This window comes from Oryctolagus cuniculus, chromosome 19, assembly GCF_051225735.1.
Source record: "Oryctolagus cuniculus isolate XC-2025 breed Fujian yellow rabbit chromosome 19, ASM5122573v1, whole genome shotgun sequence".
Classification (NCBI taxonomy): Eukaryota; Metazoa; Chordata; class Mammalia; order Lagomorpha; family Leporidae; genus Oryctolagus; species Oryctolagus cuniculus.
The window spans coordinates 39,880,568-40,024,746 of NC_142885.1; the positions used below are offsets into that span (position 1 = coordinate 39,880,568).

At 44.8% G+C, this 144,179-nt stretch overlaps 1 long non-coding RNA gene across 3 annotated transcripts; it reads right to left on the reverse strand.

The window, feature by feature from the left end:
- Window positions 1-34,942: 34,942 nt before the first annotated feature.
- Window positions 34,943-101,086, reverse strand: LOC149120491 (uncharacterized). Of its 3 annotated transcripts, none has more exons than XR_016226037.1 (3): window positions 100,588-101,086; window positions 72,643-72,798; window positions 34,943-36,142 (listed from the first exon to the last, which is right to left on the reverse strand). It is a non-coding gene; the product is annotated as an uncharacterized LOC149120491 (long non-coding RNA). The 3 variants fall into 3 exon arrangements; XR_016226036.1 differs by lacking the exon at window positions 34,943-36,142 and adding an exon at window positions 48,637-55,611 and having other exon boundaries at window positions 100,588-101,085; XR_016226035.1 differs by lacking the exon at window positions 34,943-36,142 and adding an exon at window positions 68,328-69,871 and having other exon boundaries at window positions 100,588-101,079.
- Window positions 101,087-144,179: the final 43,093 nt, after the last annotated feature.

A 144,179-nucleotide genomic window follows, 5' to 3' on the forward strand; every position in this document is an offset into this window, starting at 1 on the left:
AGCTCCTGGCTCCTGGTTTCGGATCAACTTAGCTCTGGCCATTGCAGCCATTTCCGGAGTGAACCAGTGGATTCACTGTCTCTCCCCTTCTCTGTCTGTAACTCTACCTCTCAAATAAATAAATACAACCTAACACATTTTTAATGAGGAAAAAGGTGACCCCTCCACCCCACAACTGGCACGGTATATAAAAGGACACTACCTCCAAAAAGCACACAAAAATACTATACTGAGTGTTAACAGTATGAAGAAATACCACTGCAAGTCTATTTGAGTAAAATCAACAGAACTGCTAGTAGGAAATGTTGACAGAAATGTGGAGTAAGAGAACATGCATTTACTGAAGAAAGGAATTCAAAACAGAACAGGAACCTGTAAGATAATTTGAGTTTCTTACAAAAGTACACATACAGCATCAGACTCCAAAAGTGTATCTCTATGTACTCAATTGACTTGGAAAACAAGCACACATAGAAACCCCTTGCATGTTCACTGTGTTATTCACAATCACTAAAAACTGTCAACTGGATGATCTTCATGAGGGATGGATACGCAAGCAGTACCAGATCCATACTGAGGACAGGATTCAGTGAGAAAGAGGAACAAGCTGTGGAGTCATGTGATGACCAGGTGAATGTCAGGTGCATTTTTCTAAGAGAAAGAAGCCATACCCTAAAGGCTACATGGTATGATTCAACTCATAGGACATTCTGGGGAAAGGCCAAACAGAGATGGAGAACACACGAATGAATGGTTGTTCAAGGCCAGTGGAGTTCAAAGAGTTTGACTGCAAAGGGCCACACAGAGATCTTACAGGCAAAGGAGCTGCTACTTCAGCTGTTGGACTGGTGGTTAGCAGACACTCCCAGGAGGGTTCAAACCATTGGTGGTAAGCAGACACTCCCATGTGGGTTCAATCCACTGGTGTTTAGGAGACACTCTCACATGGCTTCAAACCATTGCTGGTTAGGAGACACCTATGTGGGTTTTAACCCTTGCATCTGTACTTCCCACACACTGCTCATGTAGACAAAAAAATATGCACCCAACTGTACATCTGAGTTTCACTGCATTATATGTAGATTTTGCCCCAAAACTCAACAAACGTCTATGTTCCCCAAAGGCCTCACTGGTTATTGGCAGATGGTCACATTAGGACTTCAGTGTTGCTCTCAGAGCTTGTTAGACCTCAGCAGCAAACCGGGCAAACCCTCTTTTCTCTTTCCCAGGAGGCAAATCCCATTTCCTGTGATTTTGGTGTATTCTGCCTATGGCACTCTAAGGGTTCCAAATGAGATTCCCAGGCTATACTCCAGTCAGGAGGTCTTATGTCATAGAGATTCAATCAAAGCATGGGGGGCAGGGAACTCTCTAATGCAACACTGAGACAAAAGGAATGGATATCCAAGCGAGGGGCCTCCCTGGACCTGGCCACAAGCTGTAAGAAGTGGTGCTTTCCTCCTGGGCCTGCATCAACCCCATAGGCTTCGCAGTGTTGGAGGATGTTCCTCTAGCTAGGGACATGTCTTTTGGCACCTGTTCCAGTTCCAGTGGCTCCACTAGCTCCCTGCTCATGCACCTGTTAAAGCAGTGGAAGATGGCCCAAGTGGTTGGGCCATGCACTCATATGAGAGACCCAGAAGAAACTCCTGGCTCCTGGTTTCATCCTGGCGCAGTGCTAGCCATTGCAGTCATTTGGGGAGTAAACCAGCAAATAGAAGACACACTCTCTCTCTGTCTCTCCCTCTATAACTCTGCTGTTCAAATAAATAGACCTTTTTTTAAAAAAATTATGGACAAATAGAAATGTCTGTGTAATGATTCTCAACACCAGTAAAATCTAAATTTTAAACAAAAAATAAGACTTTTTTTCATTCCATATTTCATTTTTATATTGCTTTAAAGCAATTCAGTTCCAAATATATGTGAAAACACTCTACCATTTTTCTTATGTTAATGAAACAATCAAAAATAAATATTCACTTCCAGTCTTTCCACTCAGCATGACAATAAAAATCAATTCACTTATTTCTTTATTATCACTGTCAATATTAATTAAAATATTTCCAAATACTTTAATATTAGCATGACATTAAACATTTTATAACCCCTTAACCCTTTGCACCAAATAAGATGTTGGTATTTTTAGCTTAATTTTTATTAACAACAGTTGTACACATTTACGGGCTATAGTATAACATTTCAGTATCCTTATATAATGTATGGTGATCAAATCAGCATTTATTCTTCTTTGACATTATTCTATGGTTGAAGCCCTTGAGCTTCTTTCTCCTATTTTCTCATAAAACATGTAACAGATTACTGTGAACTAGTCACCCAATTATACCATATGACACTAGGAACTTACTCCTTTGATGTAGCTCTGACTGGCACCAAATATCCAAAATGTTTTCCCATATAGTTTTAAAAATTGAATTTGTTTGAAAGGCAAAGAGACAGAGAACAGAGAGAGAATATGTGTGCATGTGTGTAAGAAAGAAGGAGAGAGGGGGAAAGAGGGAGACACCCCTCCCACTGGCTCATTCCCCATATGCCCACAATAAGCAGAGCTGATCGGGGCCAGACTGAAACTGGGAGCAGGGATTCAATATTGGTCTCCAATCTGGTAGTGTGAATGAAACTACTTTAGCCATTACCTACTGCCTCTGGTATCCCAAGCAGTCTTCCTCACTATGCCAAATGCCTTTCTCACTATGCCAAATGTCATTCCACAAACTTTTGGAAATATTCTGAAATATCTCCAGCTTCCAGGGAATGAGGCCATAGTCCTCTGGGTCCACTCCATCACTTTGTAGTCTCTTGCTCCACCTTAATTCCACACTCCTCACACAGACTGTGATATGATCTCTTATCCCCCATCAGCCTATCACCTCCACTTTTGTATATGGGATAACATAACAATACAACATCAACTTTTGGTATGTGGATACCAAGTCTGTCTCAGCTGAGATGTGGGTTCTGATAACCCCAGCGTGCCATGCTGCTCAGTGTCATCTGCTGGACCCTGTAACCCAGACAGAACAGGTCAGCAAAGCACAAAAGGACAGGCTTGAGGCAACAAACACAGACCATGAGCAGGCAGGTAAAGGCCAAACTGGCACCTGCCAGTTTCTACCAGATTCCTACTCAGCTCCAGCCACAGCATCTGTGGTAATGGAACCAGTACATGGTACGAGGGAGACCAGCCCACTAAGGTTGCCCTCCTTTTCTCTCAGGTCTAAAAATACCATAATTGATACTATTTCAATATTCCAAAATCTAGCTTACAAGAAAAAAATAATCTATTTTGAGTTATTCAGAGTCTACAATTTTACAACTTTCTGCAACAAACATACCCAGTGCTTGTTCATACATTATGTGGATGATATCTTACTTGCTCACAAGAATGCAGCAATTCTGAATGCCTGTCTAAGTGAGATAGTAAGAAATTTACAATTCTTGGGTTTATCTATTGCCACAGAAAAGGTACAACATTTTCCTCCCTTTCAATTCTTGGGTTATCAAATCTCCTCCCATATATCTCCAATGGGCCCAAACCTAAAAGTCAAGCATAAATACTCACTTAATGAACTTCAGCAACTATGTGGCCAAATCATTTGGCTGAAGCCCTTCCTTCCCCTAACACCTGCAGAACTTAAACCGCTATACGATTTACTGACTAAGGGAAACAGCCCTTCTTCAAAAATCACATTGACACCTGCAGCCAAATCCACTATAGAAAAGATTAACACCCAGTTATCAAATTTAAAAACCTTTAGATATGATCCTCAGGTGCCTCTATTTGCCATAACTATAGCTATCCTCAAGGCCCCCTTAGGAGTTATTTGGCAACAACACAGACCACTTTTTTGGGTGCACATAGCCTGGAGCAATTGTCGTAAAACAGTAAACAAAGTAGATGCCATCCTTATGATGGGACTTAAATTAAGATATTATACCAATAAGATATTTAACACAGAGCCAGACATAGTGGTCCTACCACTATCACAATTAGAACTGTCGACATTGATGCAGAATAGCACGCTCTTTCAAACTTTAATGATAAATTTTCCAGGACAGATTGACAATCACCTGCCAGCAGACAGGCTACTCCAGACAATACAAACCTTAGAAATGGACTATCCAAAACATGCTTTCCCTGCTAATCAACCTATACCCATGGCACCATGTGCATTTACGGATGCCATCCAGTCACTCTTTGGAATAGTAATCAAATCTTTAACGGAAAAAGATAAAATCCATGTAGAACCCCATGGGGGATCAGTACAGTTAGGAGAAATAAGAGCAATAGTCAAGGTTCTACTCCTTAGCCAAGATGGACTGGTAAATATATTTTCGGACAGCAAATACTCAGTACAGGTAGCAAAGACGATCCCTTTTGCAGTCTTTAACCCGACCAATAAGCCAATTGACCAGATGTTCACAACACTTAAATAGCTAAATGAAAACAGAAAATACCCATGGTATATATCACACGTAAGATCACATACTGGGTTACCTGGCTTTATTTTCCAAGGCAACAGAAAAGTTGATCGTCTTATCTCCTGCAACACACTTCCATTGGACACTTAGAACAAGCCCGTATTTTGCATCAAAAATTTCATGTCAGCAAGCAGCATAAAATTGCTTTTCCCAGAGCTAACAATGAGCCAATGCAAACACCTAGTGCTCTCTTGCAAGAATTGTGCACCCCTTTAGGTTAGGCCCACTGCAACAAGCAGGAGTGAACCCGCGAGGCCTTGCTCCTAATAAGCTATGGCAAGTGGACGTCACCCACATTAACTCCTTTGGTAAACTTAAGTTTGTCCATGTGGTGGTAGATACTTACTCAAAGACTGTATTTGCAACAGCCCAATCCAGAGAAAAGGCTAGTAATGTGATAAAGGCGGTTAAATCAGCCATGCTGGTCCTTGGTGTCCCCCGGACCATAAAGACTGATAACGGGCCAGCATATACATCACAGGAATTTAATTCTTTCCTGAAATCTTGGAACATAGTCTGTCACAGGTATCTCATACAACCCACAGGGAAAGGCAATCATTGAAAGAACTCATAGGATGATTAAAGATCTCTTACAAAGAAAAAAACAATCATATGCCCTCAGACCACAGCTTGCTTTGACTGAGATCCTTTTCACTATCAATTTTCTTACTTTTGATTCCCAAGGGATAAGCCCAGCTTATAAACACTGGGGATCCTTTCCATCTCAGACCCCAGCCCCTATGGTTAGGTGGAAAGACCCCCTGACAGGAGAATGGAAAGGACCACACCCTCTGCTAACCAAAGGTCGAGGATATGCTTGTGTCTTTCCAGCGAATGCGGAACAGTCCATTTGGGTACCAGACAGAAACATCAAGCCTGTAACTAACAGCCAACCAGAACCAGCTGAACAAGACCGAGACTCTGCCTTGCTAGCAGATGCACCTGCCCTGTCATCCTGAGAAACTGCCCATAGCCATGCCTGTTACTGTTTTGTACCCCACTAGCTCTGGTCAGCCACTCAAACGGCCCACAGCCTGTGTGTGGTCATGCCATTCCTGATAACCATTATTCCTTATTCCTACCCCTATCTGAGCAAGCAATCCTGTGGTCTCTCGATTTGAGCACTGGTTAGTCAATGACAGGTAAGATCCCCTGGGGGACAACCTAAGACAGGCACAGCTGCGTATGGAGACCACATGGAAACAGGGTCAACAATGGTATGGCCAAGAATCATGCCTCCCATTGCTCAAAAATAAACAAAAAGGGGGAAATGTGGTGGAATGAGAAGGCCATGCCAAGGTGGCCACTGGCAAGGGAGTGTCAATTACTCAGGAAAGGCTTTGAAACCCAACTGGCAACGGAGCCTGCCTGGCAACAGGCTGTGATTGCTTGGGGCATAGACCGCCCCTTGACCAGATTGGCTGGTCTTGGCTATATAAGATCTGGTTCCAACTGTAATAAATGAGTCTGTGGGCGGCTCACCTCAAGCCTGCTTTCACCCGACTCCCGGGGTCTGTGTGGTGACTCCACAAATCTTGCCCCCACCACGCTGCTCCTCTCAGAAATGAATCCACTGCAACATTGTTGAGAAATCAACTGCAACAAGCAAGTAACCATTACCTCCTAAAGTTTCCTAAACTGAGTACTCAGCCAGCAGCCATTATTTCCTAAAATTATGGAGGAGTTCTCTAATAGAATTGCCTCTGATGATAAACAGAGTTCCCATATTCTCTGTAAATGTAAAAATATGCAAGGAAGATAGAGACTTTTAGATGATGTTTCTCTTCATATTACCACGTTCGTAAAGTGAATAGAAAACAGGCAATTATAGCAGGATATGTTCCTCAGGAATTTTTCACATAATTAGGGAAACACTGCACATCACAGCAGCAGAATCAGAGTTCAGTTGGAGGGATGGCATCAATAACTCAAAAAACTATGAAAAGTGGTAGAAATTAACACAGTGTCAGGGCATCTTAATACCCCCACTCAACAGAAGACTACCCACCTGGCAGTTCCCCAACCTGGCTAAATCCCTCCTGCAACTGTACATGATCCCACCAACATAATTTATATGTTATCATATACAATAGAATATACAATTGCTAATATACACTAAAACCTACCATTTATAGCATACAATCTAATACCAAATTTATTCTCCCTGCCTCCCGCTCCTGAAGGCACAAGTTCTCAGGCCTGTGGCCAGGACCCACACAGGGAACATGCACAGATTTCCACAGGACTTACCTGGGCAGGACGGATAACCCTGTGGACTCTGGTGAACCTACTGCCACGCCTCCTCCACCAGCAAGACCGCTCTTACTGCAGTTGTGGTTCTTCGCCGTTCACCTCCTTGTTCCGAGGATCCACAGCAGCACTCAGCACCCACCTGAAGAAAGTAACCCTCGGCATGGGATTCCAAGCAGGCAAAAGGGCAACAGAGCCCCTGAGCAGCCTTTATATAAACTCGGTAGCCAACAGAGTACATCAACTCTGACTGGATAACCGCCCACAGGTGCCAACCAATCAGAAAGCAAAGAGCAAGCCTGTGCAGCCTTGCACAGGGGTCGTGGCTACAGGTTGCCATGCAGGGCTTGGTTTGTGGTTCAGGAGGCAGTAGCCGAGTCTCCAGAGTGGTAGGGCAGCAGCACATTTTTCTAATGGTGTCAACTCTATACTTTTCCCATGCAAAGTATCCAAATGTCCTTAAGCCAGTACTCAGACAAGTACAGTGATGTGGGGAACTCAGCTTACACTTAGAACACTAGGTCAGAGGAGTTACCGACTTTATTCTGGAGTTTAGGGACTCACTGACAAAACTTATGAGAGTAAAAGTACTTCTACATGCAAATACTCCTCAGACAGCGCCCAACACATCCTGAACTCTGTATTAACCTCAACTGTTGGGATTTGTAGTGCCATGCTTTCTAATTATGTCATTTCTGCTCACATCTTCTTCATCCATAATCTCCATGAAGAAAGGCAAGAAAGGGATCTTCTCAGCTTACTCAATTCCTAAGCCCATGAGTGAGAATTTAGAAATGAGTCCTTCAGCCAAGAACTCACTTACCTATGTCAATTTTGGCATCTTGGTTGTGTGGACGTTAGACTGGAGGTCAGGAGGTCTGGGTTCCTCTGATCCATGCCTGCCACTAATGGACACCCAAGGTCCCCAAGCCAAGGCTATTGCTGCCAAAACAGACTGTGCTGTTAAATAATCCAGTGCACATTGTGAGCAAAAGGCATGGGGATATGTCCTCAAGGATACAGGTCAATCAACATGGCAAGGTCCTACAGGATTCTCCTCTTGATCTCACAGTAATCACCTCCCAGTCTCTCTACAGAGAGTCTCCAAGATTAGTCAGTAGCTCAAAGGGATGGATCAGGCCTCTCTTCCCCCTAAATACAACACTGAGCTGAGCCTTAGCACACAGCACACACCAGAATTCCTGGAACTAGTAGTGCATGAACACCCTTGGGAAGCCCATGGAGGTGTGGGGAAGACTGCTAAGGAAACATCTCTGTATGAATCAATCAATATTATGAGTGCAGCGACAAAGACATGTATTGTGGTCTACAGGGGACTTAGAGAAGGACACGTTAACACTGATTGGGCAAAAATCAGGGAAGACTTACCCTCAGGAGTGACACGTGCGCTGGAAGCTGTAAGAAGTAACTGATTTTTGTGTCTTGGATCTGTTGCAGGAAAGGGCAAGACAAGCCTCCTCGATCAACACTTGCATCCTGGGGGATATCCCTCAGTCTCCTAACTTTAGAGACCATTAGGAGGCTGATAAAATCTATCTTTCCCTGAGCTGAAATGACTTATATTCAGTTTGTCTTCTAAATTCACTCCCCTACATGACATGCTCAAGTATGTCTAATAGGAAGCACCAAACTTACCTGTTTCAGCTCTTGGTGCCTGTGTCTAACTCTCTCTATACCTCTTCCTCTCCCTCTCAGCGCTCGCTCTCTCTCTCTCTCTCTCCACACACACACACACACACACACACACTCACACTTATCCATCATATTTGAATAAACCTAGGTGCTCAGTTAGTTAATAGTTTTATTGAGTTTACATCCAAATCTGATTTCAATTCCATCCACTTCTCCATATCAGTTGATACACAACAATCTCTCTTCTGGAACACAGGAAAATAATCATTTCAATGCTCTTGATTCATTTAATAGTCTTATATTAATGTATCTCTTATTAGAATCTGACATACTATACTCTTAACTGTCTGTATTCCATTTTCTATATTGCAGATTTAATGTGCTTAAAATTCATAAGTTCTATCAACTTACATACTCCTGGTTAAAATTTCCTGTTGGTTTTCTATTACGCATTGTTTTTAATGACAAAATCGTATGTAATCTGTAACAAACTTCCTATACTTTCCTGAGAAAAACTTTTCTATTTCACAGACCACCAGTAAAGAATTATCTTCCCTTAAGTTCATAAAATGAACTGAAGATCCCACATAGAATGTTGATCTAGGAAGACTCATGGACATGTCATTTCATTGGAGCAACCAGTAAGTAAGAAACTGTGATCAGAATCAACTCTGGGAAAACTCTTTATCATAATGTGACCATCATATCCACCAGAAATGTCCGTGTTTAAAGGAGTTTTTATAACAGTTTGCTGTTTAAGAAAATATCAGTAACACTATGACCATAGATAACGCTACAAAAAGTTCAGCAACCACACGTCACAGGAATTAAAGACTTTAAAAATTATATTGATAAGCTCACTATAGAAATGAACTACTACCTAAAATAATTTTGAGATGCCAAGGACTCTAATTTCCATGGTTACCACATTTTAATTCCCAAACTGTCTAGTTCTAAGAAAAAAAAATTTTCAAAGAAATGAAGAAATACTGTGGCTCAGTCTGGTAAACAAATAAATAACAGAATGCATTTTCGTCTCCTCACAGCTAAGAATTTCCCAGAAGGTTCTTCCAGCTGGTCTAAGGTTGACACAAAGCACTGCTCTCAGAGACTCTGGGCCTGTGGACATGGAAACCCATTAAAACTTGGGCTCAGTAGGTACCCAGGCACCAGGCCTAGGTTCCCCTAAGCATATAACCAGAAATCTCATGCCCTGCATGCTTGTGTCTCTTTCTTGACTCCTTCACCTCTTCTTTTGATCATAGATTTGTACTAGTGCAGCTCTATTGTAAGTTTTGATACCGGCAGTTTAATATCACAATATTTGTTCTTTTTCAAAATCTGCTTGATTATTTCATGCATTCTGCATTTTCAAATACATTTTCAAGTAGCAGATGGATTTTCACATGAATTTACACAAATAGTTGTAAGGATGTGATGGCATTTCTATGTATTTTAAAATCAATTTTGGAGAATGTATATCACAAAAAGTTTTTTTAAAATCATAAAAATATGTCTCTCCAACTCAACTGGATCTTCTTTAAATTCTCATGGTACTATTTTGTTCTTAGCACAGGGGTATTATATGGCTTTTATTTTTTCCCAGGGCCGACACTGTGACATAGCAGGTAAAGCATCCCATTTGCGTGCTGTTTAGAGTCCCAACTGCTCCACTTCCCATCCAGTTCTCTGCTATGGCTGGAAAAGCAGTAGAAGATGGCCCAAGTCCTTGGGCCCTAGCACCTGCACCGGAGACCTGGAAGAAGTTCTTGGCTCCTGGCTTCAGATCAGTGGAGCTTCTTCCTCTGCCTCTCTGTAACTCTGCCTTTCAGATAAATAAATAAATCTTTTTAAAAAATTCCCAAGTATTTTATTATTTTTAATTCTTTTGTAAATTATTTTATTTCATTTTCATTTCTTTCTTTCTAATAGAAATACCACTGAATTTTGTATGCTCACTTCATATCCTGAGGCCTACCTTTATACACTGAATTTTTCTTAATTTCTTTTATATAATTCTAATATATGATGAATAAATAAAATAGTAGCTTTTCCACTGCTAGTGTTAATATTTTGTTGATTTATCTCAAGTAACTTTGCAAATTGTTAACTCTTCTATTGTATGGTGTCTGCTATGATCATTGTTATTTGAACTTACTTCCTTTGGGATAATTTTTCTCTTTTTCTTTGGCTTTTTATTATTTGTATACTTTTAAAATTTTAACCAACAGACAAAAATTATACATATTTATAGAGTACTATGTTATATTTTGAGATATGCAGATAGTGTTTTTACACAGGTTCAAATCAGGTTAAACAAATCTGTCTCCTCAAACAGGTATCATTTTGCATGCTGAAAATATTCACAATCCTATCTTCTAATATTTTTAATGCACAGTACATTATCATTATCTGTAGTCACCCTCCTGTGAAACACAACACCACTTCTATCTCCTGTGTAGAGCTATACCATGGAACCCTTATCTTTTGTCTTTTTGATGACAGCCGAGATAACTGGAGTGTCGTGATTGATATCTTACTGTGGATTTGATCTCCATCACCCTGATGATGTGATGTTGAACACTTTTTCATATCCCTGATGGTCACTTCTGTCTTCCTTGAAATAACTTCTGCTTAATCTGTGCATTCTATTATAATAGAATCATGTTATTTTTGCTATTGATTTCTTTCTTACATAGCATTACCAATCCGTTCTCAAAGTATACCCTGCAAATATTTCCTCTACTCTGTAGGTTGTCTCTTTACCCTAGTCTTTGCTTCCTTTGGAATACAGAAGTTTTTTAATTTGATAAAATCCCATTCGACTATGTTTGCTTACTTTCCTATGCTTTTGGGGTCTGACGAAAATAATGGGTGCCCATTCCAATGTAGTGAAGAATTTCCTCTGTGTTTGTTTTTACTGGTTCATTAGCTTCAGGTTTTTTATTTAGATCTTTGATCCATGTTAGTTTATTTATGTACATGTTGAGAGATAGCATCTAGTTTCTTCTGCATGTGATACCCAGTTTTCCCAAATGATTTTCACTGAAGAGACGATTGATTTGCCAAAGTACATTCTAAGCGCCCTGGCAAAGGTCACATGGCTATAAATATGTGGGTTTATTTCTAGGCTCTCTATTCCTTTAGATTTTTTTAAGATTTACTTAAAAGGATGGAGAAGGGGAGAGGGAGGAAAAGGGAGGAGGGATCTTTAATCCACAGGTTCACTCCCCAAATGGCCACAACATCCAGGGCTGAGCCAGGCCAAAGCCACGAGACTCCATCTGGGTCTCCTAGGTGGGTGCAGAAGCCCAAGGATTAGGCACATTAGCAGGGACCTGAAACAGAAGTGGAGCATCTGGGATTTGAACTGGCACCCATACGGGATGCTGGCTTTACAGGCAGCAGCTTAACCCACTGCAACACAATGTTGACCCCTGTTCTTTGTTGTATGTGTTTTTATGACAATACCATGCTGTTTTTATAACCAGAGCTTTGTAGAATATTTTAAAGTCAGAGAGTTCCTACCACTTTTCACTCAAGATTACTTCAGCTCTGCATACTCAAGTAGGGTGTTTTTCTACCTTTTGGAAAATGCTCTTGATATACTAACAGGGATGATACTGAATCTGTAAATCACTTTGGGTAGCATGAACATTTAACAGTAAACACAATGACAGTGAGCAATGGTCTGGGTGTGGAAGGCACAGTTCAGCAACTCTTCTCACACTTGGACCCAACTGCTGACAGCTTTGGAGCAAGAGCTGTGAGAAATGCTTGCACTTAAACCTAGGAATCTTTATTGCCTACAATGCCACTCGACACCAGTGTGTTTGTGAATCGTACATGTTTCAATCTGTTTTACTTATTAGGCTTCAGCCATGCATCAGGCACTAAGATGCAAACCAGAAAGACATCACCCTTGCCTGTGACTTTAGAGAAGTACGGAGATAAACACAATGAGTGGTAGCTGCAGGTGGATATGATGGCTCTGTAATATCCCTGGGTTCCCAGGATGCTTCACCACACACTCTCTTGAAGAGAACTTTCTAGAAGGGGCAGCAAGTGCTGCTTGGGAACTCAAGATGGGCCAGAGAAGGGAGTGAATGGGGCATATGGGTAGGCTCATGGACACAGGTGGGTGTCTGTGGAATGAGGAAGCTGATGGTGCATCCTAAACAGAATGTGGCACGGACAACATTCATTCCATAGGGTGTCTGGACACTGTGGTCCCTGTGTCAGGGAAAGGTTAATGGTTACAGCAGGTGAGCAAAAAGAGGCTGTGCCAAGAGGAGGTGACATGCAGGAGGGTGTGGAATGGAGACCTGAGAGATCCAGATCTAACTGCATCCTTGGTGATGCCTGAACAACTGTCAGTCAAAGGAGCAGGCCTTCTAGTGAGAATCAGGTGCTACCTCACATCCCTGAGGGGCCCTGTGCCTGATCCCAGGACACAAATGGGTCTGGGGTTATCAATGACAGGGCCAGGTTTGAAGAGCAGTTAAGGGTGGCCTGGGGTTATGGTGCCAAAGGCTGGAGTGAAACATTACCCTGACTCACTTCTATTTCTTCTGCAGGGCAGATGGCAGCAGTGGAGAAAGACAGATTGGACCCCCCACAAGTATAAGCTGACGTCCCACAGAACAGAAGTGACCTTCCTCAGGTGAGTCCGACCAACTTCCTCCTAAACAGCCTTAACCCTAGGTTACATCAGCAGGACGACGTCAGGCAGCTGCCCCGTGACCTTGGGTGAGAACAGAGCTTTCATTCCCTGGTCCCCCACCAGCTTGGGGCATCTCATTTCAGCATTGTCTGTAAGGGCTGTTCTGAGGAGGACTTGAATTCTTGAATGTGTGTGGCTTCCTGCCGTGCTGGGTAGACCTAACACCTGACACACTACCTGCACCCCCCCACCACCCGTCTGAGGCTGAGCTTCATCATGGGGCTGAGAACTCTGCCAACCTTCATCTGTACACCTAGAATGTCCCAGGGAAGTGTGGTGGGGAAACTGGGGAGCATCCAAAGCAACTCTGATGCCAGACTCATGCCACTGGTGAGACTGACAAGGATTTGCATGCTCATGTGTGGAGCAGCCAGGCCCAGTTGGAGCAGAAACCACAGAGCTAGGACATACACACTTACACACAAACGCACACACAGATTCACACATGCTCACTCCACAAAGAGTGCAGTTCAGGCCCCGCTGCATTGGGAAGAGCAGAAGCCGCTGGAATGCAGCAGGAGCAAGCCACAAAGCTGGACCAAACCCACCAGGTTCTCCACACTGCTGCAGGGGCCAGAGGAGATCTGGAGGAACACGGCATTAGGGGAGGCTAAGCTGCTCCTGGGGACAGGGATCCCTAGCATTCCCTGGTGGTCTCCCCAGCACCCAGCTCTCCCAGGTGCTCCTGACCTCCCCCACGCTTGCCAGGCCATTAATTGTCAGTATCAGCTTCAGTGTTACCTACATGTGTATCAAGTACCTGTGCTGAAATCACAGTGTTTCGTCTCTTAACCCCTCATCTGCACCCAGGGTAGAGGCCCAGTTCCTCCCAGACAGACTAGGTGGAGCCGACACAGGACACAAAGAAGGCCATGCTCAGCCATCTGCTCCCTTCTCTGTCATCCTGGGAAAACTCTCTGGTGACCAATGCTGACAGCACTACAGAGAACAGGACAGAAGCAGAGTGGGAGGACACAGAATGGATCAGCAGGGCTGAGACTTGTCCTCTGTCAGAAGTTTGTTGCCATGGGAATCCTGCTTACTACAGGGGTGGGCACAGACTGAACTCAGGGAGCTGAGTGAGGTGTATGGGGGGAACTCTTTGCATTAACTGAAATTCAAAATGCTAAGGCTTTGAAAGTTGTTACAAGGGGTAGCAATGGCATAGCAGATTAAGCTACTGCTTGGGAAACAGGCATCCCATACTGGAGGGCTGGTTTGAATCCTGGCTGCTCCACTTCCAATTCAGCTCCCAGCTAATGTGACTGGGAAGGTAGCAGAGGATGACCCAGGTTCTCGAGTCCCTGACACCCATGGAAGAATACAGAATGCCTGGCTGTCGCAGCCCTTTGAGGAGTAAACCAGAGGTTAGAAAAACCTCTCTCCCTCTTTTTCTCTGTTGCTCTGATTTACAAATAAAACAAATAATAATAATAACAACAACAACACCACATTGTTACAAAATAGAGGTGTATTGGAGGAAGAGGACAGGTTACAGGTAGAGCCCTGAAGAAGGTTGGGATTTATCAAGCAGGTGACAGAGGGTGGTGGCAGAGCTAGGTCGTGGCACATTTGCCACAGTTCTTCCCTCTTTCTGAGCCTTGGAAAGACCACAGCAGCCCCCTGTAGGGGATTTTGTTTATTCTGAGGTTGAGGAGGCTGACACTCGGCCCTCCTGACCTGGGAGGGCACCACTGGGACAGGGCTGCTAGAACTCCACAATGCTTCCATTACCCAGAACCCCCTCTTTCTGTGTTCTGTGGCAGTTAGAGGACCACTGTGTCCAGTAACTGCCTGACCTGGGGATCATTTTCTAGACAGGAGGCATGTTTGGCAGAGCTGGGTGGATCCAGCTCTGCGCGTCCTGCTGACTTGGGGACATTTGCTTCCAGGTGGGTGGCCCTGGCCTCTCTGGGCTGCTGCTGAGGGTGATGCTGGCTGAGTCTTCAGTGGTGACCACTGAGTGATGACCATGGATATAGTCATGTCGTTGCTTCCTCAGAGTGAACCTGGAGCGTGGGTGCCTGTGTGCCCTGAGTGTGAACCTGTGTCAGGACATGGATGTCTGGGCAGGCAATATGGTGAGCACTGAATTCAGGTGTGGGGTGAGCCCATCTGTGAACCCACCAGGCATGTGGTTCCCAGGGAGCCTTCTGCACAGGTGCAGTGATGGTCATGGGAGGACAGGTGGATGGCCAAGGAGGATGAAGAGTGACCTTCCTAGGGAAGTGGGGTGGGGCTATTCATTGTCCCTACCCTCTGCACAGTTCACCATTCAGGGACCTGGGCATCAGGCACTGCCTGTGGGGCTGATCCCTCTGATCTGATGGAGAGGGGCTGTGGGGATCAGTTCCCTGTGGTTCTTTGGGGTTGTGTCATGATGGGATTTTTGCCTTTCAGCTTCAAGGAGCTGTGAGCCCTGGAGGTCTTGCTGGCCCAGCAGGCAGCACACGTCAATGCTGAGTGTGAGCAGTTACAGAACTGGAGGCTGCAGATCTACGAGTTGGGATTCTGCTTCATGTGCTGCCCCCATAGCTGCAGGGTCATGGGCTTCCTCAGCACACAGAACACCAAAGGGCTGCCCTGGTTCCACCAGTCCCTGAGTGTCCATGGCCTCTCACCAGCACCCCCCTCCTTGGTTGCAGAGTCACCATGGAGGGGCCTGGGGAACAGAAGGAGTGAGCTGCTTGCTGGCCCCAGGGAGGCTGTGGATCCTGCAACGAATCTTCTGTCCTCATTTTGTCCCAGGAATGGGGTCATTTTCAGATTCTCACAGGTGTTTACCTGTTTGAGAACTTGTCCCCAGCTGCTATCACAGTGCTCACCCTGGTCAGCATTAGGCCAGAACTGAGTCCTTTTTTTTTTTTTTTGAGGGCCATCGTCCACTGTCTTTATTCACAAGGCCAGTTCTGAATATGAACAAGCAGAAAACTCATTACATAAGCATCTTAGTTATACCTTTCTGAAGTCTCTTGAAAATGATATTCACAATTCTGATGAGAGGCTTTTAATTGTTCTGAGGAAATTTTATTTTCTAAAACCTTTGATTCAGGAGTCATTTTCTGACTTGTAGTAGGCAAATTCAGGTCCTCTGCATCCACGTGTCCTTCGTCAGCTTTTCAAGGTTCTCTTCTGACATCCTCAGATGAAGACGTGCTGTCCCCACAGCCCCAGTAAGAGATAGGGACACTGCTTCTGCAGACACTGAGCCTTCGTGTCCTGCTGTCGACAAGCAGAAGGTTCAATCAGTATCCTGGGTGCCAGCGCACAATTGTTGTTCACCAACAGTCCTCAGTTTCAAATCTGCCTTTTAAGTCGCAATATTTCCAACTTTGAGGACACAGGGCTGTTGTACCTGAGAACTGGCCAGGGAATGTAGGTCTTCTTCCTCACAGCAGGTTTTGGACCATCTGTCCTGTCAGCCTCACTGCTGCTGGTGCTGAGAGTGGATATGGAGGACACAGGGCTGTTGTGCCTGAGGCCTGGGAGTGTAGGTCCTCCTCCTTATGCCAGGTTGAGGACTATCTGAACTGCAGGCCTCACTGCTGCTGGTGTTGAGACTGGACACAGAGGTCACGGGGCTCTTGTACCTCAGGACTGGCCAGGAAGTGTGGATCCTCATCAGACCAGGTGGGGAACTGTCCATCCTGTGGGCTCCAGGGCAGGCATTCAGGCCTTATGACCTTCAGGCAGCACTGGGGACACAGCACTGGCCTGAAGACTGGGCGTTAGGGACACTGCTTTATGGATCAGCTGGAAGCCCAGCTCCACAGGTAGTTTTGAGCCTCAGCGTACTGAGCAGATCCTAGAAGCTCCACTTGAGTGAGCTCAGTTCTTGCTGCTCCACTGAAGCCCTCCTGGGATTTCCCACAGCCCAGCACAAGGGACAAGCAGCCATCCTCCTCCTCAGGGCCCAGCTGGAAGACAAGGACAGGTATTGCTGACCTTCAGCAATTTTGGAAGGACCTAGGAACCCCATGTCAATTTCGTGTTCTCCTTGTGTGCTGTAAGTCTTCGGCTGGGATTTCCCACAGCTCAGAGCAGGGGACAAGCAGCCATCCTCCTCCTCACAGCCCAGCTGGAAGACAAGGCCTGGCAGGTATTTCTCACTTTCAGGATCCCCATGTCAGTTTGATTTTCTACGTCTCTGCTGTAAGCCTTTGGCTGGTATTTTCCCCAGCATTGCATGGTGGGGGGGGGAATGGGGCAGTCCAGTTCTTTAAGGCCCTCCAGAGACACCAGGTTCTCCACAGCTTCATCAATTTCCTGGTTCTTGGGAGAACTCAGAGACTGAAAAGTGTGATGTCACTTGCTTTGGGCCCTTTTTCTGCTCTATGCTGAGCCACTTGTGGCCCATAGCATCTGCCACTGTGGGCCTCTCAGCAGGGTCAAAAGTCATTAACCAATCCAGCATCTCTCCAGTTCCTCACTTATATAGGAGGGGATTAGGTTACGAGCCAGCCAGGATCGCTTCCTTCAGGTGCCCAAAGCTCTCCCCTTCAAAGGGCAGCCACCTGTTGCTATGGTGAACAGGACCAGGCCCAGGCTCCACATGTCGGCTTTATACCCATCAAACTCCTTATCTAGGAATTCTTCTGGGGTGTAATATTCAAGTGTCCCCCACAACGACTTTAGTTGTTGGCCTTCAGTTAGTTTTTGGCTAAAGCCAAAGTCAATTAGCTTAACAGATCAGTCCAGAAGATTTTCCAATTTTAAGTCTCTGTGAACAATGTGTTGCGTGTGGTAGTACTTCACTGCTGCTAATGTCTGAATGAAGTACCAACATGCTTCTTCATGAAGGTGGCTGCACACCTCGACATACTTTTCAAGGTCCACCCCCACCCCGCTAAAATACCCAATGAAAAGACAGGCTCTATCTGCTGTGTAGTCTACCTGTAACAGCTTTATAATGTTAGGGTGATGCAGAGAATGCATAATTTCTGCTTCTACCCATGCTTGCGGGAACTTGGAAGAATCCCTGTCACCTCTGGCAGTGATCTCCACAGCCCCCTTGGTTCTGCTCTCCAGATGGAGGGCCAGCTTCATCTGGCCAAAGCTGCCCTTGCCAATGATCCCGAGGACCTCATATCCACGGAACACCTCCTTCTCAGTGTGGGAGGATCTGACGCCTTTCGTCGTCAGGATATCTCTTGTACCTAGTGTACTGGGACACTGGGAACACTAGCTAGTCACCTACAGTAGCTACAGTAACATGATAATCCAATGAGAAAGCAACAGATAAAGCCAATGGAGAGCAACAGATAAATGGTGCTGGGACAGTGGGAATCAGCAATTTTGCACAGGAAGCTTTGGGAGATGTTGTTTACTGCAGTCTATCTGTAGATGGGACAAAACAGAAACAAGATGAGTTTGGTGCTTTGCAAAGTGTGAAACTTGATTGTGTACAATATCTATTCTCCTACATCAGAACTAACAGAAATGAAACAAGCCCTTGCAGAAAAGCAAGGATTTGTCAACATATCTTGTTATGCACATGGTTGCTGAGCAAGAAGAAACTGAATAACCCTTCAGAGCTAGATGAATGAATGAGGAGAGAAGCCTGAGAAATGTAGAAAATAAAAAATACTGAAGAATAAAGCACAACCCCTCAATGAGATAGCATGGAATAATTTAATCCACTGCAGTTCTCTTAAATTAGAGGTTGATAAACTTAAAATAGCACTTCTCAGGAGTTTGTATGGGAAGAGATACTACTTGCAAATCTGTGACTGCGTGAAATTATACCTAACTCTGTCATGATTGCAAATACATACAGTATGCATACTAAACAATAAATGGATCTTTTTCACAATGCTCTGTGATTTTTTACACTAGGCTCTAGTATTGAGAATTTATGGAATTATGTGTGGTAAAAATACTTATACATATCACATGACTCAAGGATAACATTGCTATCTTAAGCCTTACATAAAACTGTAGCTTGCTGACATCCATCTCTGGATTGAAGTAAAAATATGTAATAATTTTTGCATTGGAAATAACTGGAGCTCTGTTTCTGTCTCTCTCTTCCGCTCTCCTTTTGACTTTTTTCCTTCTTCGCCCCTTCCCTCCAGTCTGCTGGGTTCCCCCCATAAACTCTTTCACTTACTCTGGAGTTTGCTGTGTTTTGTGGTGGCCTTACACTGGTGCCATGACTCGGATCCAGGCTCCCCCAGTGACTTTGCTCTCCCTTTGGGAATCTCTGAGCTGCTCTGGGGTCCTGGATTTCTTCCAGTGACAAGACACACCCCCAGAACTCCTTCCAAAACACCAAAACCTCCATGATCTCCATCCAAACACCAGCCTTCCAAATTCCGAGCTAAGGTGAAGAACCATAAATTCTCACCATCACTTTTACTTCAAGTTGTGGTTCTACTCTTCTCTACGTTCATCTGGAAGTCCTAGTACTGGGCACCAGCCACAACTCCCAAAGGCTTTTAGTCTCTACAGACACCGTGTCCGGGCAACAGTGGATGGGGTTGACGACTCAACTTCCTGTTTCCCTTCTACAGCATAAGCCCTGGGCTCCAGTGTGTGCTTGGGTGACGACCCCAATGTATTTTAACAGGTTTCCAGATAACCAATTCTCAATGAAACAGCACTGGGTAATTAGTACTTGTTTTAGATAAATGGAATTTTAATTTTAATTGAATTCAGAGATTTAATAGCATCTTAAGTCATTTAGGTGTAACTGCTAATTTAAACTGGGTAAAGTCAAATGAGATAAAAGCCATCTAAATGTAAACTTTGGTACTCAGCATGTAATATCTAAAGAAAAAATATTTGGTTTAACAAATGTGTTTTCATAAACTGTCCAGAAAAATAGTTCAACACTACTTAACGTAATTCAGGCTGAAATTTGATGTGTTACCTTATTTAATAATGTTGTCTTAATCTGGAGATTTTTAACAGGTGATTTCAAAATGTAAATCAAGGACATTGGCAGACAGAACACATCACAAGTATGGAAATGTGCACTTGGTAAGGAAGGTTAAGAAGGAAAGAGTGTTATTGGTAAGGAAGATTAAGAAGGAAAGAGTTCTTTTGAATAAAGGAAGGACATGGTTTGTAAGAATTACTTCATCCTGATGCCTTGTTTACTCTAGACTGGAATGGAAATGATGTAACATTTCCAGTAAGTTGAAGAGCGTATGTGGAAGTCACAGAATGTTATGAAAGAAAGAAATTTTGGACACAAAAGCTATTAATTATTTTCCTATGACATAGAATCTGATCCTCTGATAAAACAGTTAAGCTAGTCTATTATGTTCTCTTAATGTCTCTGTTAAATTCTAATCGTTTCAAATCAGATGAGTTTTTTATTAAGAGCTATGGGTTATTTAAATATATGCTTATTCTAAAACATTTGAATAATAACCTTGTAACTCATCAAATTTGGTCTATATTATGTCACGATGTTAAGGCATCCTATTTAAATGAGATATTTTGGATTTTCGAGCCTTCTTGGCATCCTTGACAGGCATTCAAAAAATCAAAATTTCAAAAATCTAGACTTTGACAATTTCCAGATGGGTCCCTGGAAACTGTCAAAGACACAGAGACACCAACTAATCAGGCTATTTGGATTATTAACGTTAGAAGTACTGTTAAGATGTGAAGTGGTGTTACATTTTAAGTTTTTATAATATAAAATGCTACTGATACAAATGTCTGAAAGCTAAAAAGTCTAATGATCTCGTGTTACTAGATGTGATGGTTATCTTAATGAGAAAGGCCCAGAGGCCTTAAGGGTTAAGTGTTTTGTAAAATCCTTCAGCTGCTTTTGAAACTGTGTGAAGTAATTGTCTCCTGTTGGTTAATGAGCTTATAATTTTAAACACGCCTATTCAAAGTCTTATCATCAGTTTTATATATCCGATTTTCTGATCATGAAACTAAAACATTTCCTCTCCTCTATGAAATCCTCTCATTACCGGGTTAAAGCCACTCTTAGGATCATTGGTTGCTAGTCTCACCCTGTCTTTTATACTACTATATTTACTTACTGATTATGGAACGAACCAAGGCCTTCAGCAACCAGCTGGTCAACCAAATGCTGTTACAGGGATATACTTGCCTCCCCATCTGGGAGACAGTGGCTTGAGACATTGCCCCATGCCAGCGAAAAGTACCTCATCGCCCCATGTCAGCAGGAAGTAGCTTAAGACAGATCATCATCCCTCTACCCCTCCTGGACTTTTGGGGCTAATGTAATCCCATAAAACTGCTTCATAAAAAACAAATGGGGGAGGCCGGCGCCGTGGCTCACTAGGCTAATCCTCCACCTTGTGGCGCTGGCACACCGGGTTCTAGTCCCTGTCGGGGCACCAGATTCTGTCCCGGTTGCCCCTCTTCCAGGCCAGCTCTCTGCTGTGGCCAGGGAGTGCAGTGGAGGATGGCCCAAGTGCTTGGGCCCTGCACCCACATGGGAGACCAGGATAAGTACCTGGCTCCTGGCTTCAGATCAGCGTGGTGTGCCGGCTGCAGCGTGCCGGCCGCGGCAGCCATTGGAGGGTGAACCAACGGCAAAGGAAGACCTTTCTCTCTGTCTCTCACTGTCCACTCTGCCTGTCAAAAAATAAATAAAAAAAAAAACAAATGGGGGGAATGTTAGTAAAATGATGCAGTCTTATCTACTGCGTGATCTACACCCTGACACCATCCTATGCCCCAGCCCCCACCGCCATGACAGGAAGCCAGGTGGCCACATGGTCCAAACATCAACGTCAGCCCCATCCACATCCTAATGGATTCGCAGCTTCTACTTCCCTGCCCACCCCCTGGCAATGTTTTAAAGGGAGCTCATCCTGAGCGCACAGCTCTCTCTTCCTCTCCATCTCCTGATCTCTGTCTCTCTCTTGCGTTCACTTTCTGCCTTTTTCCTTCTTCGTCCCTTCTCTCCAGTCTGTTGGGTTTCCCCCAATAAACTCTTTCCCTTAAAAGAAAATAGCTGGAAGCAGAGAAAGGATTTTGCTAGTTTTACAATATAAGAGAACAATACCATATTAACTTTTCAATGTGCTGTCTTTGCTAATGGTATTTCATACAGTGAAGCAACAAATCTGCAGCAAAATAAAATTTTCAATTTCTGAAAAAATAAATAAATGGGGGCCGGAATTGTGGCATAACAAGTTGAGCTGCTGCCTAGAATGATGACATCCCATATGGTCACTGGTTAGAGTCCAAGCTGCTCCATTTCCAGAAATCAGTTGAAGATGGAACAAGTACTTGTGCCCCAGCACTCGCGTGGGAGACCTGGCAGTAGCTCCTGGCTCCTGGCTTTGGTCTGGCCCAGCCCTGGCCATTGCATCCATTTGGGGAGTGAACCAGCAGATGGAAGGTCTCTGGATCTTCCTCTCTCTAACTCTGCCTTTCAAAAGGATAAAATAAATCTTTTAAAATGATAGTTATGGATAAACTGGATTTCTATAGGCAAAAGAATGGAACTGGATCATTCTACCATATGAAACAACTCAAAATGAGTAACTGTAAGAACAGAAATGGTAAAACTCCTAGGTGACAATGTAGGAGGAAAGCTCCAAAATCTCAGGCCACAAAAGCAAAACTTTTTAAATGGGACTAACTAGAACTACAAATCTTAATGCTGTAGTTTTTATAAAGCGTCACAACTTCTGAGAAATAATCTGTGTAACTAGATCATCACTGGTGCTTATCTACTCCTTCTAAAATTCTCTTCCAAAATCATCAGTACCTTTTAAGTTTCAACAATTATCATAATTTGTTTGGAAGTCGCAACCTTGTTTCTCCTACAAATATCACTTTCAACACATATGGTGTTAGTAAAATGTATGTAATACTATGAAACAGATCATCTATTTGTTATCAATTTCATTCCTTATTAGACTAAGCAAGAAAAGAATAAGAAAGCTTTGATCAAAATTACAGAAGATGGTTTTATTCTGATGGCTCTCATTCATATAGATCACCTTCTCCATAAAGTCATCCTAATAAATGTCTCATTATTGTGTACCCTTGACCTGCGTAAGTGTCTTTGCAGATAGACTTGCTGTATTTTCCAAACATCAAATACAAACATGACTTTTTGGTTACAAACTTTTGAGTGTGAGTGAGTGTGTGTAAAGAGCATCTCTCTAACAAATATGATACATTTAACTTACAAAAGGAATTACTGGGGCCAGTGCAGTAGTGTAATGAGCTAAGTCACCACCTGCAGCACCCATGTCCCATATGGGCAGCAGTTCGACCTGGCTGCATCTCTTCCAATCCAGCTCTCTGCTATGCCCAGGAAAACCAAAGAAAGTTGGCACAAGTGCTTAGGCCCCTGCACCCATGTGGGAGACCCCAAGGAAGCTCTTGGCTCCTGGTTTCCAATCAGCTCAGCTCTGACTGTAGCAGCCATTTGGGGAGCGACCCAGAAGATGGAAGACTTTTTTCTCTGTCTTTTCTTCTCTCTGTCTCTTCCTCTACCTCTCAAATAAACACCAATCCTGAAAAAGAAATTATTTACATATTTGAAGTTGAAAATTTGCACGTTTGCATTTTTATCTATATACTTTTTCTCCATTCTACTATAGGATAAATACCATCTGCGTGAATTAGATTGAAGTAACTAACCTTGTAGGAAAGAAAACTATGCAAAATTCTAATGCATGTTTTACTATTAAAATATTAAAATCTAGCTGCAAAATACAGTAAAAATAGCTGTAATATAGTAAGAATAAGTAAGTTTTTCATGGATAGTTTTATTTTTGATTTCTCAAAACACTTTTTTTTTCAAAGCACTTTTCAATAAAATTATTGGGCAAAAGTAAAACATAGCTCAAAATGTTAATTTTTTAATCTTTATTAATTTATTTAAAGTCGGAGTTACACAGAGAGAGAAGCAGAGGCAGAGAGAGAGGGTATTCCGTCTGCTGGACCACTACCCAGTTGGCCACAACAGCTGATGCTGCACCGATTCAAAGCTTTGAACAGCTCTGAAAAGCTCCAGCTGTTGTGCCAGGAGCCAGGAGACTGCTCCAGGTCTTCCACGTGGGTACAGGAGCCCAAGGACTTGGGCCATCTTCTACTGCTTTCCCAGGCCATAGCAGGGAGCTGGATCGAAGTGGAGCAGCCAGGACTTGAACCAGCACTCACATGAGATGCTAGCACTACAGGCAGCAGCTTTACCCATTACACCACAGCTTGGAACCCCTCAAATTTTAGTTATCTAAACACAAAAGCTCTCACCATAAAGAACAAAGAACGGCTGGGGTGGATTTTCAGGTGAATGTCTGGGATTGTACTGATGAGAAAAATCAATGAAGACTTTCTCCAATGACAATAAACCATTAACATATAAAGAAATGGAATGTTCATCTCAGTAACACCTCAGATGTTTGTTTCTGAGAAGGAAAAGGAGTTCTTGCAAAGATAACCAAACACTCAGGAAAAGAAGACAACAGATACACCTGCCAACTTCTTTATGTAATCGTCCTTGTGAAAAGAGGGATTTCCCTTATCTGAAGAAAGACATGATGTCAGCAGGTACGCATAACATTAAAAATTCAACTGTGCGGCACTGGTGCTGTGATGTAGTGAGTTAAGCCACCATCTGGAGTGCCGGCATCCCAGCTGGGTGACGGTTAGAGTCCCGGCTGCTCCACTTCTGATCTGGCTCACTGCTAATGCATCTAGGAGGGCGATGGAAAATGACCACAAGTTCTTGGGCCCCTGCACCCATGTGGGACACCCACATGAAGCTCCTGGCTTCTGGCTTCAGCCTGGCCCATACCTGGCCATTGCAGCCATTTGGGGAGTGAACCAGCTGATAGAAAGCTTCTCTTTCTGCTTCTCCCTCTCTAACTCCACCTTTCAGATAAGTAGATAAATCTTCTGAAGCATTCAACTGTGTGCCGTTCACTATAAATACACTACTAATCAGGAAATTGAAGGAGCTCTGAATTTATCAAGTAATATACTGCCAACTTGGTATCACCTGAGATTAGCTACAAAGATGATTTCCCTCATTTGAAAGAACAAAAGTCATGACTTTTTTTTTTTTGGACAGTGAGAGAGACAGAGAGAAAGGTCTTCCTTTTGCCGTTGGTTCACCCTCCAATGGCTGCCGTGGCCGGTGCACTGCGGCTGGTGCACCGCGCTGATCCAATGGCAGGAGCCAGGTATTTATCCTGGTCTCCCATGTGGGTGCAGGGCCCAAGTACTTGGGCCATCCTCCATTGCACTCCCTGGCCACAGCAGAGAGCTGGCCTGGAAGAGGGGCAACTGGGACAGAATCCAGTGTCCCAACCAGGACTAGAACCTGGTGTGCCGGCGCCGCAAGGCAGAGGATTAGCCTAGTGAGCCGCGGTGCCGGCCAAACGTCATGACTTTTATGATAAACAGACTCTAAACTTAGAACACTCCACCCCTTAAATTGTATAAAGTTGAAAATAGGTATTTTATTAAAAATGAGCACACAAAACAATCTGATGACGTGAGGGTTCTTCATGTGTATGTTGACTCATAAAAAAAAATCTCTGCATCTAAACTTTTTAGAAGAAATCATTTTAGATCTGAGTTGCACAAACAGTACAACCAAACTAAGACTTCGTAACATTTCCAGAGCCTCACAGCCTAGACAGTGGTTGAAATAGGAATGCTTGAACTCACTACCTATGCTTTTTCAATCCCAGAAAGTTGAAGACATTTCCCAAGGTCACAGAAAGACAGCATGTAATAAATCAAATATGCAAACCTAATGACACTTTACTGATTCTGGCCAGCAGTCCTATCAGAGAGGATTCGAATATATAAGAACATGCAGAAAGCTACTGCTTATTGTGTAGAAACAACCAAGGAAAGCATGATTCCTTTCCAGCAAAATTTTGGAATATATTTTTAGTTCCTTTTGTCAGGATGCTTGTTCTCATGGCTTTAGAAAAATCTTCATATATATATATATATATATATATATATATACACACACACACACACACACATCATGTAATATGATGAAGTGGGTTTTATCACATGCATGCACGTGTGGTTCAACATCTATAAAAATCAATGAAATCACATCAGCAGAATGAACAACATAAAACAAATGCACATCTTAATAGATGCAGTGGGTGCTTCCGTCACAAGATTCAACATCCCTTCATGATAAAGAAAAAAATGGAACTAACAAGGTACAGAGGAAACATAGCTTAAAATTATCAAAGCTATATGATAAAACAATAGCCAATACCATACTGAATGGGAAAAACCTGAAAACATTTCTCCTGAGTGTTGAACAAGAAAAGAACTCCACATAAACCATTCTTAGTCAATACAGTATCTCAAGTACTCACAAGAGTACTCAGGCAAACTAAAGAAATAAAGGATGAAAATTGGGAAGGAGGAAGTCAAAATATCTGTTTTTTCAGAAGACATGATTTTAGACAGGAAAACTTAAAACACTGCAGTAAAAATATGTTGGGAATGATAAACCAATAAGTTGCAGGATACAAAATCAATGTACAATTACACACTAATAATGATCCTCTGTAAAGTTACGTTTAAGATCTTTATAAAAAGTAAGAATGGGAATAGTAGAGAGAAAAGGAAGAAGGGTGGGAATATGAGCGGGATGGAGAGTAGAGTGGAAAGTATCATCACCTTCCTGAATCTGTACATATGAAATATATGAAGTTTGTATATCTTAAATAAAATCAAAAGTGGCCGGCGCCGTGGCTCAACAGGCTAATCCTCTGCCTGCGGCGCTGACACACCAGATTCTAGTCCTGGTCGGGGAGCCAAATTCTGTCCCGGTTGCTCCTCTTCCTGTTCAGCTCTCTGCTATGGCCTGGGAATGCTGTGGAGGATGGCCCAAGTCCTTGGGCCCTGCACCCGCATGGGAGAGCAGGAGAAGCACCTGGCTCCTGGCTTCATATCAGCACGGAGCACCAGTCACAGTGCACCAGCCACAGCGGCCATTGGGGGGTGAACCAACGGAAAAAAGAAGACCTTTCTCTTTGTCTCTCTCACTGCCCACTCTGCCTGTCAAATAAATAAATAAAATAAAACAGTATGAAACAGGCAAAAAGAAGCCTAATTTTACAATAGCTACAAAAATTACATATTTAGTAATAAAGTTAACCAAATAAGTGAAAGATCACAATAAAGGTATAAAGCACTGATGAAATAAATCATCAAAGACAAATGGAAATGGAAAGACATCCTCTTTTCATGAATTAGAAGAAGGCTGTTTCTTTCATACTTACTCTAGTAACAAACCCTCTCATAAGTCAAGATCATGTACTATTAGGATTCTCAGACATTTACTTCCCTGTGGTCCTCTCTGTGTCAAAGTTTTTGGTCCTCATTTTCCTTATTTATTAGATGTCATGCTAAATTTAGCCCCTTAACAATGAAGAGTTTTTGAAACATTACAGGAAGGGGAAATTGGATGGTTACATGGAGCTTTCAAATTTGGGGAAAATAAAAAACCTTAGATGGTTTAAGTAGAACCATCCTGATGGAGAAGAGTGTGTCAAATGAGTTAATTAAAAAATAGGGTTACAACTATTTGTTGCCTACAAGAAACACATCTCTCTAACAAAGAGGCATGCAGACTGAAAGTGAAAGGTTGGAAAAAGATATTCCATGCCAACAGAAACCAAAAAAAAGCAGGTGTAGCCATATTAATATCAGACAAAATAAACTTTAATACAAAAACTGTTAAGAGAGACAAAGAGGGACACTACATAATGATTAAGGGTTCAATTCAACAGGAAGATGTAACTATTATAAATGTATATGCACCTAATTACAGGGCACCGGTCTATTTAAAAGAGATGTTAAGGGACTTAAAGGGAGATTTAGATCCCAATACAATAGTACTGGGGGACTTCAATACTCCACTCTCAGAAATAGACAGATCATCCGGACAGAAGATCAACAAGGAAACAGCAGATTTAATTGACACTATTGCCCAAATGGATCTAACAGATATCTACAGAACTTTCAACCCTACATCTACAGACTTCACATTCTTCTCAGCAGCGCATGGAACCTTCTCTAGGATTGATCACATACTAGGCCATAAAGCAAGTCTCAGCAAATTTAAAAGAATTAGAATCATACCATGCAGCTTCTCAGACCACAGCGGGATGAAGCTGGAAATTAGCAACTCAGGAAACCCCAGAAAGTATGCAAACACATGGAGACTGAACAACATGCTCCTGAATGAACACTGGGTCATTCAAGAAATCAAAAGAGAAATCAAAAACTTTCTGGAAGTAAATGAAGACAACAACACAACATATCAAAACTTATGGGATACAGCAAAAGCAGTATTGAGAGGCAAATTTATAGCAATAGGGGCCTATACCAAGAAATTGGAAAGGTATCAAATAAATGAGCTTTCAGCGCACCTCAAGGACCTAGAAAAACTGCAGCAAACCAAACCCAAATCTAGTAGAAGAAGAGAAATAATTAAAACCAGAGAAGAAATTAACAGGATTGAATCCAAAAAAACATTACAAAAAATCAGCCAAGCGAGAAGCTGGTTTTTTGAAAAAATTAACAAAATTGACACCCCATTGGCCCAACTAACTAAAAAAAGAAGAGAAAAGACCCAAATCAATAAAATCAGAGATGAAAAAGGAAATGTAACAACAGACACCACAGAAATAAAAAGAATCATCAGAAATTACTACAAGGACCTGTATGCCAGCAAACAGGAAAACCTATCAGAAATGGATAGATTCCTGGACACATGCAATATACCAAAATTGAACCATGAAGACATCGAAAACCTAAATAGACCCATAACTGAAACAGAAATTGAAACAGTAATAAAGGCCCTCCCAACAAAGAAAAGCCCAGGACCAGATGGATTCACTGCTGAATTCTACCAGACATTTAAAGAAGAACTAATCCCATTTCTTCTCAAACTATTCAGAACAATCGAAAAAGAGGGAATCCTCCCAAATTCTTTCTATGAAGCCAGCATCACCTTAATCCCTAAGCCAGAGAAAGATGCAGCACTGAAAGAAAATTACACACCAATATCCCTGATGAACATAGATGCAAAAATCCTCAATAAAATTCTGGCCAACAGAATACAACAACACATCAGGAAAATCATCCACCCAGACCAAGTGGGATTCATCCCTGGTATGCAGGGATGGTTCAACATTCGCAAATCAATCAATGTGATTCACCACATTAACAGACTGCAGAAGAAAAACCATATGGTTATCTCAATTGATGCAGAGAAAGCATTTGATAAAATTCAACACCCTTTCATGATGAAAACTCTAAGCAAATTGGGTATAGAAGGAACATTCCTCAATATAATCAAAGCAATTTATAAAAAACCCACAGCCAGCATCCTATTGAATGGGGAAAAGTTGGAAGCATTTCCACTGAAATCTGGCACCAGGCAGGGATGCCCACTCTCACCACTGCTATTTAACATAGTTCTGGAAGTTTTAGCCAGAGCCATCAGACAAGAAAAAGAAATCAAAGGAATACAAATCAAGAAGGAATAAGTCAAACTATCCCTCTTTGCAGACGATATGATTCTGTACTTAGAGGATCCAAAGAACTCTACTAAGAGACTATTGGAACTCATAGAGGAGTTTGGCATAGTGGCAGGATATAAAATCAATGCACAAAAATCAACAGCCTTTGTATACACAAGCAATGCCATGACTGAGAAAGAACTGCTAAGATCAATCCCATTCACAATAGCTACAAAAACAATCAAATACCTTGGAATAAACTTAACCAAGGACGTTAAAGATCTCTACGATGAAAATTACAAAACCTTAAAGAAAGAAATAGAAGAGGATACCAAGAAATGGAAAAATCTTCCATGCTCATGGATTGGAAGAATCAACATCATCAAAATGTCCATTCTCCCAAAAGCAATTTATAGATTCAATGCAATCCCAATCAAGATACCAAAGACATTCTTCGCAGATCTAGAAAAAATGATGCTGAAATTCATATGGAGGCACAAGAGACCTCGAATAGCTAAAGCAATCTTGTACAACAAAAACAAAGCCGGAGGCATCACAATACCAGACTTCAGGACATACTACAGGGCAGTTGTCATCAAAACAGCATGGTACTGGTACAGAAACAGATGGATAGACCAATGGAACAGAATTGAAACACCAGAAATCAATCCAAACATCTACAGCCAACTTATATTTGATCAAGGATCTAAAACTAATTCCTGGAGCAAGGACAGTCTATTCAATAAATGGTGCTGGGAAAACTGGATTTCCACGTGCAGAAGCATGAAGCAAGACCCCTACCTTACACCTTACACAAAAATCCACTCAACGTGGATTAAAGACCTAAATCTACGTCCTGACACCATCAAGTTACTAGAGAACATTGGAGAAACCCTTCAAGATATTGGCACAGGCAAAGAATTTCTGGAAAAGACCCGGGAGGCACAGGCAGTCAAAGCCAAAATCAACTATTGGGATTGCATCAAATTGAGAAGTTTCTGTACTGCAAAAGAAACAGTCAGGAGAGTGAAGAGACAACCGACAGAATGGGAAAACATATTTGCAAACTATGCAACAGATAAAGGGTTAATAACCAGAATCTACAAAGAGATCAAGAAACTCCACAAAAACAAAACCAACAACCCACTTAAGTGATGGGCCAAGGACTTCAATAGACATTTTTCAAAAGAGGAAATCCAAATGGCCAACAGGCACATGAAAAAATGTTCAAGGTCACTAGCAATCAGGGAAATGCAAATCAAAAGCACAATGAGGTTTCACCTCACCCCAGTTAGAATGGCTCACATACACAAATCTACCAACAACAGATGCTGGCGAGGATGTGGGGAAAAAGGGACACTAACCCACTGTTGGTGGGAATGCAAACTGGTCAAGCCACTATGGAAATCAGTCTGGAGATTCCTCAGAAACCTGAATATAACCCTACCGTTTGACCCAGCCATCCCACTCCTTGGAATTTACCCAAAGGAGTTTAAATTGATAAAGAAAAAAGCGGTCTGCACCCTAATGTTTATTGCAGCACAATTCACAATAGCCAAGACCTGGAACCAACCTAAATGCCCATCAACGGTAGACTGGATAAAGAAATTATGGGATATGTACTCTTTAGAGTACTATACCGCAGTAAGAAACAACGAAATCCAGTCATTTGCAACAAAATGGAGGAATCTGGAACACATCATGCTGAGTGAAGTAAGCCAGTCCCAAAGGGACAAGTACCATACGTTCTCCCTGATCGGTGACAACTGACTGAACACCAAAAAGGAAACCACCTGAAGTGAAACGGACACTATGAGAAATGGTGACTTGATCAGCATAGCCCTGACTGCTAATGGACAACTTAATACATTATCCCTCATAGTAGTTTTTTTGTCTGTTCTACTTAATATGACTGGTTTAATTCTGTAATTATCACACAGTTATTCTTAAGTGTTGAAAATTAACTGAAATGTGATCCCTGTTAAACATAAGAGTGGGAATAAGAGAGGGAAGAGATGTATAATTTGGGACATGCTCAGGCTGACTTGCCCCAATTGGTAGAGTTGGAAACATACCAGGGGATTCCAATTCAATCCCATCAAGGTGGCATGTGCCAATGCCATCTCACTATTCCAAGTGATCAATTTCAGTTCACAATTGATCATAATGAAAGGACTAAGAGTCAAAGGGAGCACATAAACAAGTCTAGTATCTGCTAACACCAACCGATAGAATAAATAAAGGGGAGAGTGATCCAACATGGGAAGTGAGACACTCAGCAGACTCATAGAATGGCGGATGTCCTAAATAGCACTCTGGCCTCAGAATCAGCCCTAAAGGCACTCGGATCTGGCTGAAAAGCCCATGAGAGTATTTCAGGCATGGAAAGCCAAGACACTCTGGCAAAAAGATCTCTGTGAGTGAGATCCCAGTGGAAAGAACAGGTCTTCAAAGAGGGAGGTGCCTTTCTCTGAAGGGCGGAGAGAACCTCCACTTTGACTATGACCTTGTCTAAACAAGATAAGAGTCGGAGAACTCAAGGGGCTTCCATAGCCTTGGAAACTCATAACTGGTGCATGGGGAGATTACTGATGCCATAAACAGGAGTGTCAATTTGTAAAGTCAACAACAGGAGTCACTGTGCACTTACTCCTCATGTAGGATCTCTGTCCTTAACGTGCTGTACACTGAGGCTTAATGCTATAACGAGTACCCAAACAGTATATTTCACTTTGTGTTTCTATGGGGGTGCAAACGATTGAAATCTTTACTTAATGTACACTAAACTGATCTTCTGTAAAAAAAAAAAAAAAAAAGAAATTATCAATTCCCAACTTGACTCTCACTGGGATTAAACATGACAATAGGTCTGATCTGATTTCATCATCATTTAAAAAAAATCATCTATTATTTTTCACTTTATGTTTCTGTGTGGGAGCAAACTGTTGAAATACTTAAGGTATACTAAGCTGATCTTCTGTATATTAAGATAATCGAAAATGAATCTTGATGTGAATGAAAGGGGAGAGGGAGTGGGAAAGGGGAGGGTTGTGGGTGGGAGGGACGGTATGGGGGGGGAAGCCATTGTAACACATGAGTCGTACTTTGGAAATTTATATTCATTAAATAAAAGATTAAAAAAAATAGGGTTAGAACACTGTACTTGTTAGGTGTATAATACATCTGAGTTGTTTAATGGACATGAACCAAGAGGAAATGAAAAAGGGGAGTGGAAATAAGGGTGAAAATAGAAAATGAAAGGATCAGTACTTATATATGTATATTGAAACAATAAAAAAAGCCTGAAGATGACTCGAACAGTATAATATGGGGGAAAGTGTGAAGAAAAATAGGTTGTTAAATGACTTAAAATATAAAACTTAAATAAGCTAAATTTATATTTTTAGAGTTTTTTTTGACTACAGAATTGAGGATTCAGATACATTTTTCTGAATAATGGTCCCCATAGCTAAATTTTTTTGAGTGCCACATTTGCCATTGTGCGATTTAGATTATTTAATCCCATACAAGGTGGGTGCTGTTGTCTCTATTTTATAGAAGAATGGCTCAGAGAAATTCAGAAACTTGCCTAGTTTAAAGCAGCTATGACAGAGCTGGGTGTGACCAGATCTGATGCTGAAGCCCATGCTCTTTCTAGGCGGCTGTAGCCTCATTGAACAATTGTTCATAGAATTTCAGCTCTTTAAAGGAGCCTCTCTATGGAGATTTGTATTTCCCCTATGGAACAGCTATGTAAGTAATTCTGTGTCGTCTTCCCCCTACCACCAACACCCTTACAACTAGGACTGGCACCCATATGGGATGCTGGCATCACATGTGGTGGCTTACCCCACCCATGACAGCAGCCCCAGGATGGGGGACTTTCTATAAGGTGAAGACAGCTTTAGAAGGCCATTCCTCATGAGGAAACTTAAGAAGGCACCGTATTTTTCTGGAAGTAGTATCTGGGTATTGGGCAAAATTGTGCAACATTTCAACGCCTACACATGGGCTGAATTGCCCACACTAAGCCACCAGCCTTTGATTTCCTTATCATTGTTTTTTTCTTTAAGAAGGTACCATCTTAGAAGCAGAGAGTGAACCCTTGCCAGATCGTAAATCTGTTGGGCCTTGATCCAGACTTCCCGACTTCCAAAACAGTGAAAAATGAATTCCTGTTCTTTTTTGGTCACCCAGGTCAGGGTCTTTTTACGGTAACCCAAAGGACTGGAATATCCTGGAATGTCTTCTCTTCCTCCTTATGATTTGAACAGTTTTGGAAGGCTATAGATTTCACAGTTTGCTCTTACTTTGACGTCTGCACTGGACTATATCAGCCCACTACTGTGCAGCTTTCCAGTGTTACTGAGGAGCAATCTGATGATGAACTTCAGGGTAAATGATGAAAGAAACCTCCCTCTCAGCTCTATGGATATGAACCATGCACCTGATGGTGACTTGGCAAGCATAAATTTTGTTGTCATTATGCCAGTGAAGTGGTACCAACGTGTTGAGACCTAGCATGTTAGATATTCTGAGTGTAGGCTTGAGGAGTCCTACCAAAGCCAAGAGTTATTTACAAATTTTATACTAGAAATGAAAAGCCCATTGAAACAGCCTTCAGGTGTCAATTTATCAAAACCTAAATATCAATTACTATCACCAACTTAAGCAAAAAATTTTGGGGGTCCTTTCACTTTAACCAAGTAAAAGTTTCTTCAGAAAACCACCATGGTGTATCCCCAGCTGTGATTGTTCTGTATCTTGCTCTGACATCAGGGGAGCCATTGTTATGTCATTCCAACTGTCTTAACAGTTCCCTGGCTTGGCCTCAGTTCTTGTTCAGTTGGCCCAGGAAGTTCTGTGGAGGCAGCCTGAAGAACTTGGTTGACATTACTGGTTTTCCCTTGTCTTGTCGTTTGTATTGTTGTTTTGTCTGTCTGATCTCTTTGTTCTTTTTACTACATTGGTTCTTTTTTTTTTTCTATTTGTTTTATTATTTTTCTATTTTGTCAATTTCTCTCCGCTGCCTATTTCTACTTTGTATTCTTGTGTATTTACTTTTTTTCATTTTTTTTTATTTTCTGTTTTGTTTTTATTGTTTCTGGCTAAATGTATTTTATGCTGTTTTCACTTATTACTCTTGCTGTGTCTCCCCCATGTTTTTGATTTTTTCTCATTTTTGATCCTTTGATTTAGATAAGATCACTGTAAGACTTACTGATTAGAATTGTTGCCATAGTTAAGATAGTTGTTGTTTCACTTTACCATTTTTAACATCCTGTGTGTTTTCTTTTAATTCTTAATTTTGATACAACTGATTTTAGTGATTAGTATACTGTATTAGTATACAGTATTAGTATACTGTAGTTCATATCATTAGCATTATCTGTTAGAAATATTAGCATACTGTGTCTTCTTGATTTTTGTTTCACAGTTTTTGTTGTTAACTCAGGTGACTAGTAAGTGTTCCTAGTGTCAGACTGCAGGGGTGGGAGTGTTGTGCCCAGATCGTTAGATCCCCACAGAGTCCCCCAGAGAGTTGATCACACTGAACTGCAAAAGCAAGGTTTATTCGGGAGTACAAAGCCGCAACAGGGACACCATCCAACCAACCCGCGCAGCGAAGGAAGGAGTGAGGCCCCGGTGTTTGGGAGAGTTTTTAAAGGAAAAAAGGGCTACATCAGCAGGAAAAGAGTTACATATAGCATGGAAGCTATACATTACATATACATTACAGCGGGGACTTACAGCACAGGAGCTTTGGGTACAGGGAGTTACTTTGTTTAGCAATCTTTACTGTGCTGTCCTTGGTCTACCGAGCTAGCTGTCCCTGGTAAGCTTTGATATCTTCGGAATGCCTGAATGCCTGCTTTTACAGACTCTGGTCTGTTATGGGAAACGGAGGCTGCTTTTTTTATTGTTTTAAAATGGAGTCACTTTGGCTCTTCATTCCCCCCCTTGTTTTTGTACATATTAGAAAAAACCAATCATGGGTTTTGGACTGACATTTTATAGGTTTTACAAACATTTAAGGGTTTATATTGGGACTGTTGAACCATTAATTGAATGGTGCCCAATCTTTGTTTCATAAGCTGTACAAGTTTGTTAACAATGCAAGGGCCAAAGGTTAAAATTAAAATCCAGAGAACAAGGGGCCCTATGAGTCCTGATAGACTCAAACCACCCCGAGAGGCCTCTTTTTCATTTTGCCAACCCCTCCCTAACTTTACCCAGCCATGTTATCTGTAATTAGGCCCGAGTAATCAGCGTAAAAGCAGCATTCTTTTCCAGAGTGGCGCACAGCCCACCACATCAGTCCCAGAAGTCCAAGAGGTGCAGAGGGATGACAATCCATCTTCAGAGCCACCCCTGTTGACGTGGAGCAAAGAGGCACTCTTCATTGCCATGGGGTGATGTCTTAAGCCACTGTCTCCTGGGTGGGGAGCCGAGCACATTCCTGTAGTAGTATTTGGTTGACCAACTGGTTACCGAAGGCCTTGGTTCGCTCCATAACCAGCTGTAAACACTTAAACAGACACTGTAGTATAGAGACAGGATGAGAATAAAGCAGATTCCAGCCCAAACCAGGAGAAAAGCCACTCATTAGTGTGGGAGAGGATTATCAGTACACACGTTGGGAGTATAAATACCAATCTACTACATAAAACAAAGAATTCACAGAAATCCTCAGTGTTTAATTTCTGCTCTACTTTTATACACAGAATAATGACCAGTTATTTGCAGCATGTCTTTTAACTTTTTAACTTTGTGCATTTACTTTTCCCGAACGAAGCGGAGCTGCTGTTGCTATGTGTAACTGAGACAGCAGTTAATATTTAATAGGAAACACTGCTCACAGAACTAGCCAAATTTACCTAATAATGAATTATCTTGATAATGGAGAGTAGATACCATATGCACTAATTACACAGATGTTAAAGTCACAGTTTTGAACAAGGTAATTTACATTTTGAAGTACACTACTTACCGTAATACTGTTTAAAAGATACTACTGCTGCCCCCACAGGATACGTACAGAATGTCTGTATACCACTGACTTTAATACGCAACGAAATTACAAAGGAATGAGGCCAAGGAGTGGGCCAGACAGGGTCCAGAACAAAGGACAGAGTTGCTATTAGAGGAGTCAAGAAAGGTGTTGTCCAAGTTATAAATAAGTTTTCCGATTGAGAGGCAAAGAGAACCTGATAAAAGGGGCTTGATAATAACCTGGTGGCTTTAGGCCTTGTAAATTAAGGGACCTAGACCTATCTATCTTTTTACATAGGGTACATTTTAAGGGAGGTGTGAACCTCCTTGGGGAAGGCACTCTGTTAACTTTGATTACTTACCTGGCCTGGGAGGAGAGCTGGCCAGGTAAAGGTAGGTGGCATCTCCAACAGCAAATTTAAAGCTCTGTCTGCAATGTCACTGACCCTACTTGGCCATTCTCTCAACAGTGGCGGTCACTTTGAAGGCTGGGCTAAGAGAAGGGCTTTTCAGCTTAGAGCCAATAAAATCTGTGGCTCTGACCTGAAGTCCTCCAACTCCAGGGCAGGTCCATTTCCAGTGATCCAACTCATGGCTGGCAGAGCTGCCAAGGCTCTTTATAAGCTGACTTCTGCTGAAGCCCAGGCTTACCACATCGAATGCCACTGCAGTGGCCTGGCCTGTTGGGTCTTCCTGAGGGCAGATCACTGTTCAGAGCTGCCTGTAATAGGCCTGCCACCCATCTTTACATTGCTTCTGATGTCCAGTTTTCTTTTCCTCCTGGTTCTTGTTAAAGTAGACCAGAGAATGCAAGTCAAGGGAGTGCTAAGTCCCATCTCTATTTTTTGTTGTCTAGAAGTCCAGAGTTATAGGCATGTTTCTTATGAATATTTAGCTGGGCTGAGTTACTCTGATTTCTGAACATGGTTGACCTTTAACAGAACTGACTTATGTCCTTACCCAAATAGCTATGCAAGGATATTGCCAGATTGTCACTACAAAATCTTACCAGTTACCAGCCATGCTTAAAAAACCTTGCACCACCAGAGGCAAAACAGATATGTTACTCTGTGTGGTGTTGCCTGGCAGTGGCTTTAATTTTCTACGCTAGTCTTTAATCCAAATAATTAAGTAATCTCACAAGGAATAATCATATATGGCAATAGGGTCAAAAAGGCAGGGCAGTTCTTTCACACACAAACATTTTAAGAATAATATCAAATGAAAACTTAGCAAGGAGATTCAATTATTAGACAACAACTTAGGAAATAACCTACCAAAAGGTCCAATGTCCTTCACAAATTTTAAGAATACATGTACTCGGAAACATCTCTTAAATAACCAACATGGTGTAGCTTGTTTAACCAGCAAATTTAAGCACAAGTATATAAAATATTTTCAGGTTTTTTTTTTCTTTTAACAAGTTTACAGAGGTTTAGGTTACACAAATTTTCGATCAACTTTAGCCTTTTAAATTTACGGGAAACATTCTGTTACAGATTACAATATAATCAAGCTCTACAGCAATATGTAACACTTGAAATAACTTTCTTGTATACAGAACATTTAGACCAGCAGAGACATTAGAAAAACACACATAAATGCTACAGAGGAGTTGATTAGATAGATGCATTTAGTTTCACAGCAAACTACAGGGTCACATACATCAGAACAATAAAGCAGTTTCAGTGATAATTGTTAGAATCTTTAACCTTTTTTATAAATCACCAATTGATTTTAATTACTTTCTGATCTTAGTAACCTCAGTTAAATATACTTTTTTCCAGTTGGTACCTGTAATACATTATTGGCTTTATCAGTTTAGAGAGTCATCCCAAAGTACTGAATACAACAGATGTAGCTGGAAAAAGTTCACTGCAACCTATAGGAGGACAGTTAAACACAGAACCAACAATGCTTTAGTTTTATGAGCAGTAAATCTGATATACAAAACTGTGATGACAAAAGACCTTAAGTTGTCATATTTAAAATTACAAACTTGTTAACCAAGAAGAGACACTTGTTTACTTTACATAGCATTTTTGAAAGCACCTGTAGGATTTTACAAGGCACACTTAACTCTTCTAGGCCTCTGGGGCCCCTTCACCAAGATGACCATTATGTTCAGTAACACTAGATTACCAGACTTTATAATTTTCAGACATTTGTATCAATACTATTTTATATCATACATAATACAGGCCAAATTTGATCACTGTTACAAGGTAATTATTTAAAGGTTTGAAAATAAGCACATATTTAAATAACCCATAGCTCTTAATAAAAACTCAGTTGTTTTTAAACAATTAGAATTCAACAGACACATCAAGAGAACATAATAGATTAATTTATTGCTCTAACAGAGAATCAGTAATAGCTTTCATGTCCAAAAATTTTTTTCTTATAACTTTGTGTGACTTTTACACACCCTCTTTAACTTACTTGAAAATTTTATTTTTATACTTGTGATGTTTTTCATCTGTCAATTTTCTTGCTTTACATTTTGAAATAACCTATTAAAATATTTAAATCAAGACAACATTTTTGAACAAGGTAACACATCAAATTTCAGCATTAATTACTTGTAAGTGATGTTGAACTATTTTTATATGGACAATCCATGAAAACATGTTAGCAAATTCAAGTAGTTTTTTTATAGACATAAAATGTTGAAAGTACCAAAGTTTACATTTAGACACTTATGTCATTTTGTCTTCACCCAATTTAAATTAGCAGTTACACCTAAATGACTTAAGATGCTGATATTATATATCTGTATCTGAATTTAATTAAAATTAAAATTGTATTTATCTAAAACAAGTTTTAATTACCTATTACTGTTTCATTGAGTACTGACCACCCAGAAATTTGTTAAAACAAATTGCAAAATAAGTTCAGCAAGTTACAAAGCAATATCTTCTGGCTTGCACGAGATAAAACAGAAGAGCCATCAGAAGGGTGGGATACCCGATTTGTTTCATTGATAAGACAGGGAGAGTAGACTTTGGACCAGACCTGGTTCTAAGGTAAAGTTCAAATTCTGAGATAAGGCAAGGGGGAGGAGAGTTACCCAGTCCATGGGAGTGTAAGTCCAAATTCGAATTTTGCACAATCTTGTGCGCTGCCACTTTGAGACCAGCCAACAGAGCCTGGCAATAGACATGGAGTTTTTCCTTTATAGAAATTAACCCAATTGTAATTGTCCTTTTTAACATTTACACTGTTCCAACATGCCAGAGCCTGTTCACCTTGGAGACCTGCTGAGGATATGGGTATGGCCCGCCGTGAGATTTCCACCCTCTTCCCCAGATTTTTAAGGGCCACCGCCGGCCTCCCAGGGCTCCCGCTGGCTTCTCCACGCTTCATTGAATTTCTTTACTTCGACATTCAGAGCACTGGGCAGAAATCACATCGTGTCAACACCCGCCACCGGGAAGAATGATTGTCGCGTTACTTGTTCAGCAAAGCTGCTGGCTATGCATACCTCACCAAAGGAGACCCCCTATTATGCTTGTTGGCATGGAGTTAAATGCTAGCTCTCTTGTCCCATGCCCCCTGACAAATCCCCTGTCCTTTGAGCAGGGGGTGTGTCAACCAACGTCTCAAAAATAGGTAATACAACTCTACTGCCTAATCGGTCTTACTGCACACCTGGAACTGCTTGTTCCTATGCCAGCATCTATTAACCCGTACCATGAGAAGCGATCAAACCTGCTCCCCTGTTTTGTTGCTTCCACAGATTGAAATTGCCTTGGCTACTAGCCCCTTCCAATTCCCCTCACTGGAAAAGCCCAGATAGCCCAGATGCCAGCCCTTATCCCCTTGCTTGTGGGGTTGGGTGTTTCTGTTGGGGTGGGTACCAGTGTGGCTGGGATCTCCGCCTTTTATCTCAACAACCGATTACATTCTCAGGTTGTTGGGGACCTGCGAGAAATAACCCAATTGCTTAGAGTCTTACAGGAACAGATCTCCTCCCTGGCCTCAGTAGTCCTTCAAAACAGAAGAGGATTGGATTTACTAACGGCAAAGGAGGGAGGCCTTTGTGTCTTCCTCAAGGAGGAGTGCTGCTTTTTTGTTAACCAATCTGGAGTCGTCCAGGATCGAATTAAACAACTTCAAGACAGCCTTGAAAGTCGCCAGCGTCGCCTAATGGACTTTTATAATGGCTGGGGAGGGATGTGGGGAGAGTGGCTGCCCTACTTCCTGCCGTTGTTTGGTCCAATCACTGCCATAATTGCACTTCTGCTCATAGGCCCCTGCGTGGTTAACGCCTTAGGTTCCTTTGTTAGAAAATAGCTTTGTTCAATCCATGTCAACCAGCTGGAATTAAGGTACAAGGCCCTTGTTAGTCAACAGGATACCCCCTGGGTTACTAGCCAAACCTCTCCGCTTACCCTCTCACTTCCTAAATAGGGTGCTGGTAGCCAATGATGGGTAAGATCCCCCAGGAATGGTCAACCTAAGACAGGATGGCCAGGCCCTTGCTCCTGGCTTCTCCAATGATGGGCAACTTCTAGTTACTGGAGGGGGGGACAACCTAAGACAGGCACGGTTACCCTCAAAGTAAAAGAAAAGGGGGAGATGCAGGGGGCTCCAACTGAAAGGAAACAAGGCCGCTAAGCCTTTGCTCGAGTTTGCCGCACTTCCGAATTCCAGTGACAGCATTTCCAACAACCCAAGATGGCCCCCGGGGGAGGTACCTAGCCTGACAGGAGACTTCCGTACTCGTGAACAGTTTATGTCCTCGGCTGTGATAGGCCCTTGAGGGTGTGCCCGGCTCACGTCCTGCCTGACCTTTCAGCTGGTTGGCTCGGTTCCCTTGTGCCTTGGACAGCCCCCTTTTTATGTCTATAAAAGCTTTTCCCCCTCCCAATAAAGTCGAGAACCCAGCTGCGCCCTGGGCATTGACTGATCTCCCGGCTCTGGTGTGGTTCCTTTGCCGCCAACATTCATCATCCCACTTGGCCCCTGAGATCCCCAGGCTGGCCCTGAGGAGCTCCATTGGACCTGCTGCCCCGTAGTGAGCAGCAGGCAGAAGCAGAAATAATGAAGGGGCTGCATCACCCTCACATTATAAAACTGTTGCAGCTAAGGCACACAAAAGAGAGAGACTACATTTTTATGGAGTATGCTATCAGGGGGGGCCTTAGGTGGTACATGATAGAGCAAGGCTGCCTACAGGATGAAGAGATACATCAGCTGTTTAACCAAACTTTATTAGCTGTGCATTACTGCCATGAGCAGTGTATCATGCACAGAGATCTAAAATTAGAAAATCTCCTTCTAGATGCCAATCTAAATATTAAGTTGACCGATTCTGTGCTCACCTGCAAATTGGCTGATGGAGAAAACCTGAAAGATTTGTGTGGGACATTTGAGTATTGTGCCCCTGAGGAATTCTTAGAGGAGGAGTTCAGTGGGTACAAGGCCGATGTCTGGAGTCTGGGTGTGGTCCTGTACACCATGGTGACATGGTCACTACCTTTTGATGGGGAGGATTTTGTGCAGCTGAAGGAAAACATCCTGTCCGGACTCTACCAAATTCCCACCTATGTAAACCTAGAGCTTAGTAACCTGTTGGAAAGGTTACTGACCCATGACCCGGAAGTGAGGCCCACAGTGGCAGACACCATGGGCTACCAGTGGCTCAGTGTAGGACATGAAGTACCTGAAACAAGTGAAGGGTTTCTGTTTTTCCCCCAGGAACAGGAAATACAGGAATTCCCAGGGGGCCTATGCGCTCAACTGTGCCTTAAATGCCTTAAATGGGATGACCCCTTGTCTTCTGTGCCACACTGGGTGAAATCCCAATAGCAGGGCTACAGCATGCAAGAAATACGTGGGCATAGTGAAGTGGAGCCTTTAGTATCTCCTCAGTGTCCTGAAGCTCTAAGGTCTTTTGAGGACCTGGGATTCCAGCTGGACCATAAAGCAGGCTCCCTGCCACCCAGGCTACAAGCCAGTGCCTTGTCCCCAGGACTTCAGAAAGGCCACAACAAAGTGAAGCCCATGCCTCATGCCATCCCTGGTGTTCAAAGCTGTCCCATTCTCCATTGCCTCCAGGGACACTCAACAGCAGAGCCCATGAGTGTGCTGCTTTCAACTCCCAACCACTAATACTTGCAGAAGACCAATCGGGGCAGAATCCTTGCCATGGGACTCCCAGTATGAGTAGCAGTGAGTCCTGCAGGACAGATAGTTCCCAACTGGTCATGTTGACAAGAATCCCCACTGCCTGTGCAGTCCTCAGCCAGGATCCTCTGACCTCCCTCTCCACCACACTAAGCACCAACAGCAGTGAGGATGATTTAGAAGTCAGGAGCTGCTCCCAGGCAGCATCAGAGAAACAGAGCATCCCAGGCAAACAGCAGGAGGAGGAGGAGGTGGAGGGAGGAGGCAGGGACCTCAGACACTCAGGCTAAAAAGAGCAAGGGTCGCCCAGGGATTGGCAGGAGTATTGTCAAATTCTTCACCTGGATGTGTTGTATCTGGCCAGCCCCAGAGGAAAGCCCTTGAGTCCAGAAAGTGGCCTCTCAGTAGCCTCTTGTGAAATGCCCAAGAGAAGGGGCCCTTATATGAGAAGTGAAACAATGAAGGGTTATTCATGGAATCCTGTCTGGGAGGAGGGAAGGTGAGGATGCAGTAAAAGAAATTACAGGCAGAGAGGGAATATACTGTCCCATTTTTCAGATGGTCAATAAGGTAACATTTTTACATGGTTAGGGGTTATGACCATTTCCCAAGAGAGAAGATACAGAAATGTGGTGTTTGATTCTGTTTAGAAAATGAATCCATTAATATAACTCCCTAATTATACTTGTACCCAGGCCTTATTGGACCCCTCCCTTAGTCCCCCTCCTGGCTAGCAGGAGTATCATTTTCTCAAGAAAACCTACTTTTGCTTTTGCTCCCCCACCCTCATCATCCATGTTGGGATTATTTATTGCTGTGAGACAAAGAATAGACTTGAAATTCTTGCAGCATCATTGGTGCCATGACTTGGATGGACTCAGATACATTGGAAAGGTGAGTAAGGCAGACTGTTTCTCTGGTTTTTGTTGAGGGACTATGTAAATATTTAAATATCAACCATACAACTGGTACTCCATATTGCCCACAACCCCAGGGAATGATAGAGCGAGCCAATCAAACATTGAAAAGTATGATGGACAAATTTACGGACGAGGTACAGACTACTGAGGCTCAATTACAATTGGCACTAATAGCTCTTAACAAAAAAAGAAGGGGAGGAATAGGAGGATACACCCCAATGGAGAGATATTATTATCAACAATGGACTGCTTCTAATCAAAAGCTACCAGTACAAAAACTACATGCAGAAAAATATTCTTGCTTTTACAGATTACCAAACAGTAAAGACTGGAAAGGGCCCACTGCCATCCTTTGGAGAGCAGAAGGAGCAGTAGTGATCAACACACCTGAAAAGGGGATTATTAGCTTGCCCCAAAGACATGTTTGGATGGTTCCAGCTCCAGAAGACACAAGTTAGAGATTGGACAAGAATAGACCACAGCCCTGCCGGCGCCACGGCTCACTAGGCTAATCCTCTGCCTTGCGGCGCCAGCACACCGAGTTCTAGTCCCGGTCGGGGCACCGGATTCTGTCCCGGTTGCTCCTCTTCCAGGCCAGATCTCTGCTGTGGCCAGGGAGTGCAGTGGAGGATGGCCCAAGTACTTGGGCCCTGCACCCCATGAGAGACCAGGATAAGTACCTGGCTCCTGCCATCGGATCAGTGCAGTGTGCCGGCCGCAGCACGCCAGCCGCGGTGGCCATTGGAGGGTGAACCAATGGCAAAGGAAGACCTTTCTCTCTGTCTCTCTCTCTCACTGTCCACTCTGCCTGTCAAAAACAACAACAAAAAAAGAATAGATCACAGCCAAATATGTTTAGCTTATAAATTAGAAGATTCATACGAAATCCCCCATGGAAATTTAGTGAAAAATTGTATGATCATTGGCCATGGACTAGTGCTATTCTAACAACCAAAGATCCTAGGACTATAATAACAGAAAATGGAGAATATGGGAAATTTGACAGGGATGTTAGACCATTAGCAGAGCAACGGTGGGTACCTGGAATGTATGGGCTTGCTTCGAGGGCAACTAGTTGCTGGTATTGCAAGAAAAGTAAAAATTGGAAAAAAGTGATTAGAACAGGAAAATTGGAAGAAGGTGTGATATGCAGAACATTTTTGGTGTGCTGCTTAACACCTCAAGGAACACTGAAAAGATTGGCAGCCTCAACATAAACATTGTAACAACCACTAATTTTCCTTCTGAAGCATGCACACATAATGGAACCTTTGGATAGTTCGCCTATAAGGACATATATAAGTGTTGATCTTACCTCAAGACTTGGGAATTTCCAATTAGGCACTAATGGAATATCAATTGCAATTATCCTGTCAAAAGAATTCATGTGTTTGTAAGAAATGTAGATACCACTGTCAGTTGTGCTTTTTACAGAAAGAATTAGGGATTTCATATTCCAGAGCTAGGACTAAAGAACTACAGAGATGGCGACAGCAGCAGCAAATGGAGAAATGTACATTAAAGGAAGAGAAGCAAAAGACCTTTATGAACAGTATATATTTAAACAATTAAGTGAGGAAGAAAATACACCACTTGTAAATCCTTTTGAGGGATTGTCTGAGGACCAACAAGATGAATTAGTAGCCTGACTACAAGAACATCTACAACAGGTAAAAGAAGAATTAAAGAGATGGGACCTAGATAAAGGTAAGTTAATTGAAGGCAAGCAAACACTTAAACAATTTAAAGTATTAGGTAACTTAATGAGATTGTGGGAAAGATTTGAACTACCTATGCTCAGAGCTTACAGATTGATAATGACCATTATCATCTTAATTGTATTGCCCAATGTAAAAACAGAAGAACAAGTGTCAGGCTTAGTCGAAAACCCACCAGCCTATACATACCTTGATAATGTACCCTTTACCTGTGAATCAAACATACCAAGGTCAGGATGTGAGCCCACAGGGACTCTATCTCTCATTAAGACAAAAGTAAAAAATTATACTATTCCTTGGTTAACCCGTGCTAAGGAATTGGTGGATCTTAGAGAAATTTAATAGAGCAATTTTTCTCTAGCAACTGTAAAAGGTCTAAAATAGAATGTGGTAATTATACTTGTCATGCACACAATAATTATACAAATTGGACATGCAGTGGTGTAGTACCAAAACTGACAGGGCCCTTAAATCTAATAACAAAACAAAGTATATCCTTTTGACTGATGCAGGATCCATGGAATGTATAGACATCACAGAGATTAAGAAAAATACTCCCTTAACTTGCACAATGAGAGGATGCCCACTGGAAGGAACTATTTATGAAGTGTGTGATGAGTTAAAACAAACAATGTTTGAAGCAGGATTAAGTAGACTGTGTGTCAGACCCCCATTTGCCTTAATTAAATGCTTAGAATATAAGACATATATAGCCTGAACAGAGATGACAAATTTTACTGGGGAAAGCCTAACTGTACTTCGTGGGTAGCAACAACGTGCACAGAAGAAATACCTTTCTTAGGGCCAGATCTAACCCTATTAGGATTAGAACATTCATATTTAGAACCATATGTTAATAATACTAAGGAGAGGATGGATTACTCAGAATGGGAAACTGCATTTGCCCATGACATAGATCCCAGTCTTACTATAACAAAGATTCAGGGGCATATCAATTGCTCCTGGGCAGCTGTAAAGGACTCTTTAGTGTGGATGACCTTCAAAAAACAGGGGAGTCCAATTAGGGGAGGGACAAGAAAAGGATCTAGAGAGAATTAGTCATGTAGAGTGTTCCTTCTATTATGAAAATGAGAGTTACTACCTTAATGAATCAAACATTCTCTATAAGTTATCAACTCCAGACTTTGGATATACCATGTATATGAACGAGACATATAAAATACAATGGTCAACAATTCGAGATGAGTTTTCTGTGTCTTTTATTTGTAAAAATGGCTCAAAGCATAGATATATTAGATGCAGACCTCCAAGTAATAATCAATCAACACATTGTTTTTGGCAGGCAGGATATGAAATATTCCACAAACATTTTGTAAAAACTCCAGTAAGGGAAGACCCAGGAAATTGGACATGCAGAACCGAAGGGGAGGTATTGTATACTAGATGCACACATCCATTAGATTATAAAAAGGAGATCGGTTGTTATATAAGGGACCTGGAATGGGAAGAGAGAATGATAACATTCTTGGCTCCACATATGGTGGTAAAGGCAACTCCATTCACATATGTACCAGTAAATATGTCTGATTTGACTATAGCAATAAAACCGATGTGCAAAAAAAAAGACTTTGGAGTAACAGCAGCCATTGTCACTACAGCAGTGTCAGCAGCCACGGTAGCTGGCATTGTGACTGGAGTACTGGCTCTAAGCACTACCCAAATACAGGGAGATGCTTTGGAGTCCCTCCTGAAGATAATTCAGGAGCAGTGGGCTCAGCTAGGTGAGCAGTCAGCACTGCTTAAGACACATGCTATGGGGCTCCAAATGCTCGAAGCATGCATGGTACAAATAGAACAAATAATTACCATATTAGCTTTGGAAAGAGAACTCAAGTGTGAAACTACTGGAAGAGTTTGCATTACCACCATTCCGTGGATCAATCTATCCATTCCTAATGCAACACAACTAGCTGATATGTTCAAACACAATCATTCTACCTGCCTAGAGTGGGTAAATGCAACCGCTCATCTGAGGCTAAGAGAGCTCTACATATAATACAGCTTCAAAATATAGCTGCATTTAAGGTAGGTAAGGTAGGTCAAGTCAAAACAGTGGGACAGACAATAAATACTCTGACTGACACAGTTTCCTCTTGGCTCCCATCCTGGAAATGGTTTAAAATAGGAGCAATATTTTGTATAGTCCTTGTATGCTTGCCTATCTTACAGCACCTCTTCCCAATTGGACAAAATTTTGCCAAGGGATATCTGGCCCTCCGAGAGGAACCCAGCCCACCAGAAATAGAAGAAAAAGAAGACCTCGAATCTGGAAATCAATCCGGGATATGCTCAAGAATGCTCATCCCTTTGGCCCAACGGCTCAACGGGCTTTACAGGGCTATGAGAACATTTAAAGAAAAAGAAAAGGGAGGACTTTTAGGGATCCATTTGCGAATAAACGAAACTCATCATTTATCAGGGAAAGAAACTGTGCTGTAGCAAAGCTTGCAAGAGGAAATGGCCTAAGCGCAAATTGTTGTTATAACTACGTAACCATTGCTGCCATGACTATGGGGAACAAAGGGAGGGAACAAAGGCAGGGCTGACCCCAAACAAGTATACATAAGAAGACCCTCAGACGCTTGTAAATAAGAGCCCTACTCAGCCTCCCTCCTCGGTCCATAGAGCCTAGTGCCCCCTGGGAGAAGCTCCTGGTCTGTAGAGCCTAGTGCCTTCAGGAGCCAGCTGAGTGGCCTTCCCTCCTGGTGCTGGTGAAACAATAAAGAGCATTTAACCTGATTCTTCTCAGTCTCCTCTGTGAACCCTTCATCAGCGTCCTGGCCAGTCGTTGGTGGCAAAAAAGCTGACAATCATCAAAGACACATGAAAATGGAAAGACATCCTCTGTTCATGAATTAGAAGGATTAACATTAAAATGTTCATATTCCTTAGGAAATTTACATATTCAATGCAAGTCCTATCAAAATACTAATGACATTTTTATACAGTCAGAAAAAGAAAATTCTAACATTCATATGGAACTACAGAAGACCCAGAGCAGCCAAAGTGATCCTACACAAGAAAAAATATACAAAGCTGGGGGCCTGGAGGCATAACAATACCTGATTTCACAAAGGTCTAGTAAATAAAATAGTATGAAACTGGAATGAGATGAATACAAAGATCAATGAAAACAGAGAAAAAAAATACATAAATACAAACATACATACGTAACAGCTAACTGATTTTTGATGAGAATCCCACAGTCTTTTCAATAAGTGGTGCTGACAATACCGGATATACATATGTAGAAGAATGAAATTAAATGTCTATGTTTCACCACACATAAAAATCAACTCAGATGGATCAAAGACCTAAATCTGAGACCTGAAAATACAAAATTGCTGGAATAAAACATAGGGAGACATCTCTTAAGAGTGGTAGAGGCAATGACTTTTTGGTTAAAACCCCAGAAGTTCAGGCAGCAAGAGTAAAACTAGATGAATGGGACTACAACAAACACTGAAGCTTCTGTACAGCAAAGAAAACAGTAATAGAGCAAATAAACAACCAATGGAAAGGGATAAAATACTTGCAAACTACTTATCCAACAAAGGATTAATATTCAGAATATATCAGGAACTCAACAAACTCAAAATCAAGCATCCAATGCAGTCAAGGAATGGGCACAAGGGACCTAAAAAGACAATCCTCAAAAGAAAAAATACAAATAGCCAACAAATATATGAAAAAAACTATTACTACCCATCAGAGAAATAAAGATAGGGGCTCACATTGTGGCACTGTAGGTGAAGCCTCTACCTGCGGGGCCGGCATCCCATGTGGGCACTGGTTCATGTCCTGGATGCTCTTCTTCTGATCCTGCTCTCTGAATATGGCCTGGAAAGCAGTGGAAGATGGCCGAACTGCTTGTGTCCCTGCAACCACGTGGGAGACCTGAGAAGCTCCTGGCTCCTGGTTTGGTTGGGCTCAGCTCTCGCCATTGAGGCCATCTGGGGAGTGAACCAGTGTATGGAAGACCTTTGTCTGCCTCCCTCTGTGTCTGTTAACTCTGCCTCTCAAATAAATAAAAAAATCTTTAAAAAAAATGCAAATCAAAACCCCAAAGAGATATCACCTCATAATGCTAAAATGCCTATCATAAAGAAAAAGTAAAAAAATTCTCCCAAGTGTCGGGAGCAACTGGGAGCAACTTGGACTAGACTGTTACTGGAATTAAGACTTATTCTATGCATCTGCTCTCCCACAATATGGCGCTGAGAAGGGAGTAACAACTTCTACGCAGCTGCCTCTCGCCAACTTGAGTGATGACCTGCAGGAGCTGATCCTGCTCCTGATTGGAGGAGAGCAGCGTACTCAGCGTGTGGGTAGCAGAGTTGGGATTGGTGGAAGAGGACTATAAAGGAGGAGAGAGACAACATGCACCAGGAACATCTATGAGGAACATCTGAAGGAACACCTGAGCAGCCCCCGAGAGAGCCGGCCGGCGGTGTGCTGCTCCCCCGCAGAAGTGGGGAAAGTGGCAGGGGGAACCGCCCTTCCACGGAGGTGGAAGGGACGGTAGCCAACCCGGGAAGAACCAGCAGCAAACCCGGGGAGGGCCGAGCAGATGAAAGAACAGCGCAGGGTCCTGTGTCGTTCCTCCAGGAAGAGGGGGAGTGACACCCAAGGATATGGAGAAAGGAGAACTCGCATTGGAATCCAAATGAGTACAACAACTGCAGCAAACACCGTGGAGATTTCTAAAAACTAAGAACAGAACTGCCATATGACTCAACAATCTCAATACTCAGTATACGTCCAAAATCATGAAATCATTGTATCTAAGAGATACCTGCTCCACCATGATTACTGCAGCATTGCTAACAACAGCCAAGATATGGAATCAACCAATGTATCCATCAGCAGATGAAGACATCAAGAATTTGTTGTGTATATACTAAATGGAATACTATTCAGCCATTTAAAAATGAAATCCTGTCCTTTGCAGCAAAATGTATGCAACTGGAGGATATCACGTTAAATGAAAAAAGCCAGCTACAGAAAGACAACACATGCAAACCTTCACATAAGCAAGCTAAAACCCTGAATGCATAATGGTTAATAAAGGATGGCAGGCACTATGGGGGATGAAGGGAGTTTTGATGAAGGGCACAAAATCAGTTAGATCAAAGTTCCTATTGTTACACAGCACAGTGAGGAGACTAGCTCACAATATCCTAGGATGTATTATATGAACATACAGAAGAAATTCCAAGTCTTCCATCATAAAATATTGACAAAGGAAGGGAAATGCTGATTATCACATTTTTCATCAGGACACATTGCAGACATGCACCGAGACATAACACTGTAGCCATTAGGTAGGTGACATTATCATTAATGTCAAAATTTTCAGAAAACAGAACCATACCATGAACCAGCAACACCACCACTGGGTACATGTCCCACAGAAAGGAACTAGGTAGTTCATGTATCTATAGTCTCATGTTTGAAGCACATTTTCAGCCATGAAGGAAAAAACAGGGAGCAGCCCGGTGTGGTTATCAAGGATAATAAGCACTTACCTCTTGCAACAGCAGACCAATAAAATCCACCCGCCAGGTGGCATGTGAGAGTAATCACCTCTCCAAATGCCACCACGGGAGAAAAAGGAATGATGGAAGTTTTGTCTGCAAAGCAGGCATTCCTGGGGGACTTTCCAACTGAGTTGGATGGAATAGGAAAACCACAATCAGAAATCCAAAATGACAGCCATAAGATGTCTCCAAATCAGATATGCCTGGGTCAAGAAACTCATTCTGTTACCACAATAGGAAAATGTCCCCAAATCAGATATGCCCAAGAGTTCAAACTCATTTTGGTACCACAGTCTCCACTATGAGGGCAGGGATGCAGAAAAACTAGACTGCATTTTTGTCTCACTAAAAGGGAATAGTATTTTGGCAAACAAAATGAGTTGAGAGTTCATCAGACAAAGGGGTCAAGAGTTTGTTGCATATATATGAAACAGAAGACTATCCAGCCATTTGAAAAGAATGACGCCCTGACACTTGAAGCTATTTGTATGGAACTGGAAGTAAGTGAAAACAATACAGACATAAAAAGACAAATACTGTACCCACTCCCTCACAAACACAAGCTAAAACAATCGAGGGCCAGTGCTGTGGCATGGTAGGTTAAGGCTCTGCCTGTGGTGCCAGAATCCCAAATGGGCACCCACCAGTTCATATCCTTGCTGCTCCTCTTCTGAACCAGCACACTGGTTATGGGTTGAGAAAGCAATGGAAGATGGCCCTAGTGCTTGGGCCCCTACATCCACTTTGGGAGACCCAGAAAAAGCTCCTGGCTCCTGGCTTTGAATTTGCTCTGATGCAATTGTTGCAGCCATTTGGGTAATGAATGAGCAGAAGGAAAACATCTCTCTATCTCTCCCTCTCTCTGTAGCTCAGCTTTTCAAATAAAAGGAAATAGATCTTTAAAATACACCTATCTGAATACATAATAATTAATAAGGGATGTAAGAGATTGGAGGGAAAAATGCAAGGAGTTTGGATGATGGGGACCAAATCAGAGTTAGATCAAGGAGTAACTTTCTAATGTTACACAGAATAATGGAGAAGATAGCTCACAATAACTGAGTATGTGTTGAATGAACATATAGAAGAAATTCCAAGACTTCAATCATAAGTACTGACAAATAAAGGGAAATATTGATCATCCCATTTTTAATCAGGACACACTGCAGACATGTACCAAAATGGCACACAGTAGCCCTTAAGTATGTACAATTATTATTTTCAAAATTTTCAAAAAAATCTTTATATGAACTAGAAACTCCATCACTGTGCATACACCAAATGGACAGGAACTAAGTATTTCAGATACTTTTCGTCCCATGTTTAATGCACCAGGGATGAAGTACTTAGAATCTGATGACAATTTCAGCCATTAACAAAGAAGCAACGAGAAGTCTGGTGTAGGCTTACATAACAGTAAGTACCTGCCATTTGCTACAACAGGTTCAATAAAATCCACTTGCCAGGTAGCATGTGAATAATCACCGCTCTAAATGCAACCATGCGAGAAGGAGGAATGACAGTTTTGTCTGTACTGTGGGCATTCCTGGGAGACTTCCACAACTGATTTGGATACAAAAGATAAGCTACAAGCTCAAATCCAAGTTGATAGGCCTATGATGTCCCAAACCACACAAGCATGGGAGGCTCCACTATGAAAGCAAGGATGCAGATAACATACAGTGCAGTTTTGCTACATTAAAAGGCAGTCGAATTTTGGCAATCAAAATAGCTGAGTTGGTCCGTGAGGATACGCCAGTAGCAAAGATATCAACAGTGATCCACCAAAGGAGGTACTCCAATGTAAGGGTATGCATGGTCCAGTTTCAAGCCACACAAAGGCCATTAGCAATTGGTGATGTCCCTAGAATTGGTGGACATGTGAATTTCAAGATGGCCTTGAGTGAGGGTGGACTGCTCAACAACAAGTAGGATGATCACAAGTTCTGCCCCTTGAGACACATGACACTACCCCTGTATCTGGAAGGAGGTATCTGATGTGAGATGACTGATGGTGGGTCTCCAAAAAGACAGTGTCTGACATCCTCAATAAGGACATAGACTCCTCAGGGTGTGGGTGTGTCTGGTCTCTGAAAATACCACTTCCATTTAACAAGAGATTCTCAGGGGCTGGAGGCCAGGACCCAGCTCATGATGCTGACGGAGGTAGTCCAAACTCTGTGAGTCAAACAGTAGTGTCACTAAAACCTCAGAGTTAATTTGAAATCCTGTACCCACGTGACCCTCAGAACCAAAAACTATCCATAGAGTAGTCCTTAGCTTTTTCTTTGGAAGTATGCCTGACCAAGGTGCATCCTTGTGGGTGACTGGTGAGATAGGTGGGTCTTAGGGTTCACTAGAGGTGAAGAAATTGGTGTTATCAGAAGGTGAAAATGTGCTGGGCTTCCTTGGTTGCAACTGTATCACTGAGGAAAAGGAGATATATGTGGATTTGTTGGGGATTTTTTCTGAATTCGTTTTTCAAAATATAGACCAAAAATTTGAGGTTGCAAGATCTCATCTCGTATGGAACTAAGGTCCATAGCCACTTGGACAAGAAGTCAGCTGCTGATGTTTGAGGTCCATTTTTCCTCCTCCTCTTGATTTTCAGTTGAAACGATGTCCTCAACATAGTGTCACAAGTGGATGCTAGGTGACAACTGAAGGCCAGCCCGATCCTGTTAACCGACCATGAGCCCTGGAGGACCACAGAAGCAGCCCACTGAAAGTCTCATAAAGGTGCACTGTTGGCCTTTAAATTAAAAAGTAAATGGTGGGGCTGGTGCTATCGTGCAGCGGATTAACACCCTGGCCTGAAGTGCCAGCATCCCATATGGGTGCTGGTTCGAGATCCACCTGCTCCACTTCCCATCCAGCTCTCTGCTATGGTACAGCAGGTAAGGCTTCAGATAACAATGCTTCCATTTCATATTGTCATGCCCCAGCTACTATACTTCCAGTCCAGCTTTTTCCTAAGGTGCATGGATAGACAGTGGGTGATGTTGGAAGATCTCAGGACTCTGCAACTCATGTATGAGGAGATGGAGTTCCTGCTCCTGGCTTCACCTTGGCTAATTGTAGCTGTTGCAGCCATTTGGAGAGTGAGGTAGTGGATTGGATGATATCTCTATGTCTCTCCCTCAATATTTTTTCCAAATAAAAATCACTGAAATAAAACAGTGGCCAAGGAACTGTGACAGAGTTGTTAAGATGCCATTTGGTTTACCCACGCCCCATATCAGAGTGCCTGGATTTCAGTATAATCTTCCTGCAGTCAGATTTCCTGCTAATGTACACTCTAATGGAGAGCAGGCATTGGTCACTTACTTAGGTCTCTTCCACTAATGTGACAGAGCTGGATGGAGTTCTTGGCTTCTGACTTTGGCCTAGCCCTTCCATAATGTTTGCAGGCTTTGGTGATGAGGCCAACAGATGGAAATATCTTTCTCTATCTCGCACTACCATTCCAATAATCAAAAATTAAAGGCTTGAATACACTGTATTGGCACGGCAATTAAAGACATCATTTTTGGTGCCAGCATCCCATTACACAGTATCTAGGATCAATACCTGTCGTGCATTCAAATCCAGGTTCCTGCTTATGCATACCCTGGGAAACAACAGAGGATGGCTCAGATACTTGGGCCCCAGCCACTCAAGTGGAGTGATCCAGCCAATGGGAAATCTGTTTTCTTGTCTTTCAATGAAACATAATGAATAATGCTTAAGTAAGCAGATAAATGATTCCACTGGGTCCAAGGTAGCTTGTTGGGGACTGTCCAAGGGGCAGCTTTGCCATTCAGGGGTAGTGGCTGCACATACTCGCTGAAGAATGCCTAACAGCCTCAGTAGCACTCTTTTGTTCTTAATTGTACACCGTCCATTGAAATAAAGATGCTCTTGCTGTAGTGTGGTGTTTCACATGCTCTGGACACCCACTGCAGTAGAAAAAGGGACAGTTTATGTTCACCCTCTGTGCCAACATGACACCATCTGTTTGTGCTTTCCAGACAAGTTGAACAGGATCTTGATGTAGTTCAGAGAGAGCTGCCAGCTGCCAACTCTGTTGCCCAGTGATTTATAGACTACTTCCTGTCAGGAACACAGCAAGGTTGCCCTTTTCTACGTGTCCCTGTCCAGTCTTTGAGCAGGCTTTGTGTCTCCATCCACAGCAAGGGGTGTACATCTGTGTGGACTTTCCTTGGTGTCTGAGATATGGCACTTCACCATCTGAGACAGTTGCAGACAAGGCATCAACTTTTTAACCATTTCCTGGGTGGTACTTAGCAGCATGTGAGGGGCAGCCAGCGGTCATCTGGTGCATCCAGACTCTGCATTACCCAGGTGGAGGTACAAATGTCTGAAATGATCCCATGAGACCATGTTACTTAGATGCTGCTGCCAGCAACACTCTGCACACAACCTTGAGTATAGGCCTTCCCTTAAGAAGCCTCACTGTCTCACTGGGAGTCTCTGGAGGGACATGGAAAGCCGTGATAAACCAAAATATTGAGGTTGCAAGCTCTCATCTCGTATGGAACTAAGGTCCACGCCCACTTGGTCAAGAAGTCAGTTGCTGATGTTAGAGGCCCATTTTTCCTCCTCCTCTTGATTTTCAGTTGAAACGATGTCCTCAACATAGTGTCACAGGTGGATGCTAGGTGACAACTGAAGGCCAGCCAGATCCTGTTAACAGACCATGAGCACTGGAGGACCAAATAGCCCACTGGAAGCTGGGTGGGTGCATGCACCCATTAGCAATGGCAATCCACAGGTCTACCAGGTACTACTCTAATTCCCATATAGCAAACGACAGAGAAATTTTCCAAAGGTAACCTTTTTGACATGCTCTTATATTTATGACATTAAATATTCCTCAACACAACTGTTAACAATAACTGAATTCAACAACACTGTAGAATACACGATGCTGTGCATGGAAAAATCTAAACTCTCCACCAAAAAATGGTTCAGGATGAAAAACCAATTCAGTGAAGTTACAGGTTACAAATGAATATACAAAAACAGTAGCTTTTTATATTCTAATAACCAACTTGGCAAAAATGAAATCTAAAAATTAATCCCATAAATGATAGGGACAAAAATAAAACATTTAGGAATAAATGCAACCAATTAAGTGAAAGATATCTACAATGAAAATTCTTTTTTTTTAACTTTTATTTAGTAAATATAAATTTCCAAAGTACAGATTATGGATTACAATGGCTTCACCCCCTATAAATTCCCTCCCACTCGCACCCCACCCATCTCCTGCTTCCTCTCCCATTCCATTCACATCAAGATTCTTTTTCAATTATCTTTATATACAGAAGATCAATTTAGTATATATTAAGTAAAGATTTCATCAGTTTGCACCCACACAGAAACACAAAGTGTAAAATACTGTTTCAGTACTAGTTATAGCATTTCTTCACATTGGGCAACACATTAAGGACAGTTCCCACATGAGAAGTAGGTACACAGTGACTCCTGTTGTTGACTTAACAATTTGACACTCTTGTTTTTGGCATCAGTAATCTAACTAGGCTCTAGTCATGAGTTGCCAAGGCTATGGAAGCCTTTTGAGTTCTCTGACTTTGATCTTATTCCGACAGGGTCATAGTCAAAGTGGAAGTTCTCTCCTCACTTCAGAGAAAGGTACCTCCTTCTTTGATGGCCCCGTTCTTTCCACTGGGATCTCACTCACAGAGATCTTTCATTTAGGTCTTCTTTTTTTTTTCCAGAGTGTCTTGGCTATCCATGTCTAAAATACTCTCCTGGGCTCTTCAGCCAGATCCGAATGCCTTAAGGGCTGAATCTGAGGCCAGAGTGCTGTTTAGGACATCGGCCATTCTATGAGTCTGCTGTGTATCCCGCTTCCCATGTTGGATTGTTCTCTCCCTTTTTTTATTCTATCAGTTATTATTAGCAGACACTAGTCTTGTTTGTGTGATCCCTTTGACTCTTAGACCTATCAGTGTGATCAGTTGTGAACTGAAATTGATCACTTGGACTAGTGAGTTGGCATTGGTACATGCCAGCTTGATGGGATTGTATTGGAATCCCCTGGCACATTTCTACAATGAAAATTCTAAAACGTTGAAGAAATAAATCATCAAGGACTCTCAAAATGGAAAAATATAACTTGCTCACGGATTGGAAGAATTAGTATAATTAAAATACCTATATTACTTAAAAGAACCTACAAAATAAATGAAATTCCTATCAAACATCAATGACATTTTTTTACAGAATGAGAAAATAATCCTAAATTCCCTAAGAAATCACAAAATATCAATAATTGCCAAAATGATCCTGAGCAAAATAAAAAAAATCAACTTGGAGACGTCAGAGTACCTGACTTCAAAGCTTACTACAAAGCTGTAGCAATCAAAGCAGCATGACAGTGGAAATTAATTAATTAATACAAACAGGCAAAACCAATTGATTTTTCATGAAAGTGCCCAGAATATACACTGGAAAAAAATCATAATCTAGTCAGCAAGTGGTTCTGGCAAAATTGGATGTATATATGTAGAATTGAATATTACAGTACTAAAAAATGAAATCCTGTTATTAGCATCAAAATCACTGCAACTAAAAGACTTCATGGTCAGTGAAATTATCCTGACACAGAAAGACAAATATTAGATGTTCTCCTTTATACATGGGAGCTAAAATTTTCTTTTAAAAAATCAGACGACAACAAAAGAAAATCAGAAAAATAATTAATGCCTGTGTGTATCAGTATTGCTGCAAATATAGTTTTGTGAAACTTTCTTTTATATCTTTTTCAAACAAATTCTTAAGAATGATCATTTTAAAATTTACTGTGTATGGGTATAGTAGACATTTTTATAGAAACCTTTGATTTCATAAACATAGATCTCACAAGTACAACTTTTGGATTATAGCAGTTCTTCTCTTCCCCCCATACCCGCCCTCCCACCCACAAACCATCCCAACTCCTACTCCCTCTTCCTTCCCATTCTTGAGATTCATTTTTAATTATCTTTATATACAGAAGATCAGTTCTATACTAAGTAAAGGTTTCAACAGACTGCACCCACACATTAAACACAAAGTTTAAAGTACTGTTTGAAGACTAGTTTTACCGTTAATTCTCATAGTATAACACATTAAAGACAGAGGTCCTACATGGGAAGCAAGTGCACAGTGACACCTGTTGTTAACAACTGACACTCTTATATTTGACATCAGTGATCACCCTATGCTCTTCGTCTTGAGCTGCCAAGGCTATGGAAGCTCCTTGAGTCCACAAATTCCAATATGATTTAGACAAGGCCATAATCAAAGTGGAAGTTCACTCCTCCCTTCAGAGAAAGGTACCTCCTTCTTTGATAGCCCCGTTCTTTCCACTGGGATCTCACTCACAGAGATCTTTCATTTAGGTCTTCTTTTTTTTTTCCAGAGTGTCTTGGCTATCCATGTCTAAAATACTCTCCTGGGCTCTTCAGCCAGATCCGAATGCCTTAAGGGCTGATTCTGAGGCCAGAGTGCTATTTAGGACATCAGCCATTCTGTGAGTCTGCTGTGTATCCCGCTTCCCATGTTGGATTGTTCTCTCCCTTTTTTTATTCTATCAATTAGTATTAGCAGACACTAGTCTTGTTTGTGTGATCCCTTTGACTCTTAGACCTATCATTATGGCCAATTGTGAACTGAAGCTAGATGGCATTGGTACATGCCACCTTCATGGGATTGAATTAGAATCCCCTGGCACATTTCTAACTCTATCATTTGGAAGCCCTCACTTTTTAAATTTTTGGTTTGTTAAGAACAGTACACAAATTGAAATGTCTCTGTAGTGATTCTCAAAAATCAGTAAAATCCCAAATATGAAAAAAAGCTTATCTTGTATTCATTGTATTGCTCTGATGCTATTCAATTTCACATACACATGAAAATATACTACCATTTTTCTTAATTAAAAGAAACAATCTAAAATAAATATCTGTCACCAACTTAAAACACAGCATAGTAGCCTTTTGACTGAACATGACAAGAAAGAACAGTTCAGTTATTTACAGGTTCTGTTTTTGCTTGTCTTAATTAACCATCTTCAAATACCATAATATTAGTTGTGACATTAATCATTTAAACCCCTTAACTTTATACACCAAGTAACATGTTGGTATTTTTATGTACATTTTATCAACAAGAGTTGTACATATTTATGGGCTGGTGTGACATTTCAATACTCATATAAAATTTGTACTAATCAAGTCTACATTAATCTTTTGACATTATTTTAAGGACAGAGCCTTGAGCTCCTTTATTTCATTTTCTAACAACAGATATAATGGATCACTGTGAGCTACACACATCCACCTGTGTGATTCTAGGAAATTACTCAGTAATCTACTGCTACTGTGATACTCATCTGTATCCATTTTTCCACCTAGTTTTAATATTGCAATTGGTTTCAAAAGCAAAACAGAGAATCAATAAGGGGTAGGGGGGAAGAGAGAGAGAGAAATAGAGAGAGGAAGAGAGGGAGAGAGAGGGAGAGAGGGAGAGAGAGCGATACCACCCATCTAGTAGTTCACTACCCAAATGCCATGAATCCAAAAGAAAATCATCATCTCACAGAACTGTATGCACCCCCACATTCACTTCAGCATCATTCACAATTCTACGATAAGGAAATAACCCAAATGTTTGTTGATGGACCCATAAGGAAAAATGGGATACACACACAATGGAATCCTCGCCAACCTTAAAAAGAAAGGAAATACTACTACTTGTCACAAGATGGATCCAAAAGCATGGAACTATAGGACATTACAGGAATGAAACAAGACACAGAAATAGGAAACACCACATGAGCACACTTACATGTGGAATATACAAAAGTCAAACTAACACAGAGAGCAGGATGGTGTTTTGATGAACTGGGAGCAGGAAAATGAAGAGATGTTAGTCAAAAGATACAAATATATGGTTATGGTGCTGGAGCTGGGGTGTAAAAGCTTGAGCCTCCACCTGGACTGCCACCATCTCCTATGGGCACCAGACCGAGTCCCAGCTGCTCCACTTCCCATTCACCTCCCTGCTAATGTGCCTGGGAAAGCACTAGAAGATGACCCCATGAATTGGGCCCCTGTGCCAAAGTGGGAGACCTGGGGCCCAGCCCTGCCACTGAGGACATTTGAGGAGTGAAATTATGCATGAGATGAGATATCCCTCATCCTCTCACTCACTTTCTCTCTGTCTTACTCTCTTTCTCTGTTTCCTGCATTTCTTTTTGGATTTGACAGGTACAGTTATTGACAGTGAGAGAGAGACAGAGAGAAAGGTCTCCCTTCTGTTGGTTCACTCCCCAAATGGTCCCTACGGCTTGCACTGTGCTGATTCAAAGTCAGGAGCCAGATGCTTCCTCCTGGTCTCCCAAGTGGGTACAGGGGCCCAAGCACTTGGACCAATCTCCACTGCCATCCCAGGTCACAGCAGAGAACTGGACTGGAAGAGGAGGAACTGGAACTAGAACCCGGCGCCCACATGGGATGCCAACACCACAGTGGAGGATTAACCAAGTGAGCCATGGTGCCGGCCCCTGCCTTTCAAATAAATCTTAAAAAAATCAAATTTACAATTATGAGATAAGGTTTTGAAAAATCTAAAACATGCATCGGGTAACCAGTTCCCACTATATTCTGTACTTGTAATTTCCTAGGTCAATATTCTTTTAAAAACACTATAAAAAGTATAGGTGTGTAAATCAGAGGGCAGGTATAGTAGGAAGAATGACTATGCTGCTAAAGCTGTACTGAAGGAATGCATGAAGTATCTAAACCTTAAATAAAGGTTTTGTGGAAAAACACATAAATAAATAAATAAATAAATAAAATAATTTAAAAAACACTGTAAGAGTGATAAATTTGTTAACTAGCTTCATTGTACTAATCCTCTCATGGGGTACTGTAAGTACCAGGAGAGTCAAAAAGTTTGTGTGAAAATGCATTCTAAAGATCAGACTCATATCAAAATACACACTGCGTGCCTTGAATATATACAATTTTTGTTTCTCAGTTATACTGTAATAAGGCTGGAAAAATAAAACATGCAAAGATAGGTTCCTATTCTTAAGATGCAAATAAAACTAAGGAACTTAGGTTAATATTGTGGGGTTTGGGTGGGCTTCATGGGACAGAAATGATTTTAAAACAGTCATGACTGGGGCTGGCACTGTGCCATAGCAGGTGAGCTACCAAATGCAGTGCCAGCATCCCATATGGGAACTGGTTAAAGTTCCGGCTGCTCCACTTCCTATCCAGCTCTCTGCTATGGCCTGGGAAAGCAGTAAAGGATGGCACATGTCCTTGGGCCCTTGCACCCACGTGGGAGACCTGGAAGAAGCTCCTGCCTCCTGGCTCCTGGTTTCACATCAGCACAGTTCTGGCCATTGAGGCCAACTGGGGAATGATCCAGCAGATGAAAGACCTCTCTCTCTGCTTCTCCTTCTCTCTCTGTATAACTCTTTCAAATAAATAAATCTTAAAAAAAATTCATTAACTTGACTAAACTAAATTTCAGGCGGTTTATATCTTGAAAATAAAGATTCAGGAAGTCTATCAAGAGAATATTTAAGACAATATCCAAGTAACATATTACACTGCCATCTCACCTCCCTCAAACTGAAAACTCAGAAATAGAAAAGGAAAGGAAGTGAATCTGAAGGAAACCAGGAAAGTGAAAAGTGAAATGAGAATTATAAATTAATACATGCTATACGCCCACCAAGGTGTGTACATTCCTATGTGCATACAACACAGTTACATATTACAGGCAGGTTGAGAGTTAGCCCAATTACACTATGGAACTGAAAATGCAGGGCCCGCTTCATCAGTATGTGACCAGTGACACTGCAACTGGACCCAACTCTAAAGAGTACACTCCCTGCTGTCCAAATTCCTACTGGATTTAACTTGAATTTGTGCTTTGTAAATGAAGTCTGATAGGAAGATGGGGCAAGTGCACAGTCTGAGCTCTCACTGACTCACTGGGACAGGTCTTGGTCACAGCCCTCAGGTTCACTGCCCTAAAAAGCCTTCCATTTCCCATCACTGGTGACCACAGTGGCCTTTGGTTCAAAGCAATACTTGGTTGTGGGCACATTATGTTTAGAGAACACACGTTTGGGGAGGCACCATGGTAGTTTCTCACCTAAACTCAACCTAAATTCCTAGGGTTTCCATATTTAAATGCATGACAATTTTTAAACAACACAATCTGCATTTTGAGATCATACTGGGGACTACACATTATGGAGTTAGTTCGGTCAAGGTTTAGAATTTACACTTTCCTATAATTTTCACAATGACATTCTTTCAGTTCATTTTATAATCACAAGAAAGGAAGGAGGAAGGAGGGCAGGATGCTGGGGGGGAGGAAGAAAAGGTGGGAAGTATCACTACACTCCTCAATCTCTGTATATGAAATACATGATATCTGTTCACCTTTAAATAAATAAAAATTACTTAAAAAATTTAGCTGTGAAAACTGCAAGATGAAATATACAAACCAAATGGAGATTCCTTGTATTTAAGTTGAAGAACAAACCAAAACATGACAATATCAAAATATTAAACCAGGATGCTCACAGCAGTATGGCAGGGCCTTCCCCGTGGAATGAGTAGCAGCACAGGTCTACAGCATCTTAGTCACCAGGGGTGGAGCCTCTGCCAGGGTTAGAGGTGCTCACTCTGCACTTGCTTCACTGGATCAATAGGTGGCAATGTCTTCACTGATCAGGTTGCTTTACAACCCATTTTCATAAATGGCAGGACCCCAGCAGATATCATGAGGTATTCTGCTGGAAAACTGTGCATCTCATTACATTTATCATGTTATTTCTATGTACCTCAAAATGTAGGGGTCTGCCAAGAATTACTCAAATTCCACCTGCATAGAGCAGAGGGCTATACACCATGAACATTAGTCTATCACAAGAATATTTCTTGGGGAAGGCACTGTGGCAGAGCAGGAAAAGCTTCTGCCTGCAGTGCCAGCGTCTCATAAGAGCGCTTGTTTGAGTCCCCACTGCTCCACTTCCAATCCAGCTCTGTGATATGGCCTAGGAAAGAGGAAGATGGCCCAAGTGCTTGGGCCCCTGCACCCACGTGAGAGACCCAGAAGAAGCTCCGGGCTCCTGGCTACATATCAGTTCAGCTCTGGCCATTGCAGCCCTATGGGGAGTGAACCAGTAAATAGAAGACTTCTCTCTTTCTCTCTCTCTGCCCCAACCTCTGTATAGCTCTGCCTTTCAAATACATAAATTAATCTTCAAACAACCTTTCTTTCCCCATTTGACACTCACATGCCATCTTCTGTGGGGAGCCATTGCACCGCGCCCTAAAGACGGCGCCGGCTCCTTTCTCCCGGAAGGACTGGCGAGAAACAAACAACTCCTAATAAGGAGATGGCTGAGCTCCCTTCTGGCTTCCACATTGCTGTACCTATCAATCCTTCCCACTTGGCTGCTTTTGATTGGTGTGCTGATGGCTATAAGAGGGATGGGAGAGGGAAGGAGGCAGAAGAAGAAGCTTGTTCAAAGTTCCTGAATAAACTGCTTGAAGAAGAGTTCGGGTTGTGTCTTCCTTGCTGGTCGAGGGACGCGACAACTGGTGGCCCGTACGGGGAACCATCTCAAACGCGAACTCAGAACTTCCTGCAGTCAGGGCAGCGCTGGTAAGTCCCCCAGGAAAATAAGGTGGGGATCCGCGATAAGAGCGGGTAGTCCTGCGACAATAGTGGGAGGATAGCTCTGCGATTAAAGCAGAGGAAGTTCTGCGACAAAAGCAGAAGGAGCTCTGACCCGTGGCCAGGGAAAGAGTACAATTTTTGACGATGGGTAATTCACAGTCCCATCAAATTTTTCTGGCACTGAATGCGCTGCTTTGAGAAAACGGTTTGAAACTTAAGCCTAGTACATTGCATAGGTTTTTACGTAACTGCGATACCATTGCACCCTGGTATGGGGTTTCGGGAAGCCTTACTATCCCTTCATGGGACAAACTAGGCAGGGATTTGGATTTTGCATTCGAACAGGGTAATCTCGAAAGGGGAGTGAGACCAATATGGAAGTTAGTGCGAGCATGCCTCGAGGATGAGCGGTATAGTGAAACTATTCTGAGCGGTCAAGCTGCCTTGGAGGAGCTTCAGGAAGAGCACTCCGAGAGAGCTGCCAGTGAAAAAGGGAAAACTTTGAAGGAGAGTCAGAAAACAACTAGGAAAAAACTGTACCCTGATCTTTCCGAGTTGCGCAGCCCCTCCTTAGTAAGTAGTACTAGTGCAGAAAGTAGCTCAGAAAGCAGCAGTGAGTCTGAAGAGTGTGGCGATAACAAAGTGTCTGGTATAAAGCAAGTACGGGAATTCAATCGGCAAATGAGGATTTCCAAAAATTACAGCCGCTGAGCCATTACCAGGTGCTCCAAATATATTTACGGATGGGTCAAAAACAGGCTGTGGGGTTTATATGGTAGAGGGTAATGACCCAGTATTTCATCAGTTTCAGCCAGGCTCACCTCAAGTTGTGGAATTAAAAATAGTTATTAAAGTCCTTAAGCAGTGCTCTTTTGCCTTTAACTTGTTGTCAGATTCCTTATATGTGGTGAACGCATTAAAGATATTGGAAACCGCAGGACCGATTAAACCTTCTAGCCCAATTGCATCCCTAACGTCAGGTGATTGCTCATTGTCTGGATGCATGGGCCGCCTGGGGGAGACCCCAGGTGCTAAAAACTGATAATGGCCCGGCCTATACATCTCAAACCTTTACCACCTTTTGCCAAAAAATGGAGGTTCAACTTGTCCATGGATTGCCGTACAATCCTCAGGGCCAGGGCATAATTGAGCGAGCACACCGCACACTGAAAGAATATCTTTTAAAACAAAAAGGGGGACGTGACAGGCCAGGAGAAAGAGAGAGGAAAAATTCCACAGGTATCTTGACCTAGAGAAAAGTCTTAATTCGATAACCCTTTCCAACTTGATGGGTTTTTCTCTTTACAGTTAATAAAAACTTAAGCAATGGGCTCATACGCTGATAATCAATTCTTTTCTGTGCTGCTGTAGCTAACTTATCTAATGAGAGTTTTCATGTGTCTTGAAGGTTTCGCATTTTTCTATTGCCAGTATGAGTCTTGATTGGAAAAACTGCACCATGAAGCTGTTTACATTATATCTTTAATGTTTGAGTGATTACCTAACTCTGATTAGATCTAGTCCACAGCCTTGGTTAAACGTACTAATTTTTGACTAAAATGGTTTGACTCTCTGATAGTTTAAATTCTAAACCGAGTCTTTCAACTTTGGGGCTTCCAGACGGATCCCTGGAACTCTCAAAGGATGGGACTCTAAATTTGTTAAAGTAACAGCTGTTTGAGTCAATTCAAATTATACAAAGTATATTAAAATGTAGTAAATGATGTCAAATCTATGTTGTCTTCATGTTTTTGCTTTTCAGCTAGAGTAGTCTTATAAAAATGAGAGTAAATTCTGTGTATACAAGCCTTTATGTTGTTAACTCAAGTAAGCCAATACAGATTGGTTCAGAAAATTGGGTTAATGCAAATGCCCTTTGGTTCACGTGCTCAGTTTTACATTTACATGTCTTTGATATGCTTTAAACTTGTTTCTCTTAAGGATGAAGATCTTTTCAAAGTTGTAAATATGCACTAGTGACTGTTGCTGCCCAAGTGGTGTTATCCTTATGTTACTTAAAAGCATGGAAATGTAATTTTGACTTTTAATTCAGATAATGGTGTGGTATTCATTAATAGCTCAGTGTTTTAAGTTATCCAGGCATCGGTGCTAAGTAAAATATGGAAAATGTATTATGTGTACTTTTAACATCTTAAATTTGATAAGAGAGACTTTTAAGTTTGCCAGCATGTATTCTCATAGGTTGTCCATACATGATAATTCAAGACTGTAAAAGTAACTACAGGTATAAAGTTTCAGAAGGTGTGAGCAAGTCATGAAAAGTTGTAAAAAGTTTACGATTTTAAAACATTGTTTACAGAATTTTCTATAAGTTAAATGTTAATGCCAAAATTACACTAACCTAAAGTTGAAGTCTGATCTTCTGTTATAACAATGGGATTTTTTAAAATTTTTTAAAATTTTTTTAACAGCCCTGACTGTTAATGAACAACTTAATACATTATCCCTCTTAGTAGTTTTTTTGTCTGTTCTACTTAATATGACTGATTTAATTCTGTAATTATCACACAGTTATTCTTAAGTGTTGAAATTTAACTGAAATGTGATCCCTGTTAAACATAAGAGTAGGAATAAGAGAGGGAAGAGATATATAATTTGGGACATGCTCAAGCTGACTTGCCCCAAATGGTAGAGTTAGAAACATACCAGGGGACTCCAATTTAATCCCATCAAGGTGGCATGTACCAATGCCATCTCACTAGTCCAAGTGATCAATTTCAGTTCGCAATTGATCATAATGAAAGGACTAAGAGTCAAAGGGAGCACATAAGCAAGTCTAGTACCTGCTAACACTAACCGATAGAATAAATAAAGGGGAGAGTGATCCAACATGGGAAGTGAGATACTCAGCAGACTCATAGAATGGCAGATGCCCTAAATAGCACTCTGGCCTCAGAATCAGCCCTAAAGGCATTCAGATCTGGCTGAAAAGCCCATGAGAGTATTTCAGGCATGGAAAGCCAAGACACTCTGGCAAAAGATCTCTGTGAGTGAGATCCCAGTGGAAAGAACAGGTCTTCAAAGAAGGAGGTACCTTTCTCTGAAGGGAGGAGAGAACCTCCACTTTGACTATGACCTTGTCTAAACAAGATAAGAGTCAGAGAACTCAAGGGGCTTCCATAGCCTTGGAAACTCATGACTGGAGCATAGGGAGATTACTGATGCCATAGACAGGAGTGTCAATTGGTAAAGTCAACAACAGGAGTCACTGTGCACTTACTCCTCATGTAGGATCTCTGTCCTTAATGTGCTGTGCATTGAGATTTAATGCTATAACGAGTACTCAAATAATATATTTCACTTTGTGTTTCTATGGGGGTGCAAACTGTTGAAATCTTTACTTAATGCATACTAAACTGATCCTCTGTAAAAAAAAAAAAAAAAAAAGAAACTATCAACACCCAACTTGACTCTCACTGGGATTAAACATGACAATAGGTCTGATCTGATTTCATCATCATTAAAAAAAATCATCTATTATTTTTCACTTTATGTTTCTGTGTGGGAGCAAACTGTTGAAATCCTTACTTAATGTATACTAAGCTGATCTTCTGTATATTAAGATAATCGAAAATGAATCTTGATGTGAATGGAAGGGGAGAGGGAGTGGGAAAGGGGAGGGTTGTGGGTGGGAGGGACGGTATGGGGGGGAAGCCATAGTAATCCATTATTCGTACTTTGGAAACGTATATTCATTAAATAAAAGTTAAAAAAAAATGTGTACTAATGTTAGTAATTATCTGGAAATGGTCTCAATTGTAAATCTTAAAATCTGTTGTTGCAAAAACTGTAACGTCTCTTTTTAACACTACTGTCTATTAAGTTATGATTGATAAAAAGTATTAAGTCTTAAAAAGTTATGCTGAATATTATTATGATCAGATCTGGTCTAAAAGTGTTAAAATCGCCCTGACTAAATGCTAAGGAATTCTATTTTGACCAGATACTCTAAGTTCTCTTGGCACCTTTAACAGACTTTCTGAAAAGCAAAGTTCTAAATTCTCTGGACTTTTGGTATCTCCAGAGGGCCCCTGGAGATGTCAAAAGATATATCTCTCATCTTGCAGAGATAATAACCAATCGGGCTGTTTAGATTAAAAGTGGTGCCAAGATGTGAAATGATGCTAAACTTCAGTTATAAACGAGTTTCTTTCTAGCTGCTCCAGTCTCTGGCTCAGAAGCCAGATCCTTTAAAGAGGGACTGACAAAGTCTAAGAAGCATCCCATGGTCATGATTTGCATCACCTCAATGTCCAAACCTTACCAGTAAGATACTGAATCACCCGGAACAGGCAAGGCAAATTGTAAAATCCTGCCCTTCCTGTGTCACATTTCTCCCGGTCCCTTATTATGGTGTAAATCCTAGAGGTTTTATGCCTAATCAGCTTTGGCAGATGGATGTTACCCATTTTTCTGAATTTGGTAAACTAAAATACATACATGTTTCTTTAGATACATGTTCAGGTTTTGTTTTTGCCACCCCGCAATGCGGCGAGGCTGCCAAACATCTCTCATTGCCTTCAGGCCTTTGCTGTTCTAGGAACCCCTATACAGATAAAAACTAATAATGGCCCAGCATATACTTCCAACTCTTTTAAGCACTTCTGTACTAACTTCCACATCTCTCATCACCAGGATTCCTTATAATCCCCAGGGACAAGGTATTGTGGAACGAGCACATGCCACATTAAAAAATTATTTACAAAAAATAAAAAAGGGGGAATACGGGACCATGGCATATTCCCCACAAAAATGGCTATCACATGCTCTTTTCATTTTAAATTCTCTAATACTGGATAATCAAGGGAAAACTGCAGCTGATCGTCACTGGCATCCTGAAACCAAAAGACAACAAGTCTATGTGAAGTGGAAAGACCCTCTAACTGCTCAATGGTATGGACCTGACCCTGTTTTAATATGGGGACGTGGACATGTTTCTATATTCTCGATGGTTACCTGAGCGACTGGTGCGGCAAACAGACAATGTCACAAAGCAGCCCCTCAATCTTCATTATGATAACATTGCTGATTGGGATCATTACTGCAGCCATTATAACTGCCATTTCCATTGCAGCTGTGGGCGCTATAACAGCTGCTATAGCGCTCACAGGGACAATTCAAACTGCTAATACCCTGAATAATTTAACGGCCTCTGTGGCTGCTGCTTTGGATACTCAGACATCCTTAAATGCACAAATAAAGGGAGGCTTGATGATTGTTAATCAGCGTGTGGATTTGGTACAGGAGCAGGTGGATACTCTGGCAGCTTGCTCAGCTAGGATGTGAGTGGAAATTTTCAGGGTTGTGTGTGACCTCTGTTCAGTACGATAACATGACTCAGGAAGCAAATTACTCTAAACAGTTGTCTCAGATGCTCTTGCAGAATTGGTCCGCAGAATTTGACTACACCTTGAAGCAACTGCGCCTTGCTGTGGTCACCATCAACTCCACACGTGTGGATGTCTCCTTCCCATCTGGATTGTCATCCTGGATCCGCACAGCCATCTCCAACCTGAAGGAGTGGGCGGGACTTGGAGCTTTGACGGGGTTGCTGTTACTTGTTGTGTTATTTTGCCTGTGGTGTTTGTGCAGGATGAGGACAGCTCATCGGCGGGAATTGGCCATGATAGCTCAAGCCTTTTATGCCCTTGAGGCTGGACAATCGCCTCAAGCATGGCTGGCCTTCCTTGAATGCTAGGCATGGGTGCAGGGTGCGAGGCAAAGCACTGCAGAGAGAACGAGCCATTACGTTCTCTGGAAGGCAAGTCTGTCTGCATGTGGGTTGGCATCCCAGATCCCACCCCCGTGAAAAGGATGCTGTTCCAGGTGGATGCCTGGCAGTGGGGGACAAACCCCTACCTTCTCCTGTAATCCTTAGATGCCTGGTTCTAAAACAAAAAGGGGGAACTGTGGGGAGCCATTGCACTGTGCCCTAAAGATGGCGCCGGCTCCTTTCTCCTGGAAGGACTGGCGAGAAACAAACAACTCCTAATAAGATGGTTGAGCTCCCTTCTGGCTTCCACATTGCTGTACCTATCAATCCTTGCCACTTGGCTGCTTTTGATTGGTGTGCTGATGGCTATAAGAGGGATGGGAGAGGGAAGGAGGCGGAAGAAGAAGCTTGTTCAAGGTTCCTGAATAAACTGCTTGAAGAAGAGTTCGGGTTGTGTCTTCTTTGCTGGTTGAGGGACGCGACAATCTTCCACAGTAATCAGGGAGGAAATCAAGCAAGGAGATTCATTAGTGTAGGAGAGGTTACCAATCACATAAAGCTCAATGTTTGCTGAAGCAGCAATTTGAAATTTAACATCATATGTAAGATAATGCTTACAAAGTTTAAATGTCTTTGAAAGCAGCATTCTGAAAACTACACATATACCAATCCATTGAAGGATCTCCTGGACTCCATGCCTGTTCTCACACTACAGCACTTCAGTAGAAAGCTTCAAAATATTTCCAATGTTGAACTGCAAGTCAGTTTTAGTTTTCCCATTCATAATCACTGAGGCCTACATAACTCACAAACAAAATTGTATAAAGGTGAAACAAAGGCATTGTTTGTAGCAAACTCTCCATCTAGTTTTCCCCCACATATGTGACTTTCGTTAAACAGAGGAAAAGCATCTTAAGATGTTTGGCATAAACCACTCTAATTTTGGAATTTCCCCAGAAAGCTTCTATATTTTAACAACTTCTTAGTAGTACACTAGAAATTGCTAGCCTAGGATTTTTGTGGGAGATGCTAAAGTTTAATGGTGGTCACAGGAGCAGAGGTGTGGAAAAGGTGACGGAATTGAGACATAAAAGCAAAAAGCAAAAGAATCACACATTCCTGTGGCTTTGAGAAGGGTGTAGGGACCAGCCAGCCTTTGAGATGCCTGGTGATTGTTATCAGAGAACATCTGTGGATTGGGAGCATGAGAAAACAAAAGAACAGATTTTTCTTGGTGTGTTGTGTGTGAGGGAAAGGAATTATGGAATCAAGGAATCAAGTTTGAAAATAGCCAAAAGGAGAAAACCATAGGCAATATAAACAGGTCTAGCTAATGATGGGAGAAAAAGCCAAGGCCTTCCTGAAACACGGTATAGAGATAAGGCTATCTAGGATGAGAACAGTGTGAACAACAGTTAGACTTAATATGGAGTCATTTCAACTTCTAGATTTGAACAATCAGGACTAAAAGGAACACCAAGAGTGGATAATGAGGAAACTGGAACATCCATGAGGACTTGCACCAAGGGGTGGTTTCTGAGTAGTCACTGGTCAGCATCTCATAAGATGAGGTTCAAGGAATGACCCTTGGGTGCCAACACTAGTAACTGCTAACCAGAAGGAAGGGAGACATAATTCACCACATACTGTAAGAACCAAACCACAAAACACAATACCTATGGATTTTTAAATTTTGTGTTGTTTAAAACACAGGGACAAATAGGGATTTCATTTCATCAACTGAAATTTTAGAACCAATTACGTGGCAACCATTGTGGATACTGTACTGAAACAATGCCCCTGCCTTCTCAGACCTAAAAATTCTCTAAACATATCATTGTGGGGAGCAACTCAGACTAGACTGTTACTGGAATTAAGACTTATTCTATGCATCTGCTCTCCCACAATATGGCGCTGGGAGAGGAGGAAACAGCTTCTACATAGCTGCCTCCAGTTCAACCAATAAACTGTAGGACCTGCTCCTGATTGGAGGAGAGCAGCGTACTCAGCGTGTGGGTAGCGGAGTTGGGATTGGTGGAAGAGGACTATAAAGGAGGAGAGAGACGGCATGCACCAGGAACATCTAAGAGGAACATCTATCTGAAGGAACACCTGTGCAGCCCCCGAGAGAGCCGGCCGGCGGTGTGCCACTCCCCCGCGGAAGTGGGGAAAGTGGCAGGGGGAACCGCCCTTCCATGGAGGTGGAAGGGACGGTAGCCAACCCGGGAAGAACCAGCAGCAAACCCAGGGAGGGCTGAGCAGACGAAAGAACAACGCAGGGTCCTGTGTCGTTCCTCCACGAAGATGGGGAGCGACATATCATAATCCAAATGATTTCAATACTTCATATTTCAAAATCTAATTTAGAAGTAAAAGAACCTGTACTGAGTTATTCAGAACCTTATAGTTTTATAACTGCAACAAATATACTTAGGAAGTAATGCTGACTTCTAAAAATTTTGGTGCCATCCTCTGATCTAGGTGCTTCTGATGATAAACAGAGTCCCCATACTCCTAGTCAATGCAATAATATGACTGGGACATGTAAATTTTACATGATATGTCTCCCCACATAACCACATTCATTAACACAATATAACAATGTAATCCTCAGGAACTTTTTCAAAAAATTAGGGAAACACTGGATAGCACAGAGGCAGAATCAGATTTCAGTGGGGCAACAATAACAATATACAACCATCTTTTTGGGTTTACCACTCAATGCTATCACTGCTGTGTGGCAGAACCTTCAATGCAAATTGAGATAAATTATCTTAGCAAATTAGGAAAAACAGGAAGCAAATCCTGCGAGCAGGAACTTCCTTTCTGGATGACCAGATCCATTTTCTCAGCTCCTATACACTAAGTAGAACTATAAACCCAGAAAATAAAACAAGAGACCTGGAAATTAACACAGTCACTGGGCATCTTAATTGCCCACCCAAAAGATGACTCACCTGCTGGTTCGCCCATCCTGGCATCAGAATTCAGCCAGGTAGGCTCACACCTCCTGGAACTGTACATGATACCTCCGAGCACATGTACGTTTTACAAAACACAATTTAAAATCTATTTAGAACATATGATATGAAACTTACATAATAAAAATTTATAATATAAAATATAGTATTTAATTTATAACGTACAATATAATACACAATTTTTCTTCCTTCCCCCTGGCTTCTGAAGCCCCATGTGTCCCCTGCCTGTGTCCAGGACCGGCATATGATACGCACAAACATTTCAAGAAGACTCACCAGGTGAGGATGGTCAAACCTGAGGGTCCTGTTGAATCCACTGCCACTCCCCAACACCAGCAGTCCGGCCCTTCCTGCAGTGTTGTTCTTGGCTGCTCACCTCCTTATTCTTAGTGCCACGGCTTAGCACACATTCCAATGAAGAACTCCATAATGCTGGACACCAAGAAAAGCGAAACAGCAGCACTGAGCACCCTTTTCATAAACTCAGAATTCAATGGCATGCATTAGTTCTGATTGTCCAATCAGAAAACAAAGACCAAGCCTGCACGGGCCTGCACAGGGCATATGGCTCCAGGCTTCTCCTGAGCTCTTGCTGTCAGTCCCAAGTAGGAAGCGAGGCCAGGCTCCAGTGCTCCAGTGCAGGGGGACCACAGGTCGATTGTTTGTTTCACTTTTGTCATGGAATTTATTCCACCATTCCATTTAAAATTTGACAGAGTTTTTCTCTTTAGGTACCATATATACTCATCTGCTTTTTCTCCTGAGAGTGTTAAATAAAGTGAAATTGCTTTCACACGACTCATGCATTGGGAGTGGTGGTTGTTTTTAACTACTGCATTACAGAAAGAAAACAAGTATGGGATGCTGGCATTGCAGGTGGTGGCTTAACCCCCTGCACCACTACACTAGCCCCTACCCACAGAATTTTAGAAGCCCAGTGATTCAGAAATAGAATGTCTCATATGTGGAAGGAATGCAAATGTATAGTTTCGGTAAGTCAGAATTATTTTCATTCCAGTAAACAAGAAAACAAAAGCTATTTCAACTAGATGATGAGGTGTCAGATATCACACAAATGATTCATTTAGCATCATCGTTACCACTACTGTATCTTTTCTTCTAACAATTGGTTTAAGTTTGTGGCCAGCCTTGGAAAACTGGAAATCTTGATGCTAAACAGATGTGAGATGAAATTTAAAACAGAGGCATACCAGCCAGATCCACAGCCTAGACCTAATTCTAGTGTTTACTTCTTGGCGATAATTGGAAATCATAAACTATATATAAGTAAGAAAACACCATCTCCACCTCCAGATTCCACATTAAGCACCATGGGCACTGACCAATAATACTTTACTCCCTCCTCTTTAATAAAAATAGAATAATAAAAATAAGTCTATACACACAGCAGACTCACAGAATGGCAAATGCCCAAAATAGCACTCCTGCCTCAGAATCAACCCTTGGGACATTCGGATCTAGCTAAAAGGTCCGTGAGAGTCTCACAGGCATGGGAAGCCATAACACGGTAGCAAAAAACAATCTATATGAAAGATCCTGGTGAACAAGACCCCAGCAGAAGGAACAGGCCATCAATGAGGGAGGTACCTTTCTCTGAAGGGAGGAAGGAACCTCCACTGTGATATGGCCTTGACTAAACAAGTTCAGAGTTGGTGAACTCTAGGGGCTTCCATAGCCTAGACAGCTCATAGCAAGAGTCTCGGGTGATTGCTGATGTCATAAATAAGAATGCCAATTGTTAAATCAACAACCGGAGTCACTGAGTACAGGCTCCCCATGTAGGATCTCTGTCCTTAATGTGTTTTACTATGAAACTTAAAAACAACACTACTAGTCGAACAATGCCCTATACCTTGTGCAGTTGTATGTGTGCAGCCTGTTGAAATCCTTGCTTAGTGCATACTAAGTTGATCTTCTGTATATGAAGGTAATTGAAAATGAAACTTAATGAAGGGCAGGATGGGAGAGGGATTGGAAGAGGGGAGGGCCGTGGGAGGGAGGGAGGTTGGGGGGGCACAACAATACAAAAGTTGCACTTTGTAAATTCACGTTTATTAAATAAAAAAATAAATAAAAATAAAAAAACTATAGTATCTATACACTGTGAAATACTACATAGCAGTAAAAAATGAAATCTTGTCATTTGCAAAAAAAAAAAAAAACGGATGCAGCTGAAAACATTATATTTAGTGAAATAAGCCAGTCACACACACACACACAAAAAAAATACTGTTCTCTCTAATCTGTGGTAACTAAGTGAAACTGACACTTTAAGATGTAATGGTTTTGAATAGCCCTTGTCTTGACTGTTGAAGAACAATGTTTTTCGTTTGTTTGTTTTTCTTTTTTCTTCACAATTTTGGTGAACTCTCTACTTAGTGTACTGTTAATCTTACGTATATAAAATTAACTGATTAATTTGTAAAAAAATAAGAATGGGAATGGTAGAGTGAGGAAGGAGAAAGGTGGAAGTATGAGTGGGATGTAGGGTGGGAAGAATCACCATGTTCCCAAATTTGTATATATGAAATGCATGAAGTCGTATTCCTCAAATAAAATTTAAGAAAAATTCTAACTGAATGGGGACAACCATTAATCATAGAAATTTGCCATACATTTTATATACCAAATTATCACCACTCTTAACTTTCAGATCTTGTCTTTCCAAGAGGAAAGAACAGAGACATCTTTATAAATACTTCTTGAAGTCACTGTTTCTCATAGTGTCCATTTCACTTCAACAAGTTTCCCCTTTGTTGCTCAGTTAGTTGTTGCTGATCAGGGAGAACATATGGTATTTGTCCCTTTGGGACTGCCTTAATTCACTCAGCATGATGTTTTCCAAATTCCTCCATCTTGTTGCAAATGACCGGGTTTCATTGTTTTTGACTGCTGTATAGTATTCGATAGAGTATATGTCCCATAATTTCTTTATCCAGTCTACTGTTGATGGGCATTTGGGTTGGTTCCAGGTCTTAGCTATTGTGAATTGAGCTGCGATAAACATTAATGTGCAGACAGCTTGTTTGTTTGCCAATTTCATTTCCTTTGGGTAAATTCCAAGGAGTGGGATGGCTGGGTTGAATGGTAGGGTTATATTCAGGTTTCTGAGGAATCTCCAGACTGACTTCCATAGTGGCTTAACCAATTTGCATTCCCACCAACAGTGGGTTAGTGTCCCTTTTTCCCCACATCCTCTCCAGCATCTATTGTTGGTAGATTTCTGAATGTGAGCCATTCTAACTGGGGTGAGGTGAAACCTCATTGTGGTTTTGGTTTGCATTTCCATGATTGCTAGTGATCTTGAACATTTTTTCATGTGTCTGTTGGCCATTTGGATTTCCTCTTTTGAAAACTGTCTATTGAGGTCCCTGGCCCATCTCTTAAGTGGGTTGTTTGTTTTGATGTTGTGGAGTTTCTTGATTTCTTTGTAGATTCTGGTTATCAACCCTTTATCAGTTGCATAGTTTGCAAATATATTTTCCCATTCTGTTGGTTGCCTCTTCACTTTCCTGTTTCCTTTGCAGTACAGAAACTTCTCAATTTGATGCAATCCCAATAGTTGATTTTGGTTTTGACTGCCTGTGCTTCTGAGGTGTTTTCCAAGAAGTCATTGCCGGTACCTATATCTTGCAGGGTTTTTCCAATGCTCTCTAATAATTTGATGGTGTCAGGTCATAGATTTAAGTCTTTAATCCATGTTGAGTGAATTTTTGTGTAAGGTGAAAGGACGGTTGATGTAGAGTGTAATACTTTATCAACTATAGTATTTTTTTTTTATTCTAGTACCATTGGTTGTACTCTGTAATTAACACACAATTATTCTTAGGTTTTTAAATTTTAACTGAAAGGTGATCCCTGTTAGGAATTTGGAAAACATTATGCTGAGTGAAATAAGCCAATCCCAAAGGGACAAATACCACTTGTTCTCCCTGATAGGTGACAACTAACTGAGCACCAAAAAGGAAACCTGTTAAAGTGAAATGAACACTAGGAGAAACGGTGACATGATCAGCCCTCACCCTGACTGTTGATGAGCAACTTAATATGTTATCCCTCTTAGTATTTTTTGTTTGTTTGTTCTACTTAATACTTTTGGTTGAATACTATAATCAATACACAATTATACTTAAGTGCTGAAACTTAACTGAAAAGTGATCACTGTTAAATATAAGAGTGGGAATAAGAGAGGGAAGAGATGTGCAATTTGGGACATGCTCAAGCTGACTTACCTCAAACGGTAGAGTTAGAAACATACCAGGGGATTCCAATTCAATCCCATCAAGGTGGCATGTACCAATGCCATCTCACTAGTCCCAGTGATCAATTTCTGTTCACAATTGATCATAATGATAGGACTAAGAACCAAAGGGATCACATAAACAATAGTGTCTGCAAATACTAGCTGATAGAATAAAAATGGGAGAGAATGATCCAACATGGGAAGTGAGATACACAGCAGACCCATAGAATGGCAGATGTCCTAAACAGCACTCTGGCCTCAGAATCAGCCCTTAAGGCATGTGGATCCAGCTGAGAGGCCCATGAGAGTATTTTAAGCATGGAAAGCCAAGACACTCTGGGGGGAAAAAAAAAAAACCTAAATGAAAGATCTCCGCGAGTGAGATCCCAGTGGAAAGAACGGATCATCAAAGAAGGAGGTACCTTTCTCTGAAGGGAGGAGAGAACTTCCACTTTGACCATGGCCTTGTCTAAATATGATCAGAGTCGGTGAACTCAAGGGGCTTTCATAGCCTTGGCATCTCATGACAAGAGCCTAGGGTGATTACTGATGCCATAAAAAAGAGTGTCAATTTGTTAAGTCAACAATAGGAGTCACTGTGCACTTACTCCTCATGTAGGATCTTTGGCCTTAGTGTGCTGTACATTGAGATTTAATGCTATAACTAGTACTCAAACAGTATTTTTCACTTTATGTTTCTCTGTGGGAGCAAACTGTTGAAATCTTTACTTAATATATGCTAAACTGACCTTCTGTATATAAAGAGAATCGAAAATGAATCATGATGTGAATGGAAGGGGAGAGGGAGTGGGAAAGGGGAGGGTTGCGGGTGGGAGGGACATTATGGGGGGGAAGCCATTGTATCCATAAGCTGTACTTTGGAAATTTATATTCATTAAATAAATGTTTAAAAAAAGAAAGAATAAAAAAACACAAATAAATAAATAAATACTTCTTTTACATGAATGTTGATGTGATTGGAAGGGGAGAGGGTGTGGGAGAGGGGAGGGTTGCTGCTGGGAGGGAAGTTACGGAGGGGAAAAAGCGATTATAATCCATAAGCTATACTTTGGAAATTTATATTCATTAAATAAAAGTTAAGCTGGCACCGTGGCTCAATAGGCTAATCCTCCGCTTTGCAGCGCCAGCACACCGGGTTCTAGTCCCGGTCGGGGTGCCGGATTCTATCCTGGTTGCCCCTCTTCCAGGCCAGCTCTCTGCTATGGCCCAGAAGTGCAGTGGAGGATGGCCCAAGTGCTTGGGCCCTGCACCCGCATGGGAGACAAGGAGAAGCACGTGGCTCCTGGCTTCAGATATGCATGGTATGCCGGCCGTAGTGGCCATTTGAGGGTGAACCAACAGCAAAAGGAAGACCTTTCTCTCTGTCTCTCTCACTGTCCACTCTGCCTGTCAAAAATAAAAAAAAATAAAGTTTTAAAAAAAAGTCTATGACTGCTGCACTATCTTTATAAGATTCCTCTGCTTGAAGATACACCATTAAATACAAAATTTCAAGGATGTACAATAACTCTAAGACGTTTCTAACTCAGACAAAGTTCCAGGAGGCAAGGTTCGGCCTATGCTTGTCTCTAGAAAAGTGGGCAACCCCTCAGGGCCATAAATGTACCCAAACCCCCGAGGGGACTCAAAAACATGTGAATGAGCAATATTGAAATGTCACAAGTTGAGAGACTGTGTACCAACAGAACCCCGTCAACCATCTAAATGAAAAGAGAACCATCATGCAGACATTGTGCAGATACCACACCACCTGTGGGTAAGACTTCCCAGGTGTGCACAGCACCAGCCCTGGAAATGCCAGTCACAGAGTGTTACGGTGCCCACGGGAGCTGTGCCGTGTGACCACTTTGCCAGTAATAACATCTCTACACAACAGCTCTCACGTAGCTCAAGAGTATAACAGGTACATCGTGTAAAAACTAGCAGAAGTGATTTTTACAGTTTCAAGAATATCTACCAGCTCACTTCACACAAGTCAGTATGTGTCATTTCTGGTGAACACTTTATCAGCAAACTTCAACAAAAATTTCAGTCAAGGTTTTGGGTCACTGAGTACTGTGGCTCAGCAAGATTCTTTTTCTTTCTACTTGAGGCTTTCTTTGAATGGTTAAAGGTTCTTGTTTTAAAACATTTCATATATTTTAAAGGCAGACTTACAGAAAGAGAGGGAGAGACAGAGAAAGAGAGAGGTCTTCCACACACTAGTTCACTCCCCAAATGGACACGACGGCCAGGGCCGTGCCAGACCGAAGCCAAGAGCCAGGAGCCTCTTCTGGCTTTCCCATGTGGATGCAGCAACCCAAGCACTTGGGCTACCTTGTGCTGCCCTCCCAAGTGCATTAGCAGAGAGCTGGATTGGAAGTTTAGCTGGGACTTTGAATCAGTGTCTATATGGGATGCTGGCATCACGGGCGGCGGCTTTACCACCTAAGCCACAACACCAGCAACCAATGTTCTTAATTTTTACTTTAAGATTTACAAAACCACCCAGAAATCTAGAAATTTTATAACACAGCTAATAACCCTGAAAGGACGAGAGTTAATAATGGGTGGAGAAGAGCATTTGGTATGATGGTTAAGGAGAAACTACCTGACCTGCTGAGTGGACAGTGCTGTCTGTGACTGTCCTCCAACCTACTACTTTATTTTCAGCTGTGAGCACCAGAGCTTTGAAAGCACATTTAATAATGTACAACACAAAGAGGTAGAACGAAGGGAAGTCAGGCACAAGAGTGCACTGCTCTTGTCTTTTCCACACTGAAGGTGCGGAGGTCTGTTCAACACCTGTGTAAATTTCAACAAAGTCCGCCTTGTGGTAGAGAGAGCTGGCATGCAACGCCACTTCATTCTACAGAATGCTGACAGAGACTTCCTGTCTAGTGGTTAAGATGCTGCGTTCTAGTGGTTCAAGTGCTGCTGTACATGAACAGCCTCACTCTTTCAAAGACACACATGCCGTTCACAGTTTCATTCGCCTGAACACGGCATTTGACAAAGAAAGTAAGTAGCTCAATTATCTCCCTCTAGCAAATCAAAAGTCAGTGCAGTTCCTGGGCTTCTTCTGGAACCTGCCTTACTGGCTCTTTTCTCAGGCCTTCTGTACTTGCTATTGCCAGACCCAGCTGGATGGGGCCTTCTACAGGTTATCAGTGGGCTTCTACAGGTTATCAGTGGGGCTCAGGCTTTACTGCATGTGGGTCTGTATTCAAGAGTCCCATCAGCAGAGAACCTTCCAAGACCATCCGAGTGGCATCCTCTCCTGCACCTGGTCTCCCTACACACACCTCCTCCCTTGTCCTTTTCTCTGCTTTATTTTTCATCTGAAGTCTCCACCATATTTGACATTATATCCTACTGGATGTGTTCAAGGCTGACCCACTCTAGAATGCAAGCTTGTGAAGGCAGAGTGTGGTCTTGTTTATCATGCTATTCCCAGGGTCCCTGGCCAGTAACAGCTTTCAATAAACATTATCTGAATTAATAAACAGGAATGGAAGCCAAACACCTCTGTTTCTAGCTTTGCAGATGCTCACCTCCCTGTTAGCTTTAACAGACTCCTCTACACTGCCTGCCCTTGGTGTGCCAACAGGCAGTGATGGAAGGGCAGCTCTCCCCTTCCAGATGTCTTGTGCCAAAGCAGAGATGCATCACTGAAAGGAATGTGAATTACAAAAACCTGGTGTTGATGGAAAGCACAAATTTACCTCACTGTTTGTGGAAGTGTAGATGGATGCAATTATCCCTGGAGGATAATTTAGAAGGACCTAGCAACATGTTAAACAGGACTGTACTTGACCTAGTGATTCTCAAATAACACAGGTCATCAAAACAGCAGTTCCAGGGATGCTCAGGTATGGATATTCCAGGTTTCTCACTGCAGTATTATTTTAATGGTGAAAAATCAGAATTCTCATTAAAATAGCAACCACTTATGTTGGAATACAATGTAATCTTATACAGCCACTGAAGAGAATTAGATCTATATGTTTATAATGATACAAAAATTACTATACTGGCAAGTATAAAAGGGAAGATGGAAAACCATCCTATTAAGAGCACAGTTCTGCACAAAGTCATTTCTATGTGCATGTGAGCACTGTACACATACAAATACCCCTCCACACACAAACACAAACACACACTTTTATTAATGCAGGGAAAGCACCTGTAAAGGGGCACACAAAACTGTCAACAGTGCCTTGGACATCTCCAAATAGAACTGAGGGGTAACTTCCATTTTCTTTTTTTCAACTTCCACTTTCTAAATCATAATTTTGTAATGTGCACACTTTAGGGACAAGTAAAACACATTCAGAATAACAAAAAAAGATCCTAATTTCATTTAAACCCTAGAGCCAAACATTTTCAATATTTATAAAACTAAATTTCTGGGCTCTGGTATCACGTTCCAGATGAACAAATGCAGCCATTATTTCAGACTTTATTTACTTCTGACCCAATGAGGCTGGGAACACTTGCCCTATCCTCTGCTCATGGATAAAGCCATAGGAAGAATTAAAAGCGAAAACAAAACAAACAAAAAACTTAGGAGCGAGCGCTGTGGTGTAGTGGTGACTTCTGTGGTGCCAGAATACCATATGGGCAGCAGTTTGATTCTTGGTACTCCGATTCCAATCCAGCGCCCTGCTCATGTGCCTGGGAGAGCAGCAGAGGATGGCCCAACTCTTGGACTCCAGCAACCCCTAATGGGAAACCTGGCTCCTGGCTCTTGGCTTCAGATGCACCCAGCTCCAGTCACTACAGCCATTTGAGGAGTGAACCAGAGGGTCGAAGATACCCCTTCTCCCTCTCTCCCTCCCTCAATTCCTGTCTGTCTGACTCTCTCTCTCTCCCTCTCTGTAATTATGCCTTTCAAAAATATCTTTTGGGGGCTGGTGCTGTGGTGCAGTGGGTTAACGCCCTGGCCTGAAGTGCTGGCATCCTATATAGGCACCAGATCAAGACCCGGCTGCTCCACTTCTGATCCAGCTCTCTGCTATGGCCTGGGAAAGCAGTAGAAGATGACCCAAGTCCTTGGGCCCCTGCACCCACATGGGAGACCCCAAGGAAGCTCCTGGCTCCTGGCTTCGGATCGGCGCAGCTCCAGCCATTGCAGACAATTAGGGAGTGAACCACCGGAAGGAAGAACTCACTCACTCTCTCTCTCTCTCTCTCTTTCTGCCTCTCATCTCTCTTTGTAACTCTGACTTTCAAATAAATAAATAAATATTTTAAAATATTTTTAAAAACCCTTGAATTTTGACATACTTTATTGTTAATAATAATCATAAATCTTCATGGGCTACGGTGTGACATTTCCAAACGCATATACAATATCTACCGCTAAAATCAGGGTAGCCAACATTCCTTTGCCTGATACCACTTTTTGGATACTGGAGTCCTGAAACAGCCCCATTCTGCTTGTTCATGTAACCCATAATGAGTTACTGTGACATACAGTCAGCCAGCCATGCCTGAACACCAGGGATGGGGTTTTTGATCAAACTCTGATTTGGTGTGTGTTATCCAACTCCCTCTATCCCCACCGCCCATCTTCGAATAAACATCGTTTGTGTTCAAACTGAGGTTTTTAGCTTCCACTTCTGAGGGATAATGGGAAGTATTTATCTGTCTGGCCTGTTCCACTTAACATCATATCCTTTTGAAACATGTTTAAATCGTTATTAAATCTCAAGTGGCTTATTTTCACTTAACATGATGTCCTTTGAGAAACATTTTTAAATCACTGTTAAGTCTAAAGAGGTCATCACGTATATGCTTTAAGCTTCTCAGGAGCATTACATTTAACTTACACCCACGAATACTCTCTAAGAAGTACTTTGGCTTTCACAGAAGACGAAACTAGGGCATGGAGAAATTAAGTTTTGTCCTCAGAATGCAGAATTAGAATCAAATGCTCTGACTTAAAAATTTGCTCTGTGCGCCAACACTGTGGTAAATTAGGTAAAGCTGTCACCTGCAGCACCAGCATCCCTTATGGGTGCAGGTTCGTGTCCCGGATGCTATTCTTCCAATCCAGCTTTCTGCTTATGGCCTGGGAAAGCAGCAGTAGATAGCCTAAGTTCTTGGGCCTCTGAAACCATGTAGGGGACCTCAAAGAAGCTCCTGGCTCCAGCTTTTCAATCGGTTCAGCTCTGGCCACTGTAACCATGTAGGCAGCAAACCAGTGGATGGAAGACCTCTGTCTGTAACTCTACCTCACAAATAAATACATCAATTTTTAAAAATTTGCTCTATCTCCCACTGCTTTTCAGAGAGAAGGTGGATAAAAAGGTGGGCTGGACTTTAACCCGTTTGACAAAAAGGACTAAGATTATGATCAGGAGCAGTAGTAAGCAGGCTTTGAACCACAAGATAGAATAAAAACTATGTTTCTTATCACATCAAGGGTTGGTCCATTACTACTCAAAAGCAAAGCAGTTCATCCTTGTAATTATGCTCACACAACATGCTTGTATATTCCCTAGCACATACTCAAGATTTACTTTTAAAGATGAGAAAATGCCAGCTTTGATAAAATGAACATGCCAGCACTTGAAGGGAAAATGAAACCTTTAGAAAAAAAGCAATGAAACCACCAGATTGTGAAATGGACACTTTATCCGCCAGCAAGTTTCTGAAAGCTGTTTTTCTGTCATATACAAACAAGGTGTCCAAACTCAGGACTGAACAACATGTTCTACCAGTGCCACAAAGCCACAATCCTAAATTATTGTTCTTGCCAAGGCTTCAAATAGAGGCTACATTTCTAATTATGCTGGGTAAGCTCCAACTCCCTCAGGTTCAAGCAAGCAGCAAATTGTATTCTAATACTGCAAAGTTCTATCCAGTTCCTAGTACCACGGGTTCAATAAGTTATAATAAACTTAAGATGGTGAATTTACTGATAACAAAAGATTGCCAAAAGACTTTTTACATACATTTCCTCAGGTTTTTAAATAAAAGGCATTTTAAAGTTGCTATAGCAATATAAACGGAAAGTAAAGAATGACCAATCACATCGCTACTGTTAAGGTCAGAGATGCTCTGTCTCATCTGCATTCCTTGTAGGTTGGGTCCTATTAGTGAGTCTCAAACACAATTCTGCAGAACTTCATAGAGTTTTTAATTTCACAAGTCTGTAGTGATTGTACCTGGTGCCCAATACAGACAACCTAGTGCTGTACTGCTCAAAAAATCCCAGCAAACCTTGTGGTCAGTTCAATTCTAGAAGTCTTTTCTGTATTCTCATTTATTGCTACTTATATTTCTCTATTTCTCTGCTTTTTTATGACTTTTGCACATGGGGCATTCTCTTTAATAACTTCAGGTCAGACTTCAGCCCCTGGATCCTCAAGAGTGCAATAATGTACAGTCTACAGGGCACTGTAAGAGGTCAGCAAGAAGTCCCCTGGTGTTAATAGCTCGAGCAATATTGTTTTCTCCTTTAGATCACACCACTAAAATTGCTTTAATTATCCATAAAGGAATTCTTTATGTCACAGCAAATAAGATCCGTCACTAATTCAAATAAGCTAATTTCAACCTAACAAAATAACTTATTCCTAATAACTAAAGGAACAAGACAATCACAAAGATTTGTAGGCCGGCACCGCGGCTCAATAGGCTAATCCTTCACCTGCAGCACTGGCATACCGGGTTCTAGTTCCAGTTGGGGCACCAGATTCTGTCCCGGTTGCCCCTCTTCCAGTCCAGCTCTCTGCTGTGGCCTAGGGGTACAATGGAGGATGGCCCAAGTCCTTGGGTCCTGTACCCACACAGGAGAACAAGAGAAACATCTGGCTCCTGGCTTCAGATTGGCACAGTGCACTGGCCACAGCACGCCGGCCTCAGCGGCATTGGAGGGTAAACCAACGGTAAAGGAAGACCTTTCTCTCTGTCTCTCTCTCTCACTGTCCACTCTGCCTGTCAAAAAAAAAATAAAGATTTGTAAAGACTTGTTAGGATACACGTGGGATCTTCAAACATTATATGAAAAATATGTATTACAAAAAAATGCATGAGTTTCAAAAAAATTTTATACCAAAACAAAGTTATCTTTTATTCCATTTTCCATAAACTTTCTGAAGTATCCTCATGAAGAAGAGAAAAAACATGGTTTTAAAAATGGATCCTAACAGAGCAAAGGATGATGCTACATGATAATTTCAAGGGAGAAGCCAGTAGAGAAGAAACAAGAAGCCTAGAGATTCTCCAAATGCACAAAAATGCTGCCGTTCCTGAATTGCAAGCTGACTTGAAGCAGAGGAATGAGATTTCCTTTCCAAGTTAAAACAAATGCACAGATTATCATTGACTTCTTTCATTAAAAGCATTTATTTTATTTATTTGAAAGAGTTACATAGAGAGGTAAAGTCAGAGAGAGAGAGAAAGAGGTCTTCCAACAGCTGGTTCACTCCCCAAATGACTGCAATGGCCAGTGCTGAGCTGATCCAAAGCCAGGAGCCAGAATCTTCTTCTGGGTCTCCCATGTGGATGCTGGGGCCCAAGGATTCGCGCCATCTTCTGCTGCTTTCCCAGGACATAGCAGAGAGCTGTATCGGAAGTGGAGCAGCTGGGACACGAACTAGCACCCACATGGGATGCCAGAACTGCAGACCAAATCTTTAATCCATTGTGTCACAGCACCAGCCCTAGCATTAAGTTCTTTTTTTTTTTTTTTTTGACAGGCAGAGTGGACAGTAAGAGTGAGAGTGAGAGAGAGAGGAGAGAGAGAGAGAAAGAAAGGTCTTCCTTTTGCCGTTGGTTCACCCTCCAATGGTTGCCGCGCTGTGGACGGCACATTGCGCTGATCCAAAGCCAGGAGCCAGGTGCTTCTCCTGGTATCCCATGCGGGTGCAGGGCCCAAGGACTTGAGCCATCCTCCACTACACTCCTGGGCCATAGCAGACAGCTGGCCTCGAAGAGGGGCAACCGGGACAGAATCCGGCGCCCTGACTGGGACTAGAACCTGGGGTGCCGGCGCCGCAGGTGGAGGATTAGCCTATTGAGCTGCGGCGCCGGCAGCATTAAGTTCTCATAAGACCATCTCCCCACCCTTCTGAGGGTCTGCTCCATACTAGTGAAAAGACACAGTTTTACCATCTAAGCTACACACAGATTCAGCGAGAGCCACCAGAGCAACATGGGTTGCTGTGCCATCCTGGCATCCCAGCAAGATCCCACATTCCCCACAGGAAGCACTCAGCTCCACCCTGAAGTAGCACTCACAAATCCACCATGTGTGCCTCCCATCACAGTTGGATATCCAAGTGGTCGCACAGATCTGCGGAACTCTGTTACATGTTTTCTGGCATCTGGACACTCAGAAGTCAACTCAGTACAACATTCCCAGCGGCCAGAGCCTCTACACCTAGGACCAAGCAGCTCAGAACATGTCCTGGGGGTGGGGGCAGTGAACTTCCCAAGGCAGGAAATGTTCAAGTTGCACAGAAAGTCTTGACCTCTGATCCAAGATCCATTTATGGGGCCTGGAGGTCATCTTAGTAATAAGGGGGCTGTTCTGGATGCAACATTTCTATCATTGGCCTTGTGTGGACCTTGATTGAAGGCTCAGAGCAGCAACAGAGCAAGAACAGACTGTCCCCAAAGTCATTTGCCAGTACAGTTCTGAAAGTGTAGTACCAAAGAAACATGAAGCAGAGTCATGGGGACTCAGTACAGCTCACAGAAATTGCAGGAGGCCTCTGTCACACAGCAACATTCCAGTTCCTCTCAGTGCTCAAGGTCTGGGAAGAGGAGCCACGGACTTTATCCAGTGCTCAATTCTGGGTTCAGGGGCCTAAGACCTTGGACCATCTCCGTCTGCTTTCTGAGTCATGTTAGCAGCCAGCTGGATCACACGGGGAATGGCTTCTGGGAGGGCCTGGCACGGTGGGGTAGCAGATAAAGCCACTGCCTGCAGTGTTGGCTTCCCATATGGGCGCTGGTTCGAGTCCTGGCTGCTCCACTCTGATGAAGATCTCTGCTGTGGTCTGGGAAAGCAGTACAAGATGGCCCAAGTCCTTGGGCCCCTGCAACCATGCAGGAGATCCCGGGGAGGCTCCTGGATCCCGGCTTTGGATTCGCTCTGCTCTGGCCATTGCAGCCAACTAGGGAGTGGACAAGCAGATGGAAAACCTATCTGTCTCTCTCTCTCTCTCTCTCTCTCTCTCTCTCTCTTTCTCTTTCTCTCTCTGCATCTTATCCTCTCTGTGTATAACTATGAATTTCAAATAACAAGATATTTGAGAAGAAGTAAAAATTTTTAAAAAGGGAGATATAGCTATAAATGAAATACTACATCAAGGCCATCTACTAGAGCTATGTCAAATTTGCAACTGTATGCATTAAATACCCTATTAACACAGAATTTGAAAAAGTATTTAACTCCGTCTTAGAAAACATTCAGGTAACCATTCATTGTCTTCTTCCTTAAAACATTCTGTGTGGTTTACCTCTGACTTACACACCAGGAAATCTTTGTAATTTATTTATTCAACACTTATGTACCCACTCACACAAGGAGTTGAAACACCTGTGATCTACACAGTTCTCCACTGAACAGGTCTACTTCCCAATACCCACCTTCCACAGTCTAGCCCTGCATTTAATGTATGGATCATGTTTGAAACAGGACAAATCATGTCTTCCACAAAGCAAGAGAGAATACAGAAAGATAGCATCTGACTTTTTCCATGAGCATGTTATCATGTTGGTACTTTCCCACTCATTTCTCAGTGTTAGATAAAAATTGGTAGGGAGGAAGTCCAACTATCCCTATTTGCAGATGACATGATTCTATATACATGAGATCCAAAAGATTCCACTATTGAAACAAAGACTAGAGGTTGGTAAAATGGCAGGACAGAAAATCAATAGCCTTTTTATACACAAACAAGGTCATGGCTGAGAAAGAACTTCTGAGACCAATCCTGTCCACATAATTACAGAATAACTAAAATGCTTGGAATAAATTTAACCAAGGATGTTCAATATCTGAGAATCACACATGATTAAAGAAAGGGATAGAAGAGGAAAACAACAACAAACAGAGAAGCTTCTGCACTGCAAAAGAAACACTCAGCAATGTGAAGAGGCAACTAACAGAAAGGGAGAAATTATCTGCAAAGCATGCAACTGATAAAGGATCAACTACCAGAAACTTTCAAGAAACTCAACAACAGCAAAACAAACCACCCACTCAAAAAAAAGGGCAAAGGACTTCAACAGGAATATTTCAGTAAAGGAAATATAAATGGCCAACACACACAGGCAAAACTGATCAGGATCACTAGCCGTCAGGGAAATACAAATCAATACTACAATAGCCTTAGGATGTGGGGGAAAAGGCACCCTCATCCACTGCTGGTGGGAATGTAAAGTGGTATAGACATCCTAAACGAGCCAGCCATGTGCAAAGAGACTGTAGTAGCAGGGAAACCAAATCAAACAAACCAAACAGACATGAAGAAAAGTCCAGGACCAGATGGCTCCACCGGTGAGAACTCCCATGGAAAAGATAATTAAAATCCGTGATTCGCAAACCCTTCCAAAAGGAGATGAAGAGGAAAATCCTTCCATTTCATTCCATCAGGCCAGCCTTATCCCAACATCCAACACAAGCACATCATAAGGAAAATGGCACACACATACCCGTCACGAATGTGTCACATGCCTCAACAAAATATTACCAGACGACATCCAGAAGCACAACCAAAGCTTAGCACACTGTGCGCAGCTGACAGTTACTCCGGAAATGCAAGGGTGGCTACCCTACAAAAGCAATCATTCCCGGAACAGAATACACATGGGGGAAGCCCACAAAGTATCCCGATAGACACAGAAAACCTAGTTCACAAAAACTTCCATGACGTCTGCGATACTAAAACACAAATCATCACATCAGGAACGGAATGTACACCTCAGCCTGACAAGGCTCTTTCATGAAAAACCCACAGACCACTAATATCACAACCAATGCGAGGAACCCGAAACGGGCCTCCTAGACCAGGAAACAGACACGCGCTTTCGCTCTCCTTCCTCCCATCAACAGTCTCTGACGTCTAGAGCAGGGCGGCTGGGCCCTCAAAAAGCAAACAGACGGCAACGCGGGGCCGTTCCGGGAGGAGACCGAGTCACCTCTGCTCTCGCCCAGCTGCTCGCACCCTGGGGACCCTTCCAGACCGTCCGCACAGCACGACCGCGACTCCATCTGCGCCTTCAGGACGCAAGAGCAACAGGCACGCGGACAGCCAAGACGCCCAGCGGGTAACCGCCACAGCCGCGCGTCACTCACCTCCAACGGTGGCCCCGGCTGCTTCCGGGTCAGAGGTCCGCGAAGGCCGTTGCTTCCGGAAGGAGCCAAACAAGAGCAATGCGCCTGGGAAATGGCGTGGCAGCCTAGGACACGCAGCCTCTCCTGATCCCGGCCTGACCCTGGGGCCGCTGGGTCTCCCTCAGGCTCGGCCAGCAGTGTCATGGACGGCTCCTCTCCTCACGGCTTGCGCAGGCTGTCCAGCAGGAGAGGACACGGCGCTGACTCCCAAATGAACACCACGGGGCAGTTGGCGCCAACGTGCAGGTGCACTTCCGGGTCACCGGCGCCAGGCGCAGGCACACTACCCACCGGCCATCACCATGGCACCCCAGGACGCACCTGTACACTGCGGCATCCAGTGTCCGAAGCCCCAAGGCCTCTTCCAGTCCTGCCTCTCCAGGCTGTAACCAGCGACGCAGACGCGGATGACCCAGGTTCTCTGGACCCCACCTCCCTGCCTCATGGGAGACCTAAATGGAGCTCCTGCCTCCTGGCTTCTGCCTGGCCCACAGCTGGCCGTTCGTTGCAGCCACTTGGGGAGAGAAGCAGTGCAGGGGACATCGCCAGCGCTCGCTCGCTCTCTCTCTCTCTCTCTCTCTCTCTCTCTGAGGGATTGTCCATCTGGGGGTTCACCCCCGAGGTGGCTACAAAGGCCGGGATTGGACAGAAGCCAGGGGCTGAAGCAGAAGCCAGGGACTTTAGCCGGCACTCCATTCTGGGTTCAGGGGCCTAAGTCCTTGGGCCGTCTCCCTTTGCATTCCCAAGCAGGTTAGCAGACAGCTGGAGTCCACAGTGAACGGCTTCTGGGAGAGTCGGCACTCTGAGGTAGTGAGTAAAGCCACCGCCCGAAGTGCCGGCTTCCCATATGAGCGCCAGTTCGAGTATGGGTGCTCACTCACTTCAGATGCAGCTCTCTGCTGTGGTCTGCAAAGGCAGCAGAAGACGCCCCAAGTCCTTGTACCTCTGCACCCATGAGGAGATCTCAGCGAGGCTCCTGGCTCCTGGCTTCAAATACTCTCAGCTATGCCCATTGCAGCCAATTGAGTAATGGACCAGCAGATGGAAGACTTCTCTGCTCTCTCTCTCTCCCTCCCTCCCTCCTTCCCTCCCTATCTCTCTTCCTCCCCTGAAATAAAACAAAAAACGTTTTTAAATTACATAGAAAAGAGTACAAATAGCCATCCATCAACTCTTTATCTACAATTACTATTTTGGAACAATTCAACATTCACTTTACTTCACTTTCACAGTCTCTATGTCTCCTGAACTATATCAAACAAATGCAGACATGATGCTCTTTTACCCATAACTAACCTGCATGTTTCCTAAGAACAAAAGCATTCTGATATGATTTCACTTTCATAATCACACTCAGTATAGATGTGATTATACAGCAACATCAGGTCGAGTACAGCATACATTAAATTTCTCCAATCGTTCCTAAAATATCTTTAACCTTTTCTTTTAATTCAGAATACAAAGAGTGTCTTCAGGAAGTTCATGGAAAATGAATTTTATGAAAAACATCTATTCTTGGATTTCCATTTTTTTGCACCAAAATAAGTTTATTTTCATTCTATTTTTCCAAGAACTTATATGATTAAGGACAGCGTGGGACAGCGCTGTGGAAAAGCAGGTTAAAGCCCTGTCCTGAAGTGCCGGCATCCCATATGGGTGCCAGTTGTAGTCCCGGCTGCTCCTCTTCCAATCTAGCTCTCTGCTATGGCCTGGGAAAGCAGTGGAGGATGGCCCAAGTCCTTGGGCCCCTGTACCTACCTGGGAGACCAGGAAGAAGCTCCTGGCTTCGGATCAGCGCATCTCCAGCCACTGCGGCTATCTGGAAAATGAAGCAGTGGATGGACGATCTCTCTCTGTCTCTACCTCTATCTGTAACTCTGGCTTTCAAATAAATAAAATAAATCTTTAAAAAAAAAAGGACAGTGCATAGCACTGGATTCTTCTCTCTCTTCTATCTTTAATCAAGAACAGTCTTTCCAACTCTTTCTACTGAGCGGGGACTGAAATACAAGTATCTACCTTACAGAGTTGATGGGAGAGGGCACCTAATGATGCCTAATACCATGGACTTCCCCCATGCCTCCACGGCATCCAGCAGCCTACTCTCTGCTGTACTTGTTGGTGGGAGAGTGCATAAAACAATGCCCAGTACCATGGACTCCCTCCGGGCCCCCACAGCATCCAGCAGCCTGCTCTCTGCTGCACTTGTTGTTGGGAGAGTGAACAGGAATCACAGGAAGAAAGAGCCCAGCACAGCCTCATGCACCGCACCATGGACTCCCCCATGAGGTATGCAGCAGCCTGTTCTCTGCTGCAAACAGCAACACCTCATTCCAGAAGCCTGTGAGCCATGTGAGTCCTTGCCAGGGAGCAAATGGGGCCCACATGTGCTCCACAGATAAATGCTTCTGAGAGGGGCAGACTGACAGCCATTGCAGGGTCAACTCCTGCTTGCAGGAGGCCACAGATGAGACTCTGCCCCCGAGCCTGAAGCTGTTCCTAGACGAGGGCTTCACGGTGGCCTCCTGACTGCACCGGTGGAACTGCAAGCGATAATTCACAGCCTGGACCAAAATCCCCAAGGGCCTTGGCTGTCCACCTTGCTCTCCCATGACACTGGCCTGTTCTGCCTTTTTCTGTGCAAACAATCAGCATTGCACTTCTGTTAACCATGGTCAGCAAGGAGGGCATCACACACACACATGTCCTGTCCCATGTATGTGTGTGGCTCCCTCATTGCATTCACAAACCACAGGGTATCCAGCATGCTACTTCTGATTTGCTTTCATTTCAAAAGACAGAGGAAGGTGTTCCCATATGTGAGCCACAAACTGCCACTTCGTTCTTCACTTAGGATGGCAGAGGGAATGCCTGAGCCTTTCCCATGACAGACGCCAAGGCAACCACACCACCAAGCAGGTCAGCATCGAGCACTGAAGGTGCCACCAGAACCCACACAGCTCAGATGTCCACTGGAAGCTTCTATGCTGTTCCTAGGGAACGACATTACATGGGTGGTACTGCCCCCTGCTGCTCATAAACAAACTCCACTGGGAGTCTGACTGCCGAGTCTGCCCAGGACCCCGGCCCTGGGCACCACTCATTATGCCCAACTCCCTTATGGGGGAGAAGTCGGGATCTGTTTACCCACTGCCCACTGAGAGGAACACGCAGTGCAGAGGCACAGAACACCCCACAAACCGAGAATATCCACCACATCTGATGCTTGAAGCCTGGTAAGACGTCCCCTTGACTGTCTCCGTTGCTAATGCGCGCAGTGCTAAGCCTGCTTGTGAACAACATAAAGAGAATGTTTTCTTAAGCACCAGCACGAGCCAAAGGAACTTCCCGATGGTTTGTCAAACACTGCAGAGACAGCAAATTCTATGCACGCTGCCATGGACTGAACTGTCTGTCCCTCTAAAACCCATGTCCTGAGGCCCTGGACCCCAAGGCAAGGGCGTGAGGAGGCGAGGCCTTTGGGAGGTGGCCAGGGTGGCTAAGCTCAGGAGGGTGGGGTCTCCCATGATAAGAAGAGATAGAAACACCAGAGTTCCCCTAGGCCTCCTCCAGTGAGGACACAGCGAGCAGGAAACCCACTCTGCCACACCGTGCTCTCGGCCTTCCCAGTCTCCAAACATGGGAAAGCAATTTCTGCTGCCTGAGCCACACGTCCTGTGGTGCTCTGTTCCAGCAGCCCCAGCTGCACAACATGGAGTAGCAAGAGAGACCCCAACAAGCTCCCTGCTACAGGAAAGCAGATGAAACGGCCATGCAGGGAGCTGAGCCACAGAGGCACAATCAGAACTCTGAGAACTTCAACAACTCCCCAGAGAACCTGGGGGGAATTCTGAGGGGGACATGCTCTCAAGAAAGGACATGGGCTGGCGCCATGGCTCGCTAGGCAGATCCTCCACTTGCGGCACTGTTACCCTGGGTTCTGGTCCCGGTTGGGGCGCCGGATTCTGTCCCGGTTGCTCCTCTTCCAGTCCAGCTCTCTACTGTGGCCCGGGAGGGCAGTGGAGGATGGCCCAAGTGCTTGGGCCCTGCACCCACATGGGAGACCGGGGAAGGCGTCTGAGTTCTGGCTTCGGATCGGCGCAGCGTGCCGGCTGTGGCGAACATATGGGGGAGAACCAACAAAGGGCGGACCTTTCTCTCTGTCTCTCTCTCTCACTAACTCTGCTTGTCAAAAAAAAAAAAAAAAAAAAAAACAGGAAAGAACAGGAACACAACTCAGAACCCACACACTCAGGGGAGGAGCAGGAGAAAGAGGCCCCGTTCATGATCCATACCACAAGACACAAAACCCTTTGCCTGTCACAGCCAAAACACTGGGAACACAGGACAGAAGGAGACGGTGTCTTTGTGCCACGCACCTTCTAAACGATGGCATCTGGCCTAGTGCTTCGGACACCCATGTCACACATCAGGGCTCGGGCTCCTGACTCCAGCTTCCTGCCAGGGCAGACCCTTATAAGCAGTGGTGATGGCTCAAATAACTGGGTTCTTGCCACCATTGTCAGAGACCTGGATTGAGTTCCTGATTGCTAGTTTCAGCCCCTGGGCCATTTTGGGCACTGTGGGAGTGAACTAGAAAATGGGAGATCCCTCTCCTCTCTCTCTCTCCCTCTCTCTTTCTCTCTCTCTCAGCCTCCTTTGCCTTTCAAATAAGATGAAAATAAATTAAAATTAAATGCCTGTGATAGTGGTTTGTGCTAGAGACTTGATATCTATATAGGTACACATTCACACATACATACACACATATCCCAGTAAGTATATGAATAAATAAATTCTTAATCATAACACCCAAAACTCTAAAATGACTAGAGAAAAGCAGAGGGGAAGGTCCATGGCATTGGTCTGAGCAGTAATTTCTTGGATGTGACCCCAAATGTGTGGGCAACAAAAACACAAATAAACATATGAGATTGCATACAAGAAAATCCTTCTCCAAGCAAAGGAAACAAGCTACAGTTCTCTCAAACAGAACTGACCCACACACTGAGAGAGAATATTTGAAATCATTTATCAGGTGAGAGGCTACTACCTAAATACAAAGAACTCAAATGAATCAGTAACAAGAGAACAAACAGCCCCTGAATGGACATTTCTCAAAAGAAGACATACAAGTAACCATCACCAATTATCAGAAAAATGCATATTAAAATCACAACAGAGAGGCCAGTGTTGTGACATGGTGGGTAAGCTGCCACCTGAGAGGCTGACATCCCACATGGGCACTGGTTTTTGTCCCACTCGCTTCACTTCCAAAACAGCTCTCTGCTAATGACCTAGGAAAAGCAGTGGAGGACGGCCTATGTGTATGGGCCCCTGCATCCAGGAGCTCCCGGTTCCTAGCTTTGGCCTGGCACAGCTCTAACCATTGCAGCCATCTGGGGAGCAAACCAGCAGACGAAAGAGCATTACATGTGAATGTAATGTGTGTATGTGGTATATACACGAATACATACATGTATATGGCACAGCCATGTCTGCACTCACATGTCCACTACAGAAATGCTCATCACATTCAAGACAATGGAAACGCATGAATGCCCCTTGGCAGGTGAATGGACAAGGAATGGCAGCTGCAGCACACCCAGGAATACCCGGACCCAAAACACCCACAGGAGGGTCTGTCATTTAAAGCATGTTCATGGAGACGAAAGTCACACACTGTATACGAGGACTCCAAAGTCCTTAAAAGACAGGATTGAAATGTTCTTACTAGGGCTGGTGTTACAGCACAGGGGGTTAAGTTACCGCCTGTGTCCCCAGCACCCCATGTGAACACCGGTTCAAGTATTGGCTGCTCCACTTCTGATCCAGTTCTCTACTAACATGCATGGAAAAGGAGCAGGAGATGGCCCATGCTTGGGGCCCTGACACACACACTGGAAACCTAGATGGTGTTTCAGGTTCCTGACTTCTGCCACGCACAGTCCCAGCCCTTGTGGCTATTTGGGGAGTGCACCAGCAGATGGAAGATCTTTCTTCTCTCCCTGTGTGTGTGTGTGTGTGTGCGCGCACACACATCCCTGTGTGTGTCTTCTCACCCCAAACCCATAAATGCCCTTCAAGTAAATAAATAAATAAATCTAAAAAAAAGGGGGCACGGAAGAAATACCAGAGAGCTGATCTGTCTGCACCGCATGAGAACACAGCAAGAAGATGGCCGCCCTCACCAGGAACCCAACCATGCTAGCACCTGGGTCGGACTTGCAATACTGAGAACCGTCAGAGAAGCAGTGCCTGTGGTTGGGCCAGGCCAGGTGTGGGGTTTTTTACAGCAGCCTGAGCTGTATAACGCACTCCCAAGGCTTCCAGAAGAGCATGTGACAACCTGACACAACTAACCCATGAACTCATGTCCCCACACGGCCAGGCCTGGTGCTGCATTGCCCCGGCTCCGTCTCCTTACTGGCATCACCAGATGGGAGAACTCCATCATTGCCACCGTGTGTCCCACCAACACAGCAGGTACACTTCTGGGGAAAAATCACAGCACTCCACTCCCTTAGGACAACCACTTAGCAAATCAGGACAAGACAGTCAAGAGTGGCAATTGAGAAATTGTCTCTATAATGTGCCTGCAGTAAGCCACGCTGCTAACAAAGTGCTGGGAAAAGGTCTCGGATGGGTGAGTAACATGGCTGGTGGCAGGCACATTAGGGTCCCACCTGTCCTCCACAGGCTGCATTCCTGTGGGCCTTGTCCCGCCCCCAACACACATATACACAACCCTTCCACACCCTGACAAGTAGGACACTATATCCAAGGGACTTATTCTCCTACCAATCAATCAATCAATGGAAGGCACCAGCTCCCAGCACTGAGACCCAGCACCTGCCTGGAGAGGCAGGCACCATGAGGGTTAGGAGCAACTGCTTTAGGACAGGGCACCTAGGCTCACCTGCCAGCCCTGCCTGCGTGTCCTAGGTGAGCCACCAAACTCCTGTGACTGTCAGATTATCCATCTGTAAGATGGGCTGTCATGCCAGGTCAATGAGGTAATGGAAGCCAAGTGCTTAGAACACAACGGGAATAGAACAGCACTTGGCCAGTCTTAGTGATTCCTCCCGTGCCTCAAAAACCCCTCTCTCTTTGTCCTAAGTGAGTAGTCCCTCCCCAGGACCACATGAGGATGAGCTAGCCCTGCAGAGTGTGGGACCCCGGCTAAGCAGTCAGCAGACCCACTCTGCCACTAGCTGCCACCAGAGTTTTGCCGCTCCAGCCATGAACAGGGGAAGGCACTTTGGCAGGGCAGGCTAAGACTCCACCAGCAATGTCAGTATCTCACATAGGCTCCCATTTGAGTCCCAGTTGTTCCACTTCTGATTCAGCTCCCTGCTGATTGCATGGCAAAGCAGCAAAGGATGGCGCAAGTGCTTGGGTCCCTGCCACCCATGTGGGAGACCCAGAAGAAGCGGCTGGCTCCTGGCTTCAGTTTGGTTCAGTTCTGGCCGTCGTGACCCTCTGAAGAGTGAACCAGCAGATGAAATATTTCACTCTCACTCTCTTACTCTGCCTTTCCAATAAATAAAACAAAATAAATATTTTTTTTTAAAAAAAGAGTTCAAGGTGCCGGCCCTGTGGCATAGTGGGTAAAGCTGGTGCCTGCAGTGCAGGCATCCCATATGGCTACCAGTTCAAGTCCTGGCTGCTCCTCTGCCAATCCAGCTCCCTGTTAATGCACCTGGGAAGCAGGAGAGTATGGCCTACTTGTTTGGGCCCCTGCACCACATGGGAAAACTGGATGGAGTTCCAGGTTCCTGGTTTCAACCTGGCCACGCCACGGCCATTACAACCATTTGGGGAGTGAACCAGAAGATGGAAGATCTCTTTCTTTGTCTTTCCCCCACTCTTTGTAACTCGGCCTTTAAAGTAAATAAATACAATTTTTGTAAGATAGATAGATGATAGAGATAGATATATAGAGAGATAGATAGATAGACATACAGAAGGCAGGCCAGTGAGCAGTCTCTGTGGCTGCAGTATCACAGAAAGCTACACAGCTCGGGCACCATATTCAAGACCAGGCCCTGCCTCGCAAGAGGCCCTTCCTGTTTGTTTCTGTGCTACCAGACAGAATGAGGAAAGCACCTTCTCAAAATCCCACAGAGGGACGTGCGGCCAGAGGAAAAAGAAGAAACAGAAGTCAACTGTGGGGCACACGTCACTCATTCTCCCCCTGAAAAAAGTGGTGTCAGCATCTTAACACTGAGTAGCACTGGAAGACGATGCAGGGACCGCTCAGCTCTGCCTGTGCTTGCCGGCTTCTCCCTGCACTCGAGCTGAGCTCCAGCATCCGTGGGAAAGATACAGCCCAAGAAGCTCGGCCCAATCAAAACCTGCATGAATCTTCAATTACGCTGGCATGGAGTCAGCAAGCACTCTTGTAGAAGAAAAAAGACATCCAGGAGTGTGTGTAGCTGTGGCTACATATGTGCATGTGTCTGCATGTCTGCATGGGTGCACACCCTCGCACACTTGGATGACAGGACATTTGTTGGAAAGCTTAAACAGTAGACTTTTCTGAATCTGGGACTATTTAAGCAAGAGTGAGAGGTGACATCTTCCCAAGCCTACAAAGGATGACTTGTTGCCGGTGATTTGTAAGTAAAGGGTTAAATCATTAGACAATCCTGGTCCTGAAATGCTGTGGAGTGTAATGGCTCATCTCCCTGGAAGGAATGTGTACATGCGGGGACAAAAGACTCCACTAAGAGACTATCGAAACTCAGAGCAGAGTGTGGTAAAGTGGCAGGAGAGAACATCAGCAGCCTATTTGTATACACAGACAATGTCATGGCTGACAAAGGACTTCAAAGACCAATCCCATTCACATAGCTACAAAGAAAATAAAATAGCTTGGAATAGATTTAAACAAGGATGTTCAATATATGGGAATCACAAAAGATTAAAGAATGAAATAGAAGAGGACACACACACACACACACACACACAAAACACAACAACAACAAATTGAGCAGCTTCTGCACTGCCAAAGAGACACTCAGCAAAGTGAAGAGGCAAACTAACAGTTGCAAAGCATGCAACTGATAAAGAATCAACTGCCAGAAACTTTCAAGAAACTCAACAACAGCAAAACAAACAACCCACACAATAATTGGCCAAGGAACTTAAACATGCCAAATATTTCAAGAAAGGAAATCTCAACGGCCAATAAACACATGCAGAAATGCTCAGGATCACTAGCCATCAGGGAAATGCAAATTGATACTACAACGGCCTTAAGGATTTGGGGGAAGAGGCACCCTCATCCATTGCTGGTCGGAATGTAAACTGGTATCACCACTGTGGAAGACAGTATGGAGATAAGTCAGAAACAGATCATCAAAGAAGGAGGTACCTTTCTCTGAAGGGAGGAGAGAACCTCCACTTTGAACATGACCTTGTCTAAATATGATCAAAGTCGGTGAACTCAAGGGGCTTCCATAGCCTTGGCAGCTCATGACAAGAGCCTAGGGTGATTACTGATGCCATAAAAAAGACTGTCAATTTGTTAAGTCAACAACAGGAGTCACTGTGCACTTACTCTTCATGTAGGATCTTTGGCCTTAGTGTGCTGTACATTGAGATTTAATGCTATAACTAGTACTCAAACAGTATTTTTCACTTTATGTTTCTGTGTGGGACCAAACTGTTGAAATCTTTACTTAATGTATGCTAAACTGACCTACTGTATATAAAGAGAATCGAAAATGAATCATGATGTGAATGGAAGGGGAGAGGGAGTGGGAAAGGGGAGGGTTGCGGGTGGGAGGGACATTATGGGGGGGAAGCCATTGTAATCTATAAGCTGTACTTTGGAAATTTATATTCATTAAATAAAAGTTAAAAAAAAGAAATTTGAATACAGACATACTATATGAGACAGCCATTCCACACAAGGCATATACCCAAGGGAAATGAAATCAGCATACAAAAAAAAGAGTTATCTCTGCCCCCCTATTTACTACAGCTTACTTCACACTAGCAAAGATATGCAATCAGCAACACGCCCATCACCTGAAGACTGAATAAAGACATTATGGGCTATGGACACCATACATGCATATACCGACTGCATAGCCTGCCTACTGTGCATCCACTGCAATAAGCACACGCCTGTGAAAACCTCTCTGTCTACACAATGACTTTGTTTCCTTCAATATGTTCCCAGTAGTGGGCACATCCATACATTTTCCATCTTGACAGGACTAATCTCACGTGAGAAATTCTATTGCTATACAGGTATATATTACAGAATACAGACATCGGATCCATAAACCCAATTTTACCTGAAAACACTCGAACGGCAAAGTACATCTTAAGAAACTGTAAGGATGAAAAAGATTCAAGCGGAAATCCACCCAACGGCATAGAAAATATCACAACAGACATTCAGAGAGACCAAACTACAGTGCTTGAAAACTCAGTCAACCTGACAAAACATTTATCCACAGGAAACAGGGGAAAAAAGGAGAACAGACTCAAGAGACTTGACAACAGAAATGACAGAGAGGACATCGCTACCAACCTTGCCAAAAAAATAATCCAAAAACACTATGGAAAAACCACGGCCCAAGGGGAAAAACCACGGCCCAAGGATTTGGTCAACCCAGATAGAGTGAGTTGATTCTCAGAAAGACAAAAACCACTAAAACTAAATACAGTGAAACAAGAAACTCTGAATACATTTATGATTTGCAAAGAGACTGTAGTAGCAGGGAACCCAAATCAAACAAACCAAACAGACATGAAGAAAAGTCCACCTCCAGAGGGATCCACAGGTGAGAACGCCCATGGAAAAGATAATTAAAATCCGTGATTCGCAAACCCTTCCACCAAGTGATAAAGAGGAAAAGCCTTCCATTTCATTCCATCAGGCCAACCTTATCCCAACATCCAATACAAGCACATCATAAGGAAAATGGCACACACATACCCGTCACGAATGTGTCACATGCCTCAACAAAATATTACCAGACGACATCCAGAAGCACAACCAAAGCTTAGCACACTGTGCGCAACTGACAGTTACTCCGGAAATGCAAAGGTGGCTACCCTACAAAAGCAATGATCCCAGAACAGAATACACATGAGGAAAGCCCACAAAGTATCCTGACATACACAGAAAACCTAGTTAACAAAAACGTCCATGACATCTGCGATACTAAAACACAAATCATCACATCAGGAACGGAACTTACACCTCAGCCTGACAAGGTTCTTTCATGAAAAGCCCACAGAGCGCTAACATCACAAACAACGCGAGAAACCCGAAACCGGCCTCCTAGACCAGGAAACAGACACGCGCTTTCTGTCTCCTTCCTCCCATCAACAGTCTCTGACGTCTAGAGCAGGGCGGCTGGGCCCTCAAAAAGCAAACAGACGGGAACGCGGGGCCGTTCCGGGAGGAGACCGAGCCACCTCTGCTCTCGCACAGCTGCTCGCACCCTGGGGACCCTTCCAGACCGTCCGCACAGCACGACCGCGACTCCATCCGTGCCTTCAGGACGCAAGAGCAACAGGCACGCGGACAGCCAAGACGCCCAGCGGGTAACCGCCACAGCCGCGCGTCACTCACCTCCAACGGCGGCCCGGGCTGCTTCCGGGTCAGAGGTCCGCGAAGGCCGTTGCTTCCGGAAGGGGCCAATGAAGAGCAATGCGCCTGGGAACCAGCGCGGCAGTTTCAGACACGCAGCCTCTGATCCTAGCCTGACCCTGGGGACGCTGGGTCTCCCTCAGGCTCGGCCAGCAGCGTCGAGGACGGCTCCTCCCCTCACGGCTTGCACAGACTCTGGGGCAGGAGAGGACGCGACGCTGACTCCCAGCAGAGCACTGCCTGGCAGTCGCGCCCAGTGTGCGTGCGGATGCACTTCCGGGTCACCGCGCCAAGCGCAGGCGCACTCCCCACCGGCCATCACCATGGCACCCCAGGACGCACCTGCACACTGTGGCATCCAGTGTCCGAAGCCCCAAGGCCGCTTCCAGTCCTGCCTCTCCAGGCTGTAACCAGGGACGCAGATATTGATGGCCCACGTTCTCTGGACCCCACCTCCCTGCCTCGTGGGAGTCCTCAATGGAGCTCCTGCCTCCTGCCTCCTGCCTCCTGCCTCCTGCCTCCTGCCTCCTGCCTCCTGCCTCCTGCCTCCTGGCTTCTGCCTGGCCCAGTGCTGGCCGCTCGTTGCAGCCACTTGGGGAGAGAAGCAGTGCAGGGGACTTCGCCAGCTCTCTCTCTCTCTCTCTCTCTCTCTCTCTCTCTTTGAGTGGTCTTCCATCTGGGGGTTCACCCCCGAGGTGGCTACAAAGGCCGGGACTGGACAGAAGCCAGGGGCTGAAGCAGAAGCCAGGGACTTTAGCCAGCACTCCATTCTGGGTTCAGGGGCCTAAATCTTGGACTGTCTCCCTCTGCTTTCCCAGGCAGGTTAGCAGACAGCTGGAGCCCATGGTGAACGGCTTCCGGGAGGGTCGGCACTCTGAGGTAGCAGGTAAAGCCACCGCCCGAAATGCCGGCTTCCCATATGGGCGCCGGTTCGAGTACGGCTGCTCCACTTCCGACGCAGCTCTCTGCTGTGGTCTGCGAAGGCAGCAGAAGACGCCCCAAGTCCTTGTACCTCTCACCCAGGAGGATATCCCAGCGAGGATCCTGGCTCCTGGCATCAGACACTCTCAGCTCCGCCCATGGCAGCCAATTGGGTAATGGACCAGCAGATGGAAGACTTCTCTCCTCTCTCTCTCTCCCTCCCTCCCTCCTTCCCTCCCTATCTCCCTCCTCCCCTGAAACAAAACGAAAAAAAGTTTCTAAATTGCATAGAAAAGAGTACACATAGCCATCCATCAACTCTTTATCTACAATTACTATTTTGGAATAATTCAACATTCACTTTACTTCATATTCACTGTCTTTTTGTCTCCTGAACTATATCAAACAAATGCAGACATGATGCTCTTTTACCCATAACTAACCTGCATGTGTTTCCTAAGAACAAAACATTCTGATATAATTTCACTTCCATAATCACACTCAGTATAGTTGTGATTATACAGGAACATCAGGTCGAGTACAGCATACATTAAATTTCTCCAATCGTTCCTAAAATATCTTTAACCTTTTCTGTTAATCCAGAGTACAAGGAGTCTTCAGGAAGTTCATGGAAAATGAATTTTATGAAAAACATCTATTCATGAATTTCCATTTTTCTGCACCAAAATAAGTTTGTTTTCATTCTATTTTTCCAAGAACTTATATGATTAAGGACAGCGTGGGACAGCGCTGTGGAAAAGCAGGTTAAAGCCCTGTCCTGAAGTGCCGGCATCCCATATGGGTGCCAGTTGTAGTCCCGGCTGCTCCTCTTCCAATCTAGCTCTCTGCTATGGCCTAGGAAAGCAATGGAGGATGGCCCAAGTCCTTGGGCCCCTGTACCTACCTGGGAGACCAGGAAGAAACTCCTGGCTTCAGATCAACACATCTCCGACCATTGCGGCCATCTATGAGTGAACCAGTGGATGGAAGATCTCTCTCTCTGTCTCTAGCTCTCTCTGTAACTCTGGCTTTCAAATAAATAAAATATATCTTTAAAAAAAGGACAGTGCGTAGCACTGGATTGTTCTTTCTCTTCTATCTTTAAGCAATATAGTCTTTCCAATTCTTTCTACCAAGCAGGGATTGAAATACCAGTATCTACCTTACAGAGTTGATGGGAGAGGGCACCTAACGACGCCCAGCACCATGGACTCCCCCATGCCTCCACAGCATCCAGCAGCCTGCTCTCTGCTGTACTTGTTGGTAGGAGAGGGCACATTACATCGCCCAACACCATGGACTCCCCCCATGCCCCTGCAGCATCCAGCAGCCTGCTCTCTGCTACACTTGTTGCTGGGAGAGTCAACAGGAATCACAGGAAGACAGAGCCCAGCACAGCCTCCTACACGGCACCATGGACTCCCCCGTGCCCCTGAGGCATGCAGCAGCCTGTTCTCTGCTGCAAACTGCAACACCTCATTCCAGAAGCCTGTGAGCCGTATGAGTCCTTGCCAGGGAGCAAATGGGGTCCACATGTGCTCCACAGATAAATGCTTCTGAGAGAGGCAGACTGACAGCCACTGACATCCTACATGGGCACTGGTTTTTGTCCCACTCGCTTCACTTCCAATCCAGCTTATGCTAATGACCTAGGAAAAGCAGTGGAGGAGCAAACCAGCAGATGAAAGAGCCCTATCTCTGTCCCTCCCTCTCTCTTCCAACTTCAACTTTCAAATAAACATTTAAATCTTCAAAATAGATAAACAAGGCCGGCGCCGTGGCTCAATAGGCTAATCCTCCGCCTTGCGGCGCCAGCACACCGGGTTCTAGTCCCAGTAGGGGTGCCAGATTCTGTCCCAGTTGTCCCTCTTCCAGGCCATCTCTCTGCTATGGCCCGGGAGTGCAGTGGAGGATGGCCCAAGTGCTTGGGCCCTGCACCTGCATGGGAGACCAGGAGAAGCACCTGGCTCCTGCCTTTGGATCAGCGTGGTGCGCTGGCCGCAGCGTGCTGGTTGCGGCGACCATTGGAAGGTGAACCAATGGCAAAAGGAAGACCTTTCTCTCTGTCTCTCTCTCTCTCTCTCACTGTCCACTCTGCCTGTCAAAAAAATAGATACACAAAAATAAAACCATATAAGATGGCATGTCACTCCACCAGACTGGCTGTTACCAAAAGACCCAAGCCACAGGTGCAGAAAGAGGGGTCTAGCACACTTCTCAAGGGAACGTAAGTCAGTACAGCATGTTGAAAACAATCATGGAGGGTCCCAAAAAGCTAAAAACAACTCAACCTCTCCCATGACCCCACCAGCTCACGTCCGGATTTCTATACATGTGCATGTAATATGTATATTTACATGCATGTATTGCGTGAAATATGTATGTGACATGTATATGTGTGATGTGTTTGTGTACATGTATGCGATATGTACATGTGAGTGTAATGTGTGTATGTGGTATATACACGAATACATACATGTATATGGCACAGCCATGTCTGCACTCACATGTCCACTACAGAATTGCTCATCACATCCAAGACAATGGAAACGCATGAATGCCCCTTGGCAGGTGAACGGACAAGGAATGGCAGCTGCAGCACACCCAGGAATACCCGGACCCAAAACACCCACAGGAGGGTCTGTCATTTAAAGCATGTTCAAGGAGACGAAAGTCACGTACTGTATATGAGGACTCCAAAGTCCTTAAAAGACAGAATTGAAATGTTCTTACTGGGACTGGTGTTACAGCACAGGGGCTAAGTCACTGCCTGTGTCCCCAGCACCCCATGTGAACACCGGTTCAAGTATTGGCTACTCCAATTCTGATCCAGTTCTCTACTAACATGCATGGAAAAGGAGCAGGAGATGGCCCATGCTTGGGCCCCTGACACACACACTGGAAACCTAGATGGTGTTCCAGGTTCCTGACTTCTGCACACACAGTCCCAGCCCTTGTGGTTATTTGGGGAGTGCACCAGCAGATGGAAGATCTTTCTTCTCTCCTTCTCTGTGTTTTGTGTGTGTGTGCGTGTGCAAGCACGCGTCCCCGTGTGTGTCTCCCTCACCCTACACCCGTAACTGCCCTTCAAGTAAATAAATAAATCTTAAAACACAAAAAAGGGCAGGGAAAGAAATAGCAGAGAGCTGATCTGTATGCACCCCATGAGAACACAGCAAGAAGATGGCCGCCCTCACCAGGAACCCAACCATGCTAGCACCTGGGTCGGAGTTGCAATACTGAGAACCGTCAGAGAATCAGTGCCTGTGGTTGGGCCAGGCCAGTGTAGGGTTTTTTACAGCAGCCTGAGCTGATTAACACACCCCCAAGGCCTCCAGAAGAGCATGTGACAACCTGACACAGCTAACCCGTGAACTCACGTCCCCACGCAGCCTGGCTTGTTGCTGCAGAAGATACAATTCCCATTGCCCCCGGCTCCATCTCCTTACTGGCATCACCAGATAGGAGAACTCCATCATCACCACTGTGTATCCCAACGACACAGCGGGTACACTTGGGGGTAAAAATCACAGCATTCCACTCCCTTAGGACGACCAGACCACCTAGCAAATCAGGACAAGACAGTCAAGAGTGGGAATTGAGAAATTGTCTCTATAATGTGCCTGCAGTAAGCCACACTGCTAACAAAGTGCCGGGGTGAGGTCTCGGATGGGTGAGTCACATGGCCAGTGGCAGGCACCTCAGTGAGCTGACTACAATGCACACCTGGGAGCAGGTGAGCTCTCAGAAACGAGGGAGCTGCTTACCATCACTCATGTCCTGCAGGAGACACTCATGGCAGAAGTCCAGGCTCGCTTTCATGGTGACCTTGAAGGTAACCACCTGCCCAGGCTGCAGGGGAAACTGGGTGAGGGTTTCTTCCAGCTTCCAGCTCAGGAAGTCGCCGTACAGTTTCTCTGCAATGATAACAACAATAGTGATGGTGATGGTGATGGCAGAGCAGAGGCACAATGAGACTGACACAAAACTGGCTGGAAATTCTGGCACACGCTCAAAAACAAAGACGAGAAACATTCAAGATGTCAGAGAGAAAAAGGTCCCAGCAAAAGTCCTGAATCAGAAGAGGCCATGAAGCACAAAGAGGAGGGAGAATGCGTCACGCTCGGCCACAGGCCCCCGCCAGGCCACCATCCCTCCTGGGGAGCCATGGGACCTACGGACGAAATGAAGGCCTGTGGCACTGGCAAGTGAAGCTAAGTTTCCCCACCATGAACATTTTCTGTATTGTACTGCTGTGAGGGAAACAGACCCGCGTTAAGCAGGGACACCACTTCAGAGAAAGGAATCTAGAATCAGAAACACACAGCTAAGAGCTGAGCCTAAGGCAGGGCCGGCAAGGAAGTGGCCTTGGGCCTGGAGCACTATGCAAAATGGTTTCTCCACAGCCCCAATCATGCGTTGCGTTCCTGTGTGCCCTGCCCCCACACACACACATACACAAAACCCTTCCATGCCCTGACAAGTAGGACACTATATCCAAGGGACTCATTCTCTACCAATCAATCAATCAATGGAAGGTAACAGCCCCCAGCACTGAGACCCAGCACCTGCCTGGAGAGGCAGGCACCATGAGGGTTAAGAGCACCTGCTTCAGGACAGGGCACCTGGTCTCACCTACCAGCCCTGGCTGCATGTCCTAAGTGAGCCACCAAACTTCTGTGTCTGTCAGTTTAGCCATCTGTAAGATGGGCTGTCATGCCAGGTCAATGAGGTAATGGAATCCAAGTGCTTAGAACACAACCCGGTCTAGAACAGCACTTGGCCAGTCTTAGTGATTCCTCCTGTGCCTCAAAAACCCCTCCCTCCTTGTCCTAAGTGAGTAGTCACTCCCCAGGGCCACGTGAGCATTTGATAGCCCTGTAAAGTGGGAGCCCCCAGCCCATCAGTCAGCAGGCGTACTCTAGCACTAGCTGCCACCAGAGTTCTGCTCCTCCAGCCATGAACAGGCCCCGGCACGGGGGAGCAGACAATAGTGACAAAAGCGTGGGCCAAGTCCCGGCATTCTGTTTATAATTAGAAGAGATGGAAACAAGCTTCACGGGAAAAAAAAAAAAAAAACAGGATGCCACCCTGAATGTACAATGTAATTTCAAATGCATAATAGTACTCAAGTAGAAACATAAAAGAAAATATATCTGTACACTAATATCAGTTTGCTTTGAGTCATGGGATCATGGGTAATTTCAAATGGTTTTGTATTTTTTGAATTTTCTGCAATGAGTCTTACCATGCTTTTATAAAGAAATACACACAAGGATACAAGTTCACAGAAAATAGAATTAAATGGTAAGTTTATTTTGATGCTAAAAAAATTGAAATTCTTGCATATGAGGAACCTTCAAAGCATTGATGAGAAATGTATATTATGAATAAAGCATGCATGGATTTCAAAAATGTTTGGCACCAAAATAAATTACTTTTAGTTCTGTTCTTCCATGACTTTTGGGAAGTCCCCTTGAACCTGCATACACACACTCATACACACACACACATATTTGTATAAACCTGCACTAACAGCTCTTTAAATCTAGGCCCCTGTCCCCCTAACCTGGTTTCATGCAGGGAGAAGCCTGTGGGTCCAGCCTGCACATCCACTTGCAAGACCAACCACACCAAGGCCTGTGGCCCACCCAACAGTGAGAGGTGGGTGCTGAGCCAATGCCCTCATGGTGCCCCACACTGTGGATGACAGGAGCAGCAAATCACAGGGACTGTGTATCCCCAAGTCCCAGGCTCGTCTAAGCCAGCTGATTAAACATCCCTGGGGCAGCAGATTAACTCTGTGGCAGCCATGCCCATGGGCAGGCGATCAGATGCCTACAAAGAGTTTGAACAGGCTAAGGAAAAACTAGCCCGCCCACACTAATTAGGTGAGCTCTGCCTCTCCACACCACTACGGCACTCACTTGACAAGGCAGGGACCATCCGGAGGGACCATTCAGCAGGAACAGCCCCAGGAAAGCAGGGCAGGAATTGGAGCAACTGTTTAGTGAGCAGCTTCCCAACAGAGATGCTCCATCCCAAGTCATAAAAGAGATGATTAAAGCTTGGCGCCATGCCTGACTAGGCTGTTCCTCCGCCTGCAGCGCCGGCACAGTGGGTTCTAGTCCCGGTTGGGGTGCAGGATGCTGTCCCAGTTGCTCCTCTTCCAGTCCAGCTCTCTGCTGTGACCCGGGACTGCAGTGGAGGATCACCCAGGTCCTTGGGCCCTGCACCCGCATTAGAGATCAGGAGGAAGCACCTGGCTCCTGCTTTCGGTTGGCACAATGAGCCTGCCATAGCGGCCACTTGGGGAGTGAACCAATGGAAAAAGGAAGACATTTCTCTCTGTCTCTCTCTCTCTCTAACTCTGCTTGTAAAAAAAAAAAAAAAAACTGATTCCAGCACAGAGAGTTCCAGCAATTTGCCCAAAGTCAAGCAGCTGGGAAGTCGTGGAACCAGGAATCTGCATGGCAATGGCCTCCTCCTGCCTAGCTGAGGCCCTGAACAGAGCCAGAGTGAACTCCAAATTGGAGGATGTGTACAAGGGAACTTCACAGAGGGAATGCAGAAAACAACACGGAACACTGAAGTATGGCAGCTCTCAAATGCGCCGACCTGAGTGTAATGCCCAGCTTTGCCCTTCAGCAGCTCTCAGGACAGGGAGGGCTGTGAGTCCTCTGTGAGCCAAGATGCCCTGTCCGCAGAGCAGGTGGTAATGGAGTCGGCATGATGCTAACACGAAGTGATGCAAAGTCTTAGCACAGCAACGCGGCACCCATAAACGGATGGGATGATGGATGAGAAAGCCCAGGCCCCAGTGAGGTTTGCTTCTCGCATTCCACACTGCCCATTTCACTCGTGCAAGGAGCATTCATTGCACAGCCACCGAGGAGCCTCATGGCAGGCAGGAGGCAAGGTTCTGAAGACAAGGACACCAGGAAGACGTGACCCCTGCCCTCGAGAGGGTTCAGGGGACAGGTCTGACTGCACAGCGGAAGCCCCCAACATAGACCAGATGGAGATGAGGCTCCTGTTAATCTGAGTAATGTGTAAATATCACCACCACTGCATCATAGAGAATGGGGACAGTAACTGCCTGCTGAATTCACTGCCCACATCTGGGGGCCCAGAACTAAAGAAATACTCATTGCCCAATGGCTTGAACTGCTGGGTCCCAGACTTGGCGGCTGCCCATCTAGCCTATCAGAAATCCATAACTAGTGGGGCAGAGGGCTACATGTTACAACCAGCTACAGCACTCTCCTCGCCTGTCCAGAGGGCTTTTCCTTCCTCAAAAGTGCTTCACTAGAGAGATGAACTCTGGGGCTGAGGCCACTGAGCCCTAGGGGCAGGGGGACCGAGAGGCGGTGTGTGTGACGGAGAAGGGAGGTGTGAGGAACATCAACCCTGACTGTAGCAGACCTGCAGGAGGCATCGGCCAACCACAACCCCAAAGGAAGGGGAGGAACAGGCGGCAAACGTGGGCTCAGTGCTAAGTGCTGTCACCAAAACACCAAGAGCCAGGCAGCTGGTGTCTGTGCGTGCTCCCCTGAGCAGGTACCTACTAAGATCGGTGCATATATTTTCTCCCTGACTTCTGCATGGGCTCTGCTCCCCATCCCATCATCAGGAGGGCACCAAGACCACACAGCATCCAGCACTCTGCGGTCCAACCCTGACTGCAAGCCTGTGAAACGGTGCCATTCTTCCAATTATAATTCTTTTCTTGAGTGTTGTGCACCGAGAACCCGGGATAACCGCCTGGGAATCTGCCATCCAGTGGTCTCCGAGCTGCAGGGCCAGGCATCCTGTGTTCTCCTGCCCTTCTTGCCTGCTCATTTAGGTCCCATCTGTACTCCCAACCAACGGAACTTAGCAAGCCCACAGTGTTGCGCCTAAAGGCCTTCCACTTTCTCTTAAGATCAAACTTCTCCATCATGACCCTGGTATGAAAGCCACTGCCATCTGGCACACAGTAGGCCCACAGGCTGGAAGGCTCTTAGTCACTCAGGAGTTTCCAGGTCCTTCTAGGAGACACACCCAGAAATCCACTCACTGTGGCAAGTGGTGTGGAGCAGGAAAACACAGGATGTATAACAAGAGCTCCATTCCATTAGATGAGCGGGTCTGACTCCTACACCGCACCAGGAGCCCCCCAGCAGTGATTATGTACTAAGCACATGCCTGGTGGGGACTGGCATGTAAACGTGGTGCACATACATTCAACTGTTGCCAAGTGAGGTGAGCATCTCTGCAACAGAGGACAAGCAGACCGTGTGAGGCTGGAGAGGTGGAATTCCGCTGGATGGGGAAGCTAAGCATTCGGGAGGGGACACATGGCCTGGGCTGCGGAGAGGACAGAACTGGACATGCACAGAGGTCAGCCAGGAATGAGTGGAGCCCAGCAAGCAGTGAGTGCAGAGGCCTGGAGCCTAGTGGCACAGAGGTGGGTCCGACTTATCCTGCAGTCTCCAGGGCACAGGCATCACCAGCAGTGGGAGGCACTCACTGTGGGCTCACCCAGCAAAAGATGAACAGCTGATGGCAAAGGACAGACACCTGGACAGGCAGAGATAGTAATGGCGGGGAAGGGGAGTGGAGCACCTAACACCTCCCTGGACAGCCCGCCCTGTCCCTCTGCTTGGACAGGACATGCTGCACCTGCCCCTCTACAGCTTCGGCACCACATCCTCAGCCCCATGAGGACACAGTTCACAGTCCCTGAAGCACAGTGGGCACCAGGGGAGAACAGAGGGAGAAATGTGGGCAGGGAGCCTCTGAGTGTAGGCTAAGAAACTGAGCAGAGGAAAATGATTTTAAAATGTTCAAGAAAGGTGGGGGAGGGCACTTTGGCAGGGCAGGCTAAGCCTCCACCAGCGACGTCAGTATCTCATATAGGCACCCATTCGAGTCCCAGTTGTTCCACTTCTGATTCAGCTCCCTGCTGATTGCATGGCAAAGCAGCAAAGGATGGCGCAAGTGCTTGGGTCCTTGCCACCCATGTGGGTGACCCAGAAGAAGCAGCTGGCTCCTGGCTTCAGTTTGGTTCAGTTCTGGCCGTCGTGACCATCTGGAGAGTGAACCAGCAGATGAAATATTTCGCTCTCTCTCTCAGTCTCTCTCACTCTCTCACTCTGCCTTTCAAATAAATAAAATAAAATAAATATTTAAAAAAAAAAGAGTTCAAGGTGCCGGCCCTGTGGCGTAGTGGGTAAAGCTGGTGCCTGCAGTGCAGGCATCCCATATGGCTACCAGTTCAAGTCCTGGCTGCTCCTCTGCCAATCCAGCTCCCTGCCAAGGCTCCTGGGAAAGCAGGAGAATATGGCCTACTTGCTTGGGACCCTGCACCACGTGCCATTTGGGGAGTGAACCAGAAGATGGAAGATCTCTTTCTTTGTCTTTCCCCCTCTCTTTGTAACTCGGTCTTTAAAGTAAATAAATACAATTCTTTGTCAGATAGATAGATGATAGAGGTAGATAGATACATTTATTGAACGATCGATCGAATGATCCGACCTGAATACCTCTGATGTCTCCCAGGCACCAGCAGACCAGGGCAGCAAACCTCAGCTCTTGCCCCCACTCACAGGGGTGGTGACACAGCAGTCACTCTTCAGACACTCTGGGGAATTACTCATTCTGGAATTACTGCATGAGAGGAAGACTAGATCCTGGTGATTATCCAGGGAGCACATTAAGCCACCAGCAGTCAAATGGCTCAAGCCAAGTCAGGCAGCTGGTCACTAGCAGACAACCCAGCAACAGCAACATCCAGGAGAGGGAAAGCAAACCCTGAGGAATCAGAGGAGTGTAAGGGGCTGGGCCATCCCCCACACAGGTGCAAAAGGAGCAGTGCACGAGAAGAGGTATGGAAACTGCTGCCTGTTTTACGATCCACCCCGGCACAAGGCCAGAATGTCAGTGACACTCCAGGTCTCACACACAGAACCCTGGGAGGCCAGCATGAGGACACTCAGACAGACACCGAACACTCTGCTTCTGTTGTAGGAAACTCTGTGCCTTAAATGATATGTGTAAGTCACAGGCAGCGCACACTCAGGGACCATCTGATGCCAAACAACCAAAGCCTTTATGGCTAAGACACAGCTGTGAGCACCAGATTTAGACCAGGCCCTGCCTTGCAAGAGGCCCTTCCTGTTTGTTTCTGTGCTACCAGACAGAATGAAGAAAGCACCTTCTCAAAATCCCACAGAGGGATGTGCGGCCAGAGGAAAAAGAAGAAACAGAAGTCAACTGTGGGGCACACGTCACTCATTCTCCCCCTGAAAAAAGTGGTGTCAGCATCTTAACACCAAGTAGCACTGGAAGATGATGCAGGGACCGCTCAGCTCTGCCTGTGCTTGCCGGCTTCTCCCTGCACTCGAGCTGAGCTCCAGCACCCGTGGGAAAGACGCAGCCCAAGAAGCTCGGCCCAATCAAAACCTGCATGAATCTTCAATTATGCTGGCATGGAGTCAGCAAGCACTCTTGTAGAAGAAAAAAGACATCCAGGAGTGTGTGTAGCTGTGGCTACATATGTGCATGTGTTTGCATGTCTGCATGGGTGCACACCCTCGCACACTTGGATGACAGGACATTTGTTGGAAAGCTTAATCAGTAGACTTTTCTGAATCTGGGACTATTTAAGCAAGAGTGAGAGGTGACATCTTCCCAAGCCTACAAAGGATGACTTGTTGCCGGTGATTTGTAAGTAAAGGGTTAAATCATTAGACAATCCTGGTCCTGAAATGCTGTGGAGTGTAATGGCTCATCTCCCTGGAAGGAATGTGTACATGTGGGGACAAAAGACTCCACTAAGAGACTATCGAAACTCAGAGCAGAGTGTGGTAAAGTGGCAGGAGAGAACATCAGCAGCCTATTTGTATACACAGACAATGTCATGGCTGACAAAGGACTTCAAAGACCAATCCCATTCACATAGCTACAAAGAAAATAAAATAGCTTGGAATAGATTTAAACAAGGATGTTCAATATATGGGAATCACAAAAGATTAAAGAATGAAATAGAAGAGGACACACACACACAAAACACAACAACAACAAATTGAGCAGCTTCTGCACTGCCAAAGAGACACTCAGCAAAGTGAAGAGGCAAACTAACAGTTGCAAAGCGTGCAACTGATAAAGAATCAACTGCCAGAAACTTTCAAGAAACTCAACAACAGCAAAACAAACAACCCACACAATAATTGGCCAAGGAACTTAAACATGCCAAATATTTCAAGAAAGGAAATCTCAACGGCCAATAAACACATGCAGAAATGCTCAGGATCACTAGCCATCAGGGAAATGCAAATCGATACTACAACGGCCTTGAGGATGTGTGGGAAGAGGCACCCTCATCCACTGCTGGTCGGAATGTAAACTGGTATCACCACTGTGGAAGACAGTATGGAGATAAGTCAGAAATTTGAATACAGACCTACCATATGAGACAGCCATTCCACACAAGGCATATACCCAAGGGAAATGAAATCAGCATATGAAAAAAAAGAGTTATCTCTGCCCCCATATTTACTACAGCTCACTTCACAATAGAAAAGATATGCAATCAGCCAACATGCCCATCACCTGAAGACTGAATAAAGACATTATGGGCTATGGACACCATAACATGCATATACAGACTGCATAGCCTGCCTACTGTGCATCCTACTGCAGTAAGCATAAGCCTGTGAAATCCTCTCTGTTTACACAATGACTTTGTTTCCTTCAATATGTTACCAGTAGTGGGTACATCCATACAGTTTTCCATGTTGGCAGGACTAATTTCACATGGGAAACTGTATTGCTACACAGAAAACAGACATCGGATCCATGACCCCAATTTTACCTGAAAACACTCAAACAGCAATGTACATCTTAAGAAACTGGAAGGAGGAAAAAGATTCAAGTGGAAATCCACCCAACAGCATAGAAAATTCACAACAGATTCAGAGAGACCAAACTGGGACAATGCTTCAGAGAAAGAAATCGGAATCAGAAACACAAAGCTAAGAGCTAAGCCTCAGGCAGGGCCTGAGAGGAAGCGGCCTGGGGCCTGGAGCACACTGCAGAATGGTAAATCCTCGGAGACAACGTTTGTCCACAGACAGCATAGGGGCTATGGCCACTGCATCGGGGGCTGGTGCAGAGGCTGCACACGGTGACCTCTGCAGGGAATGGGGGGTCATCATCACTGACAGCATGGCATCCTCTAGAAGGACAGGAAGAGACACAAGGGACACCCAGTGTGACCTGGGAAGCGGCCATCCCTCCTTCATTAGCAACTGGGAGTGAGGTGTCAGACAGCCAACCAAGGCCCAGTATTCTCTGCAGCCAGCACACCTGGGAAAACTGACAACCTCCAATGGCTGCACCACAAGGTCCCCTTCCAACTCTGCTCCACTGAGAAGCTCCCAGCCCCACTGCCCTCCTGCTCACAGGGGAAAGCACAGATGCTGCACAGCCCTGAGCAGTGAGGTCCAGTGTTTGGCCAGCCAGCAGAATGACACAGACACATCGGTCACATGAAGGGTGGGTCGGTCATGGCTCCTGGGCAGTGCACTGCAGAGCCCAGCATCCAGGTCTGTAGCATGAGGCAACCTTCCCAGAGAGACTTGAGGGGAGGAGGAGAAGCCAGGGATGGTTAGTAGGAGGAAGATTCTGGACTTGTGCTGTGTCCAGCATGATCTTGGTATGTGGCAAAGCTTAACAGATGTCACGCTCAAAACTGCTTTAACAAACTGGCTTTGTGGTCTGCCTCCTGTGTAGCTGCAGCACGTGGGGACTTCAGATGTTCACAGTAGCTATCCTTGGTGGGCACACAAAGATCGCTGAAGCCTTGTGTGTGTTCCTACTCTCCAGTCTGCACCGCAGCCCTGAGTGAGGTCCAAACTACCCTGGGACACCTACTCTGGGTGCTGTACCAGCTCGAGTCAGAAGTTATGCCATTCCTCTCGCACCACGGATGGGACCGAGACCCTCCAGCGACCCAGGAAGTCTACAGACATGTTACGTGGATTTTAATGAACTCCACTTTTTTGTTTTTTAGCTCAGTCAATTCATTCAGGAATGGAACGGGTAAGAGATGCCAGGTGACAGAAAGCCAAGTGGGCCCTGCTTGCTGGGGCCAGTTCCAAGGCCCCAAGAACACAGGAAATGCAAGCTGACTGCCTCCATGGCCTGTGCATGAGCCACACCAGCAGCCACCCCCTTCCTAAGCACAGCCCATGTCAGACAAGTCACCAAGCCTTGCAAAACCGCACCTCCCAACATCCTCTCCAAGCTGTTTCTAAGAGCACAGTCTGTAAACAGCAGCCACTGTGTCAGCTGCCCGGTTCACACAGCCGGGGGTGGGCAGTAAGCACAGGCAGGCCCTAAGCGAGCGCACCTGCAGCAGGAGGAGCACACACACACACACACTGAGGCACCTCAGGAGGGCACTCCAGCCCCACATGCTGCCAGCTCTCCTCCACCAGCACAGCCTGCTGCCTCTGTGGAGAGGGCCAGACCCACTGTCTCCACAGTGGCGTCCCACCTGTCCTTCACAGCCCCACTCACGGTCTGCATTCCTGTGGGCCTTGTCTCCCCCTACACACACACACATACACACAACCCTTCCGCGCCCCGACAAGTAGGACACTATATCCAAGAGACTTCTCCTCCTACCAACTAATCAATCAGTGGAATGCACCCACCCCCAGTACAGAGACCCAGCACCTGCCTGGAGAGGCAGGCACCGTGAGGGTTAGGAGCACCTGCTTCAGGACAGGGCACCTGGTCTCACCTACCAGCCCTGGCTGCATGTCCTAAGTGAGCCACCAAACTTCTGTGTCTGTCAGTTTAGCCATCTGTAAGATGGGCTGTCATGCCAGGTCAACGAGGTGATGCAAGTTACGTGCTGAGAACACAACCCGGTCTAGAACAGCACTTGGCCAGTCTTAGTGATTCCTCCTGTGCCTCAAAAACCCCTCTCTCCTTGTCCTAAGTGAGTAGTCCCTCCCCAGGGCCACGTGAGCATTTGATAGCCCTGCAGAGTGTGGGACCTTGGCCCATCAGTCAGCAGGCGCACTCTAGCACTAGCTGTCACCAGAGTTTGCCCCTCCAGCCACAACAGGACCTGGCATGGGGGAGCAGACAATAGTGACAAAAGCGTGGGCCAAGTCACGGCGTTGGGTTTATAATTCAGTTTATAATTAGAACAGATCAAAACAAGTTCCATGGGAAAAAAAAAACAGGATGCCACACTGAATGTACAATGTGATTTCAAATGCATCAAAGTACTCAAGTAGAAAAATAAAAGAAAATATATCTGTACACTAATATCAGTTTCCTTTGAGTCATGGGATCATGTGTAATTTCAAATGGTTTTGTATTTTTAGAATTTTCTGCTACAGCACTCTCCTCACCTGTCCAGAGGGCTTTTTGCTTTTGCCAGCCCAGAGAAATAGGAGGCCTTTTGAAAAATATGTCTTATACCATTTTTTCAGTAACAGATAAAAGGCAGCCATCCTGGCCTTCGATGCCCCTGCTGGAGCATGTGTCAGGAGCATGTGTCAGTGCATCTCTACTGCTCAGCTGCACCCCAGGTGTAAATGGGCCATATTTGGTTCCTATGTCAGGGCCCTGCTTGCCTGTCTTGCTCAGCGGCAGCCCAGGTACAAATGTGTCACATTTTGTTCAGCCATTTGCCAGGCAATGGGCATCCAAGTTCTGCCTGCTTTCTGGACTATTACAAAAAATGCAGCTGTGAGCATTCATATACAAGTTTCTGAGTCACTGTGTGCTTTCCTCTGTCTTGGGTAGACACCCAATTTCTGAGTCACATGGTCAATTTACGTTCAACATTTGTAGAAAAGGACAGGGTGCCTTGGAGATGGCACCCACATGGCTAGGGCGCAAGCTTTTCCAGCACCAAACATGGCTACCGCCTGTCTTCTGACGACAGCCACCCTGGCAGGTGTGAGCAGGAACCTCACACGGTACCAGCTCCAGAAAGACTGATGATGCCACACACCTTTTCAGATTGCTCGTTAGCTCCTGGGAAGTCTTTCATGGGGAGAGAGCTAGCCCATTCTTCTGTCAACCTTTCTAATTGAGTTGTTTGCTTTCTTAGAACTGAGTTTGGGTGTTAAGTAGCAGCTCCTTACCAGAGACATGATGTGCAAATATTTCCTTCCAGCCTGTGAGTTGTCAGGTTCATTTTCTTAATGGTGTTTCTGGAAGCACAGCCATTTTTAATTTTGATGAAGCCCAATTTATCAGTGTTTTCTTTTGTGGATCTTGCTTTTGGTGACATGTCAAAGAACTCTTTGGCTAATTCCGGGCAAGATGGCGGAATAGGAAGGGCGCACACTGATAGTCCAGGGAGAGACAGTTTAATAAAAGTGGAGATACTGCAGGTTCAAGGAAGAGTAGGGGAGGAAACAGCAGAAGAAACTCTTCCGGAACGCGTGATTCACAGTGGACCTGCGTGGAGAGCGTGGGAGCTCACAGTTCGGGACACCAGCGGCAGACTCAACACACCAGTGCTGGAACGCGAGGTGAGCCGAACCTCAATAGCCCGAGACACCGGCAGGCAAGCGGAGAGAGGAGACTAGAGGGAATGACCCCCGGCGGGGGGGGAAGTTCACCAGGCTAACTGGAAGAGAGAGAGAGAGAGAAAAAAAAAAAGGTGACTGGTATGGACACGGGTTTCTCTCTCTCCGCTCACCTCTCAAGGGCGAGCAAGACAAAGAGCAGGCGCCATCTTGGACATACGTCATAAGCAGAGCGACCTCAGGTCTGCACCGGCCCTGAGCCTAGCAGAAAAACCTGACTCTGGGCGGGGCGAATTAACAGGAGATTAGGACCTAGTAAATTTGTGATGCTACTGAACTGAGACTGTGAAAAAAGAGACAGTGGGGGAGAGAACTCACAGAATTCACGTGAGTACTCTCCAGAGACGCAACAATTCCGTAATTTTGACAACCAGTGGGAGACTGAAGGAGAATTTGAGCCCACTCTGAGGGCAGAACAGATTCCCTGTGTGGTCCTTGGGAAAGAGCTTCTGATCTCTGGCTCCTGTGGGTATATCATTTGCCTGCTAACTACCTCCAACTTCGTTCAGCTGTGCGGAATTACTTCCCTTTTGAATCAAAAAAAGAGAGAGAGAGAGATCTATCACGCCTAACCTGGGAGTGTCACCTTTGGCACACCAAACAGAGCTCTCAGGCCACACCCATCTCAAACCTCTAGGGCTCCATCAAAAACAGATAGTCCACTTAATCTAGAGTCATAGTATAACAAGAAAAAGCACCACAGTGAAGAAACCAAATATCTCCAATATGCCAAATAACAAACGCAAAAACCGAGGCAACAAAAACAAGGAAGTCACCATGAAGCCCCCAAATGAAAAAGACACCCCAATTCAAGATTATGAAGATGATGAGATAGAAGAAATGCAAGAAGCAGATCTCAAAAAATTGATAAGAACATTAAGAAGTTCTCAAAAACAAATTCTTGAACTACAGAAATCCTTAATGGACAAGATAGAAAATCTCTCTCGTGAAAATGAAATATTAAGGAGGAATCAAAATGAAACAAAACAACTAGTACAACAGGAAACTGTGATAGTGACGAGAAATCATAATGAAGTGAAGAATTCAATAGATCAAATGAAAAACACAATAGAGAGCCTTACAAACAGAATGGGTGAAGCAGAAGAGAGAATATCGGACTTAGAAGATAGAGAACAGGAAAGGATACAGTCAGACCAAAGAAAAGAAGAGGAAATTAGAAATCTAAAACATATTGTCAGGAATATTCAGGATACTATTAAAAAACCCAACATTCGAGTTCTAGGAGTACCTGAAGGCATGGAGAGGGAGAAAGGATTAGAAGGCCTTTTTAGTGAGATATTAGCAGAAAATTTCCCAGGTTTGGAGAAGGACAGAGAAATCCTAGTACAGGAAGCTCACAGAACCCCTGATAAACACGACCAAAAGAGATCCTCACCATGACACGTTGTAATTAAACTCTCCACAGTGAAACATAAAGAAAAGATCCTAAAATGTGCAAGAGAGAAACGTCAAATTACTCTCAGAGGATCTCCAATCAGACTCACAGCTGACTTCTCATCAGAAACACTACAGGCTAGGAGGGAATGGCGAGATATAGCCCAGGTACTAAGAGAGAACAACTGCCAGCCCAGAATATTATATCCTGCAAAGCTATCATTTGTGAATGAAGGTGAAATAAAGACTTTTCATAGCAAACAGAAATTGAAAGAATTTGTTGCCACTCGTCCAGCCCTGCAAAAGATGCTTAAAGATGTGTTACACACAGAAACACAGAAACACGGTCATCAATATGAAAGAAGGTAAAGGAAGGAAACCTCACAGCAAAAGATCACAGGGAATTCAAAGCATATATTAGAACTTATCTTTGGCAAATGGCAGGGCAAAGTTACCACTTATCATTAGTCACATTGAACGTTAATGGCCTGAACTGTCCAGTTAAAAGACACCGATTGGCTGACTGGGTTAAGGAACAAAACCCATCTATTTGCTGCTTACAAGAAACGCATCTTTCCAACAAAGATGCATACAGACTGAAAGTGAAAGGCTGGAAAAAGATATTCCATGCCAACAGAAATGGAAAAAAGAGCGGGCGTAGCCATCTTAATATCGGACAACATAAACTTTACCACAAAAACTGTTAAGAGTGACAAAGAGGGTCACTATATAATGATTAAGGGATCGATACAACAAGAAGATATAACAATTATCAATGTATATGCACCTAACTACAGGGCACCAGTTTATCTAAAAGATTTGTTAACGAACTTAAAGGGAGACTTAGACCCCAATACAATAGTACTGGGGGACTTCAATACTCCACTCTCAGAAATAGACAGATCAACAGGACAGAATATCAACAAGGATACAGTAGATTTAAACGACACTATAGCCCAAATGGATCTAACAGATATATACAGAACTTTCAATCCTACAGCTAAAGATTTTACATTCTTCTCAGCAGTACATGGAACCTTCTCTAGGATTGACCACATACTAGGCCATAAAGCAAGTCTCAGCAAATTCAAAAGAATTAGAATCATACCATGCAGCTTCTCAGACCATAAAGGAATGAAGTTGGAAATTAGCAACTCAGGAATCCCTAGAGCATACACAAACACATGGAGATTGAACAACATGCTCCTGAATGAACAATGGGTCATAGAAGAAATCAAAAGAGAAATCAAAAATTTTCTGGAAGTAAATGAGGATAACAGCACAACATACCAAAACTTATGGGACGCAGCAAAAGCAGTGTTAAGAGGAAAGTTTATATCAATAGGTGCCTACATCAAGAAATTGGAAAGGCACCAAAGAGATGAGCTTTCAATTCACCTCAAGGATCTAGAAAACCTACAGCAAACTAGACCCAAATCTAGTAGGAGAAGAGAAATAAGTAAAATCAGAGAAGAAATCAACAGGATTGAATAAAAAAAAAAAAAACATTACAAAAAATCAGCCAAACGAGGAGCTGGTTTTTTGAAAAAATAAACAAAATTGACACCCCATTGGCCCAACTAACTAAAAAAAGAAGAGAAAAGACCCAAATCAATAAAATCAGAGATGACAAAGGAAACGTAACAACAGACACCACAGAAATAAAAAGAATCATCAGAAATTACTACAAGGACTTGTATGCCAGCAAACAGGGAAACCTATCAGAAATGGATAGATTCCTGGACACATGCAACCTACCTAAATTGAACCAGGAAGACATCGAAAACCTAAACAGACCCATAACTGAGACAGAAATTGAAACAATAATAAAGGCCCTCCCAACAAAGAAAAGCCCAGGACCAGATGGATTCACTGCTGAATTCTACCAGACATTTAAAGAAGAACTGACTCCAATTCTTCTCAAACTATTCAGAACAATCGAAAAAGAGGGAATCCTCCCAAATTCTTTCTATGAAGCCAGCATCACCTTAATTCCTAAGCCGGAAAAAGATGCAGCATTGAAAGAGAATTACAGACCAATATCCCTGATGAACACAGATGCAAAAATCCTCAATAAAATTCTCGGCAATAGAATGCAAAAACACATCTGAAAGATCATCTGTGGGGAGCAATCCGGACTAGACTAAGTTACTGGAATTAAGACTTATTCTATGCATCTGCTCTCCCACAATATGGCGCTGGGAGAGGAGAAAACAGCTTCTACGCAGCTGCCTTTAGTTCAGCCAATAAACTGTAGGACTTGCTCCTGATTGGAGGAGAGCAGCGTACTCGGCGTGTGGGCAGCCGAGTTGGGATTGGCGGAGGAGGACTATAAAGGAGGAGAGAGACGGCATGCACCGGGAACATCTAAGGGGAACACCTAAGGGGAACACCTGTGCAGCCCCCGAGAGAGCCGGCCGGTGGTGTGCCGCTCCCCTGCGGAAGTGGGGAATGTGGCCAGGGGGAACTGCCCTTCCACGGAGGTGGAAGGGATAGTAGCCAACCCGGGAAGAACCAGCAGCAAACCCGGGGAGGGCCGAGCAGACGAAAGAACAGCGCAGGGTCCTGTGTCGTTCCTCCACGAAGAGGGGGAGCGACAATCATCCACCCAGACCAAGTGGGATTTATCCCTGATATGCAGGGATGGTTTAATGTGCGCAAAACAATCAATGTGATACACCACATTAACTAACTGCAGAAGAAAAACCATATGATTATCTCAATAGATGCCGAGAAAGCATTTGATAAAATACAACACCCGTTCATGATGAAAACTCTAAGCAAACTGGGTTTGGAAGGAACATTCCTCAATACAATCAAAGCAATCTATGAAAAACCCACAGCCAACATCCTTTTGAATGGGGAAAAGTTGGAAGCATTTCCACTGAGATCTGGTACCAGACAGGGATGCCCACTCTCACCACTGCTATTCAATATAGTTCTGGAAGTTCTAGCCAGAGGTATTAGGCAAGCAAAAGAAATTAAAGGGATACAAATTGGGAAGGAAGAACTCAAACTCTCCCTCTTTGCAGATGATATGATTCTTTATTTAGGGGACCCAAAGAACTCTACAAAGAGACTATTGGAACTCATAGAAGATTTTGGCAAAGTAGCAGAGTATAAAATCAATGCACAAAAATCAACAGCCTTTGCATACACAGACATGTATGTGGATACATGCATACACAGACATGGCTGAGGAAGAACTTCTAAGATCAATCCCATTCACAATAGCTACAAAAACAATCAAATACCTTGGAATAAACTTAACCAAGGACGTTAAAGATCTCTACGATGAAAATTACAAAACCTTAAAGAAAGAAATAGAAGAGGATACCAAGAAATGGAAAAATCTTCCATGCTCATGGACTGGAAGAATCAATATCATCAAAATGTCCATTCTCCCAAAAGCAATTTACAGATTCAATGCAATACCAATCAAGATACCGAAGACCTTCTTCTCAGATCTGGAAAAAATGGTGCTGAAATTTATATGGAGGCACAAGAGACCTCGAATAGCTAAAGCAATCTTGTACAACAAAAACAAAGCCAGAGGCATCACAATACCAGATTTCAGGACATACTACAGGGCAGTTGTAATCAAAACAGAAACACCAGAAGTCAACCCAAACATCTACAGCCAACTTATATTTGATCAAGGATCTAAAACCAATTCCTGGAGCAAGGACAGTCTATTCAATAAATGGTGTTGGGAAAACTGGATTTCCACGTGCAGAAGCATGAAGCAAGACACCTACCTTACACCTTACACAAAAATCCAGTCAACATGGATTAAAGACCTAAATCTAAGACCTGACACCATCAAGTTATTAGAGAACATTGGAGAAACCCTTCAGGATATTGGCACAGGCAAAGAATTTCTGGAAAAGACCCGGGAGGCACAGGCAATCAAAGCCAAAATCAACTATTGGGATTGCCTCAAATTGAGAAGTTTCTGTACTGCAAAAGAAACAGTCAGGAGAGTGAGGAGACAACCGACAGAATGGGAAAAAATATTTGCAAACTATGCAACAGATAAAGGGTTAATAACCAGAATCTACAAAGAGATCAAGAAACTCCACAAAAACAAAACCAAAAACCCACTTAAGAGATGGGCCAAGGACTTCAATAGACATTTTTCAAAAGAGGAAATCCAAATGGCCAACAGGCACATGAAGAAATGTTCAAGGTCACTAGCAATCAGGGAAATGCAAATCAAAACCACAATCAGGTTTCACCTCACCCCGGTTAGAACGGCTCACATACAGAAATCTACCAACAACAGATGGTGTTGAGGATGTGGGGAAAAAGGGACACTAACCCACTGCTGGTGAGAATGCAAACTGGTCAAGCCACTATGGAAGTCTGTCTGGAGATTCCTCAGAAACCTGAATATAACCCTACCGTTCGACCCAGCCATCCCACTCCTTAGAATTTACCCAAAGGAATTTAAATTGGCAAACAAAAAAGCGGTCTGCACCCTAATGTTTATTGCAGCACAATTCACAATAGCCAAGACCTGGAACCAACCTAAATGCCCATCAACGGTAGACTGGATAAAGAAATTATGGGATATGTACTCTTTAGAATACTATACCGCAGTAAGAAACAATGAAATCCAGTCATTTGCAACAAAATGGAGGAATCTGGAACACATCATGCTGAGTGAAATAAGCCAGTCCCAAAGGGACAAATACCATATGTTCGCCCTGATCGGTGACAACTGACTGAACACCAAAAAGGAAACCTGTTGAAGTGAAATTGACACTATGAGAAACGGTGACTGGATCAGCATAGCCCTGACTGTTAATGAACAACTTAATACATTATCCCTCTTAGTAGTTTTTTTTTTGTCTGTTCTACTTAATATGACTGGTTTCATTCTGTAATTAATACACAGTTATTCTTAAATGTTGAAATTTAACTGAAATGTGATCCCTGTTAAACATAAGAGTGGGAATAAGAGAGGGAAGAGATGTACAATTTGGGACATGCTCAAGCTGACTTGCCCCAAATGGTAGAGTTAGAAACATACCAGGGGACTCCAATTTAATCCCATCAAGGTGGCATGTACCAATGCCATCTCACTAGTCCAAGTGATCAATTTCAGTTCACAATTGATCATAATGAAAGGACTAAGAGTCAAAGGGAGAAATGCACTAATAGAGGGGCGGAGCCAAGATGGCGGAATAGTGAGGGCGCGCACCGATAGTCCGGGAAAATTTAGTTTAATAAAAGGGGAGTTACGGTAGCCGCAGAAAATAGAACCAAACAAAAATTGCAGGGGAAACCCTTCTGAATGGAGCAGGCGTGAATCGGACGACCTACTGGGAGAACAAGGTCGCCCACCACACGGAAGCAAAGTCGCGGGACCCAGCCGCAGAAGCCCCAGGGTCTGCGCGACAGTGCTCCAAGGAGAGTGCACGCCACACAGAAAACAGCGGGGAGACTTGAGACGCTCAGGGCTCCGAGTCCACACATCGGCGCTGGAAGGGGAGGTGAGCTCAATAACCCGAGACATTGGTGGGGAAACGGGGGTCAGAATCTAGAGGGGGGCCGGAAAGTGCAGCAAACTCACTACCGGAAAGAAGGAAAAAAAAAAGCTTCGGGGTTTCTCTTCCCCCTAACCTTGCAAAGGTTACAAGCCTGCAAGACTTGAAGAATTCCCAAGAGACAAAGAGCAGGCCTCCTCTTTGGATTTACATATCAGTGGGGGAGAGTTAAGGAACTGAGTCACTACAATTCAGTAGCCTAGGCAACCCAGTGGGAGTCCAGAGGAGCCAAAGACTGGAAGCTAAATACCATCAATTCTGCACAGCCCTGCCCTGCAGTGTTACTTACCCCCTGAATAAATAAAATAAATAAATAAATAAAAAGAGAGAGATTTACCACGCATAACCTGAGGGTGTCACCTTTGCACACCCTTAACCTGGAAGAACCAGGCAGAGCTCTCAGGCCCCACCCATCTCAAGCCTCCAAGGCTCCTCCAACAGCAGGCAGTCCACTTAACACGGACACAGTATAAAAAAAAAAAAAAAAAAAAGCGCACAGTGACGCAAGAAGAATTAACTATGCCGAGTAACAAACACAGAAATAGAGGGAGCAAGATCAACGATGACACTATGATGCCTCCAAATAAGCAAAACACCCCAAGCCAAGAGTATGAAGATGATGAGATAGAAGAAATGCAAGATACGGATTTCAAAAAATTTATGATAAGAACATTTAGAAGTTTTCAAAAGCAAATCCTTGAACTACAGAAATCCTTAATGGACAAGATTGAAAATCTTTCTCGTGAAAATGAAATTTTAAGGAAGAGTCAAAATGAAACTCAGAAACTAGTAGAACAGGAAAGTGTTATAGTGAAGAGAAATCAAAATGAAATGAAGAGCTCAATAGATCAAATGACAAACACATTAGAAAGCCTTAAAAACAGAATGGGTGAAGCAGAAGAGAGAATATCGGACTTAGAAGATAGAGCACAGGAAAACATACAGTCAAACCAAAGAAAAGAAGAGGAAATTAGAAACCTGAAAAATATTGTTGGGAATCTACAGGATACTATTAAAAAAACCAACATTCGAGTTCTAGGAGTTCCTGAAGGCATGGAGAGAGAGAAAGGATTGGAAGGCCTTTTTAGTGAGATACTAGCAGAGAACTTTCCAGGTTTGGAGAAGGACAGAGATATCCTAGTACAGGAAGCTCATAGAACCCCCAATAAACATGACCAAAAGAGATCCTCACCACGACACGTGGTAATTAAACTTACCACAGTGAAACATAAAGAAAAGATCCTAAAATGTGCAAGAGAGAAACGTCAGATTACTCTCAGAGGATCTCCAATCAGACTCACAGCTGACTTCTCATCAGAAACCCTACAAGCTAGGAGGGAATGGCGAGACATAGCACAGGTGCTAAGAGAGAAAAATTGCCAGCCCAGAATATTATATCCTGCCAAGCTCTCATTTGTGAATGAAGGTGAAATAAAGACCTTTCATAGCAAACAGAAATTGAAAGACTTTGTTGCCACTCGTCCGGCCCTGCAAAAGATACTTAAAGATGTGCTACACTCAGAAACACAGAAACACGGCCATCAATATGAAAGAAGGGAAAGGAAGAACACCTACCAGTAAAAGAGCATGGGAAGCTCAAAGCATATACTAGAAAATATTTCCGGGAAAATGGCAGGGCAAAGTCACTACGTATCAATAGTCACATTGAACATTAATGGTCTGAATTCTTCAGTTAAAAGACACCGTTTAGCTGACTGGCTCACAGAACACAACCCAACTATTTGTTGCCTACAAGAAACACATCTCTCTAACAAAGAGGCATGCAGACTGAAAGTGAAAGGTTGGAAAAAGATATTCCATGCCAACAGAAACCAAAAAAAAGCAGGTGTAGCCATATTAATATCAGACAAAATAAACTTTAATACAAAAACTGTTAAGAGAGACAAAGAGGGACACTATATAATGATTAAGGGTTCAATTCAACAGGAAGATGTAACTATTATAAATGTATATGCACCTAATTACAGGGCACCGGTCTATTTAAAAGATATGTTAAGGGACTTAAAGGGAGATTTAGATTCCAATACAATAGTACTGGGGGACTTCAATACTCCACTCTCAGAAATAGACAGATCATCCGGACAGAAGATCAACAAGGAAACAGCAGATTTAATTGACACTATTGCCCAAATGGATCTAACAGATATCTACAGAACTTTCAACCCTACATCTACAGACTTCACATTCTTCTCAGCAGCGCATGGAACCTTCTCTAGGATTGATCACATACTAGGACATAAAGCAAATCTCAGCAAATTCAAAAGAATTAGAATCATACCATGCAGCTTCTCAGACCACAGCGGGATGAAGCTGGAAATTAGCAACTCAGGAAACCCCAGAAAGTATGCAAACACATGGAGACTGAACAACATGCTCCTGAATGAACACTGGGTCATTCAAGAAATCAAAAGAGAAATCAAAAACTTTCTGGAAGTAAATGAAGACAACAACACAACATATCCAAACTTATGGGATACAGCAAAAGCAGTATTGAGAGGCAAATTTATAGCAATAGGTGCCTATATCAAGAAATTGGAAAGGTACCAAATAAATGAGCTTTCAGCGCACCTCAAGGACCTAGAAAAACTGCAGCAAACCAAACCCAAATCTAGTAGGAGAAGAGAAATAATTAAAACCAGAGAAGAAATTAACAGGATTGAATCCAAAAAAACATTACAAAAAATCAGCCAAGCGAGAAGCTGGTTTTTTGAAAAAATAAACAAAATTGACACCCCATTGGCCCAACTAACTAAAAAAAGAAGAGAAAAGACCCAAATCAATAAAATCAGAGATGAAAAAGGAAACGTAACAACAGACACCACAGAAATAAAAAGAATCATCAGAAATTACTACAAGGACCTGTATGCCAGCAAACAGGAAAACCTATCAGAAATGGATAGATTCCTGGACACATGCAATCTACCAAAATTGAACCATGAAGACATCGAAAACCTAAATAGACCCATAACTGAAACAGAAATTGAAACAGTAATAAAGGCCCTCCCAACAAAGAAAAGCCCAGGACCAGATGGATTCACTGCTGAATTCTACCAGACATTTAAAGAAGAACTAATCCCATTTCTTCTCAAACTATTCAGAACAATCGAAGAAGAGGGAATCCTCCCAAATTCTTTCTATGAAGCCAGCATCACCTTAATCCCTAAGCCAGAGAAAGATGCAGCACTGAAAGAAAATTACAGACCAATATCCCTGATGAACATAGATGCAAAAATCCTCAATAAAATTCTGGCCAACAGAATACAACAACACATTAGGAAAATCATCCACCCAGACCAAGTGGGATTCATCCCTGGTATGCAGGGATGGTTCAACATTCGCAAATCAATCAATGTGATTCACCACATTAACAGACTGCAGAAGAAAAACCATATGATTATCTCAATTGATGCAGAGAAAGCATTTGATAAAATTCAACACCCTTTCATGATGAAAACTCTAAGCAAATTGGGTATAGAAGGAACATTCCTCAATATAATCAAAGCAATTTATAAAAAACCCACAGCCAGCATCCTATTGAATGGGGAAAAGTTGGAAGCATTTCCACTGAAATCTGGCACCAGGCAGGGATGCCCACTCTCACCACTGCTATTTAACATAGTTCTGGAAGTTTTAGCCAGAGCCATCAGACAAGAAAAAGAAATCAAAGGAATACAAATCAAGAAGGAATAAGTCAAACTATCCCTCTTTGCAGACGATATGATTCTGTACTTAGAGGATCCAAAGAACTCTACTAAGAGACTATTGGAACTCATAGAGGAGTTTGGCAAAGTGGCAGGATATAAAATCAATGCACAAAAATCAACAGCCTTTGTATACACAAGTAATGCCATGACTGAGAAAGAACTGCTAAGATCAATCCCATTCACAATAGCTACAAAAACAATCAAATACCTTGGAATAAACTTAACCAAGGACGTTAAAGATCTCTACGATGAAAATTACAAAACCTTAAAGAAAGAAATAGAAGAGGATACCAAAAAATGGAAAAATCTTCCATGCTCATGGATTGGAAGAATCAACATCATCAAAATGTCCATTCTCCCAAAAGCAATTTATAGATTCAATGCAATCCCAATCAAGATACCAAAGACATTCTTCGCAGATCTAGAAAAAATGATGCTGAAATTCATATGGAGGCACAAGAGACCTCGAATAGCTAAAGCAATCTTGTACAACAAAAACAAAGCCGGAGGCATCACAATACCAGACTTCAGGACATACTACAGGGCAGTTGTAATCAAAACAGCATGGTACTGGTACAGAAACAGATGGATAGACCAATGGAACAGAATTGAAACACCAGAAATCAACCCAAACATCTACAGCCAACTTATATTTGATCAAGGATCTAAAACTAATTCCTGGAGCAAGGACAGTCTATTCAATAAATGGTGCTGGGAAAACTGGATTTCCACGTGCAGAAGCATGAAGCAAGACCCCTACCTTACACCTTACACAAAAATCCACTCAACGTGGATTAAAGACCTAAATCTACGTCCTGACACCATTAAGTTATTAGAGAACATTGGAGAAACCCTTCAAGATATTGGCACAGGCAAAGAATTTCTGGAAAAGACCCGGGAGGCACAGACAGTCAAAGCCAAAATCAACTATTGGGATTGCATCAAATTGAGAAGTTTCTTTACTGCAAAAGAAACAGTCAGGAGAGTGAAGAGACAACCGACAGAATGGGAAAAAATATTTGCAAACTATGCAACAGATAAAGGGTTAATAACCAGAATCTACAAAGAGATCAAGAAACTCCACAAAAACAAAACCAACAACCCACTTAAGAGATGGGCCAAGGACTTCAATAGACATTTTTCAAAAGAGGAAATCCAAATGGCCAACAGGCACATGAAAAAATGTTCAAGGTCACTAGCAATCAGGGAAATGCAAATCAAAAGCACAATGAGGTTTCACCTCACCCCGGTTAGAATGGCTCACATACAGAAATCTACCAACAACAGATGCTGGCGAGGATGTGGGGAAAAAGGGACACTAACCCACTGTTGGTGGGAATGCAAACTGGTTAAGCCACTATGGAAATCAGTCTGGAGATTCCTCAGAAACCTGAATATAACCCTACCGTTCGACCCAGCCATCCCACTCCTTGGAATTTACCCAAAGGAGTTTAAATTGATAAAGAAAAAAGCGGTCTGCACCCTAATGTTTATTGCAGCACAATTCACAATAGCCAAGACCTGGAACCAACCTAAATGCCCATCAATGGTAGACTGGATAAAGAAATTATGGGATATGTATTCTTTAGAATACTATACCGCAGTAAGAAACAATGAAATCCAGTCATTTGCAACAAAATGGAGGAATCTGGAACACATCATGCTGAGTGAAGTAAGCCAGTCCCAAAGGGACAAATACCATATGTTCTCCCTGATCGGTGACAACTGACTCAACACCAAAAAGGAAACCTCCTGAAGTGAAATGGACACTATGAGAAATGGTGACTTGATCAGCATAGCCCTGACTGCTAATGGACAACTTAATACATTATCCCTCATAGTATTTTTTTTTGTCTGTTCTACTTAATATGACTGGTTTAATTCTGTAATTATCACACAGTTATTCTTAAGTGTTGAAAATTAACTGAAATGTGATCCCTGTTAAACATAAAAGTGGGAATAAGAGAGGGAAGAGATGTATAATTTGGGGCATGCTCGGGCTGACTTGCCCCAATTGGTAGAGTTGGAAACATACTAGGGGATTCCAATTCAATCCCATCAAGGTGGCATGTGCCAATGCCATCTCACTATTCCAAGTGATCAATTTCAGTTCACAATTGATCATAATGAAAGGACTAAGAGTCAAAGGGAGCACATAAACAAGTCTAGTATCTGCTAACACTAACCGATAGAATAAATAAAGGGGAGAGTGATCCAACATGGGAAGTGAGATACTCAGCAGACTCATAGAATGGCAGATGTCCTAAATAGCACTCTGGCCTCAGAATCAGCCCTAAAGGCACTCGGATCTGGCTGAAAAGCCCATGAGAGTATTTCAGGCATGGAAAGCCAAGACACTCTGGCAAAAAGATCTCTGTGAGTGAGATCCCAGTGGAAAGAACAGGTCTTCAAAGAGGGAGGTGCCTTTCTCTGAAGGGAGGAGAGAACCTCCACTTTGACTATGACCTTGTCTAAACAAGATAAGAGTCGGAGAACTCAAGGGGCTTCCATAGCCTTGGAAACTCATGACTGGTGCATAGGGAGATTACTGATGCCATAAACAGGAGTGTCAATTTGTAAAGTCAACAACAGGAGTCACTGTGCACTTACTCCTCATGTAGGATCTCTGTCCTTAATGTGCTGTACACTGAGGCTTAATGCTATAACGAGTACTCAAACAGTATATTTCACTTTGTGTTTCTATGGGGGTGCAAACTGTTGAAATCTTTACTTAATGTACACTAAACTGATCTTCTGTTAAAAAAAAAAAAAAAGAAAAGAAACTATCAATTCCCAACTTGACTCTCACTGGGATTAAACATGACAATAGGTCTGATCTGATTTCATCATCATTTAAAAAAAAATCATCTATTATTTTTCACTTTATGTTTCTGTGTGGGAACAAACTGTTGAAATCCTTACTTAAGGTATACTAAGCTGATCTTCTGTATACTAAGATAATCGAAAATGAATCTTGATGTGAATGGAAGAGGAGAGGGAGTGGGAAAGGGGAGGGTGGTGGGTGGTGGGTGGGAGGGACGGTATGGGGGGGAAAGCCATTGTAACCCATGAGACGTACTTTGGAAATTTATATTCATTAAATAAAAGATAAAAAAAAAAAAAAAGAGTCAAAGGGAGCACATAAACAAGTCTAGTACCTGCTAATACTAACTGATAGAATAAATAAACGGGAGAGTGATCCAACATGGGAAGCGAGATACTCAGCAGACTCATAGAATGGCGGATGTCCTAAACAGCACTCTGGCCTCAGAATCAGCCCTAAAGGCATTCGGATCTGGCTGAAAAGCCCATGAGAGTATTTCAGGCATGGAAAGCCAAGACACTCAGGCAAAAAAAAAAAAAAAAACAAAAACAAAAAACTAAATGAAAGTCTCTGTGAGTGAGATCCCAGTGGAAAGAACAGGTCTTCAAAGAAGGAGGTACCTTTCTCTGAAGGGAGGAGAGAACCTCCACTTTGACTATGACCTTGTCTAAACAAGACAAGAGTCGGAGAACTCAAGGGGCTTCCATAGCCTTGGAAACTCATGACTGGTGCATAGGGAGATTACTGATGCCATAAACAGGAGTGTCAATTGGTAAAGTCAACAACAGGAGTCACTGTGCACTTATTCCTCATGTAGGATCTCTGTCCTTAATGTGCTCTACATTGAGGCTTAATGCTATAACGAGTACTCAAACAGTATATTTCACTTTGTGTTTCTATGGTGGTGTAAACTGTTGAAATTTTTACTTAATGTATACTAAACTGATCTTCTGTTAAAAAAAAAAAAGAAGAAATTAGCAATTCCCAACTTGACTCTCACTGGGATTAAACATGACAATAGGTCTGATCTGATTTCATCTATTATTTATTATATTATATTGTATATTATAATATATAATATATTATACAATATATTATATTATATATATTATATTATATAATATATATAATATATTATATAATGTATTATATTATATAATAGATGAAATAATATATTATTATATATTATTTCATCTATTATTTTTCACTTTATGTTTCTGTGTGGGAGCAAACTGTTGAAATCTTTACTTAATGTATGCTAAACTGATCTTCTGTATATAAAGAGAATTGAAAATGAATCCTCATGTGAATGGAAGGGGAGAGGGAATGGGAAAGGGGAGGGTTGCGGGTGGGAGGGATGTTATGGGGGGGGAAGCCATTGTAATCCATAAGCCGTACTTTGGAAATTTATATTCATTAAATAGAAGTAAAAAAAAAAAGAACTCTTTGGCTAATCCAAGGTCGTGAAAACTCTCACCAGCTTTCTTTTCAAAGGCTGGTGCTCTGAGCTCTCACAGTCAGGTCTGGGATCTGCTTTAGAATTCATGTTTCCTGCATTTCATTGCATTCCCCAATCATCCGATGCTTTCTCCACCTCTGACAAATGCTCCCAGCTGCCCACTGCATGTGGCTAACTCCTGCTCCCAGCTCCTCACGGCCCCCAGTGGGATCCTGAGGGCAGTGCCCATGCTGGTTCTGCCTTCTCCCTCTCTCCCACTGAACACAGCCTCCTTGAGCACCAAGCCCCAGAATCCTGGGCCCACGATTTCAGCTCTGGCACCCGGCCCGCTGCATAGCAGGCAACAAACATGCATCAGACACACAAACGAGCTTAAAACCTTTCAGAAAATCCCAGACACATCTGATAAAACAGCCAAACGAGGTCCAAGAAGTGTTACCCCTGAGGGCAACAATGAGAACGCCCTAAATCCAACAGCAAGGAAAGAGTGGTTATGCAATCCTGAGATATCCTCAGGGTGTCCTTTTTTAAAGCAACTAAAAATGAGTTTTTAAAGACTCTATGAAAGTGTGAGGAAAAGCTTATTAATGTGATTTCACAAAAACTCATCTATGATTCCGTGTTCAGACAAGTGTTTTCTAATGTGGCAGGAAGCACCTCCAAGCATTTACGGTGACTGGCTCCAGGCCTCCCAATACCTACTTCCCTTTCTCCTTTATGCTTCCCCGTGATGCTGAAAATCTAGAACCAAAATAAAACAATCCCATATGGGTGCCAGTTTGGGTTCTGTCTGCTCTACTCCAATCAAGCTCCTGGCTCATGGCCTGTGAAAAGCAGCCCATGTGGTTGGATCCCCACACCCACATGGGAGACCCAAATGAAGTTCGTGGTTTCTGGCTTCGACATGACCCAACGCTCCCCATTGCGGCCATCTGGAGAGTGAACCAGAGGATGAAAGCGCTCTCACTCACTCTGTGTGTCTCTCCCTCTCTTTGTGACTCTTTCAAAATAAATAAATATTTCTTTAAAAATAAAATAAAATAATTCTGTCAAAGAGAAGAGTGATTTTCTTAGATGACCTAAGATCCTGACTGTTTTTGAAGAATAGTTTCACATTTGGTCCTAGCCTTAGTATGGGAGATCTTGACTGCTCTAATTTGCTCTGGGCAAAACGTATGAACTACTGCAGACTCTCAAGGCCGCCTCCTGCAGATTCTGGGCCTGCAAATTCTGGACACATGCAGAGCCTGTGTGGCTCACGAGAGAAGGCTCCACAGGGCTGCTTCCTGCCCGCAGCTGGACACCTGCACTCACCATGTACCTGGGCAGGGTGGTGCTGATCTGCAGTCTTAGCAAAGCAGGGATGACTTCCATGGTAGAGCCACTGGTCTTTATTCCCAGGAGGTGGTCCAGCAGGCAGTCACTGACAACACCAAAGACGGTGGTGTGGTAACCTGGGACACAGGAAAACAGAGACGTCACAACTCCCAGCAAAGCTCTGTGCCCCACGTCCATCTTCGTGTCCACTGCTGAAGTCCCCAACCAGCAAGGGCAACCCTGCAGAAGACCTGGGTCTCGGTGCTGGCTCTGTCACCTGCCAGTCCCTGCCCACAGCTTCAACATCCCTCGGGCTCCTCCTTTGTGGTGGGGGTTACAACAGCTCCTGTACTCCCATCCCACCAGGCTGACTGGGCCCAAATGGAGAAGCTCCTATAAGCCATCAATCTCTGCACAACCCGTAGTCAGCATCTCAGCCCGGGACTCATTTGCTTTTCAGATTTATCCATCTCCACAGTGAGGATGGCAGTTAATATTCCTTCCCGGGATATAATGCAATTTAATGAGTATTTGAAAAATGCTTCAGAACCTACTGTTGAAAGACAAAAGTTCAAGGGCCAATCATTATTACTGCAGCGGCTTCGTGACAGGGCGAACTGGCTGTGTGTGTGTGAGCACTGCCGTTTAAGATGAGCAAATTTTCCACTGGTGAGATAAGCACTTGAAACTATTTAAGCAAAGCTGTAGAATGGCTTTTGAAATTTAGCTAATTATTGTCAACAGCATTTACTGTGCAACAAAATGAAACCATACCCAATGGCTCGAGGCTCAGGTGACAACCTGCCTACACTCGTGTGAGCCTGGGGTGTGCTCAGTGGAGAAGCCAGCATGGCTTTCAAGGGCTCCTGGGGCCCCAGCAGCCTCCTCGGTCCTCCTGTGGCTCCTGCTGGCTGGAAGCTGCTCTCTCAACACCACTCCAGCTCACCCTCCCTCAGAGGGTGGGCTTGTCAAAACACCCCTGCAATGGGCAAAACACTATTCTCCCCACAAACCCACATCTGGAACCAGGGTCTCTCGCATTTCTCTTTCAATAGGAGCCTGATATATGTTTCGCCTGCTGAGCAACCACTATTTTATAATCCCTAATTAGAATCAGGCCTTTCCTTACCATTGCTGAAAATTGCTATCACATAATAGTCTGATGACAAAGACTTGGGGTCCACACATTACTGTGCCCAGCAGTACAGAGTCAGCCCATCTAGCTCCGTGCACAAGACACACCAAAGAACAATGCCAACTGCTCTGCACAGAGATGCACAGCTCAGGGACCACTAAGCCTGCACACGTAGTGGAGGAAGTGGAAAAGTATAGGGCACTTGCAATACAGCAAAGGTAGAGGAACAATGTGTACCCCAACAGGAAGGCTCGGCAGAGGAGCACAGAGATGGACCACATAGGGCTGGGGAACTGGGCCTGATGACGAGGGAAAGTGACTCCCACTGGTTGACCATGATGCCTTCAGAGGAGAGAGAGGGGTCTCAGAGGAGAGACCGCTTTGGGGAGGGGAGGCAGTACACTTGGGTTGGACATGTCGAACACGCATGTCCCACCCACCGGACACCAGGCGGATAGCTGGGAAGTGCTGGGGCACAGGTCAGGGAAGGGCACCTGACCCCAGGGGTGGTTAGCAATCTGCAGGGCTGTGAGGCAGAAAAATGCTGTGGGGCTGGGGACACCCTCACCACAAGTGACTTACAGAGGACAGAGAGGAGGATAAGAAACACAGAGCGAGGAGCACCTGTCAGAGGGCTGGGCTGCACCGGGACACCTGCACAAGACCAGCAAGACTGAGGAAGAAGGGCCAAAGAGACAGCGGAAAATCTGGAGGGTGTGGTGTCACCGAGGCTGGAGGACACAGCTCGCCACACATGCAGGGTGGCAAATGAGCACTAAAGCTCCAAGCAAACCAAACAACTGTTCCCAGGTTTAGGCAGAAAAACGCCACTAGTGACGCCACAGACGTGTTCTGGTGAAGGGATAACGGTTAAACTCGAGATGCGGAGGGGTGCAGGACCATGGCACCGGTGGCAGAAGGGACTCAGCGTGCACAGCCAACTCTCCCAAGAGATCCAGCAGAAGACAGGAGCTTCCTGAGAGCACATGGGACATCGTGGCAACAGGAGAGGTCAGGGTGCAGAGGTAGGAAGCAAGCCATTGGAAGACGGTCTGGAGGAGGAGGCAGACAGAGCAAAGGGAGGGCCCCGCCCACCGCAGCAGGAGCATGGCAGGTGCCAATCACACCCACCAACTTGCACCACATCCCAAGGAAAGGCAGTCTTTCCCCATCCCTTGATGGACGAGGACTAATGAGATGGGTGAGAGGCTCTGGACCCTGGTGTACGGAACAGCAGTGTGGCAGCCCCTCAACAGCAGCAATCAGAAAAGCCCTTACCGTTCACGGTGATCGTTCCAGTTGTCTGTGGGAACCCTACGAGCGTCACCAGGTACAGACCAGACTCGGCCGGAAGGGAGAGCGCTGCGGGGCGCGACTCGAATTCCACTCTGCTGGTCAGCAGCCCCTGCAGCAAGGCACAGAGCAACGTGAGCAGGACGAGTCTGCACAGCACACATGGCAACCCAGAACAAGGCAGTGGAAGGCTGTGGCTTCTTAGAACCCACAGAGAACTGCGAGACCATGCACACGTGATGCACGGGGCAGTCAGATCAACAGCCGCTGCCCTTGATTTTGTTCCTCTCCACCATGTTTCTGATGTTTGGTTTGCTTTCTTGTACCAAATGGGAATATGAACACGAAGGAAAATTTTTATTTATCTTTTTTTGAAACACTTATTTTTTATTTGAAAGCAAGAGGGAAACAGAGACAGAGAGATCTACTGTTTTACTCCACTAATGGCTGCAATGGCCGGGGCTGGGCCAGGCCAAAGCCAGGATCCAGAAGCTTCCTCCTGGTCTCCCACAATCTAAAAGATGACAACAATCACCAGTCAACTATAGGAAAATAAAATGTTTAAAAAAATGAACAAGACACCAAAAATTCCAACTATCTTGGAGTAAATCTAACGAATAACGTGCAAGATTTCGTCACAGTTACAGAACCCTGCTGAGATAAATTAAAGAACTCAAACACAGAGAGTCCTGCCCTATTTGTGGGGGGTCCATTTTCTGCAGTATGCAGTCAAGGAAGCCCTCAAACTCTCAGATCCAGGGCCAGCATTGGAGTGTAGCAGGTAAATCTGCTGCCTGCAACACCAGCAATTCATATTGCTGCTGGTTTGCATCCTGGCGGCTCCACTTCCGATCCAGCTGCCTGCCAGTGTGCCTGAGAATACAGCAGAAGATGGCCCAAGTATTTGGGCCTCTGCCACCCATATGGGAGATCCAGACAGAACTCCTGTCTTCAAGCCTGGCTCAGCCCTGGCTTGGGCAGACACCTGGGGAGTGAACCAGCAAATGGACTCTGTGACTCAACTTTCAAACAAATAAATAAATAAATAATATTTTAAAACAAACCTCTTTTATCTGTGGCAGGACAAGGCATGTGAGTGGGTATGCTGGGAGGAAGGGCACAAACATGGAACGCAGGAAGGCAAGATGCCGGGCCTCGGTGTGAGTTCAGGATGTATGAAAACTGCATGCACAGATGTGCGTGTGGTGTAGACAGCTGGGTGTGTGGAATGCACATACACTGTCTCTAGCTCTGTGCACAGGAAACGCCGGCAGCAAAGACACTCGGGGCAGTGAGCACGCCTGCCGCCCACATGTGAGGCACAGGCGTGAAGTGATCTGCATGTGTGCATGTGGAGGGGGTGCAGTGGGCAGGGTGCACTCAGAGAAGCTGATCACATGCCTTTCATCTCTAACAGACACACTGGCCTCTCTGTCTTTTTAGAACAGCCAGGGCAGTGTGGCCACTGCTGCCTGCCTGAAATGTGGGTGGCGTGTGCACGTCTGAAGTGTTCCATGAGTCAGCTTTCGACAAAGCACCATGGTATGCCGGCTATATCCAAGTGGTGCTTTTCTCTTGTCTAAGTCTCTACCCTTCCTGATTTATTAAAACACATAATTTATTACTTTTAAACCAGGTAAAAATGCTACTTTTTAAAATGAAAAAAAAAAAGTATAAGAAACAGCAGTAATCATCTGACACTTTAACTACTTTGGGGTAAATTCCCCCCTTGGATTCCAAGAGCCAGACGGCCACAGCAGAGGCATGTCTGCACAGTCATGTCCTGAGGCCAGTGCACCCTTGTGCAACAGTTGGGGGAACACCGGTCCTCAGTCAGTCTCAGGACTGCAGGCTTAACACAGGCTCAGGGAGCAGCCACACGCAGCAGAGCTGCCCAACAGTCCTGGCTCATGGAAAACTGTGGCTCCACCCAGCAGTCTGGCCCAGCCAGCAGGGGCATCTCTCCCAGGCAGGCGCCATGCATCCCCGACACAGCTCATTGTGTTCCTACCAGGGATGAGGCCTATGGGCCCTCGTATCCCCTGGGTGCCACGCACCCTGTACCTGGCACAGGGCATGGCCCTCAGCGAGACACCAGCAGGAAGAGCCTGGTTCTCACCTGGAACACCGGTTATGATACTGGTTGCAGCACAGAGGACCTTGGGAACGGATACCCTGGTAGTCTGAAGGTGGCACAAGTCCCCCAAGTAAGCATGGACCCAGGGCGTAAATCTTCCACACCCTACATGGTGCCATAACACAGCACCCCTCTCTACAGCTCCCCCTGCGCCTCGATCCCTGTGTCACCTCACAGCAGCACAACAATCTCCAGTAAGCTCCTGTGAACTCCGAAGTGCTGACTTCCAATCTCACAGCCAATGGGCAAAGCTCAGTGCGTGTACAAGCCCAGGGTTGCTCTGTGCCTCAGACGTCTACTCGGCAGCAAGCATGAGACACGGTAATGACAAAATACGGACTTCACTCCCCAAACGCTTACCATCTTGGGCAAAGCAGACATGTGTGAAAGAATTAGTGCCTCTAACACTAAGCAAAGACGCATTTCAGTGACACGCTGGAGTTCTTGGTCACAGAGGCCCCTAGTGGTACATACTATGTTCTGCACTTGAAGCTCAAACAGCATGGGGTTGTACACCATCAGCTGGACTTCACACACGTCCCCTTGAACCCACTGGACATCTAGACACACACACGCAAAAGAGCACTGGGGTTAGCAGGTAGTTTTGAACTTCATGGGGTTTCAGATCAGCCCGCTGATGATTTTCTTCCCACAAAGGCGGTGGCCGCCATGCACATTGTGAGGTGGGAAGTTCACAGCTTGGTGTGCCCTGCTTTCTCTGAAACCACACAAAGCAAGGTATCGCCACTGTCCTGATGCTACACACAGGGTGCCTCCTCCACCCTCTGCAGGCTGCACTCCCGCTGGCACCCCAAGGCCACCTCACAAAGCTACAGCTGGACCTGGTGTGGTCCCTTACAGCACACAGCACCCCAAGGGCCCACAGGCTCTCAATGTAGGAAGAAGGGTGGGGTCATTGGCAACAGGCCCAGAGTGTGGATCACCTGTGCCCCCAAGACCATGACTTCTCCACCCAGCCCACCTCCTTGTCAGTTGTAACTCAGCAGCTGCTGGGGAGACAGAACTGTGAAACAAGCCAAGACCCCAAGCAACCCCAAAACAACACCAAGACAACCTGAGTGTGAACATGATCCAAGTCACATGACAGAACACAGGTGAATGGTTCCTGTAGACTTAACAGAGGTCCCCAACCAGCTGACTGAGTTCGTCAAAAGGGAGATTGCTGTAGATGCGACAGACGTGAACAAGTGAGCCCATAAAGCGGGCCAGACCCTTCCTGGAGGGGTGGCCCCTAGGAACTCAAGCCAGCAGCACAGGGAACTGAGAGAGGAGCTGGGAGCCAGCAGGGAACAGACATCTAAGTGTGGGGCTGGGGCCATCAGGGGTGAACAGGGACCTGAGGGAAGGGCTGGGAGCCAGCAGGGTACAGGGATTTGAGAAGGGGCTGGGGGCCAACAGGGGATCAAGGACCTGAGAAAGGGGCTGGGGGCCAGCAGGGAACAGGAAGCTGAGGGAGGGGCCGGGACCAACAGGGTACTGGAACCTGAGAGAGGGGCTGGGGGCCAGCAGGGGGGAACAGGGACCTGAGGGAGGAGCTGGGGGCCAGGAGGGGTGACCAGAGAACTGAGGGACAAGGAGGGTACAGGGCACCTGAGGGAGGGGCTGGGGCCAGCACGGAACGGGGACCTGAGGGAGGGGCTGGGGGCCAGCAGGGAATGGGGACCTGAGGGAGGGGCTAGGGCCAGCAGGGAACAGGAACCTGAGGGAGGGGCCTGGGCCAGCAGGGTACAGGGACATGAGGGAGGGGCTGGGGACCAGGGGGGTGCACAGGAACATGAGGGAGGGACTCGGGGCCAGCAGGGTACCGGGACAAGAGGGAGGGGCTGGGGGCCAGCAGGGAATGGGGGACCTGAGGGAGTGACTGGGGGCCAGCAGGGGTGAACAGGGTCTTGAGGGCAGGGCTGGGGGCCAGCAGGGAACGGGGATCAGAAGTAGGGGCTGGGGAACAGCACGATACAGGGGACCTGAGGGAGGGGCTGGGGGACAGCATTGATGACCAGGGACCTGAGAGAGGGGCTGGGGCCAACAGGGGTGAACAGAGAACTGAGGGAGGGGCTGGGGACCAGCAAGCTATGGGGACCTGAGGGAGGGGCTAGGGGCCAGCAGGGAATGGGGGACCTGAAGTAGGGGCTGGGGGCCAGCAATGTACAGGGACCTGAGGGAGGGGTGGGGCCAAGAGGGGTGAACAGGTAACTGTGGGAGGGGCTGGACCAAGAGGATACAGGGAACTGACAAGGGGCTGGGGGCCAGCAGGGAATCAAGGACCTGAGAAAGGGGCTGGGGGCCAGCAGGGACCAGGAACCTGTGGGAGGGGCTGGAGCAAGCAGGGTACAGGACCTGAGGGAGGAGCTGGGGGCTAAGAGGGGTGAACAGGGACCTGAGGGAGGACCTGGGGGACAACAGAGGTGAACAGGTATCTAAGGGAAGGCCTGAGGGCCTGCAGGGAACGAGGATCTGAGGGAGGGGCTGGGGGCCAAAAGGGGTGAACAGGGCCCTGAGGAGGGGCTGGGGGCCAGCAGGAATGAACAGGGACCTGAGGGAGGGGCTGGGGGACAGCAGGGAACAGGGACCTGAGGGAGGGGCTGGGGGCCAGCAGGGTACGGGAACCTGAGGGAGGGGCTGGGGACCAGAAGGGAACGGGGACCTGGGTGAGGGGCTGGGGGACAGCAGGGATGAACAGGGAACTGAGGGAGGGGCTGGGGGCAAGCAGGGTATGGGGACCCGAGGGAGGGACTGTGGCTAGCAGGGACGGGGACTTGAATGCGGGGCTGGGGGCCAGCAGGGTACGGGGACCTGAGGGAGGAGCTGGGGGCCAACAGAGTACGGGGACCTGAGGGACAGGCTGGGGCCAGCAGGGGTGAACAGGTACCTGAGGGAGGGGCTGAAGGCCAGCAGGGAATGGGAGACCTGAGGGAAGGGCTGGGGGACAGCCAGATACAGGGACCTCAGAAGGGGCAGGGGGCCAGCAGGGGATCAAGGACACAAGAGCGGGGCTGGGGGCAAGCAGGGAACAGGAAACTGAGGGAGGGGCTGGGGCCAGCAGGGTACAGGGACCTAGTGAGACCTTGGGGCAACCAGGGGTGAACAGGGACCTGAGGGAAGGGATGAGAGCAAGCAGGGACAGGGACCAGAGGGAGGGGCTGGGGGCCAGCAGGGTACGGGGACTTAGGAAGGCCTGGGGGCAAGTACGGGTGAACAGGGACCTGAGGGAGTAGCTGGGGCCAGCAGGGGACAGGAACCTGAGGGAGGCGCCGGAGCCAGCAGGGTACAGGGACCTGAGAGAAGGGCTGGGGGCCAGTAGGGGTGAACAGGGACCTGAGGGAGGGGCTGGGGGACAGCAGGGGTGAACAGGGACCTGAGGGAGTGGCTGGGGGCCAACAGGGGTGATCAGGGACCTGAGGGAGGGGCTGGGGGCCAACAGAGTACCGTGACCTGAGGGAAGGGCTGGGGCCAGCAGGGAACAGTGACCTGAGGGAGGAGCTGAGGCCAGCAGGGAACATGGACCTGATGTAGGGGTTGGAGGCCAGCAGGGATGAACAGGGTACTGAGGGAGATCCTGGGGGCCAGCAGGGTACGGGGACCTGAGGGAGGGCTGGGGGCCATCAGGGGTGAACTGGGACCTGAGGGAGGGGCTGGGGTCAGCAGGGAACGGGAGACCTGAGGTAGGGGCTGGGGGCCAGCAGGGGTGAAATTGGACCTGAGGGAGGGCTGTGGGCCAGCAGGGGTGAACAGGGACTGAGGGAGGGCCTGGGGCCCGCAGGGTATAGAGGACCTGAGGGAGGGGCTAGGGGCCAGCACGCAATGGTGCACTTGAGTGAGGGATGGGGGCCAGCAGAGAAAAGTGACAAGAAGGAAGGGGCAGAGAGCAAGCAGGGGTGAACAGGGTCCTGAGTGTGTGGCTGGGGGCAGCAGGGGTGAACAGTGTTCTTCGGGAGGGCCTTGGGCCAGCAGGGTACAGGGGACCATAGGGAGGAGCTGGGGACCAGCATGGAACGGGGACATGAGGGAGGGGCTGGAGGCCAGCAGGGTATGTGGGCCTGAAGGAGGGGCTGGGGCAAGTAGAGGTGAACAGGGAACTGAGGGAGGGCCTGGGGACCAACAGGGGTAAACAGGGACATGAGGGAGGGGCTGGGGGCCAGCAGGGTACAGGGGAACTGAGGGAGGGGCTGGGGGCCAGTAGGGTACAGGAACCTGAGGGAGGGCCTGGGGGTCAGCAGGTACGGGAACCTGAGGGAAGGGCTGAGGCCCAGCAGGGGTGAACAGCAACCTAAGGGAGGGGCTGAGGCCTGCAGGGATCAGGGACCTGAAGGAGGGGTTGGGGGCCAGCAGGTTACGGGGAACTGAGGGAAGGACTGGGGGCCAGCAGGGGTGAACAGGGACCTGAGGGAAGGCCTGGGGACAAGCAGGGTACAGTGGACCTGAGGGAGGGGCTGTGGGAAAGCAGGGAACGGGGAACTGAGTTATGGCCGGGGGGGCAGCAGGGTACAGGGAACTGAGGGAGGGGCTGGGGGAAGCAGGGGTCAACAGGGCCCTGAGGGAGGGCCTGGGGGCCAGCAGGGTACGGGGAACTGAGGGAGGGGATGGGGGCAAGCAGGGGTGAACAGGGACCAAGTAGGGACCTAGGTGCCAGCAGGGTACAGGGGACCTGAGGGAGGGGCTGGGGCCAGCAGGGTAAGGGGGACCTGAGGCAGGGGCTGGGGGCCAGCAGGGGTGAACAGGGATCTGAGGTAGTGGCTGGGGGCCAGCAGGTGGACCTGAGAGAGGGGCTGCGGGACAGCAGGTAAAGGGGGACCTTATGGAGGGCTAGGAAACAGCAGGGGTGAACAGGAACCTGAGGGAGGGTCTGGGGGCAAGCAGGGAACAGGGTCCTGAGGGAGGTGCTGGGGGAGAGCAGGGTACAGGGGACCTGAGGGAGGGGCTGCAGCCAGCAGGGAATGGGGGACCTGAAAGAGGGGCTGGGGGCCAGCAGGGGTGAACAGAGACGTGAGGGCCTGAGGGCCAGCATGGTACAGGGGACCTGAGGGAGGGGCTGGAGACCATCAGGGAATGGGGACATGAGGGATGGGCAGGGGGCCAGCAGAGGTGAACAGGGACCTGAGTGAAGGGCTGGGGGCCATCAGGATACGGGGACCTGAGCGAAGGTCAGGGGGCCATCAGGGAACAGGGACCTGAGGGAGGGGCTGGGTGCCAGCAGAATATGGGGACCTCAGGGAGGGGCTGGGGCCAGCACGGAACGGGGACATGAAGGAGGGGCTGGGGACCAGCAGAGAAGACGTACCTGAGGGAGGGGCTGGGGGCCAAAAGGGAACGGGGGACCTGAGGGAGCGATTGGGGGCCAGCAGGGTACAGGTACCTGAGGGAGTGGCTGGGGTCCAGAAGGGAACAGGGTGCCCGAAGGAGGGGATGGAGGCCAACAGGGAAAGGGGACCTATGGGAGGGGCTGGGGGCCAGAAGGCAACCGGGGACGTGAGGCAGGGGCGAGGGGCAGGCAGGGGTGAACAGGGAACTGAGGGAGGGGATGGGAGCCTGCAGGGAACAGGAACCTTAGATAGGGGCTGGGCGCCATAAGGGTACAGGGAACTGAGGGAGGGGGTGGGAGCTAGCAGGATACGGGGACCTGAGGAAAGGGCAGGGGGCCAGCAGGGAACAGGGACCTGAGTGAGGGACTGGTGGCCAGCAGGGTACGGGGACCTGAGGGAGAGGCTGGGGGCCAACAAAGGTGAACAGGGACCTGAGGGAGGGGCTGGGGGCCAACAAAGGTGAACAGGGACCTGAGGGGGGGGCTGGGGGCCAACAAAGGTGAACAGGGACCTGAGGGGGGGGCTGGGGGCCAACAAAGGTGAACAGGGACCTGAGGGAGGGGCTGGGGGCCAGCAGAGTACAGGGGACCTAAGGGAGGGGCTGGGGCTAAAAGGGTACGGAAAACACAGGGAGGGGCTGGGGGCCAGCAGGGAAAGGGGAACCTGAGGGAGGGGCTGGGGGACAGCAGGGGTGAACAGGGACCTGAGGGAGTGGCTGGGGCCCTGCAGTGGTGAACAGGGTCATAGGGAGGGGCAGGGGGCCAGCAGGGGTAAACAGGGACCTGAGGGAGGGGCTGGGGGCCAGCAGGGGTGAACAGGGACCTGAGGGAGGGCCTGGGGGCCAGCAGGGAAAGGGGACCTGAGGACGGGGCTGGGGGCCAGCAGGGGTG